Source organism: Vombatus ursinus, unplaced genomic scaffold (genome assembly GCF_900497805.2).
Source record: "Vombatus ursinus unplaced genomic scaffold, bare-nosed wombat genome assembly UNPS02013931.1, whole genome shotgun sequence".
Classification (NCBI taxonomy): Eukaryota; Metazoa; Chordata; class Mammalia; order Diprotodontia; family Vombatidae; genus Vombatus; species Vombatus ursinus.
Genome location: NW_020953709.1, coordinates 179,067 through 315,299, shown reverse-complemented (window position 1 = coordinate 315,299; position 136,233 = coordinate 179,067). Strand labels below are relative to the sequence as shown.

Below are 136,233 nucleotides of genomic sequence, written 5' to 3'. Positions count from 1 at the left end.
CTCTGACATTACAATTCCATCAGAGCTAGAACTAATCTGCTGAGCTGAAGGTAAAAGGAAAGGAGGGTCTTAGAAATGGGGGCAGAGGGCAGCTAGGTGGTACAGTGGATAGAGCACCGGCCCTGGAGTCTGGAGGACCTGAGTTCAAATCCGGCGTAAGACCAGACGCTTGACACTTGCTAGCTGTGTGACCCTGGGCAAGTCACTTAACCCCAATTGCCTAAAAAGAAAGAGAAAATAAAATGAAATGGAGACAGTTCCAAGCCTTTTCCTTCTTTGACGAGACCTCAGAAACTGCTCTATGCTGAGGAACTACTGTTCCAAGTCCCACTGTATCCTGGGTTAGAAGAGGAATCAGAATAGTAGGAATTTCCAAGATGGAAACGAGGTTATTAAAGGGATGGAATGTAATTCTTCAACCAAGATACGGAAGATTTGGGTGCAACATAGGGCCTTTTTCAGCCATCAGGATGGTCCAAAAATAGAATGGTAAAGCACGGAGCTACAGGGCTGGAAAGGCCCTTCAGTCATTTAGCATTTCACAGACTAGAGAACAGGCACAGCAAGGAAGTGACCTGCCCAGGGCCATGGAGCAGATTGGTGTCACAGCTGAATCTGAGACTCCAAATCCAGGGCCTGCCTGTCCCTCATCCCACTGTTTAAGCAGAGGCTGAACGCTTCCCTTTCAGCAACGGGACAGAAGGATGAGCAAGAACTCTAACGTCCCTCCCAATTTCCAAGAGTCTGTGACTTCTGAATGCCTAAATGGGTTTGTTGAGGACTCTTGGGAAGCTTAGGGTTTGGCCCTCAGAGCTCTTCACAAACGTGGTGTTGTCCACTGTGGCCAAGGACACCTTAGCACTGCTGGCCCCTGCTGTGTGACTGCCCCCCCCCCCCCCCCCCTGGCCCCGGGGCCCTCCCCCACCGAGGAGGGGGGAGAAGAAGACAGACCCCCCCCCCCCCGCCCCACCTCCTTCCAGGTGCCCTGGCAGCCCTCCCAAGAAACTCTTCAGGTCACCTGAGCTGGACAAACATTCAGTGGGCACCTTGAATGATTTCAGCGACTGGCTATGGAGAGCTTTGGAAAGTTTAAGATGCTCTCTAAACGTGAAGGTCCCCGAGACTGCTTTCCTATACGATATAGAAAGGCAAAGAAGCTGACTTTGAGGAGCAGACTTTGCGAGACATGGCTCAAGCTGCCCGAGGAAGGCCGGAGAAAAGTGTTCTTCCCCAACCTGGTGGGGGTCTCTCAGTGAGCCACAGAGGAGCGAGTGGCAGGAGATCTCAGTGGTCACTCCCCCACAGAGCTACAAGGCCATGGCCCTCTCCCTCCCTCCACCTATACCCCCCATTTCCTACTTCCCTTCTCTGACCAGATCCCATTCTGTGAATGCAAGCTGTTATTACCCTGGCTGTATCCAAGGGTTACCAGGCTGTGCCTCAGGCCCGGAGCCCTACACACGCTTGTCCAGCGTTCAGTATGGCCGGCCCACCGAAGCGGCTGACCACAGGCCCCAAGAGCCACCTGTGAGCTCTGGCCACAGTCGAAGCAATACACACAAATTGTCTGTTAGCTTCATCCCATGTGCTCACGGAATTCAGTCATGTTTCCTAATTATGCCTGAATTCCTTTTTCTGTGTAAAACTCGCCTTGCCTCCCCTTATCCCTTATCAGTAATTTGACTCCCCCCTCTGCCACCCCTCCTCTCCCAGGTCAGATTCTTGGAAGGCCTTAGGAGAAATCAACCTTAGGCCTCAGATTTGTCCAGGGGGGAAAAAACCAGCCACGACCACTTCATAGAAAGGATTTACTTTCACATTTATGGCCCAGGCAATAAGACAATTCTTGCGATGGCAAGTGACAGCTTCAGGGGCACTCTGAAGGCCGTGGTGCTGGGCAAATGATCCGACTGGAGAGGAGCTAATCAAGTGGGCCTCTGTCCCTCGATAACCCAGGGGGGAAGTGGGAAGAGGGCAGAGGAATGCGAGAGCCAGCTCCTTGGCTCTGTGTTACAAGCAGTGCTTCCCTTTCACCTGGCCCAAGGGCACAGCAGCAGCCTGACCCCCACACCCATCCTCCCCAGCGGTGCCAGGATGACCTCCCAGCCTTCCCGCTTCTCAAGAGGACTCCACTCCCCCAAACTCCCAGGGGCCAAGTCCAGAGACCTTGGGGTGCCCCCCCAACTTCTCAGGCTGAAGTCGGAGTGAGGTGAGGTGCGCACCCCTAGGAGGGGGCAGCTTCGGGGTCAGGCTTGCTGCGTTTGGCCAGGTCCTCATTGTGGGCCTTGCGGATATGGCGGTACAGGTCCCCCGACTGCGTATAGCTCCGCAGGCAGTAGCGGCACTCATAGGGCCGCTCTCGGGTGTGCACAGTGGCGTGGCGCCTCAGCGTGTAGGAGCAGGAGAAGGTCTTCCCACATGTCTTGCACGTTGGGACATCCTCTGTGAAAACCCCAAAGCCCCCCGAGGCCACTTCATACTCTGGAGGCAAGTAGAGAGCCTCGTGCAGGCCGCTGTTTGCAGGCGGAGGGGGCGTCACCAGGCCGGGGTGATAGTGCCCTGGGCCGGCTAACAGGTGGTAGGGAAGGTGAGTGTCTGGGGCCAGAAAGTGGTCAGGCGGCGCCCCCTCCTCGAGCCCAGAGCCTCCCGCAGCCGAGGCCTCTTCAAACACTTCAGGTGGGGCATAGCGGCTCCGACAAACTACTCCCGATGGGAAGAGTCCCTCGGGTGCACGTGGCCTCTCCTCCGGCCCCTCGGCCTCCTCGTCAGAGATCACGATGGCCTCTACTTTCACCTGCACGGGCTCAGCCTCTCCTGGCGCTGGCGCTGGCGCTGGCCGAGGTGGGTAGAACCCCTCCACTGGCCCACTGGGTCCTCGTGGGCCTCCTACCCCTAGGTTCTCAGGACCCACTTCCAGGGACCCTGGGGGCTCCCCTGGGGCAGCCCCGAGACTAGGGGAAAAGTAGCTGGCAGGTACGGTTTCCGTGGAGCTACTGGGGCTGGAAAGGGAACCTTCCACCACCGGGGCGTCCATGCCAGGCTGGGTGGTGTCTGCACTGTCGGGCCCCGGGGGCTCATCAGCCTGGGGGCCCGAGGGCAGGGCAGGGGCCGGGGCGGGCCCTTTCCATTGGGCCTGGTCCCTCCAGCTGGGCGTCTCTGGGGCTGGCAGCAGGGGCATGAGGCCGCGGGACGTGCTAGGCAGGGGCTCTGGGGTGGCCGGCTGTACCCGGGGCTCTTCCTCCTTCTTGGTGCTGTCTGCCTCGGCCAGGGCCCGGGCCTGCAGCCTCCGCTTGCAGACCTTAACGATGTCATTCATATGCAGGTAGCTGGCAGCGGCCAGCACGTCCTCCACGGGCGTGTCCCCGCGCAGGGCCAGCTGGCCGGCGTACATGAAGTCCAGCAGCAGCCCGAAGGCGGGCGCCGTGACGATCTCGTTGTGGATGCACACTAGGTCCCGCTTGTCCAGGTCCCGCTCCTTGTAGAAGAGCTGGAAGAACGGGCTGCACGAGGCCAGCACGGCGCGGTGCGCCTGGAACGGCGTGCTGCCCACCAGCACCGTGCAGTCGCACAGGAAGCCCTGCGAGCGCTGCTCCCGGAGGCTCTGCAGCAGCTGCTCGCTGTGTCCGGGGAACTCCATGGAAGCTGGCGGAGGGACCCCGGGGCCCTGGGGAGAGAGGGTAGCGACAGGCCATGAGGGCAGAGGCGCCCCATCTGGGGCCGGCCCCCCATGGCCCGAGCTGCCCCGCCCGACCGCTGCGGCCCAGCCTCTGCAAGCGCCAGGAGAGCCAAGCCAGGGGCCGGCGGGCCAGGCTCACACCCCCTAAAGCCCCGCCCACTCCCCACCAGGACAGCCAGAAGCCCCGCCCCCTGCATGGACAGCCCCGCCCCGGAAACCCTAGGCCCCCCGGAAGTCCCGCCCCCCGCGGGGCCCCTCACTCCTCGGCAGCGCCCACCCCGTAGCCCCCTGCCTCCCCGACCAGGAGTCCTCTTGTCCTCCCGGACCCTTCCCCCAAAGCGCGCCTCCACCCCAGCCCAGGAGCTCCCCAAGGCCCCCTCCCCTCGCATCCCGCTGGGAATGGGGAGTCCCGGGGGTGGGAGCGAGCAGAAGAAACTGATCCCTCACCCACCACCGAGTCGCGGCCTGGAGAACCCCGCCCCCTTCCCGCCTCCCTCGTTGCTATTGGTCGAGATTCGCCGCTCCTCGGTTCGGATTGGTTGGCACGCCCCCGCCCTCGTTGTGGCTGCGGCCTCCAGATGGGCGCGTGGCCACGTCGCTCAAACTTACCCGTCCCCTGATTGCTCCCACCCCGCTGTCATTCCTCTGCTTCCTCATCCCGCCCCGCTCATCATCGCGTCCGTTGATTAGCGGAGGGAACCTGCCGTTCCAGCAGCCCCGGTCCTACCTTGGGGAACTGGGTTGGCCAAAGGCTCGGAGCATCCTCCTCCCTGCGGCTACAGCTGTGCAGCTCCTGACCCTCCCCACAAGCTTCCAGAAGCAGGACCCACTCCTGCTTTCTGTGGGGCGGCGTTTCCCCCTTCCCCCTGTAACTCATCTCTGTACCTACAGGGGCGACTTTGCCTTGATAGGTAGTGAGTTCTCCATCCCCAGAAGTATCCAAGCACAGGCAGGGAAATGCTAGAGTTGGGTTTGAATCCCTGCTCTTTCACTTCACCTCTGCCTCAGTTTCCTCATCTGTTAAATGAGAGTAGACCCTTAAGGGTCTTAAGGCCTTGGGCTTCCTGCTCAGGTATTGCACGCCCTGCACCCTTTCTGAGGCTGACTCTACCCTCCGCTGATCCAACTAGGCTTGCCCTTGAGACAGGGAGCAACTGCCCAGACCGCTGCCCCTGCTCTTTTCTTTTTGTGATTTTTGCTAGGCAGTGGGGTTAAGTGACTTGCCTAGGGTCACACAGCTAGTAAGTACCAAGTGTCTGAGGTTGGATTTGAACTCAGGTCCTTCTGGATCCAAGGCCAGGGCTCTATCTACTGCGGCCACCTAGCTGCCCCTGCTTCTGCCTGGGATCACCTCCCTTTGCCCAGTGTTTCATGGGGGACGACGGAAGAAAGTGGCTCCCCCGTTCTCCTCCTGCCCTGCCCTCCCACCTCTTGCCTACTGGGGTGTCCACACAGTGTGGGCTCCACCCTTTCTGCTCAGGAAGGAAACAGCTGAGTTACTGTCACTGGCCCAACTCGAGTCAATCAATGCTTGGCAGCCAGGCCTGAGGAAGGTGCAGCAGCAGCTGGGGAGAGGGGCCTGGGCCGGGTGGGGGGCGACGGAGACCCCTCCAGTCCTGCCCTGATGTTAGCCTGGGACAGGAGGATTTCCGTAAGGACCCCGAGCGGGAGGAACTGTGGCACTGAGTTTCGTTTTTTCATTTTGATGTCTGATAGTTGTTCTGGAAGACCTGGGTGGAGGAGACAATGTGGTAGGAGGCAGAATAACAGGAAGAACCACAGAGAGCCCCCCTTTCCCTTTCCCCTCCCCAAGAAAACAAGCCCTTCTTAGAGGACATGTCCCAGACCAAATCCTGGTGGGAAGATCCAGGAAAAACTCTCAGGGAGTCATTTGTCCAGCCCATGTCAGCAGAGGGACACAGAGGGGTCTGCAGACACTAGGGACGGGGTTTGGCCAGGAGGGGGATAAGAGAGGGGCTGTGCACCAGGGGGCGAGGATGTCCCAGACCCAGACCAGGGATACATGCCTACTGGCGGCTAGTATCAAATCACAGATCCAGAGCGGATCGAAAATGGAACCCGGGCCTCCTGGGGAGAGAATACACGTGTCCCCGATGAACCTTATCATCGTCATGGAGGAAGGCTAATAAGGCAGAAAGCCTGGGAAAGTATGAAAAAGAGAATTATCTAGTTTATGAGGTGGATAGAGGGCTGGGCCTCGAGTCAGGAAGAACTGAGTTCAAATCCAGCCTTAGACACTTGAGAGCCATGTGACCCTGGGCAAGTCACTGCATCTTTGTCTACTTCGGTTTCCTTCTCTGAAAAATGGGGTTGATAAGAGCCCTTGCCTCCCCAGTTGTTACAATTTTGTTTTGTTTTTTTGTTTTTTGGTTAGGCAATCAGGGTTAAGTGACTTGCCCAGGGTCACACAGCTAGTACGTGTCAAGTGTCCGAGGCCGGATGTTGTTACAATTTTCAAGTGAGATAATATCTGCGAATTGCTTTGCAGACCAGGAAAGTTCTGTCTAAAAGTTAATCATTATTATCCGTTGGCTAACCACCCTCCCCCTTATAGTATCGATGTCATCACCAGGCCCTGCTGCGTTCTGTGCACGGGGGTGAACCTTGCAGACTGTCCTTTATGGCGGGTGAACCGCCAGCGCAGCTGTTCTGCAGCCACCGCGGGCCTGAGAAGCTGCTTGGCCTCAGGCCAGACCCAGCTGGAGCCAGGTGTGAGAGCTGTCTGCCACCGTCCAAATGGTGGATCGGGGATTGGTGTCCCACATCTGGAATGGGACAGGGGCCTGGGAAGTCATTTAACGGAACGCCTGCGTGTGAGAGATAAAGAAACAGACCCAAGCCTGGCCTCAAACACTTCCTAGCAGCGTGACCCTGGATGAGTCACTTCCCCCGTTTGCCTCGGTTTCCTCATCTGTCAAATGAGGGGCTTGGATCAAGGACCTCCTGGGTCCCTCCCAGCTGCAAGTCCACGGTCCTAGACCCTCTCGAGGTGCTTGTTATCTACAGCCCAGAGTCGCTCGCTGACCGAAATGACCGCTCAGCCCGACCCAAGGTCGTACAGGAAGTTAGGGGCAGAGCTCTGGGTCCTGTGACTCCAAGTTCAAGTCAGGTCGAGTCAACAAGCCTGTAAAGACCTAAGGCGCTACGGCGGCCCGGGCACCGTGCTAAGCAGTGGGGATGCAAAGAAGGGCAAAACCAGCCCCTGCCAGGCTAAAGGGGCAGACCAGATGCAAACTGTTCTGGGCAAGCGAGGCTACCCCCAGTAAATTGGGAACAATCCGGAGAGGAGGCACCCAGGCCAGAGATTAGAGAGCCTCCACAAAGGGCCGGCTGGGATGTTCCACTTCCGCATCCTGCTCTATTCCTTCATTACTAATCCCTTATTTTCAGATTTTAACTGAATTTTTTTCAATTAACAAAATGATCTTTTGTGTTTCTCCCATCTCCCTCCCCCATGGGGGAAAAGAACAAGAAAAGACAAAACTCATGTGAAAGATACGCATGACAGTCCACATTGGCCACGGTCCAAAAACGTGTCTCCGGCACCCTGAGTCCGTTCCCTCTCCGGCCATAGTGAGGGAGCATGTTTCACCATCAGTCCTCTGGAGCAGCGGTAGTCCTCATTGCTCTGAGCAGAGTTCTTGAGTCTTTCGAAGCTGTTTTTCTGTATGATGTTATTGTATAAATGGCCCCGCCTCAGTCGGGGCAGGAGGTGGTCAGGGCCTGCACTCAGGGCAGAGAGCAGGGTTCGGATCTGAACCCTGTGGAGGGAAGGTTACACCAGCAAGACCCGGTGATGGATTGACCCTGAGCGTGGGGTTGGGGAGGAAGGAAGTGCTGGAAGAGTCTGGCTAAGGCTGGGAGTCCCCGCCATGCCCTGGCCTAGCAGGAAAACTCCAGAGACAGGGGGAGAACTGGGTGAAAAGAGCGTGAGTTCAGTTTCAGACAAGATTAGCTTAAGAAGACGGTAACATCCAGTTTGTCTCCAAGGGCTCTTGTCCAGAAATCCTTTGCCCCTTTCTGGAGCCCTCCCGGGGCTTTGGGTTATGGCAGTCAGTCCAACAGGACAAAAGACTTCTTCGCAAATGCCCTTGATGCCTTAAGAAAGGAGGTGGCAACAAAATACTTGACGTCTAGGAGGCTTTTCCTTGATGGAAACCTAAACATCCAGCAGGAGGGGGATGGCTCAACCAGCTGTGGCCATTCTTGGAGCAATGAAGGTGGGTGAGGGCATGGATGGCGTCAATATCAGGAGCAGCTGTGGATCTTGGAGGCCTTCCCTGCCCCGCCCCCCCAGCTGCTCGCTTCACACCCTCCCCCCAATTATTTTGTATTGCTTTCTCTGTACTATATACTCAGAGATCTGTGTAGGCAGTATGTCCCAGTAGAGTGTAAACTGCTTGAGGACAGGGACTGTGCATAGCAGAGGAGCTGGCCCATAGCAGGCACTTGCTAAATGTTAGTTCCTTTGGGTTGGATGTGATTGGGGTAAAGAAAACCTTCCTGACCATGGGAGTCGTCAGAAAGTAGGTAGCTGTGCGTGCCTTTGCTTCTGATTTCTTGTGAGCTCTTTAAGTCTGGAAGGCCCCTCGTCCGTGGTGGGCAGAGGAGGGCTGGATAAGATGTCTCTGAGGTCCCCAGGAATCCTGCGGGATGGTGGATGTGGACTCCAGTGCCCTCTAGGAATCTCCGTTTGTTTCTTTGTCATGCTCTTCAGAGCCCGTGGATGGAACTTTGTCCGTCATCCAGACCCCTCTTGAGTCTTTTGGATAACAAGGACACATGTCCATCCTTCACCCTTAAAATTTTAACATGACCTAATAGTTTACCACCTCCTTTTCCACTTCTTTCCTAGCCCAAATCTCCATGTGTCTGCATAGGCCGGAGAGATCAGGGTCTGGAAAGAGGAAACTACACTCAACCTATGACCATGATGCTCTGGAGAAGAAGGTAAGAAACCCCCCTGAGAAAACTGGGGTAAGACATCAGCACCCCTTCACCTTTCCATCACGGCTCCAGTAAAGTCTTCCTCCCAAACTACAGGCTGGCAGGGAAGGAGCTCTGGACTGGTAAAGGCTGTGCCCAAGCTCTAGCAGATTCCACCAACATCAAAGGAGCCGCTAGGGGCAGCTAGGTGGCGCAGTAGATAGAGCACTGGCCCTGAGGTCAGGAGGACCTGAGTTCAAATCTGGCCTCAGACCAAACACTTGACACTTACTAGCTGTGTGACCCTGGGCAAGTCACTTAACCCTAATTGCCTAAAGAGAAACCAAAACAAAAAAACAAAACAAAACAAAGGAGCTGCTAGGTGGCAACAGAGCACACAGAATGCCAAGCCTGGACTCATATTCCTGAGTTCAAATCCGGCCTCAGACACTTCCTAGATGTGTGACCCTGAATAAATCACTTAACCACAGTTTGCCTCAGTTCCTTATCTGTAAAATGGGGACATAATGAAGAAGGAAATGGCAAACCACTCCAGTATCTTTGCCAAGAAAACATAAAGTCAAACATGATTAAACGATAAACCAATCTCAAAAGGCTTCACGTGCAGTCCCAGGGACGGACAGCAGGCCTGTCATCCACTAGACAGCCTGGATAAGCATGGAGAGGCCCGGCCTCACAAGGTGTGACCACTGAGTTGAACCCACCGCAACTCTGTCTCCTAACTGGTAGACAGGTTGTAATTTGCCATCAGCAGAAGGAGGGGGAGAGGGGGTGCCCGTACTATGAGATCACATGTCGTCAGGGCCGTATTTGGAGTCAGGAAGACCTGAGTGTGCTAGCTGTGTGACCCTAGGCAAATCACTTAAACTCTCCTTATCTATAAAATGGGGATAAAAATAACACTTCCTGGAGTCGTTGTAAGGATCAAGTGATAATATATGTAAAGAACTTTGCAAACCTTAAAACACTATGCAAATGTTTGCTATTATCAGCATTATTATTATTAGTTATGATGATGATAATGAATCATTAAAGATTTATTAATCACCTGCTGTGTGCCAGGCACTGTGCTAAGTGCTAGGGGATACAGAAAGAGGCAAAGGATGTGCCTGCCCTCAAGGAGCTTATACTCTAATGGGGAAGACAACATGCAAGCAAATATATATATATATAGATAAATAGGAAGTAATTAAGGCACCAGAATTAAGAGGGGTCAGGGAAGACTTCTGCCAAAGGCTGGATTCCCCTTAAGGGAAGCCAGGGAGGTCAGTAGTTGGAGCAGAAGAGGGAGGGCCTTCCAGACATGGGGGAGAACCAGCCAGAATGCCAGGAGCAGAGAAAGGGAGGGACTTGTCCACGGACAAAGGTATAAGAAGCCTGGAGAGGGCAGCTAGGTGTTACAGTAGATAGAGCTCCGGCCTTGGAGTCAGGAGGACCTGAGTTCAAATCTGGCCTCAGATACATGACACTCACTAGCCGTGTGACCCTGGGCAAGTCATTTAACCCCTATTGCCTCATTAAAAAAAAAAAAAGAAGAAGCCTGGAAAGGTAGGAGGGGCCTGGGTCACCGTGAAGTGTCTCAAATGCAGAACAGAACAGTTTCTATTTGATCCTGGAGACCAGAGGGAGCCACTGGAGTTTTTTTGTTTTGGGCGGGTTTTTTTTTGGCTAGGCAGTGGGGTTAAGTGACTTGCCCAGGGTCACACAGCTAGTGAGTGTTATGTGTCCGAGGCCAATTTTGAACTCAGATCTTCCTGACTCCAGAGCCAGCGCTCTATCCACTGCACCACCTCGCTGCCCTGCCACTGGAGTTTATTGAGTCGAGGGTGAAGTGACCAGATGTGTGCTTTAAGATCACTTTCATAGGGGAGTGAAGGATGGACTCTTGTGGGGAGAGATTGGGGGCCCGTGGGCCCACCAGAGCTCTTCCCATAGTCCAGCTGTGAGGTGATGAGGACCTGAGCCAGAGTGGGGGCAGTGTCCAAGGAAAGGAGGGGGCATATTCAAGAGCTGCTGCAGAAGTGAAATTGGCAGGCCCTGGCACCATATTGGATGTGGCGGGTGAGCGATAGGAGTTGGGGCTGACTCCTAGTTTGTGAGCCTGATGGGCTAGGAAGAGGATGCTGTCCTCTGCAGTCACAGGGGAGGTAGGTTTGGGGAGAAAGTGAATGAATGAGCTCCGTTTTGGACACGTTGAGTTTAAGGCGTCTGCTGGAGTCCAGTCTGCGATGCCTGAAAGGCCATCGGAAGTACGAGGTTGGAGGTCAGCAGAGAGGTTAGAGCAGGAAAGGTCCATTTGGGAATCATCACCATAGAGATGGCAATGAAGAGAGAGCAGTGTTGGTAGAATGATAAGGTCAGAAGTCAATGGTAAGGGGTGAGGAAGAGAGAACGTGGAGGCCCTGTCGTAGCTGGAGGAGTTGAGCTACAAAGGGCGGACGCGAGGTGGAATGCTTATGAGCAGGGAGAGAAGAATCCAGCGAGAGCCTGTTTGTAGGCAGTAGGGAATGAGCCAGTAGACAGGCATAGATTGAAAATAAGAGAAATAGTGGGGTGACAGAGGGGGCGATCTGTTGGAGGAGGCAGGATGGAATGGGGTCACTTGAGTTGGCCAAGGAGTTTGCCTTGGTCAGGCCACATCCTTGTGTGACCAAGGGAGGAGGGGCCGAAGGTGCCCCAGTGAGGGGAGGGGAGGAGAGGGAGCTCCCGGGGAGTGGCCGTGAGCCGTATTTTCTGTAAAACATGGAACCAGAATTTCAACTGAGAGTGGGGGGAAGGAGAGCCATGAGAGGTTTGAGGTGGAGAGTAAGATCTGGAAGAGCCACTGGGGAGAGGGGAGAGTGAGTTGATAAGGGAGATACAGTAGATCACCGAGCAGCAGTGAGGGCCCAGGAGATGTTGTGTAACATAAATTTGTGACTTAAACCTGGTCAGAACAGTTGTGTGATTTTCTTCATCTTCATTCAGCTGCATGTGCGAGAGCATGGGAGTGCTGAGTGCGTGAGGGCTGAGCCTTGGTTGTGTGGAATCCTCGATATGATAAGGGGGAGAGGGGTTCTAGAGAGGGGGGCAGTGCAGAGTGGAATTGGTTCACCAAGGAGTCAAAATGGGGAGAAGAGGGGGGAGGGGCTAGTGCAGGGGAGAGTGCCTGAGAGAGAATTGAGGAGGTCAAGGGACTAAATCATGATGCAGAGAAGAGTTATGGAAGAGAAAGCAGGGGAGGAGATGAAAAGCCAATAGATTATGGTCAAATAAGGAGATTTCAGAATCGTTGAACACAGGTGTGGTCCAGTTGTGGGATGTGAGATCGAGGGTAGGACTGGCTTTGTGTGTGGCTGAGGTGGGGTGAGGAGTGGCTCACAGCAGGTCAGAAGGTTGAGGGTATCTGAGGGAGAATCCAGATGAGTGTTGAGGTCCCCTAGTATGAGGGCAAGAATTGGGGAGGAGAGAGAAATTTTAAGCCAGGTACCAAACACATTGAGGAAAGGGGGTTCTAGACAGCGGCTGTGGGATTTTGATTGGGTGTTAGAGAAGAATGGCAGGAACGTCAAGAAAGAGAAGTCACCGAGTAATGCACGTAGGGCGAGAAGATGGAAGTGGCAGCGGGGAGCAGCGGGGGGCGTTGCCAGTGAGCCGGGCAGGAGGGAAGGCACAGCCCGCGTTCGTTTCAAGGAGCCGGGGGCCATACGGTCCGACTGCAGCCCTGTTGCCCAAGACCGGCTCTCCGTTCTCAGCAGGGACCAGGCCCCGGGTGGTCCTGCGGGCTCCTGGCGGGCTCCTGGCGGGCTCCAGCCTCCAGCAGCCCACCCACCGCCTCTTGGGGAGATGCCTGCCTGCCCCTCTCCTCCCCAGGCCCTTCCTGCCCCCCGAATGAGAGGCTGGCCGGAGGGTTCAAAGAGATTTTCTTGGGTCTGCGGCCACACTGGGAGGCTTGAATCTACCCTGCTTGTCACTGGGGGATCCTGGGCAGGTCACTGACTCTCCCTAGCCTCAGTTTCCTCATCTGTAAAATGAGGGGGCTGGAATCAAAGACCTCTGAGGTCCCTTCATGCCCAAGGTGGGACTTCAAGTTTGCCCCGGCGGGTGGAAAGTCAGCCAGCTCCAGGACCAGGCTGGATCGGTTTGGGCCCTGGGACTGGGGGGTGGGCAAAAGAAAGAGCAGGAGGTTGTGCCTGTCGCCGACCACTCTTCCTTCATCCCCGATCTGCTCCTGCTTCTTGATGGCTCCTTGACTTCCCTGTGCCCTCCTCCTTCTCTTTTTCTCTTCTTTTTTTCCCGTTTTTTAGGCAGTTGGGGTTAAGTGACTTGCCCAGGGTCACACAGCTGGTAAGTGTTAAGTGTTTGGTCTGAGGCTGGATTTGAACTCAGGTCCTCCTGATTTCAGGGCTGGTGCTCTATCCACTGCGCCACCTAGCTGCCCCTCCCCTTTTCCTCTTACCAGTTTCTGTGGGTTCTTGGAGGACTTGGGCTATCAGTCACTCCCACTTCTGCCCACCTGGAGAGACAGGAGCAAAAGCAATATGGGGTCCAAGAGGCCCCACAAGGAGGGAGAGTACTCCATGTGGCAGGCACAGCCAGTATAAATGCCCGGAGGCTAGAGTTTGAATGTCTCATGCAGACAGACATGAGTAAGCAGGCCCTGTGGGCTGGAGCACAGAATATGTGAGGGGGGCCCACGGATAATCAGCCCAGGAAGGGAGGCTGGATGCAAGCAGCCAGCCAAGGAGCCAGCGTCTTCACTCGACAGCCATGGGGGCCCAGCAGTGAGTGACACGGTCAGTTTGGCGGCCATGGGACAAAGGGGTGGAGAGGGGAAAGCCGGGGAGAACAGTTAGAGACAAGAGGGGATGTGGAGTGAGGAGGAATGAGTAATAGTGCTGAGAGAATGCTTTAAAGTTTGCAAACCACTTTTATCTCATTAACAAGTGTATGGGGCAGGTGTTCCTATTATCTCTCTTTTACAGATGAGGAAACTGAGTCTGGGAGGGGTTCAGTGACCTGCCCAGGCTCACACAGCTAGTGAGTGTCCATGGCAGAATGTGACCAGCTTCTATGGGTGGGGCATTAAGAAATGGGCTTGTGGGGCATCACCGAGGGCCTAGGGGAGACCCCACAACACCAGCTTGCCGTGAACCCAGCCATTGCTTCTGGTTGTGGTGGGCCTTCCTCTGCCTCTGGGCGACAGTTTCAGAGTAGGGGTGGGGGGTGGGCGCTGGCCATTGGCCAAGGCAGGGCTCTGGAAGAGAATCAGCTGGGGGAGGCGACAGGCAAGAATCAGTGGAGGGCTGAGGGTGGGAAGGATGGAAAGGGAGGCCAGAGGAGCCCAGGGACAACGGGGCTGGGTACGGGACCCCGGGCAAGGGCCGGGGAGGTGGGGTGGTGGATGATCTGGCTATCTGGCTTGTCTGAGGGGACAACAACATGACCAGGAAATCCTTTACTATGAGGGCAAGCATGGAGGGTGAGGAGAGTGAGCTTGGGGCTGGTCACGAGTAGCCTTTGGGCTCTGTTGGACAGGGCAGCTCCTCAAAAGTGTCCCGGAGTGAAGGCCTCACAGCAGCAACCAGGAGCCAGGGCATGCTGGCTCTAAGCCTCCCCCCAATTCCTCTTGCTTTCCCCTCTCCCCAGTCCCTTCCCTACTGTCTGATACCCTCACATCTGGTCCCCCTATTTGTGAACCTTTGTGGCTGCAGAGCTCCCCACCAGCCCTGTGTGCCCCTGGCCGGACATCGGACCTCCAGGCCATCCTTAGCACCATAAGCCACACGGGGGATCCTCATGGATCTGATGCCCCATTGCACAGTTTGCCAGCCCAGGAGGTGAGGTGGCCCCAGTGCCTGGCAAAGGCATGGAGATGCCCCCACTTCCTTTTCACATTAGCCTCTCCTGACCCTCATTCCTTTAGCTCCCTGGGGCCTTCTGGCCTCTGGCTGGATGCCCACATTCCCCCTGTCATTGCTCTTGTCTCCCCATTTGATGAAAGCCCTAGAAGACAAGTACTTTTGCTTTTGACCTTGGACCGTCCCTAGAGATCTGGGAACTCCTGGCCTCGGGTGCTTCTGCGGAGACGTCCCAGTGACTTCTCCAAGCTCCCGTCTCCCTCTCAGGCTCTGGGCAGAGCTGGGCTCAGCCCTGCCGGCTACAGCCTGTGACCCATGGCTTCTTGTCCAGCTGCTCATCACCCAGACCCTGATACGTTTGCTGCTAGAGGCCCTGAACATGTGTCAGCCCTCTCTGTCGTGCTCTCTCCATGTGGTGAGATCGAATTATAAAAATGAGGACTAGCCTTTAGATAATGACTTTACAGGCATCTTGTCAGATCCTCTCCCAGACCCTATGAGGAAGGCATTCCAGGTATTATTATTCCCATTTTAAAGATGGGGAAACCGAGGCTCTGTAGGTGGCTTGCCTATGATCGCATAGCTAGTCAATAAATTTCGATGCAATTCAAGTCAACAAACTTTTTTTCAGAAGCGCTTTTAAAGTCGTTTTTATTGTCTGAATTTTACAAGCAGCCTTTAGAGGCTTCATACAAGAATTCTGTTGCAGAACTCCAGTAGTCTGCCACAGTCACCACACAAAATTTAAAACAAAGACGAAACTTAGTATAAGCGGAGACTTCAGAACGTTTGGGTGTTTGCAGCATTTCCCATCTGCGGATGATGTCAGGCACTGTACAAACCTCCTTCATACAAACCGAAGAGAGAGAGTCACAATCTTTACACAATAACTCAGAAATCTTCCTTTTCCCATAATGCAAGTGTTACTGGAAAAGACTTTCATGAGGGGAGGAGGAAATCGCAACACGGAGTGAAATTTTGGCTAAAAATTTGAGGGAGAGAGAGAATATGAACGTACATGGCTTCTCTGGGGGTCAGGGGAGAGAGAAATGCTTTTTAAACTGTGTGAGAGAAAATTGGAAAGATGTAAAAATGAACAATTGTTGCAAGTCCGTTGCTCAGTTAGTCCCAGGGATGAGGGCACAGATTTTGTGATTGTGAGGGTTCGGAGGTGAAGGCCTGGGCTACCTTCCTCCAGAGGGCTAGCCACGCTTTAGAGCCGGATTGGGGCTCAGCGTTGGGGCCCATTAATGGTGTCCTGTCAGACCCAGACAGTTGGGGCTTTTTGAATTTAAATGCAAATCAATCATTTCTTTGGAGAAATCGCTTTGGTGGTCTCGGTTTGGAAAATCCCACATTAGGGAAAAGCCAATTTTAGATATGTTGTCAAGCGGGTCAATATCGTTGTCATCCTGTCTGCTGCATTCAGAAGTCAAGCAGCGGCTCTTTGCCATTTTATACTTTAATTCTGTCACCAGATTTGCCTCGCCGGCCCCTAGCAAAGAAGAGCGCTAAATCTTCTCGGGGTACTTCTAATCAGTGTTAGTTGGCTACCTTTTTGTCTCATGTCTCTTTTCCCTTATATCCCACTAAAGAAAAGCCTTCCAGAGGGATCATCCATTTTTGATCACATAAAATGGAGACACTGGACGTGTTGGAATGGATCATTCAATGGACGCGGTGTGAGGGAATCTTGAACAACTTTGTGTTATGGCCAGGAGAGTTCTTAGAGGTCAATTCTACTTTAGGAGAGATTGCTTAAGATTTTACTGAAGAGGTATATTTGCCCTGTGGAAAGCAGGTGGAAGTGTATCCACAGGAAACCACAGATGACAAGTCTTGAGGTAATGTGGGATGTGGAAAAGATCATCCTTGGTCCTTCGCTCTATTCCCTGGCCTAATCCTGCTGTTCTGGGTAACTCAGTGAAAACCAGCGTTGACTCAAGCATCCAATGGAGATACAGCTCCTCATCTCCAGTCACTTCAGCAAAGAAGGTAAGGAATCCAGCCCCAACCCTAACCCCAATAAACAATCCAAAATAAACACGTACTAGTTTTCTAGTCATCACCATATTTGCCAGGAGAGCAAGAAAAAGCTTGGATTATCTGAAGCAGAAAGAGCCAATGGGAAGTAAATGAGGTCATTCTAGTCTAATCCCCATTGCTTTTTATTTGTACATTGCAGAGCTTTTATTTAGTATTTTATTTTTCCCCAGTTACACATAAAAACAATTTTTAACATTCGTTTTTAAAACTTTGAGTTCCAAATTCTCTCCCTTCCTCCCTCTCCACACACCTTCATTGAGAAGGCAAACAAATCGATATAGGTTATACATGTGTAGTCATGCAAAACACTTCCATAATAGTCATGTTGTGAAAGAAAACATAGACCAAAAAAAATAAATAAATAACCGTCAAGAAAAATAAAGTAAAAAACGTGTATTCCAGTCTGTATTCAGACACCATCAATTCTTTCTCTGGAGATGGATAGCATTTTTCATCCTAAGTCCTTCAGAGTTGTCTTGGATCACTGCATTGCTGAGAAGAGCTAATCTTAAGAGCTGATCATCTTAAATATTGCTGTACATAGTACAGTTCACTTTGCATCAGTTCATGTAAGTCTTTCCAGGTTTTTCTGAGAGCACCCTGCTCATCATTTCTTATAGCACAATAATATTCCATCACAATCACATACCACAATTTGTTCAGTCATTCCCCAATTCATAGGCTTCCCCTCAACTTCTAATCCTTTGCCCCCAGAAAGGAGCTGCTACAAATATTTTTGTACATACAGGTCCTTTTCCCTTTTGTTTTTTATTTCTTTGGGGATACAGCCCTAGTAGTGGTATTGCTAGCTCAGAGGGCATGCACAGTTTATAGCCCTTTGGGCATAGTTCCAAATTGCTCTACAGAATGGTTAAATCAGTTCACAACTCCATCAACAATGCATTAATGTCTCATTTTCCCCACATCCCTTCCAACATTTGTCATTTGTCTTTTCTGTCCTATTAGCCAATCTAATTGGTAGGAACTCAATTGTTTTAATTTGCTTTTCTCCAGTCAATAGTGAGATAGAGTACTTTTTCAGATGCCTATGGATAGCTCTGATTACTTCATCTGAAAGCTGATCATATCTTTTGATCATTTATCAGTTGGGGAATGACTCATTCTTATAAATTTGACTCAGTTCTCTAAATGTTTGAGAAATAAGGCCTTTATCAGAGAAATTTGCTTCAAATTTTTTTCACAGTTACTATTGCTAACTATATTTCCCTCCATCCTATTCCCTCCCCCCTTTATTCTGTTCTCTCTCTCTTTTCACCCTGTCCCTCCTCAAAAGTGTTTCCCTTCTGACTACGCCCTCCCCCAATCTGCCCTCCCTTCTTCTTGTTGTTGTTGTTTTTGGTTGGGCGATGGGGTTAAGTGACTTGCCCAGGGTCACACAGCCGGTAAGTGTTAAGTGTCTGAGGTCACATTTGAACTCAGGTCCTCCTGAATCCAGGGCCAGTACTCTATCCACAGCGCCACCTAGCTGCCCTCAACATTTTTAAATACCTATGTCCCAGGCACAGGCAGCTAGGTAGCGCCGTAGGGCGCAGAGCGCCAGACCTAGAGTCAGGAAGACTCATCTTCATGAGTTTAAATCCATCCTCCGACACTTATTACGTAGGTGACCCTGGGCAAGTCACAACCCTGTGTGCCTCAGTTTCCTCACCTGTAAAATGAGCTGGAGAAGGAAATGGCGAACCACTCCAGTATCTCTGCCAAGGAAACCCCAAATGGGGTCATGGAGAGTCAGACACGACTGAACAACAAAATGTCCCAGGCACGGCACTCAGCACTGGGGATACAAAAAGAGGCAAAAGACGGTCTCTGCCCGCAAGGAGGTTGCAATCTAATGGGGGAAGGTAACACACGAAAGGAGGGAGGGGCAAGAGCTCCAGGGGGTGCCTGGCCTGGGGGCAGCTTGTTCTGTGGAGCTGAAACCGGGCAGAGTCACAGATGAGAGGTGGAGAGGCAGGATTGGAACCCAGGGCTTCCTGACTCCATGTCCACCTCTCAGCCCACCATGCTGGAGACCGTAGCTATGGATCCCATTGGTTCAGAGCTGAGGCTGCTCCAACCCTGATCAAATGGGCCTTTCAACCTAGGTCCTCACAGGCTCCTCCCCGGGCCTCCACTGCCACCCACCACACAACCAACTGTGATCGACCTGGTTGGTGGGAGGGGGCATAAGGCAGGGGCAGGAAAGGTCGAATGTGCTTCCCACACAGTGGGCACTTTATAAGCCATGATTCCCTCCCCCTCCCGTTTGGGCATTTAGGTGACACTTCAGTGTTGGCAAAGCACTTTACGAATATTAATTCATTCGATCCTTACAACCACCCTGGGAGGTATGTTGTGAAACTCATTTTACAGATGAGAAAACTGAGGTAGACACAGGGTCCATCACCCAGGGTCTGAGGCTGGATTTGAACGTGGGTTTCCCTGACTCCTGGTCCAGGGCTCTATCCATTGGGCCGCCTTCCTGAATCAATGAGCTCCTTTCGGCTGGACGGTCTTGGACTTGCTTTGCCTGTACGGAAGTACCTGCCTCTGCTGCAGGCTGCCTCCGTTTCTGAGACTTCTCAGCCTGACATCACACAAAGGAGTGAGTGGGCAGAGCTGACATTTGAACTCCTGTTCTTGGACTCCAAGTTCAGCATTTTTTCATCAAGCGCTTCTCTTTTTTTTTGTATTTTGAGAACGCTGTGCAAGCATTTCTTATCTCTGCTAACCCCAATCGAAAAGGTTTTTTTTTAAACACGCAAAATAAATAAGTAGAATCTAGCAAAATGAATTCTCACATTGGCCATGTGTAGGTGGGTCTCATTTCTGCATTTTCAGTCCATCAAGTCTCGTTCATCTTTAGATATTTGGACTTGGGGTTTATCTTTTTCCCCCCTTTCTTTATTTTTTCAACATTCACTTTTATAAGGTTTTGAGTCCCTTCCTCCCTTCCCCCTCCCCCCTCCCCCCTCCTCCCTCCCCAAGAGGGCAAGCAATCTGATATAGGCTTTACATGCCCAATCATATTAAACATATTTCCACATTAGTCATGTTGTGAAAGAAGAATCAGAACAAAAGGGAAAAACCATGAGAAAGAAAAAATAAAACAATGAGGAAACAGTATGCTTCCATCTGCATTCAGACTCCATAGTTCTTTCTCTGGATGTGGACAGCATTTTCCATCATGAGTCTTTTGGAATTGTCTTCGATCCTTGCATTGCTGAGAAGAGCTAAGTCTATCAAAGTCAGTCATCGCACAATGTGGCTGTTACTTTGTGGAATGTTCTCCTGGTTCTGCTCATTTCACTCAGCATCAGTTCATGTACGTCTTTCCGGGTTTTTCTGAAGTCATCCTGCTCATCATTTCTTACAGCACAACAGTATTCCATTACATTCACATGCCACAACTTCTTCAGCCATTCCCCAATTGATGGGCATCCCCTCAATTTCCAATTCTTTACTACCATAGAAAGAGCTGCTATAAATGTTTTTGTACACGTGGGTCCTTTTCCCTTTGTATGATCTCTTTGGGATACAGCCCTAGAAATGCTATTGCTGGGTGAAAGGGTATGCACATTTTTATAGCCCTTTGGGCATAGTTCCAAATTGCTCTCCAGAATGGCTGGATCAGTTTACAAACTCCACCAACAATGTATCAGTGTCCCAATTTTCCCACATCTTCTCCAGCATTTATCATTGTCCTGTTTTGCCATGTTGGCCAATCTGATAGGTGTGATGTGGTACCTCAGAGTTGTTTTGATTTGCATTTCTCTAATCAATAGTGATTTAGAGCATTTTTTCATATGACTATAGATAGCTTTAATTTTTTCTTCTGAAAACTGCCTGTTTATATCCTTTGACCATTTATCAATTGGGGAATGACTTGTATTCTTATAAATTTGACTTAGTTCTCTATATATAGGGCAGCTCTTTTTGTGGTGGCAAAGAATTAGAAATTGAGGGGATGCCCATCAATTGGGGAATGGCTGAACATTATGTGATATATGAATGTAATAGAATACTATTGTGCTATAAGAAATGATGAGCAGGGAGACTTCAGAAAAACCTGGAAAGACTTGTATGGACTGATGCTGAGTGAAGTGAACAGAACCAGGAGAAGGTTGTACACAGTAACACTGTGTGATAACTTACTTTGATAGACAGCTCTTCTCAGCAATGCAAGGATCTAAGACAATTCCAAAAGACTCATGATGGAAAATGCTATCCACATCCAGAGAAAGAACTATGGTGTCTGAATGCAGATTGAAGCATATTATTTGCTTTCTCTCTCCTTTTTTTTGTTTCTGCTTTCTTGTGGTTTCTCCCATTGGTTCTAATTCTTCTTTACAACATGACTAATGTGAAAATAGGTTCAATATGAATATATATGTAGAGCCTATATAAAACTGCACGCTGTCTTGGGGTGGGGGAAGGAGAGGGAGGGGGAGAAAATTTGAAACTCAAAATTTTATGGAAGTGAACGTTGAAAACTAAAAAAAAATTAATTAAACAAAAAAATAAAGATTATATACAGTGAGGTTAATGCAAAGTGATGGAGGGCACTCAGATGGCTACAGGGGAAGGGGGTACTGCTGTGGTTTGTCCTTCCTTCTGAAGAGGCCCATGTCATGAGAGATGTGATGCCGAGACTTGAAAGTGAATTGGATTTAAGTGAGGCAGGGCTGTGTAAAGTCACCAGCCTCACTTTCTCCTCCAGAGCCATCTGGGTCCAGGGACCAGATATGGATCCGGACGACTGGAGATGGTCCTGGAAGGGGGACTAGGATAGGTCTCTAGTAGGAAATGATATTTGAAAGGAGATTCCAGGAGGTGTTGGAGGAGAAAGAAGAGAGGAGGGGAAAGGGAGGGGGAGGGGAGGAAGGAAGAGAGGGGGAGGGGCTCAGTGCCCATACTCCAGGGGTAGATAAGACCCAAGCCCTTTGGGGTACCCCCCCCCGGGGGTCAGCAGAGCCCTGAGCCATGAAGAAGCCTGGGAAGATGGGACTGATTGAGAGGTGGTCATGGAAAGACGCTGCTTGACTGCGTGTTTGTTTTAAAGGTTTTGTTTTTTCTTTTTTCTGTGGGTGGGGCGTAAGGGAGAGAGCACAGAAAACTATAAGCCCTGGAAGGTTGGCTGGCTGGGACTTTAAACAACAACTTTTAATATGTAATCCTAAAGGTCATAGGGAGCCACGGAAGCTTCTAGAGCTGGAGTGGTCTTCCCCTTAATAAACGCTGGGTGATTGGACGGCTGGGTCACACGCTCCGCCCATCCGCCAGGTTTCTTCCCGCCTTCCTCCGAGATCACCCAAACAAGCTCTCCTCCAGCACGTGGCGCGGCTCAGGGGGCTGGGGGTGGGGCCTTGAGGACGCGTCTGGAACGAGCCAATGAGCAGCCGCGAGGGGGAGACGAGCGGGGTCCAGACTGTGGACTCCGCCCCAAGGGGGGGCCTGGAGTGGGCTCGGTTTGTCCAGTAGCCAATTGACTTCTGTATAGGGAGCGGGAGGCGGGGCCCAGAGAAAGCAACTGAGAGCTAAATCAGAAGGGGCGGAGCAATCCTGAGGAGGCTGGACGAAGCGTGAGGTGGGGGAGGAGGAGAAGCGGGCGAGGGGCGGAACCGGAACGTGCACTAGCCAATCAGGTGGCCCGAGCGTAAAGGCAAAGGAACGAGGCGGTTGTGGGCGGAGCCGGGAGGGGCGGGCCTTGTTGCCCCGGAAGCAGCGTGGCTTCCGGTCGGGCCCGCGGATTCCCGGCGGCTGAGGCGGCTCCCTCCCGCCCTCGAGTTTCTGAGACAATGTTTTATCACGTGAGTGCCGCGGGGCGGGCGGCTGGCGAGGGTGGGGGGCGAGGCGGAGGCGCGGGTCTCGAGCCCCGAGCCCGGTCCCACCGCACGGTCCCCGCAGATCTCCCTGGAGCACGAGATCCTGCTGCACCCGCGCTACTTCGGGCCGAACCTGCTCAACACGGTCAAGCAGAAGCTGTTCACCGAGGTGGAGGGCACGTGCACGGGCAAGTGAGTGAGGGGCGGGAGCCTTGAAGGCCGCGGCCAGGCCGCCCACCTACCCCTGGCGATCAGTCGTGGGACTTGTGCTCCGGGCTGTGGGGAAAGAGGAAACGAGCACTTAGTGGGCGCCTACTGGGTGCCGGGCGCTTTGACAGATGGCATTACCCCCGTGGGACAGACGGGGAAACTGAGGCTCAGGGTGGCGCAGGGAGAAAGTGATGGGATCTGTAGAATCCTGGAGGGAGAGAGAGACAAGGCCCCCAGGGACCGTGGAGCCAGGATTTGAACTCGAGCTCTCTTCCGAGACCTTACATGAAACACCTGGAAGGCAGTGACTGAGAATGGAGCAGATCATCCAGGGTCTTGACTTGTCTTACAGCCAAGTGGGCAGAGGGACCCTGGGCAAGTCACTTCACCCCGTCTGCCTCAGTTTCCTCATCTGTCAAACGGAGATCATCATAGTGCCTACCTCCTGACCACTTGGAAAGCGCTTTATGAACTCTAAACCACCACATAAATGCTAGCTGTTGGTGTTCATTGTTGTGACTACCCCTCCCCCCGAATCCCCCTTTTCTGGACTGTTCTGAACCAATGTGCGCTCGTCTCACTGGCCTTTGAGACACCAGGGTCGCATCTAGGCCAGAAGGAGGGATGGGGAGAAGACTTTATCAGTAAGGTATGGGGGATGATGAAGCAAAGGGTACACGGGCCCTGCCCTCAGGACGTTTACAGCCTGGGGAGGAGGGAGAACTGGACACAGACACATATGGTGACCTCTGACCTTCCTGCAGTTCCTTAAAGTTTGCAGAATACTTGATATTCTTCATTTGATCCTTAAACATGTTGGGTGAGTCCCAGAGATATTGTTATCCCTATTTTGTGGACGGAAAGAGGCTCAGATGAATACTTGTTCAGTCTTGCACGCCTGTCCGTGGGGTTTTCTTGGCAGGGATACTGGAGTGGTTTGCCATTTCCTTCTCCAGTGAATGAGGGCAAACAGAGGTTAAATGACTTGCCCAGGGTCACCCAGCTAGACAAGAGTCTGAGGCTGGATTTGAACCCAGGTCTTCCTGCCTCCACTGTACCATCTAGCTATCTCTCAGATAGTAGTAAGTGATTAAAGGTGGGATTTGAACTCAGGTTTCTCTTGCTTCCAGAACAAATTAGAGTAGTGTAAGTAGAATAGAAGAATTTCTCACCTTTCTCCCCAAAGGCCAGAAGCCCCAAGTTTCAACATTTTGAGTCCCTCCCCCCAACTCAAGGCCTTGCCCATTGGAGGGCCTGAGAAAACTTTGGCTGGTGATGGAGAACTTGAGTAGGGGCTGAGGGGTTAGCGGCATGCCTTCCCCCTCCCTCTGGAGGTGAGGCTTGTTATCTGCTCTGTTACCTTCATTTACCGAGAAGGAGCTGAAGCCCTGGAGAGGAAGGATACTCACTCCCCAGGCCTGGGCCCTCTCTCATCCTTCCCCCAGCCGAGGCCGGGCAGGAGCCTGGGGTCGCCTGTCAGGTACAGGTCATGCGTCCACTCTGAGGCACTTCTTGTCCTGTGTCCTTCATGCCCTTCCCGGTGGTCTCATGGAGTCACTGAGTTTGGGGTTTTTCTGCTGCTTGTTTACTGGGCTGTTCCACTGATCCCCTTTTCCATGTTTAAATTAGCACCAAATAGTTAAAAGATTACTTCTTTGGAAATAAGGTCATTTGTAGGGGCAGCTAGGTGGCACAGTGTATAAAGCACCAGCCCTGAAGTCAGGAGGACCCGAGTTCAGATTCGACCTCAGACACATAACACTCACTAGCTGTGTGGCTCTGGGCAAGTCACTTAACCCCAATTGCCTTTAAAAAAAAAAAAAAAAAAAAGAAATACAGTCATTCGAGGTCTGAAACAATTGTTTCAGCATCACTTCCCAGCCCAGACTGGCCTCTGCATCAGTCTGTGTTCGCATGTCTTTAGGGTTCTAGGAAAGTAGTGAAAAGAGACCTAGAACCTGGGTTCAACACCTAGCTTCTACAGCTTACCAGTGAGCTGTCCCTCATCCTCCCTCATCTGTGCAGTGTCTGGAGGGCTCCTTGGCTCTCGCCCCAGCAATGCACCTTGTCCTTCCTTCCTCTCCTCCAGGTATGGCTTCGTGATTGCCGTCACCACCATCGACAACATTGGGGCCGGGGTAATCCAGCCTGGGCGAGGCTTTGTGCTGTATCCTGTCAAGTATAAAGCCATCGTCTTCCGTCCCTTCAAGGGCGAGGTTGTAGATGCTGTTGTCACCCAGGTCAATAAGGTGAGCCCTCAGAAGAGCCGGCTAGGGATGGGTGGAGATGGCAGGGGAGACGGCGCTGGGGGGACTGCTTGGGCCCTTTACTTCTCGCCATTCCTCGCCGCAGGTGGGACTCTTCACAGAGATTGGACCCATGTCTTGCTTCATCTCTCGCCACGTGAGTCCGGGAGCCTGGGTGGGGTGAGGAGGAGGCCTCTGTTCACCGATGACATCTGCCCGTTCTCCTTTCCTTTTCAGTCCATCCCCTCGGAGATGGAATTTGATCCCAACTCTAACCCTCCATGTTACAAAACAGTGGATGAGGTGAGAAGGTGGGAAGAGAGGGAGGAGGAAATGAAAGCCACGCAGGGCTGCTGCGATACAGCTGATGAGAGGGGTCTCACCCCCCAGCCTGGATGATTCAGACTTGTGTCTGTCCCTCCGCCCCCAGGACATCGTGATTCAGCAGGACGATGAGATCCGCCTGAAGATTGTGGGAACCCGGGTGGATAAGAACGATATTGTGAGTCGTTCCCTCCCGAGTGACCCAGCTCTGCTGGGGGAGGGGGAGGCTGGGCTATAGGCTGAGCTTCCTAGGGTCCCTGGGTTGGGGTGCTGGGCTTTGGTCGCTCTGACCTCATTCCTTTTCTCTTCTCCTGTAGTTTGCTATTGGCTCCCTGATGGACGACTACCTGGGTAAGGCCTCATCTGGGTCCTTTCTTCTGCTGTTGGGTTGGGGGTGGGCACGAGGCTGCCCTGGCGGTATTGGGCCCAGCAGGGCTCCCGTCACGCCGTTGAGAAGCCTGGCTGCCCCTGGGCCGGACCTTCACTGCTCTTGGTGGAGGATTGCCGATTTTGTTTCTCTGTAATTTGTCACAGGGCTTGTAAGCTGAGTGGAGAGATCCTTGTGCACATTAATTTTGGTCTTCAGCGAGGCGTGACAGGCCTGGGCCCTGCTGCTCTCTGGAAGCCACAGGGAAGAAGGTTCTTTGTCTCTGGGAGACTTCTGGCCTCTTCTGATTCTTTTCAGATGGGCATTAACCTCTTGTAACTCAGATAAGGGCTCTTGGTTCTCAGGGCAGCCTGGAGCCTGTTGCCCTGGATGGAAATGGGCAGTTAATAAATGTCACATTCTGTCAATTCTTTCAGCTGTTGTTCTGTCATGCCGCCCCCCCCAGCCCCCTCCCGTGGGAAGTTCTCTCTGGGGCAGTGACCCTGAGTGATCCGGGACTGCTGAAATGAGTCTTGTTCCACACAGAATTCCCACACTGAGCAGGTCATAGCAGACTGGGCCGCTGACCAGCCAGGCGATTCACTTCCCCTCTGGGCCTCAGTTTCTTTATCTGTAAAATGATGGGGCTAGACTACATGAACTCTGAGCTTCTTCCCAGCCCCAAATCGGTCGCTTGGTGACCCAGAAGGGAACCAGCCAGCGTGGCGCCCAGCAGACTGATGGCCACGCCAGGAGGCACCGTGGAGCGCCCCATGGTGGACGGTATGGATCACATGATGATGTAGAGTCAGACAGATTCAGACCTGGCTGGAAGGCAGGACCGCCAGGCCAGTGCGCCAGGGATCTGTGCCCAGCCCTGGGCTGTCCTAATAGGGATGTCATTGACTTTGACTGGGGTGAAATCTGTGCGTGACAGAGTCAGGAGAGGCGGTTAAGACGTCGGATGGCAGAGTCACGATCCAATGATGGCTTGACATGCTTGACTCTCATACTCAGTAGAATAAAACCAAGTTCAGTGGTGATAAATGCCAAGTTTTGCACGTACACATCAGTCAGTTTTATGGTATAAGCTGGGGGAGGCATGGACAGGCAGTTCTGAAGATGATCTGGGGGCTTCAGTGGGCTACAAGTTAAAGATGAGTCAGAGGCAGACCCTGCAGGGGTCAGACCTTGCCTGTGACTTCGTCTTCCCAGCATCCCGTCTCACCTTATCACCAGCCTCCCTCCTCAGATGAGTAGCCAGACCTCAGCCTCGGGTGTGCTAGTGCCCTGAGCCCTCCGTCCCCTGCTGGGTGCAGCGTGTCCCTGTGGAAGGGTGCAAGGGGCCCTGCCGGGCGTCTTCCGTGTGCCCCACAGCAATATTCACACGAGCACCTCCTGCTGCCTGCCCAGTCTCCCAATCGGCATATGGAGAAGGTGCAGGCCTCCCATCTCCTGCTGTGCCCGTCCTTTGAGGGAACAGGAGTGGTGTCCTCCACTGGATGACAGATGTTCACACCTGCTCACACCTGTCACCCTAATCCACACTACCTCTCCCCACCCGATTCTGTCTTCCCATGCCCCACCCTCCCACCCCAAAGGTTCATCCTGCCTCTACGTCCACGGGCCTTCCCTTTTCCTAGCTCTCAATGGAAGCTGGCTTTCACAGCCTTCTTGGCCACCTTCCCAGGACTGCCTGCACCTTCACTCATTCTACTGGGCTCACTGGTCAAGGCATTCCTTAAGCTCTTCAAAATTGTCTTGACAGTGTTATTGTATAAGTCATTCTCCTGGGCCTGTTCCCTGCATCATCCACATCATACGAGTTTATAGGAATCCTCCCGTGTTTCTCTCCTCTTCATCATTCTCCTGGCACAACCGTCCTATCTGTCTGCCATGTTTTGTTCAGCCATGCCCCAACGGATGGGCGTCCCCATGGCTTCCAATTCTTTGCCACCGCAGAAAGAGCTGCTATACATGTGTTTGTATATGTGAGTCCTTTTCCTCCTTAGATCTCTTTGGGGCTGTTGCCCTCGGTAGAACCTTAACATCTTTCTAAGGGCCTTAAGGGAATTCAGTGAGAAAAACAGAAATCTTGGGACTGGAATGGATTTGTTGTAAGGGTCTGAAGAGGGGAAAGAAGAGGGAGGGTCAAAGGACGAATTCACTCAAGTAGAAAAAAGAAGGGAGAAGAATCTTGCTATGTTGGGGGTAGTGAGAAGGCTTAAGAGGGATGGAGTAAGCAGATATCAGGTGAACCACTCACTAGTAAGTTTGGTACAGACACCACTAAGAAACAAGTGGGAGGATTAGAGATGAGATGGGATGCCGGAAAGAGGAAGTCACAGGCAAAAAAAAAAAAATGTCCTGATCCTGGAGATGGGACTGAAAAAGGAAGAAAAGAAACAAACTGGCCCCCAAGGGGGTGCCTTAGACCGCCTCTGCGACAAGAGGGGGTTGGCTGGACCAACAGGCATGGCAGTGGAATGGAATCTAGTGGGCCGGAAGAAATGACAGAAAATCCTGGGTTGTTGGAACTGCCAGAACCAGAACAATTTATACAATGACAACACCACCAAAGAAAACCACCTAACCCCTGAAGACTGCTCAGTGCAATGCCCAGTTAGCTGTGTCTCTGGAGGCCCTGTGATAAGCAGCTTACCCTCTCCTGTCAGGGAGGGGAGGGACGCAAGGAGCAGAATGAGGCATACATTAAGGGAGGATGCTTGACTTGATGACACTTCTTTGTTAAAAAAGGGTTTGTTGGGGCAGCTAGGTGGTGCAGTGCATAGAGCACCAGCCCTGGAGTCAGGAGGACCTGAGTTCAAATGTGACCTCAGATACATAACACTTACTGGCTGTGTGACTGGGCAAGTCACTTAACCCCATTGCCTAACCAAAAAAAAAAAGGTTTGTTTTTTTTCTCTTTCTCTTGGCTCTTAACTAGGGGGTAGAGTGGGAGGAAAGGGACTTAGCTATGGCGATGCTAAAAGGAGGGGGAACGTTGTAACGTTTTAAAAATTCACAAAACTAAAGGATGTTCAGAAGGAATCACAAGTCAACAGATCAGTTTTGAAATGAATGTGTAGAACTGACTATATGCTTTTTCTATAGCCAGCATTATGAAAGAGATTCACGGTTTCATATAGAAGCCCTTTTTGTGTTGTGCTGTATGAAAATGTACTTTATTGGGGTCCAGATTCCGAGTCAAATTTTTAAAAAGGATACTTGCTAACAGATGGTTCTTTGGGCAGGGTGAGGAGAGGAACAGAGTGGGAAATGTAGGTTATATAAAAATAAAAGATATTAACACTGTACATTGTAATATTCCAACAGACTTTTAAAAGCTAGGTCTCCTGCCCCCAAACTTTCTCACTCTTCTTATACCTTATAGTATTCTTCCACCCAGTGACACTGACCTCCTGGTCGTTCCTTATCATGCCACTCCATTTCCAATCCCTCAGAATCCTTCCTCTGTTGAGTGTTTCCTATTCATCTCGAATAAAGCTTGTTTGTCCACATCCGTTTGCATGTTGGCTCTCCCATTAAATTTTAAGCTCTCTGAGTACGGGGACTATCTTTGCTTTTCTTTGTCTCTCCAGCACTTAGAAAAGTGCCTGGGCACACAGTAGGCACTTAATAAATGCTTACTGGCTGATTCTTTGGAGAACAGTCACCCAACACAGCTCTTTTTCTATCAACCTGGAGTCCCAGTTTGACACTAGGAATCTGGGTCATCTATATTGCAAAATCCTCATGAAAAGTTCTAAAAATACCTTTGGCCTGTAGGGTTTTACATGAAAGTTACAACTTAGGAACAGGGTGTTTATCAAGTAGAAAGAGAAAAACCAATGATATTGAGTGATGCTGGAGTGCGACAGCTCTACCCCGTCCACCCATGGTGCCCTCTAGAATGCCTGTCCTATCATCATAGAGCTTCAAGGATTTCCAGGATGAGAGGTTGCAAATCACAATGATTCCAATGAGTCATTTTTATGAGAATAGACCAATTCTATCCTACATTGTGTCTATAAGAAGTTGGGGTTTGGATATCCTACAGTGCCAGCAAGAGTCTGCATGTTGGTTATTTTGATCACCAACCTTCTAAAGTTAAATTCATAGTAAACTTCTGGGTAAGCCTGCAGACTTGGTTTTAATTTGCAAATCTGAGAGTCTAATAGGTCGTTTCCACAACACTACCTCCTACCCATAAACCCCTTCCCGTTGGGCCTGGTGATACTCATTCCTCCCTAAACTTGGCCCTTGGCTTACCCACCTCTCCTCTAGCTCCCCTGTCTCACTTGTAAGACTCAGGTAACCAGGCCCTCAGCTGGACAGGTTTTTAATTCTTCTCTGATGAACTCTTATCACACTCACCATAGTAACTGGTCCAAACTTTCTCTTCTCAAACCAACAATAATAGAGCCTTCTGTCCCCTCCCCCTCCAGGCAAGCTCCTTTGCCTCGTACTTGACTGAGAAACTAGAAACCAATTGCTAAGAACTATCCTTATTCCACACCTTAAAGGCCCTCTATGTCTTTCCTCACTCTCTCCTCCTTTGTGATAATATCTGAGGATGCCATCCCTTGCCATCATCTCCAGGCCTTGGTCTTTCCAATCATTCCTTCCCTGCTGCCTACAGCCATGCCTACATCCTTAAAATGTCTTCACTGGTTGGAGCCATTCCCCAAGGCATTGTGCTTCTCTTCTTCCAATCACAGCTTAACTTCTAGAAAAACTCCTCAACCTCTTGTAGTCTGGATTCATGCCCCACCACTCCACTGAAAATGCTCTTCAAAGGCTACCAAAGAGATTTTTCAGAAGCTACTACATACAATTTTATACCAGCAAAACAGAAACTTCCAGAGAGGTCAAAGAGTCTCTACAAAAATATAAAATACCAGAACCAGCAACAAAAGAAATAAAACTCTGAATGATACAATCTCGGAGAGAAACTGAATAAACCATAACAAATTGCCAAAGGAAAAAATCATCAGGGCACGTGGATTTACAAGCAGCTCACAGTAGCTCATACCTATGCTACAGATGTTGTTCTAAAAAATGGAGACAAAAAGTCCTTACCAAAGTCCTTTTCTGAGGCAATATGATCTTCATACCCATTCTAGGTAGAGACACAGGCAGAGGAGAACTGTAAGAGGGGTGAGCAAGGGGTAAAGGGCATGGGGGAAGGGGAGGCAGATGATCTCACTGGCAAGTCCTCCCGACCTCCTTATGAGCAGTTCAAGTTCATTTAATGAAGAACGATTTAAGATTTTAAATAAATATGAAGGGTAGAAACTGAGGTTGGTTTCCAGTTCAATCTGGACGTCCAGTAGACACTTTAAACTCAACACAGCCATAACCAAACTCATTATCTTTCTCCCTAAACTCTCCTCTTCTTCTCCCTTCTCAATCACTGTAGAGAGCAACACCCCCCTCTCCCAGTCCCTAAGGTTCACAACTCACTCTCTTCCTCACCCAGACACTCCACTTTCAAACTATAGCCAAGGCCGGTCAGTTTCACCTCTGCAACATCTCTTGTAGATTTCACTACTGAAGAATCTTCGGAATGGGGCCCCTCCTCTGCTCTGACCCCGCCCCCACCCTGGTACAGCCCCTCATGCCCTCACACCTAGACTCCTCCAATAGTCGGTGAGGGGGCGGGGGCGGGGGGGGTCTGCCTTTCTCAAGTCTCTCCCCACTCCAGCCCGTGCTCCATTCACCCACCAAAGGGATATTCCTAAAGTGCAGCTCTGACCAAGTCATCCCCTCCCCACTAAACTCCAGTGACTCCCTATGGCCTCCAGGATCAAACACAAAACGCTCTGTTTGGTCTTCAAAGCCCCTCCTACCCCGCCCCCTCCTCCCTTTCCAGTGTGCGTACACCTGACTCCCCCCATTCTCTTGGATGCAGTGACCCCGGTCCCCCGGCTGTACAAGACCCTCCTCCTCCGGGCTCCGTCCATCCCCCGGCCTGGAGCACTCTCCTTGCTCTGCTCTGACCTCCCAACTAACATCCCACCTCCTCCAGGAAGCCTTCCCCTGTGCTCTCCCTCCGTTAAATCCCGTCTACAGCTGGATCTCTACACATTTGTTTGTACGCTGTCTCCCCCGCTAGGCTGGGAGCTCTTGGAGAGCCTGTATCCCCACCGCTTAAGCCCCGTGCCTGGCACACAGTAGGAACTTAATAACTGGGTACCGAATTGCATTGAACTGAATTATTAGGGCGAGGTCCCTGGGTGGGGAAAGGACTGCAGAGATAAAGGGTAAAAACAGCATTCTAAAAAGTGATCACAAACGCGGGCTGAATTGAGGGGGGGGGGCGGACCTGGATTAACCCCAGCGAGACAAAACTGAGGCTTGGAGGATTTGGCCCCTCCAGGGAGCCCACTATGGATCTCCAAGACAGGGAACAGGCACGAAGGAAGAAAGCCGTGGAGGGCTCTTTAAGGGGCTGGCGTCACGTGACGCTTCCCCGCAATATGGCTCCTCCCGAAGACGGCCTGCTCCACGTGACGCATGTGCGAAGGCGGGGCTTCGAAGCGCCGCCCGCGGATTGGCCGGGAGCGGGGGAGGGCGGGGCCAGCCTCAGTGCGAGGGAATTGAGACTAGGCAAGGGAGCCAGGGCCGGAGCCGGAGCCGCCGCTGCCGCCGCCGCCGCCGCTGCCGCCCTCGGGTAAGTTTCGCCTCGGGCCGCGCCACGCTCAACGCGGGGCCTCCGAACTTCGTCGGGCCGGGGGATCTCACCACCTCACCCTCACCTCCGCCGGGACCACAGGCCGTGGGAGTCCTGACCTCGGCTGGCCCCGCCTCCTGACCCTTGGGTCAGAGGTTACGGCTCGGGGGCCGACGCCTTTCATAGGCTCCGCTAGAGAGTTGGGCGGGACCTCAGAGGTCATCATCTCCCCGGTTCTTACTTTACAGATGGGGAAACTGAGACCCAGGTAGTTGAAGGGACTCACCCATGGCCGCTAGCGGGCGCCACAGGGCGCAGAGCGCCCGGCCCGAGAGTCAGGAAGAGCAGCTTGGTGACCCTGGCGGATCACTTCATCCGTGCCTGTCTCAGTTTCCTCGCCTGTGAAATGGGGATCACTGGAAGAGGCTCCAAGGAGCCTGGGGTCCACCGCTGGCAGTAACGGATAGATTCGAACCCAGGTCTTCCCTCCACTGGCCTGAAGCCTGCCTGACAATGATCTGGGTGTCCCAGTGGACTCCAAGCTGTCTAGGAGTTTGGCCTGGAGAACGAGGATGGTGGAAGGAGGGTCCCAGCCTTGGCTCAGATCCCACTCGGGACAGGAGAGACCAGACGGAAAAGATCGTGGGGCCACGCGTGGGCACGTGGGTGGAGAACCAGGAGGAGCTTCCATGCTCCTTGTGTTCCTACTTAGTTAATTGTTCCTAGCACGGCGGGCGTGGCAGGTGGGCGGCCCTTCCCCGAGTACGAAGGGACGTTCTAGAGGGGCCCCCTTCCCCACTTCATCCCTGGGGGTCCCGACCCTTCCAGCGCCCCCCCATCAGCCTGGGGGAGGGGCAGCCTGGGACAGGACCCTTGGGGGTCCCAGGGGTAGTTTGTCCAGGGAAGGTCTGTCCCTGCTTCTTTTCCTGGATGAGATTGTCACTAGTGCCCGAAAGCAGGCTCTCCACCGGTGCAGGTCTGCATCTCATTGGGAGCCTGAGAAATTAAGCCTCTTAACCCTGGCTCACCGGGACAGTCAGGCTGTGCTAAGCACTAGGGACACAGAAAGAGGCAGGAGACAGGCCCTGCCCTCACTGTAAAGGAAGCCAGGGAAGACAGTGGTCGCCTAAGTAGCACGGTGGGTAGTGCCTGGAGTCAGGAGGACCGGAGTTCAAATCCGGCCTCATACATATACTAGCTGTATGACCCTGGGCAAGTCACTTCACCCTGTCTGCCTCAGTTGCCTCATCTGTAAAATGAGCTGTAGAGGAATATGGCAAACCACTCCAGAATCTTTGCCACAAAGGGTCAGACAGACTAAGCAAAAGAAAGGAGGTCAGTGGTCAAAGCAGATGAGGAGGAGCCTTCGAGGCATGGGGGCAGCCAGAGAAAATGCCTGGAGCTGAGAGAAGGAGCTGAGGCTGGGGTCTCTGGATTGAGGAGAATGTGGGGGACGTCAGGTGTATAAGCCAGGAAGGGGAGGAGGGGGCAGGTTAGGAGGGGCTTTGAAGGCCAAACAGCGCCATGGGGCGCTCCCCACGTTTAATGAGTAGGGGGTGACATGGTCAGACCTGGGTCTTAGGAAAATCCGTATGGTGGCTGAAGGAGGATGGGCTGGAGTGGAGAGAGACTTGGGGCAGGTAGGCCCTGCCCCAGCAGCTTTAGCAGTCCCAGCGTGAGGTGATGAGGGTCTGCACCAGGGTGAGGGCAGTGTCAGGGGACAGAAGGGAGTGCATTCGAGAGATGCTGCAGAGGTGACATGTTGGACATTGTGGGTGAGAGAGAGTGAGGTCCAGGATGATTCCTGGGTTGTGGGAGGGAGGCTTGGGGGGAGATGGTGATTTCCGTTTTGTTCATACTGAGTTTAAGATGTCTATCGGATGTCCAGTCTGAGACGTCAGAGTTGGAACATTATACTGAAGTCTGGGGAGGATCCAGCAAAGGAGACAGAGGAGAGGAGACAGAGGTCAGAGAGGGAGGACGAGACGAGGGGGTGACAGAAGAGCATGTCAAGGAGGAGTGGAGGAGGGGCAATCTCAGCCACGGCCACAGTGAAGTCAAGAAGAATGAGGTCTCTTTGGCCATGAGATCTCCCCTCGGAGGGATGACAGACTGTGGCAGGGAGGACGAGAAGCCAAGGCACCCATGGTAGCTGCCTTCTCCGGGTACTCCTGGCCCCCGGGCCGGCTCTCTGACCACTCACTCCTGCCTCAGGCTTCTCAGACTGTATGTGATATATCCCAGGGTAAAGCTCGGCTCAGGGCCAGGCCCTTCTCCTCCGCCATTCATATAGAGTGCCCCTAGTTTCCCGTGCCAGGATTTGTCAGAGGTGGGCCTCGAGGCCTCGGCTTCCAGGCTTTCTTCTCAGAGGACATCCTCGTGGTAGCCAGCACTTAGATGGCATTTCAAGGTTTGCAAATGCTGTACCTGGAAGGTGTCTAACAGGCCTCACGGGGCCGGAACCAGATTAAAATGTAACGGGGAAATATTTTAGAGAATCAGTATAAATCCACTAGGACTGCGGCATTACCCAGTTAAGACGGAGCCCCTAGGGGGCCCCTCTGCTAGACTTCCTGCTGCTCATTCCATCCCGACTTGGAGGAGTTTCTCCAGATATTGTGATGCCCAGCTGACAGATGACAGGCTCAGAGAGGTCACATACTTACCAGACTGATACAGGAATGACTCACCCATGCAGAGATAAGGACGAAATGGCTGAGGCAGGATTCACACCCAGGCCTCCCAGACTCCTAAGTCAGGACTCCTTTCCTTGTGCTAGCTGCTTCTTATATTAAAACAGATCCAATTCAGCCAACAAATAGTATTTGTTAAATTGAATTTCTAGGGACCAGTGCTGTCTCTGAGGGTAAAAATAAGTATCAGCCGGGGTCCTTGCTGTTGGAATGCCAGGAATCAGGGAACTTAGAGGATGTCTGACCCCACCCAGACACATATGAATGAATGAATGAATGAGCATTTAGTAGATGTTGGTCTGTGCCAGGCATCCAGTGTCCCAAGTGCTGGGGATACAGATAGAAAAGGGAGATGGTCCCTGCCCTCGAGGAATTGATGTACCTGGGGGGGGGGGGCTTTGGGCGGGGCCTCCGAAGGCTTGGGGGGGGGGGGGGGGGGGGATGGGGTATGTGCGTGGGGTGCTCCCCCAATGACTATGGGAGAGAAACATGGTGCCGGGGTGGACCCAGGGCTGAGTGTCACAGCTCTCTGGGCCTGGTCTGGGGAGGAACCCATGGGTGTGAACATGATAGAGCAGCTGCCTTAGCAGGGGAGATTCAGAGCCTCCCAGGGGACTCAGTAGCCTCACAGGCCTTGAGAAGGCCATGACGATTTTGGTGTCTGTGTCCTCAGCGGGCCCCCCCCCTGCCTTGACCCTCTCAGACACATCATCAGTGGGTCCTGAATTGAGCTGTTGATGACCCCAGCAGTGCTGGTTATACTGGCTGGGGAGAGATGAGAAGGGAGGCCAAGCTGTGGTGGGCACTGGGACAGGTCATCCTTCTCTGACCTCTCTCAGTCTCCCCCTTTATAGAAAGCTGAACAGTAAGGTCCTGGCGTCCTCTCCAGTGGTCTTGTTGAAAGCCTTCAGTCAGTTGGCCTTGAAGCAGCAGAAAATGTCACACAGGCACAGGAGTTAGAGCTGGGGGGGGCTCAGAAGTGAGGCTGATTCCCTACTTTGATTTTATTTTACTTGTTTTTTTATTGGGTCACTGTAGTTTCCCCCAGTATTTTTCCCCCTCCCCTTCGCAGAGTCACCCCGTGTAACAGATAGTATTTTTAAAGAAAGAGAAGAAGAAAAATCAACATAATGATCAACATTGAATAAGTCTGCTACTTAAACCAAAAAACAAAAAAACCAATTCAAAACACTTGTGGACCTTTGTTCTATTCAGCTGTTGTGTCCAACTCCTTGTGACCCTATTTGGGGTTTTCTTGGCAGAGATACTGGAGCAGTTTGCCATTTCTTTCTCCTGCTCATTTCACAGATGAGAACTGAGGCAAACAGCGTTAAGTGACTTGCTCAGGGTCACACAGCTAGTAAGTGTCTGAAGCTGGATTTGAACTCAGGTCTTCCCGACTCCAGGCCCAGTGCTGTATTCAGTGGGCCACCTAGCTGCCCTTGTGGACCTCACCTCTTTGCAAAGTCCCCAATTTTATAGGTGATGAACTTGGGGCCCAGTAAAATTAAGTCACCACTTAGAGTTCACAAGTGATGAGTAGTCAAGGTGTGATTTGAACCTTGACCTGGGCTCTTTTCACTATACTGTGGTTTAATCTGATGGGAAAGGAGCGTGTGGATGGCTGCGGCGGTTACTGTCCTTGGAGTCAGGAAGAACTGAGTTCAAATCCAGCCTCAGACGCTTACTATTTGTGTAACCCTGGGCAAGTCAATCTCAGTTTCCTCAGCTGTCGAATGGGGACAATATCAGCACCTACCTCCAAGGCCTGCTGTGAGGGTCATGAGGTAAGATTCGTAAAACACTTAGCACATTGCAGATTCTTAGTAAACAGTAGTAAAGCCTAGCGCATAGTAGGCACTTAATGCATATTTGTTCTCCCTCTCCAACACAGGATTGCTCTGGGGTGTGTGGCAAACTTTAAAGTGCCATGTAAAAGTGCCAAGTTAGCTGTTTTCTTGCAGAGAAAAGGTCACTGAACCAGCAGTTAGACCCAGCTTCTAAATCGGGTTCTACTCTTGAGCCCCTGGGTGACCTTTTTCATTTTCGTCACCTCTAGAACGGAGGGGTTGGAGCAGATGACCTCCCAAGGCCCTCCCAGCTCTGATTCCACATTCTGTGTTCTTGAGTGGGAGCCGTGTGCTGTACCCCTGTTCTAGAGCCGCCCCTCCCTCCCAGCCCTGCTGTTGTGTCATTCCAGACTGGAGGCAGAGGAGTTTTCCAGAGGACTAGGAAGGTCCTAGTGGCTGCCCCAGCATCCTGGGACCATGTCAGAGCGAGAGGAGCGGCGCTTTGTGGAGATCCCCAGGGAGTCAGTCCGGCTCATGGCTGAAAGTGCCGGGCTAGAGCTGAGTGACGAGGTGGCCGCGCTTCTGGCTGAGGACGTTTGCTACCGGCTCAGGGAGGCCACCCAGGTACCGCCGGCAGGGAAAGGCGGGGGAGGCCCCCGGCTGCCCTGCTGCCCTTTCTGATGCCTGCTTTCTTCTAACTGACTTCAGAACAGCTCCCAGTTCATGAAGCACACCAAACGGCGGAAGCTGACGGTGGAGGATTTCAACCGGGCCCTGCGGTGGAGCAATGTGGAGGTGAGGCTGGCAGAAGCGGAGAAGGGGCCGGGCCACGTGCCCAGCCCACGGTCAGGAGGCTCAAGATCCCTCATCTGTCAGAGCGGCTTAGGAGTAACCCTGGCATGATGACCTCACTCTGAGTTTTGTGGCCCTTTAATGTGACAGAGACAGGAATGATGACTTTTACAATCATGGACTCACAGTTAAGGCATGGTCCGGGAAGTCTTCACAGAAAAGCTGGGACTTCAGCCGGGCCTTGAAGGATGGGTAGAGTTTGGGAAGGGAGGCCCTTCCACATGGGCCGATGGCTGGGAACATTAGCTTTGTATACAGTAGGTGCTCATTAAACACCTAATGTGGTAGAGGAAGCTTTGGGTCGAAGGATTCTCTGAAGTGGAGATGGTGCAGCCCTGTCTGCCATCCCCAGATGCCCCATGACACTCCGTCCACGAGCCCAAAGATTGTCCCAGAGTGCTGAGCTTCCGTTCCTAGGACTCTGGCCTCCCTGGGGCTTCGTGTCCGTTCTGTTCCCTCTCTTCCCCTCCCGGAATCGTCTTTCTGGATGACACTTGAAGGTTTCCAGAACATCTAACCTCGCCCTTCCACTCCTAGGCGGTGTGCGGCTACGGCTCCCAGGAGGCCCTGCCCCTGCGTCCTGCCAGGGAAGGCGACCTCTACTTCCCTGAGGACCGAGAGGTGAACCTCGTGGAGCTGGCATTGGCCACCAACATTCCCAAGGGGTGTCCTGAGACAGCTGTGAGAGGTGGGAGCCCCCGGGAGCTGGTCCAGAGGGAGGAGGCGGCCTGGGGGAGGTAGTGAGCGGAGCGTGGGGTGACCTGCCTTCCCTCATCTCTCTCTAGTTCATGTTTCCTATCTGGATGGTAAAGGGAATGTGGAGCCTCAAGGATCAGGTAAATGGCAAGAACGCTGTCTGGTTTTGAAAATCTTTCGTTATTTTATTGGTCTCAGTCAGCCAAGATCCACCTTCTCATTCTCCCACCCCACCTTCCCTCCCAACTGAGAGCGCAAGAAATACAAAACCTATCACACACGAACGGGGTTGATCAGAACCCACTTCTACCCTGGCTGTGTGTCCAGATCTGCTTCATTCTGCCCCGTGAGCTCTTCACTGCTCTATTGGGAGGCAGGGGGAGGGTTTGCTCCTTAGGCCCTGGGATTGTGGCTGGTCAGCGTACTGGTCAGAGGTCATGCAGTGGGGTTCTTTTGTGTTTATAGATTATTGCTTGTGGAGCCATTCCGTGTGTGTGTGTGTGTCTGTGTGTGTATGTGCTCGCGTGAGCACGCGCACGCATTCTTCTTTCTTTTGACCAATTCACATGAGAGTGAAGTTCAAGTCTGGCTGCCACCCTGACCTTGCATGTGTGTGTTTCTATCATCTACCCCCCTCCATGATGTGAGATCGTTTCCCTTACTCCAGACTTCCACTGGGCCCCTCATCCCCTCTTTTCTGAAGAGCACCAAGACCTAACAAAGCCGCCGCAGGCCTTGTCTCCTTGGCTTCATCCTTGGCCCCGGAGGGCGATGGGGCTCCCAGGGGACGTCTCCCAGCAGCTGGCCCATCAGCAGTATTCCTTCTTGTTTGCCTCTTTGTGTTTATCTTCACTGCTGCCTTTGAACTGCAGAGACTTTGTGAGCTCTGGTCTTTTCATGAGGAGGGGTTGGAAGAGCCTCCACGTGACAAGGCCGAACTCCCTGACCCAGTAAGCACGGCCCATAGCGTGCGGCACGTTGTGCACCCGCAGTCCCCCACCTAGTCAAAGAAAGGAGTGAGCTGTGGTTGGCAGGGGAGCCAGGGCTGCCGTTTTCTCTCCTGTAACTCGAAGCTCTTTCACCCAGAGCCGCAGCTTTGCCCACGTTCATTCCTACCATCTCTAGGTGTTGGCCAATACCAGCCTCTGTTCCCAGCCCTGACCCCCAGTGTTTTGTCTAAGCCGGCATCTCCTTTGCAGAAGATGAGCATGCCCGGGGGTGGGGGGGGGTGTCTGCCCCAAGCTTGGCAGGTGAGGGCCACCCTTCCATCACTGAGCACTGCAGTTTCTTTTTTCATCTAGTAAGTAGGTCATCTTCCAGAATTACAGGCCATCCCCTTGCGGCCTGAGGAAGGATGAACCCGTCTACTTGTGGTGAGGCTCGGCCTGGGATGACGTTCGTCCTCAGGCTGACTCCTAAGTGCACTTCTCCTGTGACCCTCTGGAGACAGGGTTGGCCTTGGGGTTCTGGGCCTGCTTTGCTGCTGCTCCTGGGGTCTGGGTCACTGGGCTTGGAGTTGGGCAGAAGGCCAGAGTTCTCTCGTGTGGGAGGAGCCCACTCCAGTGTGGATGCTGTCACGGCCAGCACGTTTTCCCTGTGTCCAAGCTGCTTTGCCAAGTGACAGACAGGCCACCAAGGACCCCGGAGGGGCCTCTGCTCGTCATGCTTATCATCGTTCCTGTCAATTCCCTTGCAGTGCCCAGTGCCGTCTCCTCACTGACCGACGACCTGCTCAAGTACTACCAGCAAGTGACCCGTGCCGTGCTGGGGGACGACCCGCAGCTCATGAAGGTCAGGGCTGCCAGACCCCTCCAGCTTTCTTTTAAGGCATTCCTCCTCATCTGTGTCCAGGGGCCCAGCGTAGGGTCTACATGGCAGCCGACCTGGCTCTGTATAAGGGGTTTCCAGGGTTTGTTTTCCAGGCCGGACAATGGATGTGTTCTCCCTCCACCCTGCAGCATCTCCCGGGGTTTCACTCTGATCCGGCCTGAGCCTGTCCCCTGTTCTGGGATGGGATGTCTGACTCCTTGAGGGCTCCAGACTGAGCAGCCTTCCCTTCTAAGCCTGGGCCTCGTGGTCCGCAAGCCATCCAGCCTCCGTCTCCACCACTTTCTTTGGGCTACTCTCTTAATTCCCAAGACTCCTTTTGTTTTCCTTGCAGCCGTAAGGAGCATGGGCATGAATTCAGGGTCATTCAGAGAGGATCCCCAGTCTTCTAAGTTCTTCTAAGGAGCAGGAGGAAAGGGAACAAAGGGAGAGTCCCTGCCCACAGGTCAGGCCCGCCAGCATGTCCAGCCTTCTTCCCTTGGTGCCCTGCTCCTCACCCTGCCCCCAGGGCCTGCAGCTTTCTGCATCTTGGCCTGAGCTGTAGTAACAGGGTCTGATTTGTTATATGTTACCCGTGCCTCTGTCTCAAGAGTACCAGGGCACGGAGTGGGGAGACTGAGGCCAGCGCAGCAAAGATACTGGCCTGGAGAGTGAGGGTGAAAAGGCCTGGGGAAGGGGGGCACTTTCGTTTGCTGGCTCCCCTTTGGCAAGCTTGTTTCTACCCCCGTGCTCCATTTCTATGGCCCTTCGTGATTTACAAACCCCTCTACAAAAACCTGTTGAGACAGATAGTGGGTACTACAAGTGTTAGGATGCCTGTTCAGCAGATCTGAAAGTTGAGCCTTGCCCACAGTAACATGACTAGGAAGTGTTGTAACTGGGCTTGTGGCCCGCGAGGGGCTCTCCTCGTCATCCCCAGTGGGGCCTGGATGGAGCAGGGTGCCACTGGCCTCTCAGCCCAGGGACAGGAGGAGGTCTCTTTAGACTGTAAGTGTGTTCTAGCTTCCTAATGTCCTCCTCACTCCTTCCCCCACCCCCTTAACATGGTCCCTCTTTCCTCTGGAAAGGGATCAAGGCTTGGATGGTGTTTAACCCGTGTAAGAGGCCTGGGGCTGTGGGAGGCCCAGCCTGACCAATGGGTGAGCCAGAGGGTGCATTAGAACCTCGCACCAGACGTCCTGGCTCGGAGGCTTTGGGTGAGGGACCTCTGGGCCGCTGCCTCCCCAGGACTCTGCAGGCCTTCAGGAGCTCTGGGCCTTGGTCTTCTGGGCTAGAGGCCTCCATCAGTCAGGAGGCGTGGGCCACGTAGGGCTCAAGATCACCGTCTCCTGATCTTCCAGGTAGCACTTCAGGACCTGCAGACAAATTCCAAGATCGCAGCTCTGCTGCCCTACTTCGTGTATGTCGTCAGCGGGGTGAGTGATGGAGGGAGGGGCAGGGGCTGTGGGGTGTGTGGGATGGGGTTCAGTAGGGATTATAGCAGCAGGAGGTTGGGGGTCTCAGGGATTATAGCTGCAGGAGTTTAGGGGGTGCAGAAGGGATTATAGCAGCGGGAGGTTGCGGGGCTTAGTAGGGATGATTGCAGAAGATTGGGGGTGTGGTACAGGTTATATCAGCGGGAGGTCGGGGGGCGCAGGAGGGATTACACCTGTGGAATCTAGGAGGAGAGGACAGGTAGGCCGGGAGAAGAGGGGGAGCCAAGAGGGCACAGCATGTAAGCTCTCTGATCAAGGGCAGAGACCGCCGTTATTTGAGTCCACCTGACAGGGTGCAAACCCACCCCTCCCAGGACTTCCTTAGCGGGGGCAACTTTGCACTGAAGCATACCTCCCCCTCCTCCATGACTCGGGGGGCAGCTTTCAAGCGTTGCCACCTCCAGAAAAGCCTTCCCCTTATGGCCGTCTCTGGCCTCGGCCAGGCTGGTCTTTGAACGACGCTGGGCTTGTACTTGAGGCTTTTTCGGCTTGCTTGGACCTGCTGGCCTGGTGTTCGAGGCTCCCGAGTCACCTCTGGGCTGCTCAGAACTGGGACAAGCACCACCCCTGCAGGCTTTCTGGGTGTCAGTGCCTGTGCTAGGCATGGAGGCTGGAGAACCCGGGCACCTTCAGGTGGGGTGGGGGTGGGGCGAGCATTTAGTGCAGATGCACAGTGTGCTGGTGAGAGGACGAGGCAGAGCCTTGAGGGCCTCCGTCCCCCTGAGCCAGTCGCTTCACTTGGGCCTCAGTTTCCTTGTCTGGAAAGGGAGCAGTTTGGGGTTCCAGGTCTCCTTTACCCTGTGGATTTGTGGTCCCGTGATGCCATCGCATGTCCAAGTCCTTGGCTTCTCCATCCCGAAGGGCAGAGTCTGTCTTGCTGCTGCCTCCATCATCCCCTAAGGCTTAGCACCCCGGGGGCAACAGGTGCCAGGGCCGCGAAGAGCTCTTCCACGGTCACAGCCTCCTGTTCTCATTCCTCTTGTCCCAGGTGAAGTCAGTGAGCCATGACCTAGAGCAGCTGCACCGGCTGCTGCAGGTGGCACGGAGCCTCCTTCGGAATCCTCACCTGTGCCTGGGGCCCTACGTTCGCTCCCTGGTGGGCAGTGTTCTTTACTGTGTCCTGGAGCCACTGGCTGCCTCCATCAACCCCCTGAATGACCACTGGACGTTGCGTGATGGAGCCGCCCTCCTGCTCAGCCACATCTTTTGGTAGGGGGCCCCGGAGCTGGTGGGAGCCAGAGGAGGAAGGCTGGCATGGAGGGGGTGGCGCTGCTCCCCTTGAGGCCAGTGAGGGGGTGTCTCACCTAAGAGCATTTGAGAAATGGGAGCTCTCTGCAGCGTACTCTCCTGCTAATTACAATTTCTCTGCCATCCTGACTCCAATAGGACCCATGGGGACCTGGTGAATGGCTTATCACAGCAGATCCTGCTGTCGCTGCAGAAAGTGCTGGCTGACCCCGTGCGGCCTCTGTGCTCCCACTATGGGGCCGTGGTGGGGCTGCATGCCCTGGGCTGGAAGGTGAGGTCAGCCTGGGCACTGAGTCTGCTGTGGGTCAGGGTCAGAGGGCCCAAGTGCTGCCCGTGAGGGCTTGCCCTGTCCTGGGAAGGCGCCCCACTCTGCACGGGTGTGCTGGAGGCAGAGCCCAGGGCCGTCCCAGAGCTCCTGCCCCATCTTGTGTTCTCCTCCATGTCTGGGCTGGTTGGGACCCCCAAGGGCTGGTGGGCTCCTCGTAAACGAGCTGAGGGCCGGCAGCGGCTGGGGGACAAGAAGGGCCCTCCGAGGCCAGTGAACTGACTGCAGCTCCCTCCCGCAGGCTGTTGAGCGGGTCCTGTACCCGCACCTCTCCACCTACTGGGCCAACCTGCAGGCTGTGCTGGACGATTACTCCGTGTCCAACGCTCAGGTGAAGGCGGATGGCCACAAAGTGTACGGAGCCATCCTGGTGAGTGACCTTCGGGAGAAGGGGGTTAGCTCAGCTCAGGTGAGGAGATGCACCCTAACCCTCCCGGCCCTGCCCCCCTGCAGGTGGCCGTGGAGCGGCTCCTCAAGATGAAGGCGCAGGCTGCGGAGCCGGGCCGCGGCCGCAGCTGCCGGCGCCCCGAGGACCTGCCCTGGACGGGCCTCCTCCTGCACGAGTCGCCCGCCGGGGAGCCGGGGTTCGGGCCAGGGGCGCCCCTGGCTCCGGGGACCCCCGGGCTGGGGAACCCGGCCCCTCCCGTGCCCCTCGGGGACACCTACCGGGAGCTTTACGCCTTCTTCGGGGACAGCCTGGCCACCCGCTTCGGCACCGGGCAGCCGGCGCCCACGGCCGCTCGGCCTCCGGGGGCCAAGAAGGAGCCGGCGGCCGTGGCCGACGCCGTGCGCAAGATGCCCCAGCTGACGGCCAGCGCCACGGTCAGCCCCCGGGACGAGGAGAGCCCCCGCGGGGCTGCGCCGGGCGGCCCCGCCAACGCCCCGCCCCCCGCCGCCGAAAGCCGGCCCCTGCCCCGCGTGCACCGGCCCCGGGGGGCGCCCCGGCAGCAGGGCCTGTGCGCGGGGGCCCGCGACGTCTTCCAGAAGAGCCGCTTCGCCCCCCGGGGCACCCCGCACTTCCGCTTCATCATCGCCGGGCGGCAGGCGGGCCGTCGCTGCCGCGGCCGCCTCTTCCAGACGGCCTTCCCACCGCCGCAGGGCCCCAGCCCCGCCTCCCGCTACGCCCAGAAGCTGCCCATGATCGGCCGCACCGCGCGCCCTGCGCGCCGCTGGCTCCTCTCGGACTACTCGCTCTACCTCCCGCTGTGAGGGGGCGGGGCAGGGGCAGGGCGAGAAAACAGCGAATGAGCGAGCGTCTGCTGCAGGCTCCGCCCCGGGAGCCACCGCCCAACGGACTACGGTACTGGATCTACCTCCCGCTGTGAGGGGGCGGGGCTGGGAGAGGAAGAGAACCAATGAGCGCCTGCCCCAGGCTCCGCCCCGGGCCTGGCTCCGCCCCCGGACCTGCCTCCCCGCCGACTGCGGTACTCGAGGGGGCGGGGAGAGGGCGTGCACGAGCGAGCGCCTGCCCCCTCTCGAACTACTTTCTGTACTTACAGCAGCAAGCGTACCCGGGCCTCGTCCGCGTAGTGGAGGGGCCGGGCCACACGCCCCCCTCAGGTTCTGGGCATCTGTCGGGGGCGGGGCCGCACGCCCTTCGGACTCATGTCGCTCGCTCTCCGAGGCCCTGGGCGGATGAAACCTCGACTGAGCCACTGACTGGAGGTGGGCCTGGCCTCCGTTTCTCCACCTGTAAACTGGGGAGGTGGGGGCGGAACCTCCTGGACCGCCCCGCCTTTTCTAGAGCCAAAGGGGCGGGGCTTCCCCGTGCGGCGGAGGGCGGGGCGTGCGTAAATAAAGGTATGCTAGAAGCCGACGCAGTGGCCGGCGTGGTGACGTCGCAGGCGTGCGAGGCGGTTGGGCCTACGAAGGCGCGGGGTGGGCGGGGCCCGGGCGGGGCGGCTATGGCGCTCCCTTGGCTGCACCGTGCCGAGCTCGTGCTCCTCGCCGCCGCCTTCCTGGCCGGGGCCGTGGTGGCCGCCGCAGTCTTCCGGACGCAGGTGGGGCCCGCGGGGCGGGGGGGGGCCTCAGTGTCCCCCTCTGGACAGTGCAGGGGAGGGTGGACTCCCTGGGCCTCAGTTTCCCCCTCTGGACAGAGAGGGGGTGTCCTCCGTGGTCTCACGGGTCACTTTCCCCTCTGCGCAGTGAGAGGCCTGGATTATGGCCGGGTCCGCAGCCCTTGAAACCATGAATCCCCCGAAGTGGCTACGTGTATTCAGATTGGCTGCGTTCGGAGTTCCAGTCGCTCTTCTGTGAATGTCGTCATTGGTTCTAGTCCAGGGCACACGCGCAGTTAGAATGCGATGACCACTTGGGGGGAGGGGCCCCTCGAGCAGCCCCGCCCCCTGGCCGGGTGCCCCTCCCCCGTCCGTAGGGGCCAGAAGTAGCCGGGCTGGTTTTGTGCACGAGGCCACGTGCTGTGAAGGCGGGCGGGCGTACTTCTTCCCGTACTTGGCTGGTCCTGAGCCCGGGAGGTGATCGTAGCCCCCCACGAAGGTGGAGGTATTTTCGTTCCTGCGGCCCACGGTCAGCAGTGATCTCATTTTTGGGGAGGGAGGAGTGCCCACTTCTCTTCCCTTGGTCCTGGAACTTGGGTGTCCAGGAAGCGCCCCACCTTCCTGGCCTGGCTCTCCCGAGCCACCTTCTAAGGACCTGCTTAGGCTGTTAGTACAGCAGGTCGAAGGGGCATAGAGCTGGAAGGGACCTTGGAACACAGGAGGAAACTGAGGCCCTGGGAAGGGCCCCCCCCCACCCCCCAGGTAACAGACAGAATTGGGATCTGAGCCCTGGAGTCCTCACTGCTTTATCCCAGGGTTTGGGGTTGGGGGCTCTGTGTGAATCCTGGTTGGTCTTTTAAAGAAATTGTTGCTGTCTTTCGATTTTTTTTTCCACCACTTACATGTCTGGGTGGATCCTCCCATAGAACTATCTGCCCCGTGTAACAAAGAATCAAAAAGGAGGGAAAGTTGAGCAAAAGTCTTCACCTGGCAGTGCCCTCTCCCCCTCTTCTGCAGAGAAGGGGTAGAAGAACCTTCTCTTCCCTCCCTTTGGGGGCCGAGCTTGGCCACCCTACTTTCCACACCCTGGATTCTTTCCACCTACATCATTGTCATTTCCTGGCCCTGCTGACTTCACTTTGCCTAAGTTCATAGAAGTCTTTGATGCTTCTTTGCTGTCCTCTTTCTCGATGTGTAGCATCAGCCCATCCCGTTGGGCTAGCACGGACTGTTTGGCGAGGCACCAGTCGGTGGGCACTCACCTTTCCAGTTCTCTGCTATGACTGTCCCTATGACTATTCAGGCACATACTTGAGGATGATCCCCTGATCATCCACTGCTCACAGTGTTTTCCAGGGTGCATGATGTCTGCCTCCAAGGATGTGAAGAACTGGGCTGTGGGAGAAGGTTTAGGCTCTCTCCTGGGCAGAATTAGGAGGGATGGGTAGGCACTGTGGAGAAACAGATTTTCAGGCCATGTGAGGGGATTGGTTCCTGAAGAGAACAGTCCCAGGGTGGGTTGGGCTGGAGATGCTTCCCAGAGATTTCATTTCAGGTACTTGGAGGCCCTTCCATCCTTGATTTGGTAAAGGCTTTGTCCCTTTCCACAGTGATCACTTCTAACTTGATTTCCACTCAGATTAGAACAAGAAGGAAATGAAACAGCATTGAGGTCAGACACCCACAGGCTTGGTGGGGCAGGAAGGGGTTTTGCTGTTGGAGGAACAAACAGTTCCCTATCTTCCACTGGGGAAAAGCACTCCCTGCCCTGCCCTGCCTGGCCCTGTCCAGCCCTGCCCTGTCCTGCCTTTCCTGATCCTGTCCAGCCTTGCCTGATCCTATCCAGTCCTGCCCTGGCCTTGCCTGGCCCTGTCCAGCCCTGCCCTGCCCTGCCTGGTCCTGTCTGGTCCTGTCTGGCCTTGCCTGGCCCTATCCAGCCCTGCCCTGCCTGGTCCTGTCCGGCCTTGCCTGGCCCTGTCCAGCCCTGCCTGGCCCTGTCCAGCCCTGCCTGGCCCTGTCTGGCCTTGCCTGGCCCTGTCTGGCCTTGCCTGGCCCTATCCAGCCCTGCCCTGCCCTGCCTGGTCCTGTCTGGCCTTGCCTGGTCCTGTCTGGCCTTGCCTGGCCCTGTCCTGCTCCTGGCTTGAGAAGCCTGGACTTCTCAGCTGTCCAAAATGCAGCTCCACTGGTTCAGATCCCAGCCTCGTCTTGGGCCAGGCTGAACCTTAGATTCAAAAAACAATGGTTGATGTACCTCATTAGGACAGAGCAGACCCAGCAGCTTGTAAAAGCCGTTTTCCATGGTGCAGCTGCTGGCTGAGTGAATCCAGCACTCTCTGGATTTGGGGCACATGGGCTGGAATTCCACTGGGGGCTGTGGCAGCTGAGCTCCAGTGCGGTGGAGTGTCGAGAGCCCTGACCTGGGAGTCGGCCCTGGGTTCAAGTCCCACTTCTGACATACTATCCGGAGCACCTCACTCCCCTGATCCACGTGATTCTGCTGGTGGCTGGGGAGGGAAGGGCTGTACTTGGAAATGAACACTTTGCAAAAGGTATCAGGTCACTTTAAATTACTCAAAACAGTTGGTCCATCAAGTGCTGACTGAAAGGAGAGATGGGTCTTGTGGCCTTTGTCCCATTGTCAAGACCATTGTGTATCTGGGTCTGTCGGCCTTTCCTTCTCTCAGCATCAGGACAGGGAAGTCAGGCCTCAAGCATTTATTAAGCACCTACTGTTTGTCAGGCACAGCGCTAAGCACTGGGGATACAAAAAAGAGACAAAGACAGTCCTTGCCCTGGAGGAGCTCACAGGGGAGACAGCATAAAAGCAGTGGTTACCCTAGACAGAATGAACTGGGAGATTGTCTGGGGGTGGGGCAGTAAGGCTTAGGAGGACAGGGTCGTGCAGGAGGTGGGATGTTGGGCTGAGCCTTGGAAGAAGCTGAGGAAACCAGGAGGCCGAGATGAGCAGGGAGAGAATTCCAGCAGGGGGTGGGGAGGAGGCAGGAGAGGACAGGGAAAGGGGCAGGCTAGAAGGCTTTGAATGCCCCACTGCATTGCATGTTTGATCCTGGAGGCGATGGGAAGCCACTGGAGTTTACTGATGTGGTCAGACCAAGACTAGGAAAACTGTTTTGAGAGCAGAGTGGAGGATGGCCTGCAGTGGGGAAAACCTGGGGGAAGGAGACTGGACAAAGGTTCTCTCAGCGGTCTGGGGTGGCAGTGTCAGAGGAGAGGGTGGGGCACAGATGGGAAAGATGTTACAGAGCAGAAAGGACAGGGCTCGGGGAGGGAGGGCACCAAGACGAGCCCTTGGTTTCCAGCCTGGGGACCGGTGGGGCCCGGGATGGGCCTAAGGAAGGGGGAGGAGGGCTGGCCTTGGCAGGACAGGTGGGCAGTTTAGACGGATTCCCGTGTTCTCCGACTTCTTCATGCTGATTATTCCTAGCAGTGCAGTGACATGTAGGGTACTACAGGCCCAGATTTAAGCCAGAAGATGATGACCGTGGCCCCTCGTTTTACAGAGGAGAACACACCCCGCTGTGGCCGTGTCTGTCCAGTAGCACGGAAGCTTCTTCGCGGCAGATTTTTCATTCTTCTGTCTTTGAATCCCTGTGCCCCTGCAGCTTGCTGATTGCTCGTCCCACCAGGAGCGGGGGCAGCTGCCGCGGGGCCGACGTCATCCACGCGGCCGTTAGTGCCTCTGCCGGTCCCCAGGCTTTGCTGCTGCCCTTGCCTGGCGCTTTGTTACCCGTAGTGCTGCTGGGCGCTTGTTTGTCCCTGTGCCCCTAGCTGTCAGAAGCCTCCTCCAGCGGCAGGGAGGCAGGCCCTGAGAGCCCTCATTTAGAAAGATCTGCTTGCAGATGCTTCCTCCCTCCCTCCTTCCCTCCTTCCTTCCTTCCTGGTTGGCTTCCTGGATGCTTCTGTGTAGCACAGCACAGCCTTCTGGGAATATCTCATACTTACGTTGTGGCCTAGCCCTCTGATGTCACTGACATAGGGAATGCCTAGTGAGAACACTTCCTTGGCCAGTGCATGGTGGCCTCTGTTTGCCCTTCTCCAGTCTCAGAGCCCTGGCAGTGGGGATAAGGGCAGGGACTAGCCTAGCATCCCTTGCCCAGGAGGTGGCACCAGTGGCATCTGAGGCAGGCTCTTTTCCCTCATGCAGTCAAGTATAGGATGATAAAATCGTCCTTCACCTCATTTCTAAGCGCCTGTTCTTAACGTGCTCCCTCTCCGTGTCGATCCATTGACTGTTGGGAGAGACGCCACAGACCATCTTTTGCCAAAGGACAGGTGTGGAATTTGACGTGCCCTAGGGGACGTGCTTGGACCGGGACCACCTAAGGAAATAGTCACCTGGGCACCTGGCTACCCGTCCGTCCCTTCGGGAAGGCTTTGTACTTTGGCCAGCCCGTCTGCCTCTCTCCCTAGAGCTCCTTCAGTGGCCAGTGCCCCGTCTATGGTGCCGCCCTCTGGAATGGCTCTGTCCTGTCCTTGGCCAGCTCCTCAGCCCCATCCCTCTGCTACTTTGTGGCGGGGGTCTCGGGACTCCTGGCCCTCTACTGCCTGTTGCTGTTCCTCTACTGGACGTACAGCAGCTGCCTAGAAGATTCTCACAGGTGACCATCACGGGGTGGTGTGTGTGTTGGGGGGAGTCCCAGCTGGGGAAGGGGAGCATCGTCAACCTCCTCGGTGCCTCTTCCCCCACAGAAGTCCCCTCGGCCTGCGCGTCTCCCTGGGCTTGTCGGCTGCAGCCGTCTTCCTGCTTCTGGTGGCGTCCTGCGTCCTACGATTTGGCACCACGTCCCTCTGTGCCTCCATCATGCGCCTTAAGATTGTGGACTGGTAACGGGCATCAAGAGGGGAAGGAGGGGCACGGGGCTGGTGCCTGCCCAGCTGGCCATTGCAATGTCCTGTGGCCACGCTGGGGGGAGGATGGAAGGAGGACTACCCCGGGAGAAGGTGGCTTGGGGGCAGGCCACAGGCTGTAGGTGCACAGAGAGCTGCCCCCCCCCAGTCACTGACACACATCAGCTCTGTGATCCTGAGTGAAGCCCCCTCAGGGCCCCGTCCTCACCCGGGGAAATCCCAGCCCTGGGGAGCCCCCAACCTTGCTCATCGAGCCTCTCTTGCCCGTGCAGCTGCTCAGATGCCCAGAAACTTCCCTGGCTGCCTCCCAGACTCGGCCTACACTTCTACTCCACCCTGTACAGCGCAGAAGTAAGGAGGGCCTGGGAGCGTTGGGGGAGAGCCGGGGGGAGGGTGCCAGGCCCCAGGCAGCCCACCCTCCTCTCTGCCCTCTCCTACAGGCTTCCTCCTGGGTGAACCTGGTGTTGTGGTGCCTGCTTCTGGCCTTGCAGCTGCTGCAGTGGAAGTGGGAAGCCCCCCCGTACCGGCCCCTGGAGCGAGGAGACCCCGAGTGGAGCTCCGAAACAGATGCCCTCTTTGGGGCCCGCCCGTCCCATCCCTGAAGAGGCTGGAATTCAGAGTCTCCTGACCAAAGACTGTATGCCCAAGTGCCTGGCGGCCCCCACCGTGCAGCTGCAGGCTCCCCCAGTGCTCCCTCCAAGGGGGATGAACGCCCGTAGCTGGCTCCCATCCCCTTCCTGCTGCTGCTGTCTTGGTAGCCAGATGTTGCGGCCTTTCACCTTAAAAGTGTCCTTCCCTGATGAATGAAAACACAGAAAGATCTACACTGGCCTTTCCTGTCTCTTTATTTGTTACTGGGTCTCCGCACTGGGAGTTCACAAGCTCCGGTAGGCACCCACGGTGATGTCAAACAGCCTCACGTTGGGGAAACGTCCGGCTTTATCCAAAAGAAAATAGAAGCGGCGGCCTTTGACCTTGAGAGGGAGCACGGCTGGCACCTCACCTCGGTGAGCCAGACAGGACACCTGACGCAGGGGCACGGTGAACTGGGCCCCCAGGCCAAAGGGTGCGTGAGTCGTCAGGGTCACCTGCTGCCCCCCTTTCCTGAGCAGCACGGAGCGGACGGAGCGCTGGGAGAAGAGCAGCCCGGCAGCCAGCACCAGCAGGCCTGGGGAAGGACAGGGAGGGAGGGGCAGAGGTCACAGGCGAGCCAGGCCCTGAGGTTGGTGGCCCAACTTCATCTCTGGGCCCTGGTTTCCTTATCTAATAAAACGAAGGAAATGGACCAGGTGACTTCCAGGGTTCCCACAGGTATCAAGAATCTAGAATTATCACGCTTCCTCCAACCATCAGTCAAGAAGCACTTAGTAAGCGCTTACTGTGTCCGGCACTAGGCTAAACCAGGGGACACCAAGAAAAAGCAGACAGGAGAATGGGTGGCAGCTCTGGAAAGGAAGGCTCGGGGCAGGGGGGCCAGGAGGAAGCCAGAGCCCCCAAGGGGCAAAGCTTGGGGAGGGGGGATGCCCATGGGCCCGCAAAGAGCCTGAGGGTGGGGCTGCTGAGTCCCGGGGTTGGGGGACGCCAAGGTGTGAGAGGAAGGGGCCGTGGATGCTTGTTTGATGGGGGGAGGTGGTAACGGGGGGGGGGGGGGGGGGCCCCCTTCCCCCCCCCCCCGCCCCCCGTTTGCTGGCTGGAAGACAGCAGACTTGGTCAGTCCCTAGGCAGCCGCTTGGGGCAGGGCTGGAATTGTCCGGGGGGAGATGACCATGGATGACACTGGGAGAGGGAGACGCAAGGTGGGTGGTCCCTAGTGTCGTGAGCGATGTAGCAGCAGGGTGGGCTCCTCCAGGAAGGGAGGCTGGCACATGCTGAAGGTTAAACTGGGATGCGCGGACCCTCCTCCGGGGCTTCCCGGAGGTCTCCGCTTAACACAAAGCCCCTCCCTACAGACCAGCAGCGGGGCCCTGGGGGCTCAAACAGGAAATAGCCCCGGGTGACATGCCCACCTCGGCGCCTTTGCTCAGCCCGTGCCCCCCTGCCTGTTAGGCTGCTGACCCCGATCGTCCCTGCCCTTTCCCAGCGCCCCGACCCCGCTAAGCCCCACCCTCGGGGGGCAGGTGGCGTTGGGGGCCTGGGCTCAACTCCTAGCTCGGGCCTCGGTTTCCCCAGATGTGCAACCCGCCCCAGGCTCCGGCTCTCACCCACGGAGGCGCAGCCGGCGGCCAGTCCGTAGCGCCAGAGCGCCGAACCGGGGCTGGGGCGGCGGCCGGGGCCTTGAACGCCGCCCTCGGCCTCGGGGCTCTGAGCGCCGCCCCCGGGCCCGGCCAAGGCTGCCGCGGCCAGCGACGTCCAGAAGACGCCCTGGCCGGCGCAGAAGAGGCCCAGGAAGGCGAAGAAGCGGCCGCGCTCGTGCTCGAAGAGCAGCACGTCCCGCGCCGGGGCCGCCTCGTGCAGCGCGGCCCGGGCCCAGGCGACCCCAGGCGGCCCGAGGCGGTCCCCCCGCCGCGCTAGCCGCGCCAGCCCCGCCATGGCGCGCGCCGCTTCCGGGGCGGGACTTCCGGCCTCCGAGGAACCGGGCCGGAGGGGAGGAGGAAAATACTGGCTCGGACGCGGGTTGATGGGGCGGGACTTCCGGCCAAAGCCCGCTCTGAACCTTCGGCAGCGGCGCCCCCGCCCCTCGCCCGGCCTCGGTTTCACTCCCAGACCCCGGACGCTTGTCCACGTGGAGCCCGGCGCTGGATGGGGCCTCGCTGCCCTCAGGGAGCTTCCACTCTAGTCCTGCGGGGCCGAGCCTGGAGAACCCAGATTGGGGGAAGGTCGAGCTTGGCGGGAAGAATGGGGAGCCACGGCTGCCCCTTGAGCGAGGGAGTCACGGCTGTGCCAGGCCAGGGGCTGGTATTTTGTCCTTGAGACCAGGGGAGCCCCTGAACCTCAGACCCAGCCGTGTGGCCCTAAGGAAGACGCTTAACCGCTGCCTGCCTCAGTTTCTTCGTCTGTAAAAGGGGGTGAAGATCATAGCACCGACCTCCCAGGGTTGTGTGAAGAGCAAATGAGATATTTGTGAATCGCTTTGCACCATACCCGGCGTAAAATAGGTGTCAGTCAATAAACGCAAAGCGCCTACTGTGTACTAAGTGCTGGGGCTGCGGAGGCGGAGGACCGTCCCTTGTGACGAGTGCAGGGGCTGGGGGCGGCTTCCTGCAGAAGGTGGGCTCTCAAGCTGGGACTTACAGGGGTCAGGCGTTGGAGGGAAGGCGGGGAGGGCCGGGGTTTAGGGGAGGGGGTGATGAGTTTAAGATGTCCACTTAGAGACGTCTGAAAGGCAGCTGGAGATGTGAGACTGGAGGTCGGCAGAGACTGGGGCAGGAGAGCTAGACGTGAGCATAGAGACGGTCGTTAAATCCAGGGGAACTGAGGAGATCCCCAAGTGAAGCAGCAGTACACAGGGAGGAGAGAAGAGGGTCCAGACAGAGCCGTGAGGGACCCCTGTGGTTAGAGGGCGGGATCTGGAGGAAGATCCAGCAAAGAGAGGGAGGAGGAGAATCAAGAGAGAGAGACAGAGAGGTGGAGGTGTCCCGAAAACCTCGAGAGAAGGGAGGATCAGGGAATCAGAGTGAGCAACAGTGTCCGAGGCTGCAGAGGTCAAGGAAGATGAGGATTGAGAAAAGGCCACTGGATCATTGATCACTTTGGGGAGAGCAGTTTTGGTGGAGAGGGAGAGGCAGGGGGAGCACTTAGTGTAGACTTGGGGGTAGGGGTAGCTACAAATGAAGGGTTTTTTCAGGACCCTGGAGACACGGACTGTTCACACGCAGCAGGGAATGAAGTCCTAAGGTGGGGATGACGGGGGCATCTGTTGGAGGCATCAGGATGGCTTGAGCAAGTGAGGGTTGGCCTTGGTAAGGAGTAAGCCACCGCGTGATGGGGGTTCAGGAGAGAGCAGAGAAGCATCTGAGTGATAGGTCAGCAAGAGGGGAGAATCGGGAGCTGATGGCAAATGGCTCCCGTTCTTTCCATAAAAATGAATCAGGGTTCTCAGCTGAGAGTGGGGAGAGGGATGAGATTTGGAAGAGCCAAGGTGGAGCGTGGGAGAGCAAGTCAATGTTTTTTTATTTGCTTAGTAGCCAAGCACTTCCAGGGAATCGAGGCATCACAGCCTAAAGGTAAAGGGTCTTCATGGTGGTCCCCAGAAAGATGTCAGATAGATGAGCTCTTTTCTCCATTCTTCCACCTTCTGCTCTGGCAACCCCCCCCCCCCCCCCCTCCCCCACAAACCCAGGGTTAGTAAGCACAGCCACTGGGCAGGAAACCCAAATGCTCCTTAGTCCTGGAACCACCTGGTTACCTCCCCTCCTGTATTCCCCACCTAATCAAGTTTCTCCTACTCTTCTCCCTCTGTTCCTGTTGTTTTGATGACTTGGTTACCCAGGTGCTCCAGTGGGGTTCCCTCTGGGGAGGTGCACAAGTGGGGCCCCCTCCTTCAGCTACTGCCTGCCTTGCAGACCTTCCTTGGGTCCCCCTCCTGCCACAACACTAAGCCAGCCCTTGCCCAAATGCTTCAGCATGGCTTCTGGATTTTCAAGCCCTTGTGGAGCTGCGAACTGGGCTCATCATTCTGGAAAGCAGTTTGGAACTTTGTCCTCTGACCTGGAGATCAGAGAAAAAAGAAAAGGATCTATATGTACAAAAATGTCTAGACCAGTTTTTTGTGGAGGCAAGAAATTGGAAACTGAGAGGGTGTCCATCCAGTAGGGCATGGCTGAACAAGCCAGGGTATGGGAGTGATGGAATACCCAAGGCTCCCCTCCTCCCTGCCCCTCTCCGGTCTCTCCACCTGAGCCTAGAGTGGGCTAGGAAGCCACCCCTCTGCTCCCCGCCTCCCCCCTGGTCTTCCATTTCCCAGAAGGAGTCTCAATTTCTAGCTCTTATCAATATTTATTGACAAACAAACAGAATTAAAAAGGAAGGAGCTAGGAGCTGACATCAGGAAACGGGGCAAGCGAAACAAGGGAATGAACAGAACAGCTAGACCACAGGAACACTTTTGGAGCTGGGATGGCCCAGCCTTGACTGGGAGACAGACAAGTGAGCCGGCTCCCCCACAGCAGCAGGCATCAACAGGAAAAGTAACACTTCTGGCTACAGACAACACAAAGTAAGACTTCACTCTTTATCATCAAAAGGAGAACAAAAGACTCCAGCTGGCGGAGTGCTCGGACGTCTGGCCTGCAACGGTTTAGTGTCTCAGTCCTACAGACAAAGCTTTGGCTTCCGAGAGGGCGCCGGTGCTGGTGGCAGCGCAGGTGGAGTCTTCCCCAACATTTTCCTAACAAGGGAGACCAGGGCTTTCTCAGCCCTTGTTCACAGTCATAACATTGGCCCCAGGCCAGGGGAGGTGGAAGCAAGGGACAGGGGCAGGGGTTGCTGCTTCAGGAGTCACTTGAGAAACGCCACGTCGGGGATCTTGCCACCAGCCTGCGGAGGAGATGAGAGGGAGATGAGTGTCTGATGCCCAGACACTTCCACAAAAGCCATCCCGCCCCCCCAGGCCTCATCTGTCCCCAGCAGAGTCTCAGGCTTCTCATCTGTAATACAGACGCCAGCAGGTATCCCTCCTTTTCAATGATTCTGCCTTCCATCCCCGGGCCTCACCTTGAGCTGTGTAAAGACCTGGGCTGCTCGAGCAAAGTCCCAATCATTGTCCTGAAGGCACCTGGCAGGAGGGAGAACGACCCAGTGAGCTCTGGACACTGACAGGACCCCACCCCCCTCACCCTGAGCATAAGCGTGTGTGTTGGAGACGTGCAAATGCAAACACACCGCACATCACTCACATACATACACACGCATGCGCACGCACACACGCGCGCGCACACACACACACACACACACACTCTCTCTCTCTCACTCACTTTTGTGACCATTCCAGGTTCATGCCAGACTGGGTCGAAAAGGTCTGTAACATCTCTTGTTGTTCTGGGGAGAGAGTAGGCACGGGGCTGGAGGAGGGGGTCGGGGCTGGCATGACAAAGGCTCGGCGGATTTCATCGGTGGTGGCATTTCTTATGAAGAGCTTGTCATTCACAATACAGAGCCTGAAAGACGAGACATCAGACCCCGATCCCAAAAAACACTGACGAGTCCCCTGGCCCCCCAGCAAGGGAACCTTTACCTGGCAGCATTATTCGAGGGGACAGCGATGAACACTCGGGAGAATGCTCGGACAGAGTCGCGGGATTTTCCATCCACTGTAGGAGAAAGCCAGGTGAAAAAGGCAGGTCAAACCCAGACTCGCTGGAGCCCATGGCAGCAGAAAGGGTGAGAGGTGAGGGGGGGAGGGGTTAAGCACGAGGTCCAGCTCACCTTCCTTGAAGACCCCATGCACAGCAAAGCACAGTAGCGTTTCCTAAAAGACAGAAGCAGGATGGCTGTGGAGAAAGGTGGTCTGGGGGCAAGCAGGCCCCCATGGGGCCCGTACACCCCAGACAGCTCTCCCTGCACCACTGACGCCCGGGCCTTCCCATTTCCTGGGCCAGTGTCTCCAAGAGTGCGCTACAGGAGGGCGAGGCTGGAAATGGGGGCTCACCGTCTGGGCGCAGATATCCACCACAAAAGAGTTCACGTCATGCTGGGTCTTGGGGAGCTCGTTGAGGAAGGCCACGACATTGAGACGCGTGTGCTTCAACAGTCGGAACCGCAGGGCTGAGGGTGGCAGCGGGAGAGCACTGTTAAAGGAGGCCTGGGGCCCTGGGCGTTCCCCGAGCCCTGCCCCCGCCCCCCTCCCCCGCCCAGGCCCTCTGAGCCCACTCACTGGGGTCTTTGAGCTTCTTCACGTTCCTGCTATCTTTGAAGTACTCACTCATGCTGCCCCTAGGACAAGCAAGTGACAGAGCTGGTAACCCAGAAGGGATGGGCGCCACGCATAGCCCACTCACCCCCAGACGGGGCACTCACCGAGCCGAGTTATGGATGCTGAAGGGAATGCTGAGGGAGCAGCAAGCCTGGTCGTGGTAAGCGTCCAGAAGCCCTTGCCTGTCTCCAGAGTCATACACAGAATAATACCTGCAAAGGGAGAAAGTGAATGAGGCCTCTCCCTGGGCCCCCAGCTCTGCAACTGTCTCTGCCCCATCCCCCTCTCGCCTGCCACACTCACTGCTGCAGGAAGTACAGGACCATGGCCTTCAGGTTTTCTGATCCGAAGTAGCTGCCCTGCATTGAACCCAGAGAGAGAGAGAGTGGGTGGGGAGGAGGGCGACAAGTCAGGCCCACGGGAAGCCCTCTCTGGCCTCGGCCCCTCCCATGGCCCCATACCTTGCTGGGCGGGAGCGTAGTAGGAGCTTCCACATCAAAGGCAATTGGGGGGGGCAACTCATGGCCGTCCTGGGGAAGGCAAAGAAAGGGGCAAAAGAGAGTGAAGGACAAGAGGTCTGAATTCTCTGTGAGTGAAGAGTCACAGGGACGTGGGGGCGTGGGGGCGGAGGGACAGACAGATGGAGAGCCTGGCCCAGAGACCCAGGCGGAGCAACAGATTGGGAGAACTGGAGGGAAGTGTGAGAATGAAGCTTAAGATGCCACTCAGGACATTAATGGGGCACAAGGGGCGTCAGATCATCAATCGATCCCCAGAGGTCAGAGTCCAAGAGAGGAGAGAAAGACGGCTGAACTCACCAGACGAAGCAATTTGGGGAAGCGTTCCCGGATGGCGCTGTCAAGAACGGGACAGGAGTGAGCGACACCTCAGGGCCAGCGTGTCGCCAGGGCCGCTCTAGGAGCAAACACACCAAGACCCCAGGCACGGCCCGCCCCGGTCCTGGGCCCTTCGGGGCGAGGGGATCCCTCTGCTCGGCTCCCTAACGTAGACCTCACTAGCTACCCCTGAAGCCCAGCCTCCTTCCTGACTTGTCCCCCTTTCTCAAGTGCATGGGAAGCAACGATACTCCCAGTCAAGGGGCTCCCTTCTCTTACCTTCCTCGTACTCACCTGTGCAGCCCAGGGGAGGGGGAAAGGGGGTGGGAGCCCAGGGACCCAGCTGCCTCAGATGATGTCCATCACTGCTGTCAGGCCCAGCCTGGGCCAAGATATACCAGGGGGTGGGACAGGATGTTGGAGGAACATAGCGAGAAGCCGGGGTGGGGAGAGGGAGAGAGGCAGAGCCGAGGGGCGACAGGAGCACAGCGGAGCCAGAAAGGAGAGGAGGGGAGGAGCGAGGAGGGAGGACTGGCTGCCTAACACAGGCCTTTCCTGGAGCTGCCCTCTGCCCCCCCTGGTCCAGGGAAAAGGAAGTCAAAGGCTTCCGTGGCACCTCAACGCTTCTCGTGGGCTGAGTCTCTGCCCTCTGCCTGGGTCCAAGTCTGAGCTGGGCACGTGGAGTGGAGCAGCCACGGGGGCAGGAGACGCCCCAAAGGCAGGCCCTCCCAAGCTGGGGGGGTGAGGGTCTGTGCCCCACCTCTGTTGGCCCCCAAGTTCTCTCCTGCTGGCCCCTGTGCGACTGTGCCTGTCTTAGGTTGTTCCTCCCTTGAGGAATCTTACCCGTCTCTGGCTAACCAGCCATCTTCCGGGGCCGAGCAAGGTGTGGGACATGTGCAAGTAAGGGAGGGTCTGTGCCCCCACGGGGGGTCATCTCCTCAGTGGCCTGTGCCCCCATAGCTTCCACCCCTGGATCCTGTCCTGGGGTCCCCGCAGCCCACCGGCTGCAGGCCCAGCTCTTGGAACTAAGCAAAGGTGATGGACTGTGTGAGGGAAGAGGGCCTCGTCACGCCTCCGCGCAGGCCCAAAGGACAAGCGCGCCCGTCTCCATAAAGTCGGGCCCATCAGAGCAGGGAGGCGTTGGCAGTAACGAGCCCTGGCTCAGCCACGGGGCTGTGCTCTCGGCACCAGGTACATCAGGGAGACTGGGGGGCCAAGGGTCCCCAGGGCACTATAGGAAAGGGTCCCTGCTCCCTCCCTGGAGCAGAGGTTACAGAGGGAAGATGGCGGAAGAGGCCGTGTGCTAAAGGAGAGAAGCAACAAACAGGGGGATGCAGGAAACCTTCAAGCCAATCAGACAGACACAGACGAATACCACAGGGAGTGAGTGGGCTGTGGGCTCCTTGCTCAGAGGGCAGCTGAATCCGGGTCCGGGCTCCACTCTTGCAGGCTGGGCCTCCTCAGGGCAAATTATGTCATCCCCCCGGGGGGTGCTGGTCCCCAGGAGGGGAGTCAGGGGCTGGCACTGACCTAATGTAGGACGACTGGTCCCGGAAAGCGTCACACAAGGGGTTCCCGGTAAGCCACAGCTCGTCCAGCTTCAGCCCCTTCACCCTGTCCAGCTCTCGTTCTGACTTCAGCTGCAGAGAGGAGGCGGACAGGGGGCTGGGCCCCAGAACCTGCCTACACCTCCCTCCCTGCCCCCCGCCCGTCCAGCCCAGCCTTGGCTCTCACTTCATTCCCAGAAAGGTTCAGGATCTTGAGGTTTGGTGCCTTCTGCACAATCTCGGCCAGATCATCTAGCCTATACAGGCGGTTGTTGCTCAGATTCAGTGACAGCAGCTGGCGGCGGGAAGGGAATCGAAAGAAGTAAAGAGGACTCTGGAGTGAAAGGGAGGGTGGGGGGCCTGCAGGGCCCGGCCCCTCCCCCGACGGCTACCCAGGCCTCACCTCGGGGATGTTCTCCTCGATGATCCGCAGGGAGGCGGACATGCAGTTTCTGCGATTCAGGATGACGTCAATGTTTTGGGCCACCAAGTCTGCAGACGTTGGGGAGAAAAGGAAGGAGCGTTCAGAGGAGAGCCGAGCCGCAGCCTCCCCATAAATCCCGAGGGCCAGGGGCCCTACCTGGGTCTGTGCGGAGGCCCTTCAGATCCAGGGCCTGCTGGGAGCCGTCGTAGCGCTTGCTCATGACAAACTGCGGGGAGGAAAGGACGGCAGAGTCAGAGCGGGAGAGGGAGGTAGACAGGAGCTTGGGGGGGGGGCTCACAGGAGGCGAGGTCTCACCTTGAGCTGCTCCACCTGCTCAGGCTTGAGCTCATTCTGCACCGACGTGGGTGGGGCAGATGGGTTGATGATGACTGATATCTGCAGGGACACGAGGAGCCCAGCATGAGGTTCACACACCTCAAAGCCCTTCACCGGCTGCCCCACCCCAGCCCCCAGTGCCCTTCCTACCTTTCGGTTATCTCGGTCCAAAATCTTGTGATTCACAGCCTTGAGGGCAGACGCAGTGCTGGCGTCTTCCACGAAGAACTGGGCCCGGGTGTTCTCATAGTGAAACTGGGGGACAGCACAGTGCAGACGCCTGAGCCCTGGAGCCCAGCAGAGGGCATCTTCCCACCATAGCCCACGGCGGCCTGTGGACGGCGCTGAAGGCCAGCAAAGTGCATCCCCATCAAGCCGAAACCTGCCTGGCCATTTCCATTATCTGAGGCCAGAATAAGGTCAACCCTCTTCCACCAAACTGTCCTTCGAGCTGGAAGGCTGCTGCCGAGGGGCACACAGGTGGTGCTTAATCAGTGCTTGTGGCCTACAACACGCAGGTGTGACAAAGCCCAGTCTGGGCACATGCCCTTACCTCAACAGGATTGAAGGGGACACTGCATTTGCTCTGGATGGAGTTCAACAACCATGACTTGTCGTACTTTCTGCCGTAAGGGATCTGGGAGGGTTGGGGGGGGAGGAGAGGAGTGAGAAGAACATTAGAGAGAGAACAGGACCAGCCTCTCCTCCAGCGCAGTGGACAGAACACTGGCCCGAGAGTCAGGAGAATGTGAGTTCAAATCCGGCCTCACACCAAATATTTGACACTTACTAGCTGTGTGACCCTGGGCAAGTCACTTAACCCCAACTGCCCTCACCAAAAAAAAAAAAAAAAAAGATGAAATGGACAGTTTTCGTTATGTAAAATGTAAAAGCTTTTATACAAACAAATCTAATACAGCTAAAATTATGTCTGACGGACATAAAGAACACACAGAACATGGCTCCTGTCTCCCTTGCCCAAAGACCAGAACATGCCCAAAAGGAGCGCTCTCCAGACTCCAGGTCTTTGGAGACCCACCTCCGCCCCCCAGCACAGGAGTGGCCAGGCTGAGCTTCTCCCACCTTCCCAATGGAGCAATGTCTCCATACCCAGGAGTGGCACTCACCGTGATTCTGAACCAGTTTTTGGGGGCCGCATCGAGGCTGGAGCCGGCGGCGCCACCTCTGTCTTGGCCAGGCCTGTCTCGGCGCACGGTGACATGAATTCTGTCTCGGTCGTGCCAATTATCTCCTCCTCTCCGGTTAGGTCGTGAGTTGTAAGGTGTGCTACAGAGAAAGAGGTAGAATGACCTGTTGACCTACAGGGATCTTTTCCCGGAGTCCCTCATTTCAAACCAGGGCTAAGACTCATTGCACAATCATCAGCCTGGGGGCTGAATGCCTGGCAAATAGTAGGTGCTTAACAAATGTTTGCTGACTAGCTGAGCTGGACTGAGTAGTCTCCCACCAATTTCAGAAAGCAATGGGAAGAAATGGTGAATAATCTCTGGCCTCAGGGGTGTGGGTCAGGTCGGGGAAGAGACTTTGTCCTCCCACAGGCCGCTTCATTCAAAGTTCCTTCTTGTGGGTGGAAGTGGGTACTTACTACCGGGATCGGGGCCCATCCTGAGCATCACTCATGGCAACATCCCCATCATCCTCCTCCACGCGGGAAGCTCGGGGTCCAGGGCCACCTCGGTTTCGAGGCCGTGAATTTGTCTCGCCGTATTTCCACCGGAAGGGGCCCCGGCCTTTCTTCCGTCTTTGGGGGAAGCTACCCCCAACACGGTCATCGTGCTCTGGAGGGAGGGATAGAGATCTCCGTCAGACACCAAAAGAAGAACTTGTCAACAAAGCACTGACCAGGCTGCAAACACGGTATCCAAAGCAAGCCGAGCTGGGGATGGAAACACACTGAGACTCGTGGACAAAAGGCAACTCCGTTCCTAACAGGTCCTGCATCGTGAGGGACAAACTATCCCTGTTATACTGGTTCAAGGGGAAGACGACGTTCTTGGAGGCTGAATCAAGGAGGAAAGACTGGGATAGAACCCTGGGGAGGATTACATGGGTGCATGACTTAGACATAAAAAGGTGACATCACAAGCAAATTAGGAAGAAGGGAGAAATTACCTTTTAGACTTATGGATAAAGGAAGAATTCATGACTAAACAGGTGAAAGAAAGGATTGCAGGAAAGATGAAATGGGGTGGCGCAGTGGATAGAACACTGGCCCGAGAGTCAGGAGGACCTGAGATCAAATCTGGCCTCACACCAAATACCTGATACTTACTAGTGTGACCCTGGGCAAGTCACTTAACCCCAATTGCCCTCACAAAAAAAAAAAAAAAAAAAAAAAAAAAAAAGAAAGATGAAATGGACAGTTTTCATTATATAAAATGTAAAAGCTTTTATACAAACAAATCTAATACAGCTAAAATTAAAACCAAAACATGAACTGGGAAAACTCTTTGCAGCAAATTTCTCTGATAAAGGTGTCATAAATTTATGAAATTAGAATCTTCTTCCACCCCCCCACTTCACTGTCCTGTCCTGTCAGTATAGCTCAATACAAGCCTGAGCTCTGTCTGGCAGGGCTGCCCAAGACGGACAGGCCACAGGGGACAATTCTGACAAAAGATGTTCCGCTGGAGAAGGGAACGGCAAACTACTCTAGTATGACTGCCAAGAAAACCCCACGGACAGTACTAAAATGGTAAAAGCGGCCAGAAGGTAGCGCACACACCCCCAGGGAAGAGCAGAGGACCCCAAGTAGCCCCAGTGCTGGTGCAGCCGCCGAGCCAAAGGGAATGGGAAGCAGAGCTGTGGGTGTGTCTGGAGATGAAAGGAAAGGCCGATGCCGTAAAGATCAAGGTTGCGCAGGAACCTGGAATGTAAGCTGTATGAACCAAGCTAAGCTGGCTGTGATCAAATAGCAGATGGAAAGATTCAACACTGACATTTTGGTCAGTGGCCTTAAATGGATCAGAATGGGTGAAATGAATTTGAATGATCACTACACAATGGGCAAGAATGGCTTAGAAAGGGGCAGCGAGGTGGCGCAGTGGATAGAGTGCTGGCCTTGGAGTCAGGAGGACCTGAGTTCAAGCCCAGCCTCAGACACTTGACACTTACTAGCTGTGTGACCCTGGGCAAGTCACTTCAGCCCACTGCCTAGCCCAAAAAATAAATAAATAAATGAATGAATGAATAAAAAGAATGCCTTAGAAGAAATGGAGTAGCCCTCACATCAATACAAGGGTAAGAAAAGCAGTACTGGCATAGAATCTCCAAAATGACAGAATGACATCCGTTCGAATCCAAAGCAGACCCTTCAACACCACAACAATACAGTCTATGCTCCAATCAATGATGCTGAAGAGGCCAAAGCTGATCAGTTCTATGAAGACCTACAACATCTTCAAGAAATAACACTCAAAAAAGATGTCACATTCATCATAGGGGAATGGAATGCTAAAGCAGGAAATCAAAAGAGAATTAGAATAACAGCAGGTTTGGCATTAGAAGTGCCAATGAAGCAGAGCACAGGCAAACAGAATTTTGCCAAGATAACTCACTGGTCAGAGGAAATACTCTTTTTTTTTTCGAGGCAATTGGGGTAAAGCAACTTGCCCAAGGTCACACAGCTAGTGCACGTCAAGTGTTTGGTCTGAGGCCGGATTTGAACTCATGTCCACCTGACTTTAGGGCCGGTGCTCTGTCCACTGTGCCATCTAGCTGCCCCTTGCAAACACTCTTTTTCAACAACCCAAAAGGTCTATACATGGACATCATCAGATGGTCAACACAGAAATCAGACTGATTATATACTTCGAAGCCAAAGGTTGAAAAGCTCTAACCGTTCAATTAAAGTAAGACCTGGAGCTGACTGTGGCTCAGATCATAAGCTTTTTATTGCCAAACTACACTAAAGCCTTTGAGTGTGTGAATCACAACAAAACGCTGCAAGCCCTCAAGGAGATGGGCGTACCAGATCATCTGACTGGTCTCCTGAAGAACCTGTGTGCTGGACAAGGAGCAACAGCTAAAGCCAGACTTGGAACAACAGACTGGCTCGAGATTGGGAAAGGCATAGGATAAGGCTGTGTACTGCCACTTTCTTTATTTAACTTATATGCAAAGTACATCATGTAAAATGCCAGGCTAGATGAATCAAGCTGGAACTAAGGTTGCTGGGAGATAGATCAACAATCCCAGATGACACTACTCTGATGGCAGAAAGCGAAGAGGAATTAAGAAGCCTCTTGATGAGGGTGAAAGAAGAGGGTGTAAAAGCTGGTTGAGGCTTAACATTTATAAAACTAAGATCTTGGCAACTGGTCCCATCACTTCCTGGCAAATAAAGAGAGGAGAAATGGAAGCAGTGTCAGGTTTTATATTCTTGGGCCCAAGGATCATTGCAGATGGTGAATTAAAAGACACTCACCCTTAGGAAGAAAAGTTATGGCAAATCTGGACAGCAGACTAAAAAGCAGAGACATCACCTTGCTGACAAAGGTCTGTAGAGTCAAATCTATGGTTTTTCCAGTAGCCTTGTATGGCTGTGAGAATTGGCCTATGAGGAAAGCTGAGCACAAGAGAATCAATACTTTTCAAACTTCTGAGAGTTCTTTGGACAGCAAGGAGATCAAATCGGTCAATACTTAAAATCCAGGCCATTCACTGGAACGTCAAATACTGAAGTCACACAACGAGAGGACGGGACTCACTGAAAAAGACTCTGATGGTGGGAAAGATTGGATAGTATCACGGAAGCCAAAAAACACGAGCCCTGACAGACTTCTGGAGACAACAAGGGATACAAGAGTCTGGCATGCTATGGTTCATGGGGTCACAAAGAGCAGAACATGACTGAATGACTCAACAACAACAAAGAACCATTCCCCAAAAGATAATTAGTAAAAGAACAGGCAATTTTCAAAGGAAGAGATCCAAGCTCTCCATTAGATTAAGAGTTCTTGAAGGAACAGAACCGTCTCCTGCCTCTCTTTGTTCCCCCATCACTTAGCATACAGTACCTGAACAGAGCCGGTGCTTAATAAATACTTGTAGGTATCGATTAGAAAAATGCAAATCAGAACAACTCTGAGGTACCACATCACACCATCAGACTGGCCAACATCACAAAACAGGACAATGATAAATGTTGGAGAAGATGTGGGAAAATTGGGACACTGATACATCGCTGGTGGAGTTGTGAAATGGTCCAACCATTTTGGAGAACAATTTGGAACTATGTCCAAAGGGCTATGAAAGCATGCATACCCTTTGACTCAGCAATATCACTTCCAGGGCTGTATCTCAGAGAGATCATAAAAATGGGAAAAGGACCCACATGTACAAAAATATTTATAGCAGCTCTTTGTTTGGTGGCAAAGAAATGGAAATTAAGGGGATGCCCATTAACTGGGGAATGGCTGAACAAGTTGTAGTATATGAATGTAAGGGATACTATTGTGCTATAAGAAATGATGAGCAAGGGACAGCTAGGTGGCGCAATGGATACAGCACCGGCCCTGGAGTCGGGAGGCCCTAAGTTCAAATCCAGTCTCAGACCAGACACTCGGACACTTACTAGCTGTGTGACCCTGGGCAAGTCACTTAACTCTAACTGCCTCACAAAAAAGAAAAGAAATGATCAGCAGGCAGACTTCAGAAAAACCTGGCAAGACTTATATGAACTGATGCAGAATGAAATGAGCAGAACCAGGAGAACACTGTACACAGAAACAGTCACATTGTGCAACGACTAACTTTGTTAGACTTAGCCCTTCTCAGCAATGCAAGGATCTAAGACAATTCCAAAAGCCTCATGATGGAAAACACTATCCACATCCAGAGAAAGAACTTACGGAGTCTGAATGCAGATGGAAGCATATACTATTTGCTCTCTTCTTCTTTCTTGTGGTTTCTCCCATCAGTTCTAATTCTTCTTTACATCATGACTAATGTGAAAATATGTTTAATACGAATGTATAAGTAGAGCCTATATCAGACTGCATGCCGTCTTGGGGAGAAGGGAGGAGAGGGAGGAGGAGCAAATTTAAAACTCAAAATCTTATGGAAATGAATGTTGAAAACTAAAAACAAATTAATTATTAAATAAATAAACGAATCCTTGTGTGTTGCCTGGCTATCAACAACAATAGAAAAATGCTCCTCATTACTAATAATTAGAGAAATGCAAATTAAAATAACTTGGAGGTTCCTCCCCACACTAATCAGATTAGCAAAGATGACAAATATTATAGCGGCTATGGGAATGTCCAAAAAGTTACTAAAGGAGGAAGGGAATAAGCATTTATTAAGTCCCTACTATGTGCCCCAGGTACTATGCTAAGTGCTTTACAACGTTATCTCATTTGATCCTCATTTTACAGTTGAGGAAAACGAGGCTGACAAAGGTTAAGTGACCTGCTCAGGATCATACACCACTAGTGAATGTCTGAAGCTGTAACTGAATTGAGGTCTTTCTGACTCCAGGCAGGACAAGTGCTCTGTTTACCGAACCACCGAGCTGCCTAAACTTCCATAATGAAGTTACTAAACTGTGAAAACCCTGTGACCTAGCTAGGCCTATAGCCCAAAGGGATCAAAGCAGGAAAAGGACCTCCACGTACAGGAATATTAGAGTTTTTTTGGAGTAGCCCAAACCTGGAAACTAAGGGAGTGAGGAATGGCTCAACAAATGATCTTAGACGAATGTAATGGAATATGATTGTGCCACAAGAAGTGATGAAGGAAATGGACAGTTTCAGAGGAAACTGGGAAGATGTCTATGAAATGATGCAGAGTGAAAGGAGCAGAAGGAGAACATTTCTATAGCCATTTTTGGACAGATTTTAGAACTCTGATCAATGCCACGATAAACCCAAGTCCTGAAAATGGAAGGCGAACCATGCCAGGGAAGGAGCAGTCCTGGGGGTGCCATGGTTGCCACTGAGAAGGTGCCCAATGGGAACCTTGAGCTGATGACTGTGGGAGGGCTAGCCTCACTTTAAGAAGAGCCTCTGTAGATAAAGAGCACAAAAGGTGCTGGAACAAGAGAATGTGGTTTTCAAAGCTTAGTCTGGAGTCAAACCGGCAGCACACAAGGACAGCCTCAAGGCAAGCTGGAAAAAGCACTGTTCCACCCCCCCCCCCCTTCAATCCAGTCCTAAGGAGGTCCCTGGAGTGAGCTCTCTACAGGTCTTCCTCTAGGCTACTGTTGGGTGGGTCTGCTCAGGTTAATTTACACCTGCCTGACACCTTAAAATTCACTCTATTTCCATTTTCTCCTCACACTTGGTGTACCTCACATAGCATGTTTTTTTGGGGAGACTGGGTCTCCTCCCAGTCTTGGTTGGAAGGCTGGAAGCGCAGCAACTCTCCCAGGCCTTAGGCCTCAGACCTCAGACCTCCTAGGGGTGCCTTCCAGGGGCTTGTCCGGTGTGTGCTTTATCAGAATCTCAGAGCAAGAGTGCCAGCCTGGGCCTTTGCAGGGATAGCGCTTTGTGCACAGAGCACGGTGCCTCACGCAGCATTTTTCAATTTTCCTTCCCGAGTAACTCTTCCTCATCTGCCCCCTAAATGGGGCTTTTCCCCCAAAGGGCTTCCTAGTCAGGGTGATCCCACTGATTCCCAAGGCTTCAGTTTTACTTTTTACCTAGGATGATTCTCAAAACCTTATTTCCACCCCAACTTCCTCCAACCCCACATTTACAACCCCCAATTCCACATTTTTTTCTTAATTTATTTTGATTTATCAACAATCACTTCCATATGCTTTTTGAGTTTAAAATTTTTCTCCCCCTTCCTCCCCACCACCCTCCCCAAGACGGTGCACAATCTGATACAGGCTATACATTTACATTCCTATTAAACATTTTCACATTAGTGATGTTGCAAGCAAAAATTAAAACCAATAGGAGGAACCATCAGAAAGAGGAAACAAAACTCAACAGAAGAGAAAAAAAACCCAGCAATTCAACTTCCATTGTTCTTTCTTTGGATGTGGATAGCATTTTCCATCACAAGGCCTTTGGAGATGTCTTAGATCCTTGTATTGGCGGGAAGGGTTAAGTCTATCAATATTAGTCATCACACAACGTGGCTGTGGCTGTTACTGTGTACAATGTTCTCTTGGTTCTGCTCACTTCACTCTGCATCAGACCACACAAGTCTTTCCAGGTTTTTCTGAAGTCAGCCTGTTCATCATTTCTTATAGCACAATAGCATTCCATCACATTCATATACCACAACTTGCTCTGCCATTCTCCAATTGATGGGCATCCCCTTAGTTTCCAATTCATTGCTACCACAAAAAGGGCTGCTATGAATATTTTTGTACATGTGAGTCCCTTTCCCATTTGTATGATCTCTTAGGGATATAGCCAATTCCACATTTTTTCTTTTTTTTTTTTGTTTTTAGGCAATTGGGGTTAAGTGACTTGCCCACGGTCACGTGTTTGGTCTGAGGCCAAATTTGAACTGAGGCCCTCCTGACTTCAGGGGCAGTGCTCTATCCACTGCGCCACCTAGCTGCCCCCAATGCCACATTTCGAAAAATGAAATCTTCATCTTCCCCTAAGATTTTGCCCCTCTGGCTTTGGGAAGTCAGGTACACAAATACTCTCTGTTGGCAGACCTGCGAATTAGCTCAAGCACTCTGAAAGCACTTGGAATTATGCTAAAAAAAAAAAACCAGTACTGTCTTCTGCACTCCAAAGAGGTCAGAGACAGAAAGGCCCTATATTCCAAACATTCATAGCAGCCCCTGTGAGTGCTGGAAACAGAGAGAACTGGGAACAAAGACTACGTCCATCAATGGAGGGCTGGCCAAACAAACGACAGAGAGAAAGGGAACAGAGTACGACAGCACCATAAAAAACAATGAACATTAAGAAGACGAGAAGGCCTGGAAGTCTGACACGGGCCCATGCACCAGGAAAATATACACAATGACTACAGTAAAGAGAAAGAACAATGACAAGCACCCACAACACTGCACCCTGTGTAATTACAAAGACCTTCCGAAGAGGTGAGAAAGTGTGCCCTGCTGCACAAGTGCCAGACTCTGCCAGACAGAGCTAGTACAGGCCTGGTGCTGAGGAACTCCTTTTTTTATTCTTTGTCATGAGGGATGGCTCTATGGGAGGAGAGGAGGGATGGATAACTCGATGAAAAACGAATGTCAATAAAAATTTAAAAAATGGGTAACCAAGCTCCAGCACACACACAGACACAGACACAACCCAAGGCCGGGCCTCTCGCCCTCTCCCTGCAGAAATCCTGTCTTTCCTTTGAGGCTCAGCTCAGGTGCTGCCTGTTTCATTAGTCTTCCCAGATCTTCTCACCTTACGTGTGATCCCTCCCCCTTTGAAGGTCTCTAGACTCTTCGTGACTTCTCTCAGGTACTTAACATTTTAACTCCTATGACAATTTTCTCTGCCTATATTTTATCTGCACAGGTAGGCAAGGATCGCTGTATCACAGACAGAGCTATAAGGAAGCTCAACGTCTCCATTCTATAGATGAGGAAACTTTGTTTGGCCCAGGGAGGCGAAGGGATTGGCCCAGGTCACAAAGGCGGCAAGACTCAGAGAAGGAATTTGAACTCAGATCCCTTCATTCCAGTTGTCGCTCTCCCCAACATACCATTTACCAGCTCCCAGGGAGGACCCTCCCTCCCTCCCCCTCTCCTCCATGGCCTTCTCCATCCATTCATTGCCAGCCTCACCTCCTCACTGGTCTCCATGTCTCAAGTCCCTCCTCTCTCTGATCATGCTCCAAATGCTGCCAATGGAATCATCCCAAACCCCAAGCCTAACCCTGATGACCCTGCCGTGCACCATACGCCCCTGTCACTAAGACTTCCAGGATCATGCAGACTTCTTTGCTTGGCATTAGTAAAGGCCTTGTCTTCACGGAGACCTGAGATTCTTCCTAGCTGTGTGACCCTGGGCAAGTCCCTTACCGATGCCCGCCTCAGTTTCCTCACCTAAAAATGGAGACAACAGCAGCATGTACCCAACAGGAACTTAGTAAGAGTCAAAGGAGATTAGTCCAGAAAACAGCACTAACTCTGGGGCGGGGAACTGTGGCCTCAAGGTCCACAAGTGCAGTCCTTTGACTGAATCCGCATTTCACACAACAAACCCCCTTAATAGAAGAATTTGTTCTGTAAAACTTGGGACTCAGCCAAAAGGCCGACCCCAACGCCCCAGAAGGCCACACGGGGCCTTGAAGCCAGCCACAGGTTCCTCCCCCTGCCCCGGAGAATGTTAACTGCCCACTCATTCACAAACTGGCCCCAACCTCCTGGGCTCGGCTCATCGCGGGTTTCTCCCTCCCTGCAGCCTTAGATCTAGCTCTTCCCGCTGGTCTTTGGGTCTTCCTTGCCCACACCTGGAAGGCACAACTTCCTCACCTCAGAATCGCAGCTCACTCGACTCCTTTCGGGAGCCTTTCTTGATCCCATCAGCTAAGGTCCCACACCCCTCAATACTGGCTTGGGGAGATCCAATGGAAGCTTCTTGAGAGCAGACTTTTTTCGCATCTCATTTCCCCAGCGTGCAGTACAGTGCTCAGCACCCAGCCTGGCACTTACAAGTGCTTGGTGATTGATTTATGACAACCATTTTCTTCTTTCCTTACTGATTGCTCTTCTCCCCAGTACTAACAGTTGTAAGCCTTCCCTTTCCTCAAGCCCCAGATCTCATTCCTCTCATCACAGAGGCAGCCTGGCGACTCTGTGGGGTTCAAATGCGGCCTCAGACACTTGCAAGTTGTGTGACCCTGGCAAAGGCCAGGCAGGTGTCATCATCACCCTCACGTCACTGAGCAAGCAGAAGCCACTTGTCCCACGTTCCCTTATTTTCCCTACCCCCCCCCCTTTCCTCCAGTCTTCAGGGAGGGGATGGCCCTTCTTGCCAAGAGCCCCCTGCTCCCCCCACTCTCTCACGGGATCTAACTACGTCCTCTTTAGAGGTCAGCAGTCCTCCAACTTTGTCTCAGAACCCTTTCACCCCCTTAAAGCTAAGGGACCCCCTCGAGAATTTTTGTTTACCTGAGCTCTATCGGTGTCTGCCACATTAGGAATGGAGACCTTTTAGTCAGACCCCTGAAAGGCTCTGGGGACCACACACTGTGATGAGGGGCTCAGACAGAAAGGCCACTACAGAGTAACACCGCCTGTGTCCTACCCACCTTCACGGATCCTGGGGACGTGCCAGGGGCTCCTTCCCGGCCCCGGCCCCGGCCCCGGCCCCGCCCCCGTCTGTGTGCGCAGCGCCCCCTGATCGGGGCGCCCAACCGACATCAGACCGGACCCAAGTCCGGACAAGAAAACACGACACGATGCCACGCGTGGCCGCCCTTTGGTGGCCCTGCTTCTTGCAGTGTGGCACTGTGGCACGCGTGCTCTCGTTACACGTGTGGGCAAACTGAGCCAAGATCATTAAGCGGCTGGCAGGAGCTCGCCCCAGGACCCCCGTCCGGCCGCGGCCTGGGGGGGGGGCCCCCGCAGCCGGTCCCGCCCCACGCGTCCTCTGGGAGCGGCCCGAAGCCGTCCCTCCCCCACGCCTCCGGGGTAAGCGAAAAGGACCCGCGCCAGGGCCGCCCCACCCCCCGCCCGGTCGCAACCGGCCGGAGGCCTGGAGGGGGGCTCGAGACCCACCGTTACGGCGCGTCCCCCGGCTCGAGCCCGGCGCGCGCGCCCCCGCCCGCCGTACGCGTCCCCGCCGCCTCAGGGGCGCCATTCTCGGCTCGAGGCGCGCCCCCGCCGCCCGCACCCGAGCGTTCCACCGACCCAGAGGGCTGGGGGCTCGGTCTCCTCCCCACCCCACTCCCCGCCCCAGGCCCCGGCCACTCCCCAGGGCTCACGGCTCCCGCCTACGGCCCGGGCCCTGGCACTCACCGATGTACGATTTGCCTTCGTCCGCCATGACGAGCCGGGGGACGCCAGACACCGGCTCTGACAAACGACGAAGCCCCTCGGCCGCTCGGGGCTGCTCCGCGCCTGCGCCTGTGCCTCAGAGCGAGCCACCGCCCCCCCCCCCGCCCCCCACGCGCCTGCGCAAGCCCCCGCCCCCGCCCCCGCCCCGGAGCCGGCCTCCACGCGCCGCGGGACTGGCTCGGAGCCGCGACGCGGAGCAGGACGCAACAATGGAGCTGGGGCACGCCACGCCTGCGCACACGGCCCGGGAAGAGCGGCGCGGCAGGAAACCGAGATGCGCCTGCGCCTGCGCGTCCCGCCGGGGAAAGGGCTGGGCTGACGCAGCAGCTGGTCCCTCCTCTCAGGCCCCGCCCCGCCCCGCCCTTCCCTCGACATCTGGGAGCGCGAGTGCCTGGGCCCACCCTCTCGGATTACGGCCCGCGGGGGAAACTGAGGCAGCCCGCTGAGGCCTCGCTATCCCTTTCCCTTAAGTCACTGACTGGCCGAGTGATCTTGGACCTGTCAATCAGTACGCACCTAGTTAGCACCTACTGTGTGCCAAGTACCCGGCTAAGCACCCGGATTACACAGACAAGAGTGACATTGTACTAGCCGTCAAAGAACTTGCATTGGAGGCAGCGGATGGCTGGGCCCTGATTCAGGAAGCCTGAGTTCAAATTCAAGCTGTGTGACCCTAGGCAAGTCACATCACCACACTCTGCCTCAGTTTCCCCTTCTGTAAAATAGGGATAATAATATGCCCACCTCCCAGGGTTGTTGTGAGGATCAAGTGAGATTTGTAAAGCACTTTGCAAACCTTAAAGCGCATAAATAAATGCTAGTCATTATTATAAAGGGCAAGAGCTGAATCAGGAAAGGCCTCCTGTGGAAAAGGGTGCTTGAGGGGAACAAAGCTGGAGAGACTAAAGACCTGAGTTGCGTGAGAAACCGAGGGTCACGTATGAGGAGCAGGAAAGGCCAACTTGGCTAGACAGTAGCACACAAGGCAGGAAGGATGCTATTAAGACTGGAAAGGGGGGCAGCTAGGTGGCACAATGGATTCAGGAGGACCTGAGTTCAACCCTGGACTCACACGTGACACTTAACTAGCTGTGTGATCCTGGGCAAGTCACTTAACCCTGATTGCCTCCCCCCCCCCCAAAAAAAGACTGGAAAGGCAAGTTTGGAGCCAGGTTGTGTGAGGCTTCGAACATGGAACAGAGAGGCTCCCATTTGATCCCAAAGGTAATGGGGACCCACTAGGGTTTATCGAGTGTTGTCAAAGGGATTCCCCGGGCAGCTGTGTGAGTGCAGGGGAGCAGGGAGAGCTGAGGCAGGGGAACCCAATAAGGAGGCTGGCTATGACATAAAGTGATGAGGTACAGAGCTAGACATGAGGTGTGCTGGTAGAATTGGCAAGATCTGGCACCTAACTGGCTCCATGGGAAGTGAGGGGCGGTTAGGAGTGGGGGTGATTCCGGATTTGAGAACCTGGTTTCAGCTCTATAGAACAAAAGGCCCTCCCAGGATAAGCCCAGGTGACTGAACTCATCACCTCCCTGCTGACTGGAGCCTCGCTTAATACAACTTCCTCAGCATCCTCTCGCCTCCGACTGGAGGTGGCCCTGCAATCTCCAGTTACAAGATGTCCCTTCACCCAGGCACCCCCTGGTGTCCCCTCCCCTCCCCACGTTCCAGTCTACTTCTGTGTGTGTTGTCTTCTCTCTTTAGAGCGTAAGGTCCTTGAAGGTAGGGACTGCCTTTTTTCTTATTTGTAGCCCCAGAGCTTAGCTCAGTGCCTGGCACATAGTAAATGTTTAATAAATGTTTATTTAATGTAAGTGAACTGAAAGGTTGGTACTGCACTCAACAAAAACTGGACATTTTGGAAGAGGGGCAAGTTGTGTGTTGGGGGGGGTGGGTTAGGGCTGATGAGTTATTTTGGACAAATAGGCAGCTGGTGATGTGGTATTGGAGTTCTGTCCTCAAATCTAGGTCTGCCTCCAGGATAACTGTGCAAAGAAAAGGAGGTAATGGGTTGATAAGGTTACCTTTTGTACCGAGAGGAGGGCCCAGAAGGAGCCTTGGGGCTCAGATAGGGATGATGGTCCAGCCAGGGAGACTTGGCATGGAAGAGGTCAGACAGGTAGACAACCAAAAACCTAGAGAGGAAGGAGGCTAGAGAGAGGAAAGGTGGCTAAAGTGACAGGTCCTTCAAAGAAGTAAAGATGGGATGAGGGTCAAGAAAAAGCTCTCTGGCAGTTTCAGTGGATGAGGTTGGAAGCCTGATGGGAAAGGGGAGGAGAGGAACAGGAACGCTGCCCATAGACAGCTTTTTAAGGGATGGGCATGTGTGTAGGCAGGAAGGTCAGAGATGAAACATGGGGGGGAGGAATGTGAGGAGGAGGGCGATCTGCTGGAAAGGAGTTAGCCTTGGTGAGAAGGGCCACCTCTTAAAGAAGAAAACGAGGGATGACGTCAAGGTGTTGTGAGATTTTGAGAAGGGGAGGAGAGCGCTCAGGGTCATACTTGATGTGGGTCTGGTGCAGGAGGGCTACTGTGGGGAGGGACGCTGAGGGCCAAGTCAAGATGAGGCAGCAGCAATTTCTCTGAAGAGATTCTGTACTATGGGTTGCTCCATACCTGCCCAGTAGCACCAGGAGAGGAAGCTGGCAAGAGCAAGGCGGAGGAAGGAGCGGGCACAGTGTGAGGGCACCCGGCACAGGAGCTGAGCTGCTTAAAGATGGCTTGTGATTGGGAAGCCAGAGGACAGACGGCCTGGGGAATTGCTGAAGGATAGGAGAGATGGGCCGTCACAGGGAGGACAACACAGAGAAACAAGTCTGGCACAGGAAGGAAACCAACATTAAGTGCCCACTGTGTGCTGTCCTGAGGACTTTGTGAACAGTGCAGGGAGACAGGTGCTGTCATTATCCCTCATTTTATGGCCAAGGAAACCGAGGCAGAGTGGTCACATGTCTAGTAAGTAGCAGAAGCCAGATTTGAACTGGGGTCTTCCTGATTCTAGGCCTATCCCCCTATCCCTGACAGGACAAATTACAATCAGATAAAGGAATTTCAGAGTTCGTAATTAGAAAAGCGGGTCACTTGTGGGCGGTGGCCTGATCGAGGTGAAGGTGACTACTGAGTAGGCCAGAGGAGCTGGGTGGCCAGGGCTGTTTGTGGGAATGTCTCTCAGTCCAGGGCAGGAGGTGGGAAATAGAGGGAGAGGAGGGCATGTCGGGCACTGAAAGTCTTGACCAAGGAGGGAGAAAAAACTCAGTCTGGGTGATGGACTCGGGATACAGCAGGACTCAGCCGAGAACTCTGGGAGGGCAAAGTGGCTAAGTAGAAATGTGCAATGAGGGTATCCCAAGCTCCCCCCTGCCCCCAGTATGTTGGAAGGAAGATCAAGAGACGGTCGATCAGTGCTGCAAAGATGGCCCGGGATGCTGTGCCACAACAGGGGAACTTAAGTTTCAGCAAGAAAATGGGAAAAGCTGGAGAGGAAGAGGTCTATGTCAAATAAGGGGAAAATTAATTAAGGAACCGAGATTCCAGAGGGCACAATGGATGGGGTGGGGTGGCCACCCAGGGCCCAGCACACAACACGGGTTTACTTGTTGACTGAGCCATGGACTGATTGATTGCTTGGCTGCAGAACAGGAAGGGTGGGAGTGGTTGGCCTGAGGCGGTGGTCTACTCAGCATCATTAGGACTGGGAGGGTAAGTGGCAGTTGGGGTGGATGGGAAGCCATGGCAACCTCACCGGGTGGTTGGAATTAGGGTCAAATGAGCAAATGTGTTGTGCCAACTTATGCACTGTAGAAATGTCGGTATTTATTGACTTGCCAAGGTCACATCAGTAGTAAGGGAGGCGAGTGGGGATTCAAGCCCAGGCTTTCTAGCACTCTGCCCACTAGGCCCCCCGGCTCCTCCTCCATCCATCCATCCTCCCTGAACTGGAATCCCAGCCCTCCCAGAGCCAGTTGTCTCTGGTAAGGCCTGCAGCCTCAGCTAAGCCAGGGAGCCCCGGGCCTTCCAGGGCTGCTCCTCCACAGTGGTCTCACTAGGATGGGCCAAAGCTGCCAGCTCAGACAGTGACCACTGTCTGCAAAGCCCACTTGGGCAGGGAGCATTTCCTAGGGCTTCCTAATCAATCTCAGCATTTAGGCAGGCCAGGGGGCCCAACACATTCTCGCTGACTTGATGCCCGCAGTCCAGCGCTAGGCGGCAGACAGCTGACTAGCCACAGGGGCTCTGCCAGGAGTGGAGGCTCCCCGACAGCCCGTCTGCCTAGTCTGCAGCAGGAATCAGAATCGTGTGACTGCCAAAGCCACCAGAGGGATAATCGCCACACCTCCCCTGGCAGTGGGCAGGCCACGGATGGAAGATTCAGTCCCAAGGCCTCGAGGAAGAGTCTGCTTGGAATGTAGAGAAGAGGGGCCCTGCGGGGGCTGAGGCTGCTGCTGCAGGCCGGCTGTCTGCCCCTCTGGCAGGGCCCCCTCACTGCCTGAGGTGGTGCCTGGAGGGGGCAGTGTGATCCCTGCAAGCCTCCCTGGCCCTGGAGAGGAGATCACAAGCCCTTGGCACCCTCTGCCTCCCATCCAGCGGTTCAAGGAAGAAGCACTTCCGATTCCAAGCCCATTTGTACATATTAGCTCAGCGTCTCCCACTCCCCCCCACCCCCCAGGCTGCTGCTAGGTTAGGGTCAACGGCAGGGTCCCAAGGGGCAGGACCACCAGCCCTATCAACTAGGCCATCCCCCAGTCTGTCAGAGCCAGCACCCTCAGTCTCCTGGGGTCACTACCCCCGGGGGAGGCCAGGCCAACCCCTGCGGCGCCCCTGAAATGAGGACGAGGCCAGAAGGGCTGACCATCTTGCTGTAATTCCACGAAATGGGGACGACAGTGCCTTTGGCAAATTGACACAGTCATTAGGAGCCGCCGTTGGGGGTTCTGGGGCCCTCCGGCCCCCCCACAGTGAAGACTGGGGGAAGAAGGGCAAAAGGTCCAACCCCGAGGAAAAAGCGGCCCCTTGGGTTCATTTCCCCTCCTTTCCCCTCGTGCACATCAGTGATGGAGCAGCCTTTGGAACAGGCCTGGGCTGGTCTATACAAAACTTCCCCTGCTGTGCAGGCACTGCCCCTCGCCTCCCACCCATTTACAGCAGTCCAAACCCACGTGAGTTTGGGCCAAGGAGAGGAAGGGCAGAGGTGGGGAGGGATCACAGGGCACAGGCTGTCTCTATCAGTCCCAGGAAAACAGAGATGGCCTCCTGCCCTTCTCCCAGCACCCCAGACAGGCTCAGCTGCAGGGGCCCCTGAAAGGAACGATTCCCATCTGGGCTGCCTCGACACAGGGAAGGCTCAGGCGAGGAAGACCACAAAAATGATGAAGAAAACAATGAGGATGAGGAAGATTTTGACCATGAGCCAGCGGTTGGAAGTGACAGACTGGAAATATTTGAGGATCTCCGAGTGGGCGGCCTCGACGTCCAGCTGTGCTCCCAGCACGTTCTCGTCAATCCTGGGCGGCAGTGGGGGAGGGCAGAGAGAAAGGAAGCAGAGACACGGCCAGATTAATGACGAGAAGTGTTGGCGCGTTGGGTCTCCAGACCCAACAAGAGCAGCTCCCGGGGGTGGGGCCAGGTGTGTCGGTGCTGTGGGCAGGGGAAGGCCTGTCTGCCAAAGGCAAGGGGTGTGGGTGGGTGGGTGGGTGGCCTAGGAACAACAGAACGGGCAGCAGGAGGGGCCTCCACAGGGCCAGAGCTCACGCCCCACTCTTCCCAGCTGTGTGACGTGACCCCAGGTGCTGAGCCCCAGCCCCCTCCGCACGACGGGGACAATACCGCACGCAGCACCCTCCTCAGAGGGCTGTGGGGACAAACGTCTCACAGAAACGCCAGCATCGTTAACCAGCTTCGTCTGGGAAGGGGGAACCTCCCGAGGCCCTACCCCCCCACCCCGGCCACTCGTGGCTCTGCAGCACTGACTCCTCATCCACATCGTTCTTGGCATTGACACAGAGCGCTCTTTTTAAAGGTAATTCCATGTATCTTCTCATATGCCTGTCTCAGGGATAACCAGAGCAGGACAGATGCTTTCTCCTTCATTTACAGATAAAGAAGGGAGGTCGGAGAGCAGGTGCATTGCCTCAGACCACTCACTGGGATCGAGATGGGCACCAAGGCCTCCCACTGACCCCCTCCCCTGCCCCCTGCCAGCCTTCTCTCACCCTCCTCACATCACGTCCTCCGTACGTGAAGGGCCCAGAAAGACTGCCATCTGTCCCCTGGATGGCTCCAGGAGAGGAGAAGGGGTACACGGGGTACAATGGCGATGTAACAAACCCAACATATCAATTAAAAATAGTATCTTTACAGCTTAAAAAACTTGAAAAGGACCCTGGAAACCTCAACCCAAACTCCTCCTTTTCTGTCCTTCTAGAACAGAAGCCCCTTAAGGGCAGGGCCCCCAGCATCCAGGAAGTGCTCAATCACTGCTCACCAACTGGCTGCTGGCGCTGCTCCCCGGGGAGCCCCAAACGTCCCAGCCAGCTCTTAGCTCCTCCCCACCCCGAGCATCCTCCTTCAAGGGCATGCCTTCGGGCCCTCACATTAGCCTGTGGAGCTGACCCATCACGCCCCCAGAACCAGGGCAGAGCACCGAGAACTGCCCTCCCTCTGTCGTCCTGGATGCTGCGTGCTCGAAGGCACTTAAGAGACACGCTTGTCAGACTGCGGCCCGTGGATAGCTTTCAGGGACCCACAGGCTGGGACAGGGAGGAAATACATCTTTATATTTACTGACCTCAAAACGAAACTGAGTATAGTGTTCCCCTTCCCCATCGGGGGGGATTCAGGGTGCAGCACCCTCCCTTTGTATCGGAGAAGGAGTCTGAATTTTTCTTTCTTTTTGTGGGGTTTACGGTACCTCACCGTGAAATTGGAGGTGCTGTTTGACAGCACTATACACGTATTTTATGCACTTTGCAGTTTCTAAACTTCCTCTGCCTCGTCTGCTGGCCTTCACGTGTCGTCTGTGGCTTCCTCAAAACTCCCCCAAAATTCCCATTTAATTTCTTTTTTATTTTATTTTTTGGCAATTGGGGTTAAGTGACTTGCCCAGGGTCACACAGCTAGTAAGTGTCAAGTGTTTGGTCTGAGGCCGGATTTGAACTCAGCTCCTCCTGACGTCAGGGCCGGTGCTCTATCCACTGCGCCACCTAGCTGCCCCCCCATTTAATTTCTTACACAGACCTAGGATAGATCAAAACTGGGATGGGGAAGTTGCAATGTGGAAAGGATAACTAGATTTCCTTCAATTACTTAAAAACCCCGTTCTGAAAAGGGGACTCCCCAGGACACAAAATGGCGTGGATGGCCTTCCAAGACTGTCCAACCTGGCTCAATTCAGATTGCGAGCCCTCATCCTAAGCCCCGCCCCAGGCCCAGAGCCTTACCGCTGGATGGTTTCCTCCTGTTCCTTGACCATGTGTGCCAGCTGCTGGAAGATGGAGCCCAGCTCCACGATGGTAGACTCGATGTTCTGCATGGTGTCTGCCCTGCTCTGGATGTAGGAATCCTGCCAGGGAGAAAGCAGAAGGATGGCCGGACATCAGCAGGCTTCCGTGGACCTTCCAGAGGACCCCAGCTCCTCTTCGTCTGCTCTGGATCGCCCAGGCTTTCAGGGGCGTGGGGGGGTGGTGTGCTCAGGGGAGCGGGTCTGACCACCTGAACCATCTGTGCCCTGCACATCTGACTAGCAGAACGGGAGCTCCTGTTCACATCTCTGGCTCAGAGCTGGCTCTGATCAATGACTGTGGGTCTACTGAGAGGCTTGCTGACCCTGGGCCCAGGCCTGGGCACCCACCCGCTCGTCAATCAGCTGCAGCTGCTGGCTGGTGCGGGAGTCCACCATGTCAATGGCCACATCGCCTGCAGCCCTCGGCTCAGCTCCCAACACCGCGGTCCCGCCTCCTGTGGGAAGAGAAAGAGGCTGAAAGCCAACTCAACAATTTCATCTTTCACCTGCACGGGCTGGGTAACCCTGGCAAATCACTTCACCTGTTTGCCTCAGTTTCTTCAACCATAAAATGGGGATAACAGCACCTACTTCACAGGGTTGTTAAGAATCAAATAAGGAAATAATTGTATAGCCCCAAACACAGAGGGGAAATGCTCCTTCCTTTCCCTTCCCTGAAGTACGAGCATCTGGGAATACAAAGAAAAGACCCCCACTGGGCCTGCCCTCAAGGAGCTGACAGTCTGTGGCGGGAATCTCACATGGCCAGGTAGGGGTACCCAGGAACTGGAAAGCCAGCTGGTGGCCAGGGGTGCCAGCACATAGGAATGAGGAAACAAATACGTTCCAGATGGAGCCCCGAGTTGGGATATGGGGTCTATGCAGAAGAGAAGGCCATGGAGGCTGAGCAGTGGAATCCAGAGTTCACGAAGGGCAGTGAGAGGAGCCGAGACTCCAGGGATCGGGAATTTATGGCACAGGTGAGAAAACAGGGACGAGTCATGGAGCTCACCCTAGGACTCATCTGCTCCCTCCGAAAGAGAATCCAACACACCCGGACTTCTAAGCTTTCTCAAATCCTGTACCCAAGGGCTCCCACCTCCTCATCCTGCATCTGGGTCTGGGGTGCCCTCTCTGGGCATCTTCCCCCCACCTTTTCCCTGCCCAGGGTGTCCACTCCCCCTCCCTTCCTGGGTGCCCTCCCCATTCCTCTCCCCAGAGTGTCCACCCACCCTCCCTGGGGCACCCTCCTCCAATCCCTTCTCCCGAGGTGCCCACCCCGCTTCCTCCCTCCCCGGCACGCCCCTCCCCCTCACTTCCTGGGCACCCTTCCCAGTGCCTGGTACAAAGTGGGCTTATTAACAACATGGAGTGACTGCCAGGGTGACTGATGCTCGAAGGTATGAGAAGAAGCCCAGGCCAGGTAAGTGTCCCCACCCCAGCGACCTTGACTCACCCAGGTGGTTGGGGGCAAGGGGCAGAGCCGCCACAGAAGGACGGGAAAACTGCTCCCGGCGGTTCCTCTGCTGCTTTAGGTTCTGGAGTGAGGGGCAAAGGGAGGGCAGCGGTCACTCGGGCCCTCAGAGACACTGTCCATCTGAGCCCCCCCCCCGCATGCACACATACAAAGGACTCTCACCTCTGTCCTCACTTCTAAAACAGATTTGAAGTCGTTGGACATGGAGGCCAGCTTAGACTAGGAAAAAGAGCAGGTGGTGTGAGTACCCAGAGTGATCTGCACCCCACCACGTGTTCCCACTCCGCTCGTGCCCCTGCCACACCTGCAAGGAGACCACTATGGTGTTGGAGTGGGTCTGCAGGTGCCGCCCGCTCTGGCTCCCCTTGGCCCTGACGAAGTCCTGCAGCTGTGCGATCTGCTTGTTGAGGCTGCTGATGTCCTAGTGGGAGAAGCACCGAGAGGCCGGGGTGAGCAGACGCAGCGCGCCCCCCTTAACCCTGGATGCGCGCCTGGAAGCGCAAGCACCGAGGGCTGCGAGAAGGGAGAAGTGAATGGGAACCAGGGCATGGAGCTGGGCAGAGGCCTCCAACCAGGTGTACTGGGCAGGCCTCGCTACGGTGGGAAGCATGCTGGGCCAAAGCCTGGCTCCGTCACTGTTACTGCTGTGACCCCGGGCCGGGCCAGCAGAGTTTCCTCATCTGAGGAATGAGGGAGCTGGCCTGGATTGGGGAGCAGCCCCGGAGATCACAGAGCCAACGTCCTGATCTGAGAGACGGGGAAATGAGCGGCAGTGGCCCTGGGGCCCCTCCGGCAGCACTCAGGCCTTCCTCCAGGAGCAGGACACAGAGAGGGACAGGAGGAAGCTGGGGGACCAGAGCAAACGCCCACACTGAGTCAGTGCCAGGGGAGGGGGGAGGGGGGGGGGGGAGGAGGGGGGGGGGGGGGGAGGGGAGAGGGAAGGGGGGGGGGAGGGAGGAGGAGGGGGAAGAGGGGGAGGAGGGAGGAAGAGGGAGGAGGAGGGAGGAGTAGGAGGGAGGAGGGGGAGGAGGAGAGAGGAGGGAGAGGGGGGAGGGAGGAGGGGGAGGAGGGGGAGGAGGAGGAAGAAGAGGAAGAAGGGACCGGGCCAGGGCCTGCATCCATAGCCCACCTGTTTGATGATGTAAGTCAGCTCCTCAATCTCCACAGCCTTATCATCAAACAGGGACTTCCTCTTGGCCACTATAAAGGGAAGAGGAAAAAACCTGGGAGTGAGGACACGGAGAAAGGGATGCCCAGAGGTCTGGCCAGACACCTTGGCCTGGGCTTCCAGGGCCCCTGCCCTGGGCGCTCAGGCTCAGGGCACTCTGACCCTCCAGTCAGCTGGGTACTCAGCACACGTTCCCTCCTCTCTTCTGGCCCAAACCCCACCACTAGGCCGGTCTGCAGCTCGAATCTCTCTCACACCACCACCACTCCCCGGCCCTAGGCCCATTTCTCTCCTCCTCTTGTCTCATCTGGACTATTGCGACAGTCCCTTCACTAGCCTCCCCGGGGACCTCCTCCCCTGTCCAGTGGTCACAGGTGTGTGCATGTCCCTCGATGGGTTTCAGAGGTTTTTATGCCATCAGCATACTTTGCAGGCTGAGTGCCGTTCCTCCCCTGAAGCCAAACACAGCCCCTGGACTTTTCCTAGGACATTCCCCCTCTCTTCCACCTTGGTGCTTTGCCCAGGCCTGCAATCCTCTCCCTCCTTTCATCCCCTCCTTGGGCTCGCAGGCTCCTTCTAAAGTTCAGCTCAAGGGGCCACCCCAGAGAGGCCTTTCCCTGCTTCCTGCAGGGCTCTCCGAGCACACCATCACTGTTTATAATTAGTGTAAATCTGTGATCACACTCAATGTGCCACCACAGTAGAATGGAAGCTTGAGGGTGAGGATGCTCACTTTTAAACTGGTCCCCTCTGTGCTCAATAGTGTTACCGGGCATACACGAGGTACATTAAATACATGGTTTTTCAAGACGGGGTTCGCCCTCTCTCCTCCAGGCAGGAAGTGCAGGGGGACTACTGCTGGGCCCGTCCACATTACTGACTGGCAGAGGTCAGCTCCATTTCCTACATGGACCAGTTTGCCCTACTTGGGTCCTGCCCCAAGGAGAAGGGAGGCTCCCACAGTCCCTTTAGGCTAACCCCCTGTGAGGACTCACAGATTGTCAGCTTCTCCAGCTTGGCAAACGTGTTGCTCAGGTCCTTCCCAATGCGCCTACAACAGAGGAGGAGGAGGGAGGGGGCTTGGAGGGCTGGGCCCTCCTACCTCCAGCCCCCTCCACAGATAAGGCCCCAACAACCCCCCCCCCCCGCCCCCGCCCTCTGGACTCCCCCAACTTACTTGGCCATGAGGGTGAACTCACTGCGCTGCCGGACAGCACTCAGGGCCGTCGTTTTGTTTGTCTGGAGTCCATTCTAGAAGACGACATCAGGAAGTGAGCATCTGGAGAGCCCCCCAGGCCTCACTGCTTGCTCCTCAAACTCCCGAGCAAACTGCTGCTCTCATATGGGGTGGAGGGGGTCCCCGGTCCCATTCCCCTTCCCCCCGACTCCCTGTAATCTGCAGATCTCAAAGTCCAGACAGGCTTTATGAATTAGGCGGTGGCCCCATCCCAAGGGGCAGCAGGCACTGCTGTCTGTACTCAGAACCTGCCCTTTACTTTAGGGATGGCCTTTTACACATGGGACAGCCTTTCCCTCCGTCTGCCATCTCACACAATGATCAGATCTTTAAAGCTGGCTCGCCGCACGGGACAGCTCCTCCCCCAGGCACCTCGTCCACCCCTTGTGAGCCCCTCGCTCCCAGGCGCCCTCACCTGGCGGCTCTGCAGGGACTTGCAGGCAGACAGGAACTCCTGAGTTCGGTCTCTACAGGACATGGTGTCAGGAGGGGGACCCGGTGAAGGGGAGGTGGTGGTGGTGGGGATGCTGCCGCTGAGGCCGCCGCCAGCCGCTGCAGGGGGCAACACCTGTGTCTTCGAGAGACCCAGGTAGACTCCCTGATCCGTGTTCTTAGACCCGTAGCGTTTCCTCGTGTTCATTTAGACGCATAACCTCGGACTGTCGTGGGGGGTAAACCGTCATTCTCTGTCCTCTACCTTCCCCCTGCTGCCCTTCCTACTCTTTGTGTTCACCCCAGGAAATCACCTCCAACCTGGCAGGACAAGGAAAGACCAAAGAGAGAGCTTCTTTCCCCTTCCCCCATTTAACGCTGACTTTACGGGAGACAGAAGAAAAGGTCCACGCTAGATTCAATCTGGGGGGAAGAGGAGCAGTCACAGGAAGGAGAAGAGTTCCCATTCCAGAGTACTCAGAAGCTCTCTGTATTAGTCTCTTTTTACAGACAGGGAAATCGAGGCTAAGACTTGGCCCAGATCCGATCATACAGTAAGAGAGGAGTCCGGACAGGAACCACTTTCCATGAAATCACATGGGCTCCCTGGCCTAAGAGAGGATGGAGGGACAAAAGAAGATGCTGGGGCCAGGTCCTGATCCTTGACCGGCCTCCCCCTTCCTGTTCTTCCTCCCTTCCCTCCCCACGCATTCCACTCCAACTAGCCCAAGGAAAGGGAGGAAAAACATAGGATGACGAAAAGGAACAAGATGGGAAAAAAGAATAGTGAGGGTAGAGAAGATGAAAAGGGGGTCAAAGAAAGGATCAGGTAGAGGGAGCACAGATCCAGGAAGGGGAAGAGACTTGAATTCCTTTCTTTTACAGATGAGGCAACTGAGGCCCAGAGAGGGTACGTGACTTGCCCGGGTCACGCAGATGGCCCTTTGAAACACTGGGGCTCTTGCTCCAAGTTCAAGGCTTTTGTGCTGGACATGCCAAAGGAAGAATAGGAGGAGAAATCTGAGGAAAGAAGAGAATAAAGATAAGGAAGTGAAAAGGAAACAGAAATCAGAAAAGAAGAGTGAAGGAAGAAGAAAATGCAGAGAGGAAAGAGGAGGACCAGAAGAGGAAAATCAAAGAGAGAACAGGGGAGAAAAGTAAAAAAGGAAACGGAGGAGAAAAGAGGATGGGGAAAAGGGGAAGGAAGGAGGAAGGGAAGAATGGGGAGAAGGAAGAAAGGAAATAAGCACCGATTAAGTGTCGATTATGTGCCTGGCACTGTGCTGAGCACTTCTGAAATGTTTCATCTGATCCTCCAACCATCCTAGGAGGCAGCCAGCGCTACTATTATCTCCATTTTACAGATGAGAAAACTGAGGCAAACAAAGGTTAAGTCACCTGGCCGAAGTCACACAGTTAAGGAGCGTCTAAAATCCAATTTTAACTGAGGTCTTCCTGTCCCACCTCCAAGCCCGGTCCCTCTAACCCTGCCACCCAGCTACCTCACCTGGGACGGCAAAAGCGGGAGAAGGGAAAGAGAGAAGAGAGGAGGAATGGGGGAATCAGGGAAAAGTAAAAGAGGAGAAAGAACAGATGGGAGAAGGACAAATGGGAACCAGAGAGGAGAAGAGAAAGGAAGGTGAGGGAGAGAATTTAGAGAGGGAATGAGAGGGGAGAACGAAGAGAGAGGAGGAATGAAGGAGGAAGAGAGGGCAAGAAGGAAGAAGAGAGAGAAGGAGAACGAGGGAAGAAGCAGGAGGGGAAGAGGGGAAAGAGAGAAAAGAAGGGAGGGAGGAGAGTCAGGAGGGCTGAAAGAGAAAAGAGGAAGGAGGAAAATGGGGGAGGACAAAAGGGGAGGGGGAGCAAAAGAAGGAAATTGAGGAGATAAAAATTTTTAAAAATTGAGGAGAATGGGGAAGAGGGGAGAGAGTAAGAGAGGGGAATGGGGAATGAGGAGGGGGAGAGATGGGGGGGCTGGAGAAGGGTGAACTTAAAAGGGGAGGGGGAAGCGACGAGAGGGGCAGGAGGAGAATGGGGGGAGGGCGAGGGAGGGGGGCGGGAAAGAGGATGTGGAAAGGGCTAAATAAGGGCCGGAGGAGGGCTCAGGGGTGGAGAGAGCAGAGGGGGGGGTCTCTGTTCCGGTGCTCCCAGGAGACCAGGATGCTGCTCAGGGGTACCCTCCAAAATGTTTATCCGACATCGGAAGTCCCGCCCCGGACTGAACCCCGCCCCCTCCGCGGCTTTGGGTAACGATTGGCTGCCGCCGCTATCTTTCACACCATACAGCGCTCTGATTGGGTAGGGGCGGCATCGCTCACCGGCGGCTGGACCGGCAGAAAGTCTCCGGTCTCCCCAGTCTGGTCGTCGTCCCCCCCCATCCCCGCCCCACCGGGAGCCGGCCGCCTTCGGCCCCAGCGTCTTCCCCAACCTCGTCAGGGTCGTCTCCTACCTCCGTGCCACTGCCTGCTGCCGCTGCTTCCGCCGCCTGGGCTGATACTGCTTCTTCCCCGGGGACGGAGCCAGAGAAACGGGACCAGAGACCAGAGGCTGACACGTCACCTAGGCGCGGCCCCGCCCCAGAACGACGACAGCGCGTCACCACGCCCCCTCGCTGACGCCGAAGGCCACGCCCCCGCAACATCAGTCAGAGCCACGCCCACTCTCCCCCGAGGACACCTTGGCCACGCCCACCCGCCGGCTTAATCCTACTCCCAGGTCACGCCTCCCTCCTCTACGGAAACCCACGGCGCCACGCCCCCTTGGGTTGCATCACTGCCTCTGGAGGAGCCTTAAAGGGCTCGCCCCGCAGATTCGCGGGTCCTCCCATTTCACCTAGGGGAAACTGAGGCCCCCGGCCCCGCCCCCCAGGCCCTCTCCCCGCACGCCGACAGCGAGGCAGGCACCATCTCTGGGCTCCAGGTCTCTACTTTTATTCTCTTCTCCGGGTGGGACGGGGCGGGGCGGGGCGGGGCGGGGCAAGGGTCCTCCGGGGTCATCGGTTCCCCCGGTCTTCCTCTTGATTGGACAACTCCTCCTCCTGCTGCTGCCGCTGGCGCTGCCGCTCCTCCTCCGGGCCCTGGGATTCGGCGGCGCCGAAGTCCGGAGAGCTCGGGAGGGACTGAGATTCCGGGAGGGACGGAGACTCCTCGAGGGATGGAGCTTCTGGGAGGGAAGGAGACTTCGTGATGGCCGCAGACCTCAAACTGGACACTGTCCTCACTTCGGTCGACTGCTTGCGCGCGGAGCCTCGACGGTTGAACGTGGACAGCCTCCGCCAGATCACCGTGATGGTCAAGCTGTCGTTGGACTTGCGGGACGAGCCGTAGCGGCGGGTGCGTCCTGCGGAGCGGGAAGGGGGCCGGGAGAGGCGGGCTGCGGGGGCCCCCGGACCCCACGCTCTCCCTCTGCGCATCCCCGATGCCCTCCTTCTGCACATTGGCTGCGGGGGCCCGGGACCCCAAGGCGGCCCCCCCGGGGCGCTCCCGCCTCGCTCTGCCCATCCTCGATACCCTCCTTCTGCACACTTACGTGGGGGTGCACTCAGTGCCTCCACAAGCTGGACTGGGGTGCAGTCCAAGGCCCTCCTTTCTGCTCACTGGGCTGCAGTGCGTCCAACCCCTCCTTAGACCACCCTTTTAACCGGGGTCACCAGGCATTCAGTCCAGGGCAGCCCCACTGCCCATTTGCCATCCAGCCAGTGACATCGATCCCCACCAGACCCTACCCACCCTACCTTCCATTTCTGCCTTGGAGTAGATCTCATCATTACTCTTATTCTTGGACTTGGCACAGCCCATGACCCCACCACCGGCCTGGCAGCCATCACTCTGCCCCGATCCCTAGGCTTTGTGACGTCAGAGCCCTCCCCCACCCCCACCCCCCAGCTCCCCAGCAGGCTGCTGCCTTAGGACCCCTGACTGGAGCTCTCCCAAGGGCCAGGCAGCTGACATCCCATCTACTACCAAGGAGGCAGGGTCACAGAAGAATGGTGACGACTTTATTTACAAAGAGGAGACAGGTGAGGGGCCACCCAAAGCCTGTTGCTTCTTCCCCCCAGGCTGGGCCCCCAGAGGCCTCTGTTTCCTCTTGGCTCCAGCAACCACCGGCACCAGAGAATCCCACAACTCATCAGTCTCTGTTTCTTCATAGGGCACTGGGGCAGGATCTCTGGGCTCATCCTGGTGAGTGGAAGCCAGAGGGTTAGGGTTTGCCTTCTTTGGAGGGAGGGGGAGGATTATGGGGAGACTGCCCCGAGGCACCGGCCCAAACTCCTCATCTCTTAGAAGAAAAGGTCTCCAGGCCAGGCTTCTCTAGTTCCCCCACCACACTGCTGCTGCTCCTCCTCCTCCCTCCCATTCACAGCCCAGATCTGCTACTCTTACTGTCTTGAGGGGTCCTGGGCTAAATCAGCGTCCCCCCTTTTAGGTCTCCATTTCCTCCAGGATGAGCTGATCACCAAGATCCAGCTCTGGAGCCTATGATTTCAAATGACTCATAGCTTAGAACTGGAAGGGAATTGAGAAGCCTTCTAGTCCAATGCCCTCGATTTACAAATGAGGAAACCGAGGCACAAGGAAATTATGGGAAGGGAACAAATGTTAAGCAACTACTATGTGCTCTAGACCATGTGCTGAGCAGTTTTTATAACTCTCATCTGGGAGGGATGGGATATCATTAGCCCCATTTTACTGTTGAGGAAACTGGGGCTAATGGAGGTAAAGTGACATGCTCGGAGTCACCAGCTAATCAGTGTCTGGTTCCTGACTGCAGGCCCAAAGTCAAAGGGGCACTAAGGACGGGGGGTGGGAACCCAGGTCCTCAGGTTCTGGGCCGATTCCCCCTCCACATGAGCAGCTTTGTCTCCCCTGCTCCTCCTTCCCGAGCCCTCAAAGGGCTGCCTCGCCCTGCAGCTCAGAACACTGCCACCATGGCTCATATTTGCACCCCAGCCTCCATTAGACATGACGTGGTTCTCACCTCCCAGTTGTCCCTCCCTGACAAGAGGAGACAGTTCAGCCGTGACTTCAGATAAACCTGAAGGAGACAGTGGATGGAAGTGAAAATGGGGAAAGGACTCCTAGGTCCCTTTGTCTCCCCACCCCAGCCTGAGCAGGTATGGATGAGCAGGACAGTACAGGGACTGGGTGGAGGGGAAAGAGAAGTCCAGGTGAGGGATGGGATTGGGGGGGAGGGGGATCACCTTGTGCTCCAGCCCTCGAGGTTCCCGAAGTCGATGTACCCGTAGAACGCGGTCCAGGCCACAGGAGGCAAGAATGGGCTGAGTGGGATGGCACTGCAGCCCCCGAACACTGCCTGCCAGACCCTTTAAGCAGCACACCAGGCGCCCTAGGGAGGAGATCAGGAAGGGCCAAGGCTGCTGCTGCTGCTGTTGCCTGGTCTCTTTCCCCTGCCCCAGTCTCCCAGGTTCTCTGGACCCTCCCCCAACTCACCTTGCCGAAGGTCAATTTCTGCTAGCTGCCCATGGGTGTTCCCCACCACGACAGAGCTGTGGAAAGAAACCAGAGGGCAGGCAGGGATTGACACGAGCTTGTCTTCGTCCCCAGCGCCCATTAACATCCCTGCCCTCATCACTCACTTGCCCCCTGGAGTGAGGGTCATTGCCATCAGGGGATACTCTCCATAGGTGGTTTCCAGCACAGGCCGCCGCTGGGGGGAGGCTGGGTCATACACTCGGACCTGGAAGGAAATTGGGACGTGAACGTGGCGTCAAGTCTTTCTAACTATAGGAATAAATGAACTTTCCTAATGTAATAAATAGCATTCAAATCTAAGAGCAAACATATGTAATGTAGAAAAGCCAGGGGCCTTTCCAGTCAAATCAGGGGTATTGTTAGTCCGTTAGTTGTGTCTAACTCTTTTGACCCCATTTGAGGTTTTCTTGGCAAAGATAATGGGATGGGTTGCCATTTCTTTCTCCAGCTCATTTTACAGATGAGGAAAACTGAGGCAAAGAGGATTAAGTGACTTGCCCAGGGTCACCAGCTAGTAAGTGCCTGAGGCCAAATTTGAACTCATGTCCTCTGGAACTCCAGCCCTAGCCCTCTATCCCCGGCACCACCCAACTGTCCTAAAGCAAAGATGCTTATTATTAATGGCACTATTTAACACTGTGCTACCAATGCTTGCTATAACAATAACACCTCCCCCCAAACATTAAAGGAATGAATCTAGACAAAGAAGATAAAATTACTACTTTTTGCATATAATAAGACCAATTTACCAAAAGTCTCCCAGAGGCTACAAATCTAATCATAAAACATACTGCAGAAATAAAGACATCTAAAAAAATTGGTGAAACATTCATTAGGGGCGGTTGAGGCCAGTATTATAAAAAACAATACACTACCTAAATTAATTGACAAAGTTGCACCAAACCCCCAAGAGAATATGTTATAGACTGGGGGGAAAAATTAATATGGAAGAACAAAAGGTCAAGAATTTCAAGGATAATTTTTGAAACAAGGCAAGGAAGGAGGTCCATCAGTACCAGATCTCAGCCATATTACAAAGCAGTAATCATTAAAATGATTTGGTACTGGTTTAAAAAAAGAGGCTAATAAGTGGTACAAATTAGATATATAACAAACACAGTAGCATGGTGTTCGATAAACCCTGAGATGCCAGTTACAGGAGGAAAAGAACACAAGCTCCAAAGAGATCCATGACCTCGCTATAATAAAAAAAAATTATAATAAAAATCACACAAATCAGGAGAAAGGAAGAAATTACCTTTCAGATGTATGGATGACTACACATGTGATAAGATCACACAAAATGACAATTTTGATTATAACAAATTAAAAAGTTAATGTAAAATTTAGAAGAGAAACAGGTAACTGGGTAAAAATCTAAGTTTCTCCGATAAGGTTCTCATTTTCCAGATGTATAAGGATGTGCTTCAAATTTATAAGAGCCATTCCCCAACAGATCAACACTCAATGGATATGAGCAGGCATTTTTCAAAGCAAGAAATCCAAGTTATCAACAATCATACTTTTGAAAAGTCTGAAATCACTAGTAACTGGAGAAATGCAAATTAAAGCAGCTTTGAAGATCTACCTCACACTCCCAGTGACAAAGATGACAAAAGAGAAGATCTGTTTGAAAGGCTACGGGAAAACCAGTGCATGTACATTATTAGTGGAACTGTGAAATGGTCCAGCTATTGGGGAAAGCAATACAGAACTATGACCCAAAAGTTATCAAACTTTGTGTACTCTTTAAACAAGCTACACCACTATCAAAGAAAGTAAGGAGAGAGGACAAGGGTTTATGTGGACAAAAATATTTATAGCGACTCTTTTCATAGCAGCTAAGAATTGGAAACTAGAGGGGGATGGCTAAAGAAACTGGCTCCTAAATGTAATAAAAGATACCACATAAGAAATAATAAAATGGACGGTTTTGGAGGAAACTGGAAAGGCCTTTATGAACTGATACAAAGGGAGAACTAGAAAAAATTCCAAAAAATCATTACGGATAAAAACAACTCTGAAAGAGTTTAGAATTCTGATCAATGTACTGATGAACCACTAGCCCGAAAGAATGAAGGTGAAACACACCAGTCACCTGACAGAGGTTGAACTGAAAATGCAAAGAAGTGGCCAGGGGGCAGCAGAGTGGATAGAGCACCGGCCCTGGAGTCAGGAGGACCTGAGTTCAAATCCGGCCTCAGACCAAACACTTGACACTTAACTAGCTGTGTGATCCCGGGCAAGTCACTTAACCCCAACTGCCTAGCAAAAGCCTAAAAAAAAAATTACTTGTTATTAAAAAAAAAAAAAGCAGAAGCTATTACCCAGTAGATAAGTAGTCAAAAGACAGGAATAAACTTCACAAAAAAATTGCCAGCCCTTCACAACTACAGGAAAGAATGCTCTAAGTTACTGAGTAAGGAGAAATGCAAACCAAAGCACCCTGGAGTTTTACTTCATAGCCAGCAAACTGACAAAGATGACGGAAGAAGGCGCACTGGTGTACTGCTGGTGGAGCTGAATACAACCATTCTGTAAAGCAATTTGGAACTGGGCTAAGGAAGGTCATATCCTTTGACCTAGAAATTCCACTGCTGGACATATACCCCAAGGTAGTCACTGACAAAAATAAAGGCTCCTTATCCAAAGAAAGAAAAACCACATCAATGACCATTGACTGGGGAATGGCTCAACGCATTGTGGTCCATGAATGTAGTGCCGTAAGAAAAGAGCGATGTGATAAATGCAGAGACATAGGAAGACTTCTACGGATTGATGCAGAGCCAGGAAAACACCACACACATGAACCCCAAAACAAAGTGAACATTGTAGAATCATAAAAACCAAGCTGGGCCCCACAGAAGAAAGAGAAGACACTTCCCCATCGCCAACTCCTGTACAAGTGAGATTCTGGGGGCTTCAGACAGTACACGGAACATCTGGGTTTTGTTGGCTTATTTTTTGTTATAAGGGAAAGTTTCCGCGGCCAGGGTGCAATACAGGTGATGTAAAACCTAAAGTTATAAACAATAAAAATCTGCTTCAGTGTAAGGGGCTTAGCAGTCTCAGTACACAAACTCACATTCCAGGGGATGAAGGAATTTAGGTTTTAAGAGCCAGGGAAACTCAATGGAGAAAGCCACATGATACAATGTTTTGATGTCAAAGGCCCAGAGTTCGAATCCTGCCTCTTACACTAGCAGTATGGGTACAGCAACTGCGAGGACTCAGTTTTATCTTTGATAGAATGAGGGGGCTGGACAAGAAGGGCTGTGAGGTTCCTCCCGAGCTAGATGTAAGATTTCCCATAGGTTTTATTATCTTTATGCTGACCCCGCCTCTCCCTCATCCTTCAGGCTCTCAACAGTTGTCTAGTGGGAATTTCTAAATGCATAGACAAAGACATTTCCAACTCGATGTGTCCAAAACAGCACATTACCCTTTCCTGAAAACACTCTCCTCTTCCAAAATCCTCCATTTTCCCCAAAGGCATTGCCTTCAAAAAACCCCAACCCTAATGCCAATCCCACTCCTCCCACCCCACCGGTCCCAATGCTGCCCTTTCTAAGGCCCTGCTATGTCTCCTGTCTGACTCCTTCTCTCACCTGTACCGTCGCCCTCAGGGATTCCTCACTGGCCTTCCTGTCTGCAGTCTCTCTCCCCAGTCATTCCTCCTCCAAATGCCAAAGTGCTTCTGCCTAGACAGGAATCCCTACAGCCTCAACAATCACATCAAAGCTCCTGTTTGCCTTTTTTTTTTTTTTTTTTTTTTTTGCTAAGCAATGGGGTTAAGTGACTTGTCTAGGGTCACACGGCTAGTAAGTGTCAAGTGTCTGAGGCTGGATTTGAACTCAGGTCCTCCTAACTCCAGGGCCTGTGCTCTATCCACTGCACCACCTACCTGCCCCTCCTGTTTCCCTTTTAAAGCTCCTCACAACCTAGCCCCTTCTAACTAGGTCCAGGACCGACAAACTGGTGCCAAACTATCTCCAATCTCAGTGCGCTGGCTCGGCCATCCTCCAAGCTTGGAATGCCCCCCATTCCCCACTTCCACTATCGAAAGGAAGTCTCTGATTCTCCCAACTGGTGCCTGCCTCCCTCCCTAACTGGTACTTCCTTGATACTTGTATCCCCAAATTAGCACAGTGCCTAGCAAACAGTAGGAGTTTAATAAATGTGTGCTTGATTGGCAGATGAAGAGCTAGACTGCTAGCTGAGCAGCAGTGAGGGCCAGCAAAAGTGCTCAGAGTACAAGTGGTCATCAGGCTAGCTCCTGCATCCAGGCAAGGCCCAGGGCCTGTCGTTCTGCCTCTCACCTGGCGATGTCCAGTGCACGTGACGATCTTCTGTGACCCTGAAAGGAACTGGATGTCCTGGTCCCAGATGGGAACCCGGAGATTCAGCCAGTCATTGCGTACCTAGGAAGGGGACACGGGGTCAGACCCACTTCATATGAGTGTCTGCAGGGTCACTGCTGCGGGCCCAGCATCCAGCTTGACATGCCCTGCCCAGAGCCCATCACTCACATTCTTAGCCCTAAATACGGGCTCCCGGGATGATGTCTGCAGGTCCCAGACCTTCAGTGAGTTCTCCTTCCCACCTGTGGCCATTATGTGGGGTCGATCAGGGTCCTGGCGCATCCTGCACACACTTGGGCCCACGCTGAGCTCTTTGATCTGTGACAGAAGGGAACACAGGGGAAGGTGGGGGATATTCCACCCAGCATCACAGTATTTTAGGGCCCAAAGGGAGCCCAGAGATCAGAGAAGCCAGGGCAGGATGCCTGCCGGGGAACGTCTGCCTCCTCCCAAATGCAGAGGCCCCATCGCCAACGGCTGAACTTCCTAACACAACAAGGCAGTCGGGGGGAGGCAGCAGCGGTGTCACTGAGGTTTGCATTTGGAATGCAAGGATCTGGGTTCTAAACTGCCACCTGATGTCGCTGTGACTAGGCAAGGTCTCGTCCTCTCTCTGGGTCTGTAGAACGAGCAAGCTGGATTCAAGTACTTCCTTCAAATACTGGGGGGGTCTAGCCTTACTCCCACCTCCAAAGCCAGCCACGAGTCTTCTGGGGGGATATCAGCAGAGACAAGTCCAGCCTGCCGTCAGCCCTCACCACTCACTCTCAAAAACTGTGGGGAGGGGCAGCTAGGTGGTGCAGTGGATAGAGCACTGGCCCTGGATTCAGGAGGACCTGAGTTCAAATGTGGTCTCAGACAATAACACTTACTAGCTGTATGACCCTGGGCAAGTCACTTAACCCCACTGCCTAACCAAAAAAAAAAAAAAAAATTGGGGGGAAAAAGTCTCACATGAATCAGGGCAGCCCTTTGGGAAAAGAAATTTGGAACTCTGTTCCCAAAGTCATCAAACTTTGTGGACACAGACTCAGAAACAGTACCAGTATACTGGTCTCTACCCCAAAGAGATCAAAGAAAGAAGAAAAAAAATATTGATAACCGCTCTTTGTGTGGTGGCAAAGAACTGAAAACTATGGAGATGTCCATGAACTGGGGAATGAAATGGCTTAACAAATTACATTATGTGGATCTAATGGACCACTACTGTGCCTTTACAAATGATGAAACGAACAGTTTCAGGGAAGTGGGAAGACTTCCAATACTGGGACATGGAGTGAAATAAGGAGAACTGGGAGAACAATTTATACAATCAGAACTAAACCCTAAAGAAAATTAACTTTGAAAGGCTTAAAAAACTGATCGATGCAATGACCTACCAACCCCAGAACCCCTGAGGACCAGTAACTAAGCAAGCTGTCCATCTCCTGATGGAGAGGGGAGGGACTCAAGATGCAGGAGGAAGCAGGTAAATTGTGCAATCTGGTTTGCTTGACTGTGTCTGTTTGTGACAAGGGCTCTTACCCCCCCCTCCAAATTGGGGAAAGAGGAGACTTTTGTTAATTGAAAAAAAAAATTCTATTCAAAACAAAACAAAACAAAACAAGGCCACTATTCCAAGGCTGATGGACTTACCACCTATCAGACCCTTTTGGGAAAGAAACATGGCTTTATCTCAAGTTAGGCATAAAAGGGTCTATCTTTACAGAAACACTCATGGCAGCATTATCCGTAACAGTAAAAACTGGACATGATCCACATGTCCAACAAGTGGGGAATGACTGAACAAACTGTCGTGGGACACGACCTCATTTTACAAAATGAACTGTGAAGAGCAGGAAGAAAGACAGGAAGACAAATGATGTGCAATAAAGAAACAAACACAAGCGCTGAGAAGGACGACAATGACAATGTTCACAATGAGAAATAATAGTAACTGAGAAATGCGCTGAAGAAAAACATTCTCAGGAGAGGAAACAGAACCCCAAATGACTGGGCACGCTGCACAATTTAAAATTACACACAAATTCCACAAATAATGGAAATTTTGAGTTTCACGTGTCCTTTGTTTTGTTTAAACATCTGATATTTGCTTCTAACAAACTAGACCCAAGCCCGACTGCCACCACAACCACTTTCCTAAACAAATAAAGGAAAAGAAGAAGCCCTCACGTGTTCGGAGGAGTCCTCAGGCCAGACGCGGAGAATTCCAGACTCCACACAGGTGACGAGGCAGCTGCAGACACAGTGAAGTGGAGGAGAGTGAGGGTAAAAAGAGGTGACAGATGACGCCCGGCTGAGCCCCCAAGGAGAGCAGGTTCTGCTGGCTGGCGCCCCCCCCCCCCCCCCCCCCGTGTGAGCCACACGCCTGCCTCCTCTGCCTCTTCTTCCTGGCTCAGTTCCAAGAAGGGCTCCCAGTGCACCCCCCCAAGCCGTATGTGGTCAGAGGGTAATCGGGAAGCTGGAGTGCTGGGCAGGCCCAGGACCAGGATCTGCTGGGGGTAGGGGGTGGGGTTGGCCATTGAACTCAAAGCTGTTAAGAAAAGAGGAGAGATTGCCCAGACTGGAGCCAGGATGGGGGCGGGGAGGGACTGGTTTGGGAGCCCTTACCCATCATGCTTCGCAAGTCCCCGAAAAGTTCCTTCTCCTCCTGGACAGCACCGGCTCCTCAGGAACTTGCCCTCCTCTGTGCTGAAGGATTTGACAGTCCCATTGGCACAGCCGATCAGGATCTGGGGGGAGGGGGGGCGCAAGTGTCTGAGTTGGATTCAGTTCACCTGGACAAACATTTCCCCAGGTTTCCTCTTGGGGCTCTGAATCTTGGGAGTTCCTATTTAAGCACCTACTGTATGCAGAATTGCTGTGCATAAAGCCATGCTAAGATGGGCAGGGTTCCTAACTGGCTAGGACACAAACACGGACAACTTGAACACATAATACGAAGGCTGGGACTGCTTCTGTAAATGGGTACCCAACACAGGTCACGGCTTCCCTCCACATTGGAAGAGCAGCTCATCACGGCTGGAAACAACCACACACATCACCTGGAAGTCAGCTTGGGCACTGACCATCAGTGGTTGCACTGATGCCTGTGAGCCTTAGCTCCTGGCTCTCCCAGGCAACCTCATACTGTAACTACTTTATGTAAAGTACTTTGCAAACCTTACAGCCCTTTATAAATGCCAGCTCTTATTCCTCATGGAGTTATTACTCTGCAAAACTCTAACTGTTATCAGTGTTGCTTTTATTATTATTTATACTTATATCCCCAGCACCAGCACAGGGTCTGGTACACAGGAGGCAATCAAAAAATACTTGTGGTTGACTGCTTTTGTGAAATTTTACAAAAAGGTAAACTAAGGCACATTTCTCCAAGCAAGAGTATGGTTTAGGAGCAGCTAGGTGGCGCACTGGATAGAGCACCAGCCCTGAGGTCAGAAGGACCTGAGTTCCAATCCGGCCTCAGGCCAAACACTTGACACTTACTAGCTGTGTGACCCTGGGCAAGTCACTTAACCCCAACTGCCTTGCAAAAAAGAAAAGGAAAAAGAGTGTGGTTTATTAGCGGGGGTGCTACCAGACAATAAAACAGGTCAAACTCCAGCATCTCGGGTAAGGGATCATGACTGGTTACATTACAGTGAGCAGAGTGCACACTCGGGGGATGGAGCCCACCTCTCTCCATCTCTGAGGAATGCTTTTGGGAATACATGGGTCCCAGCTGCATCCCAAGGTCACTGATAGGGACGCAGGGATGTAAACTCGCTGGCATGTGGGGATTAGATAAAACCACCTTTTTAATGGACAAATATGAGGTTAAAGACGGGACAAGGCCAGCGAGTCTGCTTCTCAAGGATAACACACCAACCTTGTAGGTAATGCTGAGAGAACAGTTTTTCTTTACCTGACAGTGGTTATGGAAAAGCTTAAACCTTCAGTATCTAACCTCCTCGAGGGAGGCTGAACTTTTGAACTCATGAGCTTCTATACTCAGAGAAAAAGAAGAGGCTTAGGTTTGTTACATAGAATACAGAATATCATTACATAGAATACAGAATATCATTACAAAATGGTCAGTTACAGAGAAACATCAAATACAAGATACAAACTCACTACTAGTTTTCCTACTTGATCTGTACAGTGGATGGTAGGCAGGCCTTTCCAGCCCCTTGGATTAGCTTTCTTCAAGAGGCCAGGGTAGGCTCCCACTACAGCACCAGATATCAGAGGCTATCCGTGGGTGATAATGCATATAACCCCACCCAGTAAGAGCATCCCAGAGGAGTAGAACAGAGGAAGGCGGAGGGGAGGCCTGGGCTCAGGAGGTCATCATCTCACCCTCTTCTCTCCACCTACCACCCTATTCTAGCTCTCATCACCGTTTACCATTAGACCTATCTAGGCTGTCCTTTCTACAACCATCCAAATGATCTTCAAAACATTTAGAACCTAAAAGTACTTTAAAAGGCCATCTAGTCTAACTCATTTTACAGATGAGGAAACTGAGGCCCAAAGAGGGGAAAGAGGCTGACCTCAGGACCATGAAGGTAGAAAGTGACAGAACCACACTTGGAGGTCAGGTCTTCTTTTTCAGTCCTGTGTTTTTCCAATAAATGGTGCTGCACTGCCCTCTCCTCAACAGCCTAAACGACCAAGAACTCAGCCCAGTGTTCAAGGCCTTCCACAACCAGCTCTAATCCCCTCTTCCAGCTCTCTACACTCAGGCCAAACTGGACTACCTGCTGTCACATAATTGGGCACCTGCTCCTTCCAGGCCTTCCCGACCTGGATGTAAAGTCCAGTGTTTGGGTCTCGACCTCTCCCTCCCTGTTGGACAGTGGAGAAGGTACTTATTAACCTCATCAAGCCTCAGTTTCCTCACCTGTAAAATAGGGGTGACAGAAGTTGACAGGGAGGATCTCTAAACCTAAACCCCCAGATCCTCCTGGAAGGGCCCCACACTCACCCCTCCCTTAATTTTCTCAAATTTAAATGAGGACAACAGGCACATTACCTACATCACTTTACAAATATCTCACTTTATCGACGGGGAAGCTTTCACAATGCTTTGCCAAGTCTGAACAAGATAAGAGTCGGCTGTCGTGTTATCATTACAGTACCATTACCTTCCCCGCCACAATACTCAGCGGAATGGGGGCGACTGAAAGGAGGGGTGCCCATTCTCAATACAAGACAAGGCACAGGGGACGTGGGGGACTGGGAGCCCCAGCCCTGCCTCAACTTGCCCCGGAGGGAGCTTCCTCCCAGGTGAAACCCCTGGCGAGAGGGGGAGGGGCGGAAAAGGCCGGGGTTCGATAGGGAACTCCCCTCTCCGGGCAGGTGGCTTCCTCGGGGGTCCTGCGCCTCCTTCTGCGCCCTGGTCCCCGGGTCGTACAGCGCGGAGGATCCCCGGGTCCGGAGCCCGAAGGAGTCTGGGGTAGGGGTGGGGATCGTCGTCCTGGCGCCCCCTCCTCGTTTAACCCACGAGGCAGCTGAGGCCCCGGAGCGCCCACATCCCAGGAGGAGGAATCCCGGCGGCCTGCCTGGGGGCGGGGCCGCCCCTTTCCCGGCCCCGCTCCCGCATCAGCTCCCCTCCGCACCTCCCCCCACCCCGTCCCGCCCCCAGTCGCCCCGAGCCTCACCTGGCTCTCGGCCGCGTCCGCCCAGCACAGCGCGCTCACCTCCTCCTCGCGCCGCGGCCTGCCCGCCGCCTCCGTGAAGTTCACCGCCTGCTTCCGGACCAGGTTCACGCCTGCGGCGGGAGAGCGCGGGGCTGAGCGCCTCGCCCCGACCCGGCCCCGGCCTCGGCCTCCCCCGCACCCGGCTCTGCCCCGCTCACCCTTCAAGATCCCGGTCTCCGAGCCGACCCACACGTGATTCCAGCGCGCCGACGCCGCCATGACACTTCCGCTCAGCGACTTCCGGGGAGGGGCGGGGCGGGGGGAAGTTGAGGGCCGGTCTCCCGAGCACCGCTTCCGGCCCCGCCGCCCAGGGCCACCGGATGCGACCCCAAAAGCGTCCGGGTGGGAAGCGGCGCTCCTTGTAAGGAACGTTCCGGGAGCAGGACTATAAAGTGCGCCACAGGCCGGGAGCGAGCTCAGAGCTGCGGGAGCGAGCTCAGAGCTGCGGGAGCGAGCTCAGAGCTGCGGGAGCGAGCTCAGAGCTGCGGGAGCGGCGACGCGAAGGTTCAGTGTTTGGCGTGCCCAGGCGCCCAGGGTTGGGCAGGAATGCAGTTACTGGTGGGCGGCCGGCCCGGCCCCGGGAGGCCCCCAGGCTGCGCCAAGGGCTCTGGTGCCTCCTGTTGGGCCTCCGGAGACCGAGAGAGGATGGCCTCGGCCCCCAGCTCCCGCCTGGCCCCCCGACCCCAGAGGCGCCCTGGAGCACTCGGCCCAGCGGAGGCCGGTGGTCAGGGAGCGGCTGGCCGGGATCCCGTCCTCTGTTCCATGTCGGGTGAACCGCGCCAATGCCCCGGGATAGGAAAAGGGGCGAAAGAGATCAGCGCCCCGTGTGTCCGTAGGGGTGCCAGATGAAGCCCCAGCGTGGGCCGCCCGCTGATAAGAGTCGTGCTCCCCGTTCTCAGAAGTGCATGCTGCTTGCTGCCCTCTCCCTACCCCCCCCCCCCCCACTGCTATGTATGTGTGGGGCTGCCTGTTCTGCTGGCCTCCTTATATGCCAGTGAAACCTGGACAGTATACCAGCGCCATGCCAGGAAACTGGATTGTTTGCATCAGAATTGTCTTAGGAAGGTTCTGCAGCTCACCTGGCCAGATAAGGTGCCAGACACCTAGGTCCTTTCTCTAGCTAAACTGCCAAGCATTCAAATTCTACCGCAGAGAGCCCGGCTCTGATGGGCTGGTCACTTTTGTTCGATCTCCAAAAATGTTTTCCTAAAAGACTATTTTATAGAAACTTCACATAAGGCAAATGCTTATATGGAGGGCAGAAGAAGCCATACGAGGACACTCTCAAAGTCTCTGAAGAAATTTGGAATCAGCTGTGTGACTTGGGAGACGCAGGGCCACCCTGCATGGCCTGCCCTCATCAAAGAAGGTTCCAAGCTCTCTGAGTGAAGGGGCATTGCAGCAGCTCAGAAGACCCTGAGATGCGCAAATTTAGAGGCATCTCCACCCCAAATGTTCACTTGGACCTGTGATAGAGCCTTCTGATTTAGTATTAATCTGATCAGCTACAGTGAGACACACTGTACCTTGACCCCAACATAGTGATGTCATTTTGGTCCTCTTCGAGAAGGAAGGACAACCAACCAACCGTGTGTGTGTGTGTGTGTGTGTGTGTGTGTGTGTGTGTGTGTGTGTGTGTGTGTATTTAAAACAGCGTCATGCTTTCCTGTAGTAGCCCCACTCAGCTAAAGATCACAATGGCAGAGGATGGTGGGAATGTTCATTTGATGCCCCACAATGAAATCAGTGCCTTTGTCTGATACCAAATCTTCTCACCCCATTCAATGTCCAGTCTGGATACATGAATAATAATTCCCCAGTACACAAGTAAGCAAAGGATCCCTCCCTCATTTAAAAAAAAAAATTAAGGCCACCCCTGTGGAAGTAATGGAATATATTTGACCCTGGTTGGTTTTGCAGACTAGCCGCTATTTAAAATAATACTCAGCACATATGTCAAATACCTCTCTACTCTTTTGACAGCCAACATAGGCTGTCATAGTCTGTTGTCAGCCATATTGCCAAGACACCATTATTTACTCTCTACTCAATATATTATCTGACAGTCTCACCGCCAGGACCAGATGTTAAATGCTGCCAGGACTTAGTGTGCAAATCCTCCTTTCCATAGAGCCATTTAAATAACTGGCCAGGTCTGGTTGAAAGTCACATTTGGTTCTATTCACATGGATGACTAAGCACAGTGGGAGAGTTGACAGAGATCAGCTGTCAGAAGCCTAAACCATTGATGGCAGCAGATTCATTCCTCTCATTTTATAGGAGAGATACAAGGGACCAATACTGGCTCTTTAGGGGAAGGGTAGCCATCTCAGAATCTTTGAAATTGTTCTGTCCAAGAGTTTAAGGACACTCTTGAGGACCACAGTGATCTTAAGGTGGGAGGACATAGCAGGGGGGATGAAGGATTCACGGTGCCTATTTTCTACCAAGTAGCCAATTTAGACTTGTCCAGGATGTCTAAGTCTGGAGTCATATTAGTTATTAAACCTTGGCAGAATTTGCAGTGTGGAACCCCATGAGGATTCCAAAGGAAGAGGAGCCGTTTTCCTTAGACATTCATTACTCAGGCCCCCTGGTTTTAAATTTGGAATTGAATGGGGAGCATCCTCTTCTTCCAAGTCTTTAATCAACCATGACACCCATTTGTCTCCTTCAAATGTAATCCTGCCCCAAATTCCCTTACGTCGTCCAGGATTTTGGTCAGGGACCCTGGGGTGTCGGCTGCCAGGCCAGATTGTCTGTGTACGCTCAAACGTTGATTTTCCTAACATACAAATGATACCCTCCTCCTGCCTTAGTCAGGGTGCTTATTGTCACCTCCAGTATTAAGTTAAGAAATGTGGGGCTAAACAGGGTAGCCCTGCCTCAGCCTCTCCTGAATGCTAATCCTTGGTGCAGCTAGGTATGTGGTGGGTAGAGTCCTGGGCTTGGAGTCTGGAAGACCTGAGTTTAAATGTAGCCTCAGACACTGGCTATATGACCCTCAGCAGCTCAGTTTTTCCATCTGCAAAATGGGGATGATAACAGCACCTACCTCTTGGGGGTGGCTGTGAGGATCAAATGCTATGATTGTAAAGTTTGAGTCACTTCATAAATGTTAGCTATTAATCGTTATTGGTGTAAGGCCATCTCTAGTGTGCATAGAGGTCTTATTTTCCCAGTAGAGTGTTTCTATGAGGATAACTAGCTTCCTCGTGCAAATACTACACACATTTTCCTTTTATTCTTGGTTTCAGCCAAGATGGATTACAATAAGAAATCATGTTTGATGCATGAAACCTTTTTGCTTCCTGCTGGTGCCTCCATTTCTCATACTCCAAACAAAGAGTCTTTTAGATAGGACAGACGCATAAAACCTCACTCTTGGTGGTACCCAGGAGTAGAGGTCTCCAGGTGGAGGGGAGACTCCCATTAACTTTTTTTTTTAATAGATTAAAATAGTTGTGGGTCACTGCTACTTCTTTGGAACATAGTTGTATTTGTGTGCTCTCCACCTACCCACGCCCTGATCCCCAACTCACCTGGCTACATGGCCCTGTCCCTCTCATTCTGACTCAGCCAGTCAGTCAATCAGTAAGCACTTATTAAACATACACTGTGTGCAGGCACTGGGGAGAAGACTGTCCGTTTTCTCAAGGAGTTCACTTGATGGAGGTTGGGGCAGACAACAAGGCGTAGGCTGGAAAGGTTGGAGATAAGCAGCAGAGGGAAGATCCTAGCAGTAATTAGGGGACCAATCAGGAATGAGGAAAGGCTTCTGGTCTACAAGGAGGGGTTTGAGCTGGACTGTGAAGGAAGCCAGGCAAGTCAAGGGGCAGAGATGAGTCCAGGCATGATCCCTGGATGGGTGCAGTGTCCCTGGATCATGAAAGAATGCAGTAGGGGTGAGTAAGGTGTAAGAAGACTGGAAAGGGGGCAGCTAGGTGGCACAGTGGATAGAGCACCAGCCCTGGAAGACCTGAGTTCAAATGTGGTCTCAGACACTTGACACTTACTAGCTGTGTGACCCTGAGCAAGTCACTTAACCCCAATTGCCTAAGCAAAAAATAAATATAAATAAATAAAAGAGCTCAAAGGGGAAACACCTAACAAGTGGGGCCTGCAATGGCCAGGACAGGCAAAGCAGACACAGGTCCGGTGTCAGAAGAGCCTGGCTGAGAGCATTCTTTCCTCCAATAAGAAAAAGTTTAAGATCAGGACCCAAACAGCTTCTAGCTGGCAAAGAGAGGTCAGCTGGCCTCATCTGAACCGAGATTTTGAAGCCCACACTGTTGCTGCTGAGAGCAGGCCTTAGGAAACCAGGCAGACCAGCTGCTCAACTGAGAAGAACAGCCCAAAATCTCCGTTTTTAATAAATGCTGATGGATAAAAGCATGACTGAGTCATGGTTTATGACAAGGCACTGGGAGGCATGGAGGGAGGCTGGTTGGTCTTTGAGAAATTAATCAGGGCAGTTAGGTGGTGGAGTGGCTAGAGCACCAGCCCTGGAGTCCAGAGGACCTGAGTTCAAATCCAGACTCAGACACTTGACACCAGCTGTGTGACTGTGGGCAAGTCACTTAACCCCAAATGCCTCACAAAAACAAACAAAAACAGAGACAGAGATTAATCCCCCAGCTGATATAATAACAGAAAGGGCAGGTAAGAGTGGTCACCAAGTATTCATGTGTTAAGGAGGAGGCAGAAAACTAACTGTAGGACAAATATTGTTGTTGTTCAGTCACGTCACACCCTTTGTGACCCCCCCGGACCACAGTAGGCCAGGCCCTTCTATCTTCTATTATTGCTCAAAGTCTGTCCAAGTTTTTGGTCATTGCTTCCATGACACTATCTACCCATCTCTTCCTCTGTCAACCCCTTTTCCTTTTGCCTTCAATCTTTCCCACCATCAGTCTTTTCCAGTGAGTCCTGTCCTCTCATTACGTGACCAAAGTATTCGAGCCTCAGTTTCAGTACTTGTCCTTCCAGTGAATGGCCTGAATTAATTTCTCTAAGTGTTGATTAATTTGATCTCCTTGCTGTCCAAAGAACTCTCAGAAGTTTGAAAGTATTGATTCTCTTGTGCTCAGCTTTCCTCATAGGCCAATTCTCACAGCCATACATGGCTACTGGAAAAACCATAGATTTGACTCTACAGACCTTTGTCAGCAAGGTGATGTCTCTGCTTTTTAGTCTGCTGTCCAGATTTGCCATAACTTTCCTTCCAAAGGGTGAGTGTCTTTTAATTCACCATCTGCAATGATCCTTGGGCCCAAGAATATAAAACCTGCAACTGCCTCCATTTCTTCTCCCTTTATGTGCCGGGAAGTGATGGGACCAGTTGCCAAGATCTTAGTTTTTTTGATGTTAAACTTCAAGCCAGCTTTTACGCTCTCCTCTTTTATTCTCATCAAGAGGCTTTTTAATTCCTTTTCACTTTTTGCCGTCACAGTGGCATCATCTGCCTATTTGAGATTGTTTATATATCTTCCAGCAACCTTAATTCCAGCTTTTGATTCATCTAGCCTGGCATTTTGCATGATGTACTCCACATATGAGTCAAATAAATAAGGTGACAATATACAGCCTTGTTGTACTCCTTTTCCAGTCTTAAACCAATCAGTTATTCCATCTTCAATTCTAACTGTTGCTTCTTGGCCCTCATACAAGTAAGATGATCTGGTCCTCCCATCTCTTGGAGGACTGGCCACATTTTGCTGTGTTCCACACAAAGGCTTTAATGTAGTCAATGAAACAGAGGCAGATGTTTTTCTGCAACTCTCTTGCTTTCTCCATGATCCAGCGAATCTTGGCAATTTGGTCTGTAGTTCCTCTGCCTCTTCAAAAACCAGCCTACTTTTCTGGTAATTCTTGGGTCATATATTGCTAAAGCCTAGCTTGCAGAATCTTAAGTATAACCTTATTGGAGTATGAAATGAATGCAATTGTTTGGTAATTTGAACATTCTTTGGCATTGCCCTTCTTTAGAATTGGGACATAAACTGATGCTTTCCAATCCAGTGGCCGCTGTTGAGTTTGCCAAATTTGAGGCAAATTGAGTGTAGCATTTTAACAGCCAAGTCTTTTAGGATTTCAAACAGCCCCGATGGAATGCCCTGGCCTCCACCAGCCTATTGTTAGCAATGCTTCCTAAGGCCCCCCCCCCCGACTGCGTTCGCCAGGATGTCTGTTTCTAGGGTAGTGCCACACCATCGTGGTTGTCACGTTAAGATCTTTCTTGTTTGGTTTTTCTGTATATTCTTGCCCCCAAATACTGCACTTGACCTTAGCCTAGAATAGGCTGAGAAGGATGCTTACCACCTGTCTGCTCCTCCTACACAAAGCCCAACCAAAATCATTTTGCTTGCCCTGCCACACCCTGAGCCACTCATCCCCACCCCTCTGCCCTGCTCATGCCTAGCCCCCAGCTACCAGCTGGCTCAAGTAAACCCAACTGCCCCCCACCACAGAACCTGCCTTCCCAGCTCTCAACTCATTTGCATCCACGTCTGCCCCCGTCTCTACCTGCTGCTGGCTCAGGCCTCTGACTTCCTAGCACCTGCAGGGTATTGCAGCTACAAAATACAGAATGATCTCAAAGCAAAACACCTGATGACTGGGGCATGCACCAACCAGAGTTTTCAGAAAAGATCAGAAAAGCCTGACGTGTCTTTCTTTCCTTTACTAAGAGAAAGGTTTAAGAACAGAACTCACACAACTTCTAAGTGTTGTTGTTTAGGCATGTCTGGCTCCAAGGTACTGGAGTGGCTTGCTATTTCCTTCTCCAGATCTTTTTAAAGATGAAGAAACCGAGTCAAATAGGGTTAAGTGACTTGCTCTCACACAGCTAGTAATTGTCTGAGGGCAGATTTGAACTCAGGTCTTCCTGACTCCAGGTCCAGCACTCTATCCACTACGAAACCTAGCTGCCCATACTTCTAAGTAGCAAATAACGATGGAAACCAATTGGTTTCACCTCAGTGCAACTTTTGACGCCCACTCAATGTTTGGAATGAAGAGGGGGTAATAGAAGACGAGGCACAGGCGTGGTTTGGACCCAGAAGTTTTTCCTACCCTTCCCCATATTCCATTCAATATCTTGCCTATCACCAGACAGTATCCATTTAGTTCTGAACATGGTGTATCTTGTAGAGGCCTTGTTTCCCTACCCCCCATCCCCATCTGTCCATCCATTCATCCCCTGTTGCTGTGACCCAGATTTGTAACCTCAAAGTGACCTGCACTGCCACTTCATACCCAGGCTTTCCCCACAAGAGCCGAATGGATAATTTTCTAGGTCTCGCCAATTCTGTCTCTATACCCTACACCCCATCAGTCCTTTTCCCCACTCCCATGACTTTCTGAATGACCTCCTGGTTCCTCCCTGCCACAAGGCTGGTTTTTTGTTTGTTTGGTTTTTTTGTGGTGAGGTAATTGGGGTAAAGTGACTTGCCAACAGTCACACAGCTAGGAAATATTATGTGTCTGAGGTCAGATTTGAACTCAGGTCCTCCTGACTGCAGGGCCAGTGCTCTATCCATTGCACCACCTAGCTGCCCCGAATTCTTGTTTGTGTGGGGTTTTGTTTTGTTTTTTTTAGGCAACTAGGGTTAAGTGACTTGCCCAGGGTCACACAGCTAGTAAGAGTCTGGGGCCAGATTTGAGCTCAGGTCCTCCTAATTCCAGGGCTGGTGCTCTATCCGCTGCACTATCTAGCCGCCCCTCACTGGGCTGGTTTTATGCATCTTGCTTCCTTTCCTCCTCCTGGCGTCTCATGCCTTGGATCTATTTGTGCAGTCTCAAGGTTTTATAAATATCTTCCTCTCTTGTCTAAAGTTCATTGCCCAGATAGAATTCCTTCTTTTCTTCTCATTTCTCTGGTTTTCCTCATGTGTTCAGTGAGCTGGTACCAGGGTACACCCTGCACAGGCTCCCGATCCTTGGCTTGGACCAACCCAGACTATTGCTCAGGAAAGTGATGGTCGCTTATTTCAGAAGGATGTCAATTTCTCACCCTTTTATCCTGTATTGGATCCTTCTTCCACTCCTTGGGTGGGGTGGCACTTGTATTTTCTTCACATCATATAGGTTTTTGTGGGGCTACTCTTCAAATCTGTTTTGGTCCATTTTATGCTACCAAAAAGCCCACATCAGCTGGTATTGCTTAGAAATTCTTTCTTTTAATTATCCTTTTTTCCATTCAGATTTAAATTCAGGATGTCAAGAAACTCCCTTAACATATTCAGCCCCGACCATCATGTTGACGGCTTCACGTTCAACATCTCCGGCCTTAAGGACGCCAAGGTATTTGTTGGCATATGCCTTTAATCCCTTGGTTCAAAGTGACCTCTGAAATCAGTATCAAAGCCTTGTTATTCATCCCCCACCCTGTGTGAAGAGCTTGCACTTGACATTTGGATATCATTGGATAACTACATGAGATGAAGGAGTTGCTTAATGTGGGTTTTTTGGGGGGGAGGGGCCTACTGGGCAGCTAGCTGGCACAGTGGGTAGAGCACAAGGCCTCAAGTCAGGCAGACTTATCTTCGTGAGTTCCAGTCCGGCCTCCGACGCTTACTAGCTGTGTGACCCTGGTCTAGTCACTTCATGTTTGCTTCAGTTTCCTCACCTGTAAAATAAGCTGGAAGGAAATGGCAAACCACTCCAGTGTCTCTGCTAAGAAACCCCCAATGAAGAGTCATATATGACTCAACAACAACAATATAATCTGATGTCACACACACCCATACACCTGAATAAATTGTTTTGGTTCCAATTACTCTTTAATTTGGAAGCCACAGAGAGACGGGAGCCGTGATTTCATCGCCATTGGGAACTCCCTCTACCAATTCAGATTAGCACCTTCTGTGCAAATTATAGTCCTAGGGAGTGGCTTAGATCTGTGAGAGGTTAAGTGACTTGCCCAAGGTCACACAGCCAGAATGTGTCAGAAGTAGAAGCCACATCTGGTTCTTTTCAGGAGAGACGTTAATGGAACGGAGCTGAGCCAAACTGCACCGTGCTTAAACTGTGGAAATTGAATCAGAAGTACGGACAGGGCTTATGGACTAGCTCTTTCGGGTTCTCGTGGGATCTTAACAGCTGAGACCCAGTCAATCTCAGGGCACAGAGAATCTTGGCTCTCTATGATCTACTTACTCTGCTCTTTCCACCCCCCATTTCCCACCCCAATGGGTAGGGTTTGGGGGAGGAGTTATTATTATTATCTGTTGTTATTTCAGACTAGACCCAGGAACCACTGGTATAGAGAACTGTCACAGAAGAAACTCCCTCCATCAGTGCAGATCAGCACCTGCCCTGCAATTATATAGTCTCAGACAGTTGCTTTGGAGCACAGAGAGCTATCCACACCCTCTCGCTTAGGGATCCTAACTCCCCCTCCTCTCTGGTCTCAGGGCTGCAGCTGGGTGGAGTGGGGGGAAAGATGCTGCTTTAGATCCCCACCTAGTGGCTAAATCAGATATTGCGGCCTGAGGTCATTCAAATCCCTTGGAATTTTTATGTGTATGTTCATCACTGCAGATGCTCCTAGCGCCTGTATCACCAGGGATATCTACTTCCGCCACAGAGATGTCCACGTGTGCTCAGAGCACATGTATGGAATAGTAGCAAGATCACTTTTAAAAATCTCTGTCTCCAGTCATAACCCCCCTTCCGAGGTCCAGTCAGTCCTATATTAACAACTGCCTGTTTTTTAAAAATGTTATTTTTAAATTTTTTTTTATTTTTTAAATTTATTTTGATTGGCTGTTGACCTCTCCAATGTGATAACCTTTGACATTTCAAACTGTCACCTATCCAAATCAGAACTCATTTTCCTTACCAAACTCACCCCTCCTCCCAGCTTTCCCTTGAGGTCATCTTCCAGACTTCTCTGTGAGTCCCATTTGATCAGTCGACAGATTCCAACAGTCCCACCTTTACCACATCTTTTCATCTCTCTGTACTCAGCTGGACACCACCAGAAGCGTGCCAGAGGAGCTTATAATTACTACATTTTCAGTGGAAGCATTTATACCTTAGAAATACGGAAATGCTGCCAAGTCAGGGCTTGATTTATTCTTGTCTTGTTGACTGCCTGGACTTAAGAAAGTGATGTGGAAAATGTTAATAGATGCAGATCAAACCTACGAGTATGTCATATTTACATCCGTGCCCCCCACCCCAGCCGGTTGTTAAACATTGACCCTTGGGTCCCACCCTAGTTCACTCTCTCTCGATCTCTTTCTCCTAGACTATCGTCAGAGTTTCATCGTTGACTTCCCTAGCTCCAATTTTTCTCCTTGTCAATCTCTCCACCACATAGCTGCTAAAATAATCTTGTCACAGCACAGGTCTGATGGACTCTCCTTGTTCAAAGACCCATAAGCAGCCAGACGGCACAGGGGATAGAATGCTGGATTTGGATAGAGGAAGACCCAAGTTCAAATCTGGTCTCAGACACAAGCTGTGTGACCCTAAGCAAGACATTTACCTTCTTTACCTCAATTTTCTCCTCATTAAAAATGGGGATAATAATAGTGCCCACCTCCCAGGGTTGTGGTGAGGAATAAATGAGGTAATAATGCTTCAATCTGGACGGTTCTTTCTCTTGAGGTATCTAGCATTATTCATCATGAATCTTTTGGAATTGACTTCGATCACTGTGCTGATCAGAATAGCTAAGTCATTCACAGATGATCATCGTACAATGTTCCTGTCGCTGTGTACAAGGTTCTCCTGGTTCTGCTTGCTTCACTTTGCATCAGTCAATATAAGTCTTCCCAGGTTTTTTCTGCTTGTCATTTCTTCCAGCACAATAGTGACAATGTATTTTTTTTTTTTTTTTTTGGCTAAGCAATGGGGTTAAGTGACTTGCCCGGGGTCACACAGCTAGTAAGTATTATGTGTCTGAGGCCGGATTTGAACTCAGGTCCTCCTGAATTCAGGGCCGGTATTTTATCCACTGCACCGCCTAGCTGCCCTGACAATGTATTTTTTTATGCTTGTACTGGTATCACCAAAGCTTAGCACAGTGCCTGACACATAGCCTGTTCTCAATAAATCCTTCCTTCCTTCCACTACCTCAGAAAGGAGAAGGGACTTAGCCAAGGTCATACAGCTAGTAAGTAGCAGAGAGAGGTTTGAATCTATGTCCTGGGATTTCAAATCCAGTGTTATTACAAGACTACTCTAGTGAGTTGGGATACACTATCCTGTCCCAACAATCAGTGCTCAAGACCAGAGATGAAACGAGAAAATCATAAAAGGTTTCCATTTTTTCCAGAAGCAGGGTCCTCCTGGGTCAGCAGTTCCCTGGTGAAGTTAAGAAATGTCATGGCCCTAAAACCAGGGCTCTTCCTCTTGGCCTTGACTAATAGACACTAATGCTTCCGATTCCCGGATCCCTGCACCCCCCTTCCCCACCACAATGTCTTTCCCTGCCTGGGCTTCTGAGGTTGTGAGGAGGCAACTAACTTAAAAGCATGGGTCGTTGACTCTCCAGTATGCTTCCCTCCTCCTCACACACAGATCTAGGAAAAGGGTTCTCAACCCTCCTCCCCTCCCATTTTACTTTTTTAAAAATTTTAATTTAATTTAATTTTAATTTATTTATTTAAAATTTTAAATTCATTTTATTTTAATTTTATAGGCAATTGGGGTTAAGTGACTTGCCCAGGGTCACAAAGCTAGTAAGTGTCAAGTGTTTAGCCTGAGGCTGGATTTGAACTCAGGTCCTCCTGACTCCAGGGCCGGTGCTCTATTCACTGTGCCACCTAGAGGCCCACCAGCTGCCCTTTTCTACCTTAGAATTAAACTCCCCCAGTCCCTGACTTCTGTGAGTCATCTTTGGGTTGGGCTGCTAGTGCCTGAAGGGAGCTGATCTGTGATCAGGGAGGTATGCGTCTTCTTTTCTCTGGGCCAAAGATAGGGACCCAGGAAAGCTCAAGTGTATACATCCTCTTCTACATTCACTTGCATCTTATCCAGGAAAGCATTTTGAAGTACCGGGGCTAAGCACTTTACAATGATCTCATCGATTCTCACAACAGTTGGGGAAACTGAGGCAGAACGAAGTCAAGGGACTTACCCAGGATCACTCAGCTAGTAAGTGTCTGAGGCCATATTTGTGCCCAGCCCGGTGCTCTATTCACTGACACATGCCCGCCTAAAAGAGTAACTGTTTAGTTTACTTTTGTCTTGGTACCCCCAGGGACACGCCTGCGTGGCGGCTGGTACTCGGTTGATAGCTCATGCTTGTGGACTGACCCTATCTCCCTTCCCCTTCCCTTTGTCTAATCTCCCTCCCTCCATGCCATCGTCGGCCCCCAGCCTTAACAGGCCTTTACAGAGGGAAGAGGGAGCCCATGAAGAGGAGCCGCACGGCCAATTTATTCAGGTCAGTCACTGCGGCCTCTCTAAATCCGAGCCCAGAGTGGGACGAGCTGCAGCCTAGCTCTGGCAGCCCGCGGTCTCTTTGGTTGTGCACCACAGTCCACGCCCAGCGGTCCATTCAGACCTGTCCAGGGAGCAATGGCTTGGGTCGAATGGAGAACGAATCCTTGGTGCTGGGCCGGCTGCCCCAGAGCGTGGCCAGGAAAGGGGGGCAGCTCAGGGCTACCTGAAGGGGCTGGCAGGAAGGCTGGCTGGCAGGACACACAGCTTTAACACAGAATTCCGCCTCCGTGGACTGGCCCTCTCTCCTGGCACTCCGGAAGGGCCTGGTGACATCATAGAGGAGCCCACAGCCCGAAAGGCTGAGCAGGGCTCCATCATTCTTCCGGGGCCGCAGGCGTCTGGTTGGTGAGGACAGAGGTGGCATGGTGGGCAGGAGCTCATAGGGAGTGGCGGAGGGCTCCTTCAGATCAAGCAGCACGAAGACCCTGGTGAGGCGCTCTCCAGTCCGGCAGTCCCGACGTCTCTGCAGCCAACAGTATTTCTGCTCCTCTTCTGCAGGGGGTGGGACGACAGAATGGGGACTTGGTCATTCCCTCACTTCTGCCCAACCTCCCCTCTTACTTACCCCAGCCACCCAGTTTCAAAGACTTAGAGCCGGAAGGGACCTTAGGAAGGGTCATCGAGTCAACCCCAATTGTACAGATGAGAACACAGGTCTTTAGAAGGAAGAGAATCAGGATTTGAGCCCAGGTCCTGACTCCCATCCAACAGAATTAATCCATAGTTCTGCTTTGGTCCCCCCGTTTTCCATGTAATTCAAAGTGCTTCAAGCCACACTTTTCTCATTCTATCCTCGGGATTTTCACAATATTTCTTTCTCTTTTTTAACCCCAGAGGCTCAGACCTCCATTTACACCTTTCTATGTGTCCTGGACCCCTTTGAAAGACTGGTGAAGCCTGTGAACCCCTCAGAATATCAAAGCAAATTGCTAAAGGATCACAAAGGGAGTCAATTATATTATCTTTTTACATCAGGTGCTCATGAGTAGGCTGAGCTAATATACTAAAAATGACAACTCTACCTAAGTTAATTTACTTATTCAGTGCCACACCAATCAAACTAACAAAAAATATTTTATAGAGCTAGAAAAAATGATAACAAGATTCATTTGGAAGAACAAAAGCTCCGGAATATTAAGGGAACTAATAAAAAGAAATGCAGGGGAAGGCGGCCTAGCCATTCCAGATCTTAAGTTGTATTATAAAGCAGCAATCATCAAAACTGCTTGGTACTGGCTAAGAAATAGAATGGTGGATCAGTGGAATTGGTCAGGTACACAAGACACAATAGTCAATTACAATAGTAATCTGTTTGATAAACCCAAAGTCCTCAGCTTCTGGGATAAGAACTCAATATTTGACAAAAACTGCTAGGAAAACTGGAAAAGAGTATGGCAGCAACTAGGCATAGACCAAAATAAAGTTGAAATGGGTACATCATTTAGATATAAAGGCTGATACTATAAGCAAACTGGGACAGCAAGGAAGAGTTTACCTGCCAGATTTATGGAGAACAGAAGAATTTATGACCAAACAAGAGATAGAAAACATTATGAAACGTAAAATGGATCATTTTGATTACATTACATTGAAAAGTTTTTGCACAAAGCCAATGCAATCAAGATTAGGAGGGAAGCAGAGAACTGGTAAAGAATTTTTACAACCAGCGTCTCTGATAAGGGCCTCATTTCTAAAACATATAGAGAACTAAGTCAAATTTATAAGAAGTCATTCCCCAATTGATAAATGGTCAAAGGATTATGAACAGGCAGTTTTCAGAGGAAGAAATTAAAGCTATTTATAGTCATATGAAAAAATGCTCTAAATCACTATTGATTAGAGAAATGCAAATCAAAACAACTCTGAGGTACCACATCACACCTATCAGATCGGCTAACATGACAAACCAGGAAAACCATAAACGTTGGTGAAGATGTGGGAAAACCGGAACACTAATGCATTGTTGGTGGAGTTGTGAACTGAGCCAACCATTTTGGAGAGCAATTTGGAACTATGCCCAAAGGGCTATAAAAACATGCATACCCTTTGACCCAGCAATATCACTTCTAGGGTTGTACCCCAAAGAGATCATACAAATGGGAAAATGACTCACATGTACAAAAATATTCATATCAACTCTGTGTGGTGGCAAGAATTGGAAATTGAGGGGATGCCCATTAGTTGGGGAATAGCTGAACAAGTTGTGGTATATGAATGCAATGGAATACTATTGTGCTATAAGAAATGATGAGCAGGTGGATTTCAGAAAAACCTGGGAAGACTGGTATAGTCTGATGGTGAGTGAAGTGAACAGAACCAGAACATTGTACACAGTTAACAGCCACATTGTGAGATGACTAACTTCGATAGACTTAGCTCTTCTCATCCATGCAAGGTTCTAAGACATCTCCTACAGTCTCATGATGGAAAATGGTATCCACATCCAGATAAGGAAGTTGGGAGTCTGAATGCAGATGGAAGCATATACTATTTGCTTTTTTTTTTCTTGTTTTGTTTCTTGTGGTCCCTCCTATTGGTTCTAATTCTTCTTTACAACATGACTAGTGTGAAAATGTTTAATAGGAATGTCTATGTAGAGCCTATATCAGACTGCATACAGTCTTGGGGAGGGTGAGAAAATTTAAAACTCAAAAGCTTTTGGAAGTGATTGTTGAAAACTAAAAATAAATTAAATTTTATTTTTTAAAACACCAATTAATAAAACCCAGATGACATCATCACCTCCATTTTATCTGCAAAATGAAGAAATTGGACTGCATGGCTTCTTGGGTCCAGGCCCTGGGTTCACATTTTAGGCTTTGTCTGTGAAATAGGATAATGACCAGGAACGCTCTTTTCTAGCCGGGTTCTGCTCCAGGCTAGTACTTAACAACTGTGAGCCACTGGGAGTCTCAGAATTATTTCAGGAGCTTCAGTTCCTTCTCCCAGCTCTGTTCCAGCGACCTCTGGTGCACAGTTCCTGAGGCAAGCTCCCTCTAGCTCCCCAGGCAGCAGTAACCCAGAGAGAAGCACGGTCCGGCACACTGCCCCCTAACCTAGGGACCGCCTGCCCTCTCGGCTTCCCTGGGCAGTACCAGGCTGTGGGTCCCGCCCCTTCCTTCCCGGGCCCCGCCTTACCTGCCCGAGCCTCGTTAAAGAGCACAGAGACGACGCCAGCTCCCAGTCTGGGCAGGACCCGCGTGGCACAACGCACCATGCAGGCGCTGACCTTGGGCAGTGGGGGCTGCGTCTTCCCCTCCTCCGGAGGCAAGAAGGGACTGCTGGACTCGAGACATGGTAAACCTTTGCTCCCAGTGGGTAGCACCAACACTAACAGTAGCCACAAGCAATCTCTGGCCATGGCAGCTACACAGGCTGCTTAAGGGAACCCAGGCTTTGGGGGCATGGGAGGTTCAGTTTAATCTAGAAAAAGAAACGCGTGAGGCCATTACTATTGGAATGTTGGGGCCAGCGGGGGGGAAGAGGTGCCTTAATCTCCAAAGCTCAGGCAGCCAGTGCCCAGCCCAGCGTCCTTCCACAAGACCTCAGAGGACCCCCAATTACCACGCCCCAAGACTCCTCCCCTGGCCCCAGCCCTGCCAGCTGCACAATGTAGCAAGCAAGTGCTGGCCTGGGCTGGAGTACTCTAGGGATGACAGACTTCTAAATGGAGCAAGCCACCTCAATGATGCAGTCTAGGCACTCCAAGGGCAAAATGATCTTTACAGAAGGGAATCAAGAATAGGATATGGCTGAATTGGCAGCACCAAATCAAGATGGAAGGTTATACATCTCCCCGTCCGACCCCCAGGTGACCAAACAGAAGGGATGGAACAAACTCTTAGAGAAATAAGACTTTTATTTGCAAAAGATAAGGTGATGCCCATTTCCTTTTCACAGAATGCTTCAGCACCACTCGCAAGCTGGGCGTTCTGACAGTGCACTCCATCTTCTCACGCTGCAGCTCCTTCAAGAGAAAAAAAAAAGGTCATTCCAGAGGGTGCTCTCCCAATGGGACGGAAGGCAGACACAACCAAGACGCAGTCTAAAGGTCCCTCAGACAGTTCGCTCTGAACAGAGTTTCCTCCTGCCTCCCAGCCAGCCCCAGTGGGTTCAACCTTTGCAGGTTCTGGGGCAAGGTCAAGGAGTAAGACAGGTGAAGTCTTCCTCATTGGGATCCTCACTGACCACTCCCCAGACCCCAGGCCACTTACCTAATTTCTGGAGTTGATGCAAGAGGACTGAAGACTGCCTCCCCTGCAAAGGGCAAGAGGACGCATGAAAAGCTGATCACATGGTTCAGAAATACCCTTCAGTCACCACAATCAGACTGGGGCAGAATCACATATTTTAAAAATCTTCCATCTCTACCCTCCCCTAAACTTACCTACTCAAGTTCCTTTGCCACACCAGCACCACAAAGAACCAGCCTGCGGAGGAAGAACAGTGAGCCCGGTCTTTAGATGTCTAAGATGATGGATGCCGGGTCCCAGGGGCCTGCTCACCACTCAGAACAACCTATCAGTCACAGGAATCAGACTGGGGCGGTATTCATCTCATCACAGGTGGAAGCAGGCCCCAGGGGCAGGAGAGGGAGGGCGGGACAGGGCAATGAGGTCGTGGGCCTAGAAAGCTTTGTAATGCAAGCTCACCTGCAGCTATGGACTCCATGTCAGGCAGCCAGAGCCTGCAACTTTAAAAAAGCCAAGAGTGAGTTTGCTCCTGTACCTCCCCAAGGCCAGGGCTGCACCAGTGGCCCTTTCCTGGTCAGATATGCACATCTCAACAGGGGGGTTCAGACGAACGAGATTCTATGAATGCATCACGTCAGGAGGCCTAGCAAAAAACTCTACTATCCAGGGACACCCCATCTTAATGGGCCCAACCACGTACTTACATAGCAGTAAGTGGCCTCACAACCTGCCCATGGCAGTCTCCTTCAGGCAGCTCTTCAAAGGACCTATGGAAAGAATGGGTCATCAGTCAAATGGCTGCCCCCGCCCACAGGACCCTCATTTCCCCTTGGCACAGTTTCTCAGATGTTCAAGCCTTTTCATTTTACATAAATCATAGTGAGCTAGTTAGACTCATCACTGAAACTGCACCCAAGATGTTCTCAAAAGACCAAAATAAATCGATTAAATAATCAACTCACCTTTGGAGAAGCTACTAGTTGATGGAAAGCAGGAAAACTGGTGAAGCCTAAAACAGAAATTATGGCAGATTAAGCAAGCCACCTCCTCCCAATCAATGAGCCTCTGGAAAGGCCGAGTACTGTTATGTGTACCTCAGACAGTTCCTTCTGAACAGGTCATCCTCCTCTCCCCCAGCTAGCCCCAGTGGGTTCACCATTGCTGGCTCTGGGGCCAGGACTGGGGTTAAGACATGCTTCCTTTCCTCATTGGTACCAGGGGGATCCCAAAGCCAATGAGTTGCAAACAAAGTTCACTTACCACCATCTTCTCAGTCTGGTGCAGCACTGGTCAGCATTCCCCTGACAAGTGAAATATCAGCAGGTCAGGAAATGCCTTAAATAAGGCTGGCAAAGGGAACTCTGCAGGCCTCTATGGTTGATCAGGGCTTTGGTGACTCAAAAAATGCCATAAGACACATGTCGTCCATTAGGTAATGGGCTGTACCCGCATCATCAATTCAAACCAAGGGTTCACAGGTATGCAAGAAAATGGCAGTGACTACGAAGAACTTACTTATTAAGGAGAAAGGTGAAGGTGGCACGGTTCAAGGAGATCTGGGAGAGAGGGAGGGAAATGGGTGGGTCAGAAGGACCAAGGCTGATGCAGAAACTGTCCAACAGCAAGAGCTGCCATCAGAACTCTAACATGCTATAAGAATGATGGGTCCTCACAGAGGTTCAGGAAGTAAGATTCAAATCATCTGACAGGCGCTAGCAAGTGAGTGAGGCTCCCTTCCCCATGGCTTCCCAGAAACCCCCAGGAGGAGCCAGGGTTTGCCCTCTTGTTTCCGAAGAAGCCAGAGAGGACACTCTACTCCAACCCCAATCCGTCTCACAATTACCTGTAGCGCGTTCAGGTTATGTCCATTGGGAAAAGGAAGCCTAGAGAAACAGGAATAAGATGGTTTCTTTTTTGGAACAATGCACTTGATTTCTTTCTAATAGAAGCCTGCCCACCTCTCAGAAGAAAAAATGACATCAAAAATACTCAGTCATATGCTTGTCACTGAACATTCATCACATTGTGGACAACACCAAGTTTAAAATCCTTCTCTCCTATACACACAAAAACGTGTATTTAACACCACATCTGCACAGAATTATGCTCAGTGAATGACACTTACCAGAAGCTCTATCGCCAGGCTAGGCTGAAGGATTGTCAAAGGTCTGCAGCATCGGCCATTGGCTGAAGACAAGCAAAGCTGGCCTCCATCACCAGGACGGGTCTGCCTGGCATTCCGGCCCAACACCGACCTGAGGGAGAGGAGAAGAGAGGAGCTGGGTGGTTTTCCTTGCAGAGCCATGCTGTGGTTAACATCCTAGCCTTCCCAGAATCCTGGCACCTCCCCACCCCGAGATCACTAAGCTTCACTGCCAGGTGCAGTCCCAGAAGCCCCCCAGGCCGACAATTCATGGCCCCACGTGCCAGCCTAAGGGGTGCCCAACTGCGGCCGCTCCTTGGCCCTTGGGCGAGGCTACTCAGGACGTATTAGCTTTCTCCACTGACCCATCAGAAAGAGAGAATTCCAAGTCCAAATCATCCTCGTAGCTCGCCCCAAGGTCCCCCGGGCCTCCCCCGCGCGGGTGACCCTCACTCACCGAGGCACTGGGGGGGCGGGGGCCTGGACGGCGCTCTCAGCCACGGGCGGCCTGCAGGGAGGAAGCGGGGTCAGGGGGGCTCTGCACCCCCAGAGGAGCCGGGGCCCGTGGGGCGCAGGCCCCTCCTCAGAAGGTGTTCTTGTCCTCACACAGCGTCAGCACAGGTCTGTGAAAGGTTTCATCACCGAGGGCCCGCCCCCACCGCTCCCGGGGCTTCCCTTGGGTCACCAGAGTGGATGCGCCTGAGAGCAGGCCCGACACTGGGCAGCCAAGTAAATACTGGCTGCCGACCAGAGGCGCAATGCCAGCGGCCCCTGCCCTCCCCGGGACGCGCGGTGCGCGCATGCGCGCTAGGAGCTCGGGGGGGGGGAAGGGTTCCGCCGCGGCCCCAGAGATCCCCCGAGGAGGGCCGCTGGTTCTGGCGAGGAAGTCGTTAAGAAGTGGGAACGCTGGGAGCGCCGAACGAAATTAGTTTACAAATCGGCTCTCCTTCACCTCCCCACCCACCCAAAACCCAACAACGTTTCACTCACCGCCGGCGACAAAAGAGGGCGAACGAGCCGAGGCGAGGGACTTAAATATGGGCTCGCAAGGGCTCATGGGATAGTGGAGGCGAGGGAGGGAGCGGGAAGGCGAGGCGCATGCGCACCTGCTCCTTCTCGGCGTGAGCGTTCGGGGCCGCAGGAGAGAGAGAGAGAACAAAGGGAGATGGCGGGAAGCTCGCGCCGAAGACACCTACGCCGTCGGGCTGGGGTGGGGAGGGGCGCGCGCGGCCCCCCTAGTGCACGGAAACGCGCATGCGCGCAGGTCGGCCGGCCCGCGTGCCCGCCTGACGGCCTGCGTGCCCGCCTGACGGCCCGCGTGCCCGCCTGACATGCGCAGGAGGGCTCGGCGGGGGCGGCTGCTGGAGGTGGAGGCCGTTATGGATCGCAGGTCTCCGTCCCCCCAGCTCAAGTTCGGCCTCCCCCGGCCGCGGGCGATCGTGCGCTTCCTGGGCCTCTGGGACCGGGACTCCAGCGCCCGCGGCTCAGGTACTTGGGCCCCGGCGGGGGGCGCGAGGCAGCCCTCGATGGGCACGGACCGAGGTCGGGCGCCGACGCGGAGCCGGGTTCGAGCCGTTCCGCCCCGTCCACCAAGCGCTTGGGCCTCGGCATGCCGGCCCTCTCCCGGCCCGACACGCAGTCTCCACCCTCCCGGCCTTTGTCCAGGCCGTGTCCCCCAGCTCGGCAATGCCGTGCCCCTTCGCCTTGGCCTCGGGAGCCCATTGCAGCCCAACCCACGTGCGCTGATAAGGGGCCTACTATGTGCCGGTGCTGGGGAAACCGACATGCTATTTCTTGCCCTCGAGAAGCTTACCTTCTAGAGAAACAACAGGTGCACCCGTAACTAACAAAGAAAAGTCAGGAAGCAGTTTGTCGGGGTCTTGGACCGAAAGGGAGCGTCCACACCTGCCTGCCTGCCCTCGGAGGGTTCCAGTTCTACGGCACGAGGGGTGGGGGGCTACGGGGGCACAGAAGTAAATACAAGATGAGTCAGGAGCAAGTTCGAGTAGGGCCAGGGCCGACCCCAGAGGCGGCCTGTGGGAGGTGGGACTTTGTAGGAGGCAGGGATGGGGAGGGTCCGAGGCTGGCTTTTCCCCCCGAGACCCCCTGACTCTTCCACTGAGCCACACTGCCTTCCGTGTCCTTCCGCAGGCTTAAGACCTCAGGTCATCCTCAGCTCTCCGCTATCTCCCATCCCCCACATCTCAGGTCCTGTGGATTACAGCTTTGTTGCGCCTCTCCTCCGGGCCCTCACCTGGATGGTTGCATTGCTGTCCACTCCAATACACCTTCACCTGTTAAAAGGACCTCCCAAGGGGCAACTAGGAGGCACAGTGGATAAAGCATGGGCCCTGGAGTCAGCCTCAGACACTAACTAACTGTGTGACCCTGGGCAAGTCACTTAACCCCATTGCCTCACCAAACAATAATAATAATGATCTTCCTAAAGCCCAGGTCTGACCATGTCACCCCTCTACTCAGTAAACTCCATTGGCTTCCAACTGCTTCCAGGATCAAATAGAGAAAACTTCTGTTTGGCTTTTAAAGTCCATCATGACCTGGCCCTTCTCACCTTTCCATTCCAAGTGCTCTGTGATGCAGTGACCTGCCTCTGGGCTGTTCCTCAAACTCGGCACCCTGTCCTCCTCACTCCATGCATTTTCACTGGGGGTCCTCTTGGAATACGCTGCTTCCTCATCTCCTGGCTTATTTCAAATCCCACCTTCTCTAGGAAACCTTTCTTAACCCCTCTTCCCTCTGAGACAGCTGCAGTTGATCCAGTCTATATGACTTTTCTGCACGTGTGCGCCATGTCTTTCCCATTAGATTGGGAAGAGCAGCAACTGTCTTTTTTGCCTTTCTTTGTGTCTCAGGCACTTAGATCAATACCTGGCAGATAGTATTTCCTTAACAAATTGTTTGACAATTTGAATTGACTCCATCTCTAAGATGAGATTCAGAAAGTTGTAATTACCAGACCTCTCTTTTCACCCTCTCTTCTAAACCCTCTGCAGTCTGGCTTCCAGCCTCATTATTGAACTGAACCTGGTTTCTCCACCATTTCCAATGACCTGTGGCGTTTAAAAAGGTTGAGAGACATACTTTCTGGGTAATTTAATAATTGTATTAATAATGCCAACATTTTAATAGAAGCATGGTCATTTAGCCATCTCTTTCTTAACAGCAAAGGTAAATCATGTTGGTGGGCTCACAGATTATATGTCCATTACACCCCCACCTCCATCAACTTTGATTGGTTAACAATTAATGAGAGAATGAAAACTACAATTCAAATAAACTTTGATTATGTTATTTACTTCTAACTTATCCCCAGCATTGGGCAATCTATTCAAAGAACTTATTCCCACCCAAACCTGAGGACGGTAAGATGGCTTCCCCACCTGGGGTGGAACAAGATGGTTAAGAAAGTTAGATCTGTCTCATGAGTAGTGTCTTTCAAGAGACTAAACTTTTGAAATCAGGACTTTGGAGAAAGGAGAGAACTCTGGATTGGTCATCATTTCTCTCAGATCTCATCGCTAAATCAAATGGCCTTTTTCCGGTTCTCAACCTTTCGGACCTCCGAGGTACTCTTCAGCCTTGGACACTCAGCGTCCGCCCCACTTTTCTCCAGGGCCCTCTGTCTCTCACCACACTTTTTGGTGCTGGGCCTTCTAAGTCTGCTTCTCCTCAGTCTCCTTTGTTGGATCTTCAGCCGGCCCGTGCCCACTCCCCCCGAGGCCTTTTCTCTTTTCATTTTATGTTTCTCTTCCTATCACCGGTACCTCTGATGGGGTCAGCTGCCATCTGTTTGCAGATGGCTCCCAGATGGATGTTTCTAGCCCTCATTTCTCTCTGGAGCTCTACTCCTTTATTGCTAGCTACCTTGTGGGCATCTCAAACTCAACATATCCCAAACCGAATTTGTTCTCTTTCCTTAATGCCTTCCTCTTCCCCCAAGTTTCCTAATATTGTTGAGGCACCAACCAGCGCCCTCTTAGTTGCCCACATTTGCAACCTCTGTGTCCTCCTCACCCACAAAACCTTGTTTTTACCTTCAAGCCGTTTCTCCTGTGTGTCCCCTTCTCTCCTCATGTAGTTGCCACCCTAGTCCTGGCCCTGGTCGCCTCTCACCCGGACTATTTAAATAACCTGTCTTTGGTCTCCCTGCCTCATGTGTCTCTCCATTCCCATCCATCATTTGGTTAAAAGTGATTTTCCTAAAGCACAGGTCAGACTATGTCTCTTCTCCTACTCAGCGAACCCAGTGGCTCCCACTTGCCTCCACGATCAAACATAAAACCTCCTTTTGGCATTTAAAGCCCCGGACATTGGTTTTGTCCTTTCCTTTAGACTTTGTGTCCCCCTGTGTCCTCTTTGATGGGACACTGGCCTCCCAGCTGTTTCTTCCACTTCCTGCTCCGTGGGTCTGCATTGGCCTGCCTTCAAACCTAGACGTGCTCTCTCTCCCTCAGCCTCTAAGCTTTCCCGTCACCCTTCAGAATTCAGAGGCACTTCCTTCTCCTCACGCACCCCTAGATTACTTTCCATTTGTAGTATATAGCCTCATAGGTACGTTATTTGCATGTTGTCTCTGCCATTGGAAAGGAAATAGGAAGTCACTGTGTGACTTGAGGTTTCTTAGTCTCCCCAGCTCTAAGCAGGTGACTCTAGCCCCCTGGAAAGTATTTAGTACGTTTAGACAGAGATCCTTCGTTCTCTAAATCTGCTGAGCTGGGGATTGAGCTTTCCCAGTGTGACTGCAGGTTATTATAGGATTTAGAACTAGAAAAGATGTCAGGGATCATCTTGCCCGACTGACTCCTTGATTTTGTAGCCAGTGTGTAGCCCCCTGTGGTGTGGGATCCATCGAGGGATGCTGGCAAATGCTTAACAGCCTGGCTCTGGGGAAAAAAGCAGTACTCTAGACACACCTGTAAATTTAATCATCATTGTTCTAAGTCTAGACTAGGAGTGGGCAACCCGCATGGCCATCAGGCCCTGGTCTAGACGATCCACAAAAGAGTAAGTCAAGCGCCAGTTTTAGTTTGGTGATTTCTGAGCAGGTAAATGCTCACATGGACGATTTAACACTTGGCTGTCCTGCCCCATTGGCCTGGCTCCAGGATGCCCAGGGCATGTTCCTTTCTGGATGGTTTATGGACCAGTTACACAGGCAGAGAGAGGACAGGGTTTTGAGCTGACCTCAGGGAGAGTGCAGATCCGGGCTGGCCAAGGGGGCGTGGCTAAGTTGGCAGGGACCTTCTGGCCATCTGGCCCGTGGAAAAGGTCCGGAAAGCTTGAGGTTACATGGGAGGTTAGGGAAGGAGTTAACACTAGAACCTGCTCCCTCTCAGCTGGGGCAGTCTGGTGACAAAGCTGCTCCCCTATAGGTGATTTTCCTGCTTCCGTTTTGGGGATGGCCCAGGCCAGCCATGCTTCATTCTCCTCCAGCCTCTGATCGTCCAGAGTTGACCCCTGGCCTGGCTGGTTCCTTTAATAGGTTGTCTTTTCCCATTAGAACGTGAGCCCCCAGAGGGCCGGGACTGGCTTTCCGTTTGCTTGTGTTTGCCCCAGTGTGTAGCACAGTGCTTGGCCTCCCAGTAAGTGGCTGTGACCTGCCTGACCCGCCCAGCTTCCAGACAGCCCAGTGCGTTTTGATTGGTGAGCCGAGGCAGACAGGCCCTGTTCCTGCAGGGTAGGGATTGGTCCCCTGGTGCAGGTGCTGTGATTATCCCCATTTTCTAGGTGAGGAAACACACTCAGAGAATCAGGCGATTTGCTGGCATCCTAGAGCTGAGACAGGGTTTGGACTTCAGTCTTCCTGAGTTCAGCTAGTGCTTAGCTCACCAGGGGTCACTGCCTCTCCTCCTCTACACCACCCTGCATCCTGGGCTCCTGTTCTCCTCAAGGCTCTTTCCTGAGCCCACATTGTCAGTGATCTCAGCAGCTCCCAGGGGTTTAACTGTCATCTCTATGCAGATGAATCCCAAAACTGTCTATTCATCTCTCCAGAATTCAAGGCCTTCGTCTCCAAGCTGCTTAGGCAGCTAGCTGAGTAGTATGGGCATTAGGCCTGGAGTCAGGAAGTCCTGAGTTCAGATGTGGCCTCAGATAATTACTAATTGTGTGACACTGGGCAAGTCACTTAACCTCTGACTGCTTCAGTTTCTTTAACTATAAAATGGGGATAATAATAGCACCTGCCTCTCTGGGTTGCTGTGAGGGTCAAATGAAGTTTTATATATATATATATATGTATATATATATATGTATGTATTTTTTTTTTTTGGTGTGTGTGAGGCAATTGGGGTTAAGTGACTTGCCCAAAGTCACACAGCTAGTGAATGTTATGTGTCTGAGACTGGATTTGAACTCAGGTCCTCCTGACTCCAGGGCTGGTGCTCTGTCCACTGTGCCACCTAGCTGCCCCTGAAATAATATTTCTAAAGCACTTAGCATAGCACCAGGTATGTAGTTGGTGCTTACTAAATGCTTGTTTCTTCCTTTCTTTTCCTAGATGTCCTGTAAGCATCTCACACTGAAGAGGTCCAAAGATGAACTCCTTTCTTGCTCTCAAACCTTCCCCTCTAACCAACTCTCCCATCATCCTTTACTCTTCCTTCTCCCTCTCTCCCCACCCCCATATCTGATCAGTTACCAAAACTCACCGATGCTGCCTGGAGAACTGCTGTCCCATCTGTTCCCCTTTCTACACCTCCAAGGCCACCACCTCTCTTCCTGCCTGGGCTACCTCCATCATCTCAGGGCAGTCTCCTGGCCTTTCTTTGCTCTTTCCCTCTTCAGTCCATCCTCCATACAACTGCCAGCTTGAGATCCCCAAGTTATCCCCTTCCTCAGAAAGCTCCACTGCTCCCTGTGGCCCCAGGATCCCAGCCAGACCCTGGCATTTGGCATTTAAAGCCTTAAATGTTTTATTATGATGGTGATGATTAGTTAAAATGTTTTTATTATATTATTTTTATTATGAACACAACTTTTACAATTCATAATTGTGTTTGCTAAACCACTTTAGGTCCACTCCAGTGTTTTGTATTCCATCCTTTAATTCCAACTTCTGACTATCCTTATGTGCTTGTTAGATGCTTCTGTAGTCACTGGGGAGCTGGTGGTAGTGGGTTAGGTTTTTCTTCACTTCCTGACATTTCAGTAATACCTCCCATCCTGTATATTAATTCTCACACCACTTTATAAAGGAATCTGCACCCCTGTCTCTTCCAGATAGAGTCAGGGGGAGCCTATCAGCCTTGTTTTATTTTAAAAATTAATTATTTTTCAGTTAAAAGGCATTTTCTCTACCTCACGTTCTCCTCATTGGAAAAATAAAAATAAAAACAAAAGCCTTATAACAAATATGCTTTGTCAAACAAAACAAATTTCCTCAAATGTCTGTCTCATTCTGCATCTTGAGGCCCTCCTCTCTCTCTTAGGAGGTGGGAAACATGCTTCACCTTTGATCCCCTGAAATCCTGCTTGGTCATTGCATTAATCAGGGTTCTGAAGTCTTTCAAAGTCATTTTACGGTATTGTTGTTACTGTAATAAATTGTTCTCCTGGTTCTGTTCACTTCACTCTGTATCACTTTGTACAAGTCTTTCCAGGATTCTCTAAAATCTTTTTTTATTATTTCTTTTTTTATTTTATTTTAGCATTAGTCATGTTGTACAGAAGAATTAGAACCAATAGGAGGAACCACAAGAAAGAAGAAACAAAACAAAACAGAAGGAAATAAAAAGAACAAATAGTATGCTTCCATCAGCATTCAGACTCCATAGTTCTTTCTTTGGATGTGGATAGCATTTTCCATCATGAGTCTTTTGGAGATGTCTTAGAACCTTGCATTGCTGAGAAGAGCTAAGTCTATCAAAGTTAGTCATCTCACAATGTGGCTGTTACTGTGTACAACATCTCCTGGTTCTGCTCACTTCACTCAGCATCAGTCCGTATAAGTCTTTCCAGGTTTTTCTGAAATCTACCTGCTCATCATTTCTTATAGCACAATAGTATTCCATTACATTGATATACACTGCTTGTTCAGCCATTCCCCAATTGATGGGCATTCTCTCAATTTCCATTTCTTTGCCACCACACAAAGCTGCTATAAATATTTTTGTACATGTAGGTCCTTTTCCCATTTGTATGATCTCTTTGGGATATAGCCCTAGAAGTGGTATTTCCAGGTCAAAGGATATGCACGTTTTTATAGCCCTTTGGGTATAGTTCCAAGTTGCTCTCCAAAATGGCTGGATCAGTTTACAACTCCATGCATTAGTGTTCCAATTTTCCCACATCTTCACCAACATTTATCATTTTCCTGTTTTGTCATGTTAGCCGATCTGATAGGTGTGATGTGGTACCTCAGAGTTGTTTTGATTTGCATTTCTCTAATCAATAGTGATTTAGAGCATTTTTTCATATGACTATAAATAGCTTTAATTTCTTCCTCTGAAAACTGCCTGTTCATATCCTTTGACCATTTATCATTGGGGAATGACTTGTATTCTTATAAATTTGACTTGGTTCTCTATATGTTTTAGAAATGAGGTCCTTAGCAGAGGCACTGGTTGTAAAAATTCTTTCCCAGTTTTCTGCTTCCCTCCTAATCTTGGTTGCATTGGCTTTGTTTGTGCAAAAACTTTTCAATGTAATGTAATCAAAATGATCCATTTTACATTTCATAATGTTTTCTATCTCTTGTTTGGTCATAAATTCTTCTGTTCTCCATAAATCTGGCAGGTAAACTCTTCCTTGCTGTCCCAGTTTGCTTATAGTATCAGCCTTTATATCTAAATGGTGTACCCATTTTGACTTTATTTTGGTATGTGGTGTAAGATTTTGGTCTATGCCTAGTTGCTGCCATACTCTTTTCCAATTTTCCCAGCTGTTTTCGTCAAATAGTGAGTTCTTATCCCAGAAGTTGGGGCCCTTGGGTTTATCAAACAGTAGATTATTATAGTCATTGACTGTTGTGTCTTGATTACCTATCCTATTCTACTGATCCACTACTCTATTTCTTAGCCAGTACCAAGTAGTTTTGATGATTGCTGCTTTATAACATATTTTAAGATCTGGAATGGCTAGGCTGCCTTCCCCTGCATTTCTTTTCATTAGTTCCCTTGATATTCTGGATCTTTTGTTCTTCCAAATGAATCTTGTTACTATTTTTTCTAGCTCTATAACATAATTTTTGGTAGTTTGATTGGTATGGCACTGAATAAGTAAATTAACTTAGGTAGAATTGTCATTTTTATTTTATTGACTTGGCCTACGTATGAGCAACTGATGTTTTTCCCGTTATTTAGATCTGACTTTATTTGTGTGAAAAGTGTTTTGTAATTGTGTTCATATAGTTCCTGGGTATTTGTTGTTGTTTTTTTCATCATTTCTTATCGTACAATAGTAATTCCATTTCATTCATATACCAAAATTTATTCAGCCATTCATTAATTGCTGGTTACTGAATTAATTTCCAGTTCTTTGCCACTACAAAAGGAGCTACTTTAAATATTATATATATATATCTATATATATATAGATATATATATAGATGCCATATATTTATGTATATATCTCTATATCAATGCACTTTCTTCCCTTTGTGTGCTCTTTGGTGCAGTGGTACAGTTGGGGTGAAGGGAATGCACAGTTCAGTAATATTCATTTGGGGCAGAGCTCCAAATTGCCCTCCAGAATGGCTGGACTCTTCTCTGCTCCACCAACAGTGAATTAGTGTACCTGGTTTCCCACCCCACCCCCAACATTTAGACACAACCATTTTCTTCTTTAACTTTCTCACTGATAGGTATGAGATGAAACTTCATTCCAACTACCTTTTCAGGATCATGGCTGGTATTTTTTTTTTTTAATACATGGACCCAGTAAACCAGCACAGGACATTCTGTCTGTCAAGCATGTGAGATAATCACCTACTATTTGTCAAGTCCTCGAAAGCCGAAGTTCTCCACCAGCCAGCACTGCACTACCTACATGTGGAACCATTGGTGACAGCGAATGGAGAAGTCTTGAATGCTGTGGAGAAGTTCCCTTACCTTGGTCGTATACTTTCCAGGGATGCACACGTTGATAATGAGGTTGATGCACACATTGCCAGACCTCGCTCAGTGTTTGGGAAACTCCAAGGAAAGTATGGAGGGAAGAGGCATTGGGCTGCCAACCAAACTGAAGGTCTATAGAGCCATTGTGCTGACCTCATTGTTGCCTGGACAGTATGCCAACGCCATGCCAGGAGACTGATTGAATTGCTTGCATTTGAATTGTCTTAGGAAAATTCTGAAGATCACCTGGCAAGATAAGGTACTGGACCCTGAAGTCCTTTCTTAAGCTGAACTGCCAAGCATTCAAACCCTACCATAGAGAGAGCAACTCCTATGGGCTGGCCACATTGTACGAATGCCAAACATACTCTTGCCTAAAAGATTATTTTACAGAGAGCTCATACGGCGCAAGTGCTCACGGAGGTCAGAAGAAGTGGCACAAGGACACTTCCAAGGTCTCTGTGAGGAACTTTGGAGTCAGTTATGAGACATGGGAGGCACTGGCACAGGACTGCCCAGCATGGTGTGCCTACATCAAAGAAGGTGGTATGCTCTATGGGCAAAGCAGAATTACAGCAGCTTAAAAGAAATGTGAGATACACAGATTTAGAGACATCTCCACTTCAAATGTTCCTGTTTGGGCCCGACCTGTGGCAGAGCCTTCCAAGCTCATGCTGGTCTGATCAGCCACAGTCAGACACACTGGACATTAACCTTGACAAAGTGATGTCATTTTGGTCCTCCTCAAGCTCGAGGATAACAACCAGCCAACTATGTGTCAGGCATGATGCTAAGCTCTGGGGATACAAAGAGAGGCAAAAGACAGCCCCTGACCTCCAGGAGTTTACAGTCTAGCGGGGAAGACCACATGCAAACAAAAATATACAAAGAAAGCCAGAGACGAGATAAGTAGGAAGTTAGCAGAGGGAAGCTGCTAGAAGTCATCCATCGATGCTCTTCTCTGAAGCCATTCTAATTCTTTAAAATCACTACTGACTTCCTTTGCTAAAAGTCCATCCCTTTGTATGCCGTCTTTTGAAATAGATTTGAGAATTTTGTCAGGAATTGAAGTCAAAGTTAGTGCCCCGTGCTTTGGCAGAAGTCATTTTCAATTTTGGAAAATCAAGACATGTCTATCTGTCCATCTTCATTTTGTTGTCACATCTCTCATCTATTATTGTTCTTTAAAAAATTCTGAAATTAAACACCAAAAAAAGGTAATGACCTTGCATACAACAAAACATAAAAGGAGGCTATGTATGAAACTGTCCATCTCAACTTTGCACGCATGCTTTTTTTAGGCACACATAATACGTTTCACACGTTACTTCCCAAAGTCTTGTCTGAACTTCCTTCTGTTCTCCTCTGTGAATTTTAAAACACGTCACAATGACCCTCTTTTTAAAGGGTTTCCCTGTTGCTCACACCTCCCTTCCTGTACCCCTGCCTCAATTAAAAGCCAAAAGGAAAGGGGGAAAACCTTTGGAACCAATAAACTTCCACCGCCCTGTGCTGGAGAGCTGAGTCCAGCAGTGGCCGCTTTCTGTACCTCGTGTCTATTCCATTGTCAGGGGGCAGGGAATGATTTTTATGGCTGGTGCTCTGTAGCCTTGGGGGGTCATGGCACTGATCTGAGTTCTGATGGCCTTCAAAGTTGCTTTTCTTACATTGTTGCTGCCCTTCTATAACTTGTTTTCCTGGTTCTGCTCAATTAACTCTGCATGAATTCAGTGCCAGGATTCTCTGAGGTCATTTCTTAGGGAATTTCCTATAGCACAATGTTATTTTATTATATTTGTAAAAAGGACAGATAGGCCTGGTCACAGGGCATCACTGAGGGCTTCTTTGTGAGAGAAGCTGGGGAGCCTCCTGCTGGGAGAGGTGATATGACATTTAATGAGAGTTCCTTCAACTGGCCTCATGTGCCAACTTGTGTCTGAAACAAGAAGCCTTTTTGGATTGTTGGCACTGAACTGGAGACACCTTTCAAAGGCCCAAGTCAGCTTTCACCTTATCTCCTCTTTGGACTATAGGGAGAGAATCTGGACTTTCTTCCCTCTGAGGCCAAGGCCTCTGGCCCAGTCAAATAATAAGGGAGCAGCTACTGACCACTTGAAGGTTTATATGTTACAAATGTGATGGGAGCTGCCAGAGGTCCCTCTAATAGCCCTCCTTGAGGGGGGACATTTAAAAAGAGAATTACCTTGTTTAATTGAAGGCAGCAGAGGCCAAGTAGAGAAGGCAGCAAATGGCAGGCATCCCACAGGCATTTGTCCCCCTACCGGGGTTTGATGGGTTGGGGGTGCTGCTGCTATCATACCTCTTTAAGGAGACTCAGAGGAAGATCCCTTCTGTATTTCCCCAGGGCAGTGGTCCTAAGCTTTCACTTGTGAGTATGTGTGTGTGTGAGAGAGTGTGGTGTTGTGGGGATTAAAACTGTCCAACTTATAATAAAAGAGACTGAGGCAGAGCTCTGAGCTAATGACACTTTATTAAAGGGTCCATGGCCCTGTCTAATGAAGTGGACCTCAGATCTTCCTCATGATCTGAGATGCCCCTTTCTTCTGGGGCCTTGTTTTTATAGACTTTGATGCCATATTTATTACCTAGACATTCTAAAGTGACTATAGCAAATACAGAATTCCATTGGTTGACATATAAGCTAAAATAAACAAAAATGATCTGTCAGCAGGGTCACAAGTTGGGTGAAGCAAGGAATATCTCTGCTGACTTGGTGATCATAAGATGGCTGGGCTCTGCCTTAGGTTAGGCAGGAGGAGATGGTACAAGCTATACATATGCTCCAAGAACATATGGGGGTGGGGTGGGAGATTTTCAGTATCATGCCAGTGATGGGGTATGGGTCTGATGAGGTCTACAGGTTTAGGGTTGCCGGGACTCCAAAATTACAACACGTGGGTCCTGCCTGAAAGAATTTGACCCAAGCCTTCTTTCAGCCAAAGACAAGGTTTATGAAAGATCCGCCATATTGGCCAGACTCTTAAGGAATCAGAGGACCTGTGAGCTATTGGCTAGATTGTAAAAATCTGAGCACCTTAGTGGAGACAAGATGGAACTTATATACAAAAAGACTGTGGGAGAGATCTAGGAATGGCTAAGTAGTTTGGGGTGACTGGAGGAGGGGTCTAAGGAAGATCTGAATGGGAATGACCAGTAAGCTGAGGTGAACAGAACACCTGGAACCTGGACCATGTGGCCAAGGGAGAATGGAACCTAGCTAAGATTTAGGGTGGGAAATGGTGGTGGTGGGGGCGTAGGGAGGTAAGACAATGGAGGGCTAGGCTAGGTTAAGGGTTACAGAATTTGGAGATTGGGTGTAGCCACAATGAAAGGCCAGTTGATGGAATTATAGCCTCAGGCAAACATCAGAGATTGGCCCTGTGGGAAAGTCCAAGGTTTTTTCTTTTTGGGATCTAGCTCCCATCCTCATCAGGCCCAAGCTGAGACCTTCGCCCCTTGCCCCAAAAAGAATCTGGCTCCCATTTGGGGGCCCCAGAAAACCATTAAACTTTTCTTGACCTCCCTCACTCTGGTCTCAAACTGTTACCTGAGGCTGTATTCCACTCAGTGGTTTTTCCTTATCGACTCTCCTTATCTCACTTTGAAAGCCCTAGCCCCACCTTTTGATCTTATTCAGATGCCTTTCAAACTTCAATCTCTCAGACATTCCAATCTGAATACTCCCTAAATCACCTAGACCCTTTTCCAGGCCTCTCTTCTGGTCACCCAAAATTACTTGAGAGTATATAAGATCCACCCTGGCCCCCATTTAAACGCTGAGATTTTCTCATGCCCTCCCATCCTTACAGGAGTCACTAATGTTCAGACTCCTTAAGAGTCTGGCTTGTGTGGTTTATCTCTAATAAACTTTTTCTGTGGCCGAAAGAAGATTTGGGTTGAATTCATTCAGGCAGGGCCACATGTTGTGATTTTGGGATCCCAGCACTCCTAAAGCTCTAGACCTCATCATCACCATCCATGCTTGGTTTGGTCAGGGAATTTGAGCAAAATAGGATGGAGATATCTTTGTCACAGTTCTTGCGGTTGCGCAAATGAGCCTCATAAGTTGGTAAACTAGTAGTAAACATAACATTAAAGTTTGAGGCCTATTATAAGGCCCTCCTATTAGAATCTATATTCCTATGTGACTTATACAAAATATGGATTAATATATTGCTTATTCTTATGCCCATTATTAAGTGATTGACTAGATATGTATTACTAATGTATATATTAAAATAATTACTAACAATCATTACCCCCTATAAAATCATAATGAGCTAATACTGATTAGAGTTTGAGTAGGGGTCCTCACGGAATCATTTCTCTCAGTGTGAGTGTGTATATGTGTGAACATGTGTGTTGCATATGTGGTGTGTGTGTGTGTGTGTGTGTGTGTGAATGAGATGAATGTGTGATGATTTCTCCTTCACTTGGCTGCTAAGATATGAAAACCCAGTCACAAAAAGCTGATGGGGGAAATGTCAAATTTCAGGCTCTCTATTAGCAGCAGTGGTCAGTAGAAACCTGGTCTTTACCTCTTCCTTTTGGATTTTGCTTTTGCAAAAGTATTTGAATCTGTGTGTGAGTGAATGATCCTTTCTGGGATAGGCCAACCTAGAAAGCAGATTAAGATTCTTGGCTAATGGGAGACTGTATGGTTACAACTGATCCTTGATCAGTCAAGGATCATCTGAGGGAATCAGTCCTGCTCTTAGGCTATGAAGAGCCCAAGGCAGTGTCCTGAGAAGGGGAAGGCAGGAGTAGCTAAGATTGCCGTCCTGCTTGCACACGGCCCAGGATGTGAGCTGCTGACTTGGCACCGAGGATGCTGGGGCTCTCCTGATCCCTCAGTTTGGTAGTTCTCCCTACTTCCTGAAATTATCCCATGTTTGCTTTGGATACAGAAAGAAATGCGTTCCCTCCCCCAAAGAGGTAACTGCTCTCAATGATGGTGGCTGAATAACTCATTGGAGTGCCATCTGTTGGCTAGCATAGACATTGCAACCCACATAACCCTATTAGCTATAGCCTGTATTCATGCCAATACATGCCAACACATGTGTGTGTGTGTGTGTGTGTGTGTGTGTGTGTGTATGTGTGTGAAGTTTGGGGGGAGCAAGCCCTTTACACCCACCTACAAAATAAATATAAAGTAATTTCAGGAGGGGCTGAATACCAGCAACCAGGAGGATTAGGAAAGACGACAGGTAGAAAGTAGCACCTGAGCTGAGGGTATACCAGGTATGGGCACAGCCAGTATAAAGCATAGGCAGACCGCAAGGCTAACCATTGTGACATGTGGAGCATAAAGTCCATGAAGTGGAATGACAGAAGATAGATCTGGAAAGATAGATTTGACATGCTGGGATAATGATTTTGTATTTTATATTAGAAGAGCCATGGAATCTACTTCAGCAGGGCATGAGATGTTAAGATGTCTTGGAGGCCCTTTATTTTGTCAGTTTGTGGAGGATGGCATGGGGAGGGGAGGAGAGAGCCTGGAGGGCCAATTAGGAGGGTATTTCTAGAGTCCCAGGGAAAGATAACAAGGGTCTGAGTCAGAGTAATGCCAGATTGGATATGCGGATATGCAGGGCTGGATGTGAAAGATCTTTTGGAGATTAATGACTGATTGGCAGTGTTTAGAGGTGAAGAATCAAGGATGACGCAGAGATTGTGAGCTGGGGTAACTGGGGTGACTGGAATGACAGGGTGCCTGGGAGATAAATAAGGAAGGTAGGAGCAGGGTTCAGTTTTGGGGGGAAAGAGTGAATTCTGCTTGGGGCATGTTGAATTTGAGCCGCTTATAGGACGTCCAGCTGGAGAGGGCCAGCAGACAATTGGAGTAGCAGGACCAGAGCTCTGGAGAGAGAGGGCTGGGTATGTGGACCTAGGAGTCATCTGTGTAGACAAGATAGTTGAATACATGGAAACCCTAGAATACATGTGAAACCCTTGCAGCCACCGTGAGTGACTTGGAAGAGAAGAGGCCCAGGACAGATTTCAGGGCTTGGCCCATGTGTAGGAGGCAGCCACAGATGTAAAGTTGTCAGCAGCCTTGTTGGAGATCCTTGAGGTCAACCCTCATTTTACAGTAAAGGAAGAAACTGAAGGCTAGAGAAGCCTCTGGTCACATAGTCAGTGTCTAAGGCAGGATTAGAACCCAGGTTATTTGCCATGCCCCACTGGCATGTGGAATGATCCAGCGGTGGAAACAGAACGAGATTTCAAGAATTAGGAGGAGAACCAGGGGAGAGCAGCGTCGCCAAAGCCAAAGGGAATGGGAGTCAGTGTCACTAGCCCAGGAGGATGAGGAGGGTGGAAGCGCCCAGCTCGTTGTCTTGCATCATTGATGTCTAACAGTCCTGGGGGGCTTGGCATCTTCTAGGTGGATTACACATGGTCTTACACTGGTCCCTTTGGTCCCAGAGGTATAGCACTGCCAGGAGCAGCGGATAGAAGTTGTAAAGAGGACAATCTCGGACTGATGTCAGGAAAAAACTTCCTGATGAAGAAACGACCCTCAGATGGTTTCTTTGCTCCTGGCCCAGCATTTTTGGGGTGGGGAATCCTGGCAGCTCTGCAGGAGAATTGGGAGACTCTCGAACGCCCACTTCCCCTTCCATCAGAGCCTTCTTGTTTGGCTGAGCTCTTCTTAAATCAAGCTCTGAGGAGTTTTGAGGTTAGTGTGTCTGTATAATGGGCCAGTTGTGTTTCTTTTCTAACTGCTGTCCTTACGAAACCACAGAGTTGGAATTCTCCATCACGGAAATGGGCTGCCTCCACGGCCTGGGGCGGGGTGGGTACTGGATCTCATCCAGTCTTAACTCTTGTGACTAATGCAACAGTTGAGTCTGTGTTTCAAACACTCTGTAACCTTCAAGTGCTACTCTGTAAGCCTGACTTCTTAGAGTAATTCCCACTGCTGCCTTCTTCAAGACGAAGCTTAAAAGATGACACTTGTATGAAGAAGGGATCTTAGTACCTTTCCTGTGGACTTAGCAGTTTCTGTTCTGTAACACTGAAGAAAACATCTTAACCCGTTAGGCACACGTCTGCCCGAAACAGTTTTTATTCTTTATTGTTGTGTGCTTGAGAGAAATAGAGAAGCCGTAGAGCCTCCTCGTGCCCTCAGGCACAAAACATGGGGGTAACCACAGGCCATGAGTTAGGCCAGTATCTACCCTATGCAGGTGAAGACTCCCTGGGTGGAATGGGCGCATGAGAACAGCTTGTTTCAATGACCATGAAGAAGGTTAAGTGGAGTGCTTAGAGGCTGGTCAGACATCCCAGACGCCCGTCCACCGAGGTCATCCTGGGCCATCACTGTTTGTCCTGGCTTTTATCTTGCCACTGGACTTTGATGATTCTGGGAGAGTGAGGTTGATGGCTTTCTCCAACTCTACCTCACTTAAATCTAATTCACAAAGGAGGCAGGACATCACTCAGTAATGTCATTGGTCCTCCTTGAAAAAGAAGCGCAAACAACAATTACTTTAGATACACTGCCTTTTTGTGGGTCTAGAGTCTTCAAAATATTAGCCTCCAGCAGTGATCTTAACTAGATTGGAAGGGTTTCTTGTTCTAGATTTGGTTACCATCTTGATCCATTGGGGTTGGAAGGCTAATCTTCCACACACCCTTTCGAAAGAGGTTAGGTTTCAGAGACGGGGGAAAGGTCTTAAAAAGGAGGTCTTCAAGATGCTTCTGCCTTATTATATAGTTAGTTGAAGACATGTCACATCCCCTTAGTAGAGGGCAAACTCTATGAGGGCAGGGATTGTGTCTTCTTGACCTTTTCTCCTATTTGTAACTAACGAGGCAGAGGACAAAGTCTGCCTTAAAGTCCCAGGCTGGCAGCCTCTATCTAGGGTTCACAGACCAGCCCTGGTGCCTTATCAGCATCCAGGCAGTGCTTTGGAAGCATTATTTTGCTTCCACCCTGGACATGCTTGGGGCACTCATCTGAGGTAGGCACTGAAGTTTGGGGAGGCCTGGCAGTGCCTCTTCCTGTGGAGAGGGATGTGGGCCAAGACTGGCCTTCATCCCATCACATGCCCTCGGATTTGCTGTTCAAGTTCCCTCTC

At 52.2% G+C, this 136,233-nt stretch overlaps 8 protein-coding genes and 8 non-coding genes across 22 annotated transcripts; 3 read left to right on the top strand and 13 right to left on the bottom strand.

The window, feature by feature from the left end:
• Nucleotides 1-1,794: 1,794 nt before the first annotated feature.
• On the bottom strand, nt 1,795-3,721 carry ZBTB3 (zinc finger and BTB domain containing 3). Its single transcript, XM_027858879.1, is given in 2 exon segments — nt 1,795-2,236; nt 2,239-3,721. Coding segments are annotated over 2 exon segments (1,605 nt in total). The 5' UTR covers nt 3,638-3,721; the 3' UTR covers nt 1,795-2,030.
• An 18,524-nt stretch (nt 3,722-22,245) lies between these two features.
• Nucleotides 22,246-25,933, top strand: POLR2G (RNA polymerase II subunit G). Its single transcript, XM_027858877.1, has 8 exons — nt 22,246-22,340; nt 22,438-22,547; nt 24,655-24,814; nt 24,918-24,968; nt 25,049-25,114; nt 25,242-25,313; nt 25,453-25,486; nt 25,670-25,933. The coding sequence occupies exons 1-8, from the start codon at nt 22,329-22,331 to the stop codon at nt 25,681-25,683; spliced, it is 519 nt and encodes a 172-aa protein (XP_027714678.1). The 5' UTR covers nt 22,246-22,328; the 3' UTR covers nt 25,684-25,933.
• Nucleotides 25,934-32,143: 6,210 nt separating this feature from the next.
• On the top strand, nt 32,144-49,599 carry TAF6L (TATA-box binding protein associated factor 6 like). Of its 4 annotated transcripts, none has more exons than XM_027858760.1 (12): nt 32,144-32,178; nt 37,072-37,285; nt 37,370-37,456; nt 38,051-38,201; nt 38,299-38,349; nt 39,906-40,000; nt 41,377-41,451; nt 42,500-42,720; nt 42,898-43,030; nt 43,326-43,454; nt 43,538-44,749; nt 49,513-49,599. In XM_027858760.1, the coding sequence occupies exons 2-11, from the start codon at nt 37,139-37,141 to the stop codon at nt 44,291-44,293; spliced, it is 1,845 nt and encodes a 614-aa protein (XP_027714561.1). In that variant the 5' UTR covers nt 32,144-32,178; nt 37,072-37,138; the 3' UTR covers nt 44,294-44,749; nt 49,513-49,599. The 4 variants fall into 4 exon arrangements, with proteins under 4 accessions (XP_027714561.1, XP_027714565.1, XP_027714564.1 ...); XM_027858764.1 differs by lacking the exon at nt 49,513-49,599 and adding an exon at nt 49,290-49,311; XM_027858763.1 differs by lacking the exon at nt 32,144-32,178 and adding an exon at nt 32,852-32,921.
• TMEM179B (transmembrane protein 179B) lies at nt 44,989-50,774 on the top strand. Its single transcript, XM_027858765.1, has 5 exons — nt 44,989-45,084; nt 49,513-49,700; nt 49,792-49,926; nt 50,223-50,301; nt 50,391-50,774. The coding sequence occupies exons 1-5, from the start codon at nt 44,989-44,991 to the stop codon at nt 50,550-50,552; spliced, it is 660 nt and encodes a 219-aa protein (XP_027714566.1). The 3' UTR covers nt 50,553-50,774.
• A 3-nt stretch (nt 50,775-50,777) lies between these two features.
• Nucleotides 50,778-52,479, bottom strand: TMEM223 (transmembrane protein 223). The gene is made up of 2 exons (XM_027858766.1): nt 52,152-52,479; nt 50,778-51,118 (listed from the first exon to the last, which is right to left on the bottom strand). Exons 1-2 carry the CDS (start codon nt 52,477-52,479, stop codon nt 50,826-50,828), a joined length of 621 nt encoding a protein of 206 aa, XP_027714567.1. The 3' UTR covers nt 50,778-50,825.
• Nucleotides 52,480-54,865: 2,386 nt separating this feature from the next.
• NXF1 (nuclear RNA export factor 1) lies at nt 54,866-71,969 on the bottom strand. The gene is made up of 21 exons (XM_027858863.1): nt 71,861-71,969; nt 61,550-61,742; nt 61,071-61,230; nt 60,497-60,580; nt 60,094-60,198; nt 59,923-60,003; nt 59,764-59,833; nt 59,587-59,675; nt 59,371-59,478; nt 59,167-59,276; nt 57,619-57,655; nt 57,262-57,330; nt 57,104-57,159; nt 56,905-57,012; nt 56,762-56,820; nt 56,537-56,652; nt 56,314-56,356; nt 56,123-56,198; nt 55,863-56,045; nt 55,603-55,663; nt 54,866-55,425 (listed from the first exon to the last, which is right to left on the bottom strand). Exons 1-21 carry the CDS (start codon nt 71,886-71,888, stop codon nt 55,387-55,389), a joined length of 1,875 nt encoding a protein of 624 aa, XP_027714664.1. The 5' UTR covers nt 71,889-71,969; the 3' UTR covers nt 54,866-55,386.
• A 3,729-nt stretch (nt 71,970-75,698) lies between these two features.
• Nucleotides 75,699-86,287, bottom strand: STX5 (syntaxin 5). Of its 3 annotated transcripts, XM_027858910.1 has the most exons (12): nt 86,167-86,287; nt 84,641-84,737; nt 83,701-83,944; nt 83,226-83,299; nt 83,044-83,099; nt 82,010-82,080; nt 81,185-81,301; nt 81,043-81,099; nt 80,860-80,941; nt 79,752-79,858; nt 79,342-79,463; nt 75,699-77,406 (listed from the first exon to the last, which is right to left on the bottom strand). In XM_027858910.1, the coding sequence occupies exons 3-12, from the start codon at nt 83,923-83,925 to the stop codon at nt 77,247-77,249; spliced, it is 1,071 nt and encodes a 356-aa protein (XP_027714711.1). In that variant the 5' UTR covers nt 83,926-83,944; nt 84,641-84,737; nt 86,167-86,287; the 3' UTR covers nt 75,699-77,246. The 3 variants fall into 3 exon arrangements, with proteins under 3 accessions (XP_027714711.1, XP_027714710.1, XP_027714712.1); XM_027858909.1 differs by lacking the exon at nt 84,641-84,737; XM_027858911.1 differs by lacking the exons at nt 84,641-84,737; nt 86,167-86,287 and adding an exon at nt 84,968-85,243.
• Nucleotides 86,288-87,692: 1,405 nt separating this feature from the next.
• Nucleotides 87,693-99,489, bottom strand: WDR74 (WD repeat domain 74). 2 transcript variants are annotated; one of them, XM_027858874.1, is made up of 11 exons: nt 99,410-99,489; nt 99,213-99,322; nt 96,181-96,302; nt 95,743-95,806; nt 93,739-93,888; nt 93,529-93,630; nt 89,314-89,414; nt 89,168-89,223; nt 88,918-89,063; nt 88,695-88,751; nt 87,693-87,895 (listed from the first exon to the last, which is right to left on the bottom strand). In XM_027858874.1, exons 1-11 carry the CDS (start codon nt 99,468-99,470, stop codon nt 87,719-87,721), a joined length of 1,146 nt encoding a protein of 381 aa, XP_027714675.1. In that variant the 5' UTR covers nt 99,471-99,489; the 3' UTR covers nt 87,693-87,718. The 2 variants fall into 2 exon arrangements, with proteins under 2 accessions (XP_027714675.1, XP_027714677.1); XM_027858876.1 differs by having other exon boundaries at nt 99,252-99,322.
• A 16,272-nt stretch (nt 99,490-115,761) lies between these two features.
• Nucleotides 115,762-115,887, bottom strand: LOC114040747. Its single transcript, XR_003568824.1, has one exon. It is a non-coding gene; the product is annotated as a small nucleolar RNA SNORD22 (small nucleolar RNA).
• Nucleotides 115,888-116,003: 116 nt separating this feature from the next.
• Nucleotides 116,004-116,065, bottom strand: LOC114040745. The gene has a single exon (XR_003568822.1). It is a non-coding gene; the product is annotated as a small nucleolar RNA SNORD31 (small nucleolar RNA).
• A 148-nt stretch (nt 116,066-116,213) lies between these two features.
• On the bottom strand, nt 116,214-116,280 carry LOC114040752. Its single transcript, XR_003568829.1, has one exon. It is a non-coding gene; the product is annotated as a small nucleolar RNA SNORD31 (small nucleolar RNA).
• A 192-nt stretch (nt 116,281-116,472) lies between these two features.
• LOC114040751 lies at nt 116,473-116,540 on the bottom strand. Its single transcript, XR_003568828.1, has one exon. It is a non-coding gene; the product is annotated as a small nucleolar RNA SNORD30 (small nucleolar RNA).
• Nucleotides 116,541-116,740: 200 nt separating this feature from the next.
• LOC114040744 lies at nt 116,741-116,809 on the bottom strand. Its single transcript, XR_003568821.1, has one exon. It is a non-coding gene; the product is annotated as a small nucleolar RNA SNORD29 (small nucleolar RNA).
• Nucleotides 116,810-116,993: 184 nt separating this feature from the next.
• On the bottom strand, nt 116,994-117,117 carry LOC114040746. Its single transcript, XR_003568823.1, has one exon. It is a non-coding gene; the product is annotated as a small nucleolar RNA SNORD22 (small nucleolar RNA).
• Nucleotides 117,118-117,532: 415 nt separating this feature from the next.
• LOC114040749 lies at nt 117,533-117,610 on the bottom strand. The gene has a single exon (XR_003568826.1). It is a non-coding gene; the product is annotated as a small nucleolar RNA SNORD28 (small nucleolar RNA).
• A 768-nt stretch (nt 117,611-118,378) lies between these two features.
• Nucleotides 118,379-118,453, bottom strand: LOC114040750. The gene has a single exon (XR_003568827.1). It is a non-coding gene; the product is annotated as a small nucleolar RNA SNORD26 (small nucleolar RNA).
• Between the last annotated feature and the right edge of the window lie 17,780 nt (nt 118,454-136,233).

Coding starts and splice junctions, on each gene's coding strand:
- POLR2G (XM_027858877.1), top strand. Junction 24,815..24,917: donor TTGTCACCCAGGTCAATAAG/GTGAGCCCTCAG, acceptor TCCTCGCCGCAG/GTGGGACTCTTCACAGAGAT. Junction 24,969..25,048: donor CTTGCTTCATCTCTCGCCAC/GTGAGTCCGGGA, acceptor TTTCCTTTTCAG/TCCATCCCCTCGGAGATGGA.
- TAF6L (XM_027858760.1), top strand. CDS start 37,139: ATGTCAGAGCGAGAGGAGCGGCGCTTTGTGGAGATCCCCAGGGAGTCA. Junction 38,202..38,298: donor TCCTGAGACAGCTGTGAGAG/GTGGGAGCCCCC, acceptor ATCTCTCTCTAG/TTCATGTTTCCTATCTGGAT. Junction 43,031..43,325: donor TGCATGCCCTGGGCTGGAAG/GTGAGGTCAGCC, acceptor TCCCTCCCGCAG/GCTGTTGAGCGGGTCCTGTA.
- TMEM179B (XM_027858765.1), top strand. CDS start 44,989: ATGGCGCTCCCTTGGCTGCACCGTGCCGAGCTCGTGCTCCTCGCCGCC. Junction 45,085..49,512: donor CCGCAGTCTTCCGGACGCAG/GTGGGGCCCGCG, acceptor CTCTCTCCCTAG/AGCTCCTTCAGTGGCCAGTG. Junction 50,302..50,390: donor CCACCCTGTACAGCGCAGAA/GTAAGGAGGGCC, acceptor CCTCTCCTACAG/GCTTCCTCCTGGGTGAACCT.
- TMEM223 (XM_027858766.1), bottom strand. CDS start 52,479: ATGGCGGGGCTGGCGCGGCTAGCGCGGCGGGGGGACCGCCTCGGGCCG. Junction 51,119..52,151: donor CGCCGGCTGCGCCTCCGTGG/GTGAGAGCCGGA, acceptor GTCCTTCCCCAG/GCCTGCTGGTGCTGGCTGCC.
- NXF1 (XM_027858863.1), bottom strand. CDS start 71,888: ATGGCGGACGAAGGCAAATCGTACATCG. Junction 60,004..60,093: donor TGGACCGAGATAACCGAAAG/GTAGGAAGGGCA, acceptor GTGTCCCTGCAG/ATATCAGTCATCATCAACCC. Junction 59,676..59,763: donor GGGCCTCCGCACAGACCCAG/GTAGGGCCCCTG, acceptor CAACGTCTGCAG/ACTTGGTGGCCCAAAACATT.
- STX5 (XM_027858910.1), bottom strand. CDS start 83,925: ATGAACACGAGGAAACGCTACGGGTCTAAGAACACGGATCAGGGAGTC. Junction 83,100..83,225: donor GAGTTCACCCTCATGGCCAA/GTAAGTTGGGGG, acceptor CCTCTGTTGTAG/GCGCATTGGGAAGGACCTGA. Junction 79,464..79,751: donor TGCAGCTGATTGACGAGCGG/GTGGGTGCCCAG, acceptor TCTCCCTGGCAG/GATTCCTACATCCAGAGCAG.
- WDR74 (XM_027858874.1), bottom strand. CDS start 99,470: ATGGCGGCGTCGGCGCGCTGGAATCACGTGTGGGTCGGCTCGGAGACC. Junction 88,752..88,917: donor CTCGAGGGCTGGAGCACAAG/GTGATCCCCCTC, acceptor TGTCTCCTTCAG/GTTTATCTGAAGTCACGGCT. Junction 87,896..88,694: donor CAGGGAGGGACAACTGGGAG/GTGAGAACCACG, acceptor TCCACTCACCAG/GATGAGCCCAGAGATCCTGC.